General features: G+C 33.4%; 1 protein-coding gene and 1 long non-coding RNA gene across 2 annotated transcripts; both read right to left on the bottom strand.

Annotated features, from left to right (window-relative positions):
- Positions 1 to 46,188: 46,188 nt before the first annotated feature.
- On the bottom strand, positions 46,189 to 52,160 carry LOC127719685 (3 beta-hydroxysteroid dehydrogenase/Delta 5-->4-isomerase type 1-like). Its single transcript, XM_052225924.1, has 5 exons — positions 52,136 to 52,160; positions 50,404 to 50,549; positions 49,597 to 49,761; positions 48,813 to 49,025; positions 46,189 to 46,858 (listed from the first exon to the last, which is right to left on the bottom strand). Exons 2-5 carry the CDS (start codon positions 50,537 to 50,539, stop codon positions 46,302 to 46,304), a joined length of 1,071 nt encoding a protein of 356 aa, XP_052081884.1. The 5' UTR covers positions 50,540 to 50,549; positions 52,136 to 52,160; the 3' UTR covers positions 46,189 to 46,301.
- A 13,145-nt stretch (positions 52,161 to 65,305) lies between these two features.
- Positions 65,306 to 105,403, bottom strand: LOC127719688 (uncharacterized). Its single transcript, XR_007990449.1, has 4 exons — positions 105,264 to 105,403; positions 101,954 to 102,049; positions 100,074 to 100,269; positions 65,306 to 65,419 (listed from the first exon to the last, which is right to left on the bottom strand). It is a non-coding gene; the product is annotated as an uncharacterized LOC127719688 (long non-coding RNA).
- Between the last annotated feature and the right edge of the window lie 8,456 nt (positions 105,404 to 113,859).

The raw sequence follows: 113,859 nt of genomic DNA, 5'->3' as shown, positions 1-113,859 counted from the left end.
GGATTGATGGCACAGTCAGATTAGGGTACCAGTGTATGTGTTTAGTGACAACCGAAGCAGACGACAGATGAGACCTCGTGATGTGTTTGTTTACCAACCATGCGCAGATGTCCGAAAATGCACGTGCCAGTGTTTACATCCGTTGATGTCCACATGTGTTTATTTACATTAACATTTTATACCGTTTTCCAGTTATGAAGATTTGTGAAACCGGAAGTTACTTTTAGTAACTTAGACTTTTTGATTTTCTTAATTGAAAATAGAACTTTTGTTGTTATAATTAATTCATATTATTGTGATTGGAACTGGAAAAGTAACTTAGCTTTATAAGGTAGGCTTTTTACTTATATATATATTATAATTGTATACTGAAATAGTTTGCTTACACACTTTAAAAAAAAATAATTTACACATACTTTAATTTGTTTACTTAAAGGAGACTTTAATTAGATATCATATATTGGTCGATAACTATATCGCATTGCAACACCAACACTTACTTATTACAGCAACACACGTTGATAGATAGATAGCATACATACATGTAGTGTTATTGGTATACCACCGTTCAACTTAAACTTAGTTACACTTAAACATTTTTACACATTGACATTGTTCATTCATACATACACTTTTGGACTTTGATTTTTTTTAGCGTCCTACATATTGACCTTTTCACACTTAAACACATTGAAAAAAATTTTTTTCATTGAAAATTAGCATCACTTGGTGATTGATTGTTTATATGAGAGTACAGATGTACTTGTAGAATTTATTGACTTTTATTTTTACACATTAAAAGTACATTTTTTTTTCATATACAGAAAGCAACACTATCGTATACAGTTATAGTATATAGTACCTTTACTCTGTGTTGAAATTAGACAGAGTTTGAAACAATCTATAGTTTGATTAGATAGATTCTAAACATGTGACTGTTTTAAATATTTGAATTTATTCAATTACAATATACTCTGATTGAGGTGCACTCATTTGCATATGATATATATTCAATCATTTTAATATTTGGTAGTACTTATTTATCAATGCACATCCATGTGTATTTGATATAATTTGTGTGTATTTTAGTTATTGTAGAATTGAGTATTGGTTATTGATTAAAATTTACCGTTTTGATTTATTGTAATTATGATACTCTAGTGTTGTGGTTAGGTAGTTAATAGTTGTATTATATTTTTTTGTTTTGAAACACCTTTAATAGACATAGGTTTTTGGAAGTGAAAGTATTTTTTTTCATTTTCGGTTTTGTTGTTGGCATTTATTAAGTAAGTTGGGCTACTACATTCTTCCAATCGGTCATGGAACAGTATGGTTCAAAGAAGAAACGCCATCGTCGTAGACTTAGACAGCGACCCTACTGGGACAACGACTTTGACAACGAAGCCAACCAAAACTACTCGCCTGCGTCGACTCCTATTCCACGAACAAGAGATCCTATCGTATGTTATCGATGCGGAGGACTTCATCACATAGCTATTGGTTGCCGTATACGATTAGACCATTCACGACAAGCTTATAACTTCCAGCAGATCAACGCGGAAGATAGAACATATGCATACCAACAGCAACAGTCAACACGTGATGTCACTGACCAACTACTAGGCAGCACCAATGAAGTAACTGTTACAGGTTCCACAGTTAGCACTGTCAGCGAATCATTTCATCGAAAATACTAACCTGATCATGCTATTCAGACACTTAACCGTATTCTAAACATAGAATGTGCTGATGGAGAGAACTTACCATATCATGGTTACATCACTGTCGATTTAGAATTACCTGGAGCATCACCATCAGATATACCACAACATGGCTTACTACTAGTAGTCCCTGATAGCACCTACAACAAGACTGTACCTTTGCTACTTGGTACCAACGTATTGAATAGAGCAATGGATGATGTAATACAACGCTTTGGTAATCGATTTTTACAAAACGCCAACTTGATCACTCCATGGTATATGACGTTTCGATGCCTTTTACTCAGAGAGAAAGAACTCAACAAGAGAAACAACAGATTAGCATTGATTAAATGCGCAGAGGGAAAGACTGTTCGAATCCCACCGAATAAAGATGTCATGCTTCAAGGTTATATGGACCATGAGTTGCCGTACCACCCTGTATGTGGAATACTTCAACCAACACATAAGGCAGCAGTACCTATAGACTTAGACATAGCTCCAACACTTGTCAACTACGAATACAGAGATAACAGATTAGTACCTGTACATATCAGTAATGTAACAACGAGAACCATAACAGTTTCACCTAACGCTATCCTTTGTGAGCTGCAACCGGTCTCAATTGCTGATATAGATAAGCCAGATGATACAGATTATGATGTTTTGAACGATGTCAACTTACCAGCAGACGTACTCAGTAACGAACAGTTAGAAAAAGGTAAACAACTACTTAGACAGTATAGAGATGTATTTAGCATGTCAGACACAGACATTGGTCACACAGATGCAGTTCGCCATAAAATTGATCTCACTGATGATACACCGTTCAAGCAGAGACATAGGCGTATACCACCAGCCATGTTTGATGAAGTTCGTACACATCTACAACAACTACTCACAGCTGGCATAATACGACGCTCACACTCACCTTGGTCATCTAATGTGGTACTTTGCCGAAAGAAAGATGGGAAACTGAGAATGTGTATTGATTACAGACAACTTAATCAAAGGTCCGTGAAGGATTCATACGCTTTGCCACGCAGCGAAGAGATACTAGACGCTCTAGGAGGTAACACGCTATATACAGTACTTGATATGAAGAGCGGGTACCATCAGGTAGAGGTAGAAGAGTCCCACAAGCAGAGAACAGCTTTCACTGTCGGTCCACTAGGCTTTTACGAATTTAACCGCCTGCCGTTTGGATTAGTCGACAGTCCAGCAACATATCAGAGGCTAATGGAAGAGATACTAGGAGACCTCCATCTTGATATCTGCTTCATTTATCTGGACGATCTTATAATATTCTCCGATACTTACCAGGAACATCTGGTCAGATTAGAGAAAGTACTGCAGAGGTTAAGAGAAAGCGGACTTAAACTATCACCAAAGAAATGCTCATTCCTTTAAGAGAAAGTCAAGTATATTGGTCACATCGTTTCCAAAGATGGCATACAACCAGATCCTGCAAAGATAGAAGGTTACCAACTGGCCACGTCCGACAACACCAGAAGAAGTCCGTCGTTTCCTTGGCTTTGTAGGATACTACCGGAAGTTCGTCAAAGATTTTTCGAAAATAGCCAGACCACTCACCGATCTAATGCCTCCACCGAAAAGTTCATCAAAGAAACGCAAGCCACAACTCCGAGATCCAAACAGTCAATCATGGATATGGGGAGATCTTCAAGAAAAGGCTTTCCAAACACTCAAAACAGCACTAGCTTCACCACATATACTTGGTTTTCCACGATACAATAAACAGTTCGAGTTACACACTGATGCATCCGTGCAAGGCTTAGGAGCTGTATTATATCAAGAACAGGACAACAAGAAGCGTGTCATAGCTTACGCCAGTAGAGGACTCAGTAAGACCGAGCGAAATTACCCAGTACACAAATTATAATTTTTGGCCTTAAAATGGGCTGTCACCGAGAAATTCCACGACTACTTATATGGAAACACCTTTACAGTATTGACAGACAACAATCCTCTAACGTACGTGCTAACATCAGCCAAACTAGATGCAACTGGTCACCGTTGGATTGCAGCATTAGCATCATACAACTTTAACATCATCTACAGACCAGGTTCCAAAAATGCCGATGCTGATTCTTTATCGAGATTGCCTGAGTTACTTGGACGTAAACCATCAAACTTAGATGCTACTTCTGTAAAAGCCATCTGCAATCTTCAGCATACTCAACCTTTCGTCGATAGTCTGTCAATGAATACTACTACAATCGTGGATGATACATCTTTACCAGCACAGCATTTGGTTGACATTACATCAGAACAGAAGAATGATTACAAAATGAAAGAATGGATTTATTGGGTATCTGAACACCGCAAGCCAACAAAAGAACAACTAGAAAGATCATCAGAGAATACATGGTTCATCAATAACTTCGACAAATTGCAACTGAAAGATGGTGTTCTATTCAGAAAAGCTACACTTGATTTCCAGCCAGTTAAACAACTTGTTTTACCAGAAACTTGCGTTCCGAAAGTACTGAAAGCACTTCACGATGACATGGGCCACCAAGGACGAGATAAGACACTGTCACTTATAAGAGATAGATTTGTATGGTATGGGATGACAAGAGATGTAGATTAGTGGATTACGCAATGTAACAGATGTATAAGACGGAAAACACCAACTAATGAAAGGGCACCATTAGTTAGCATTGAAACATACCAACCACTTGAACTAGTATGAATGGATTATTTGTCACTGGAAAGATCCAAAAGAGGTTTTGAAAATGTTCTTGTCATTACCGATCACTTTACCCGGTATGCCTTGGCAATTCCAACAAAAAATCAAACAGCAAAGACTACCGCCGAAGCCTTTTTCAACCACTTTGTAGTACATTACGGCTTGCCAAAACGAATTCACAGCGACCAAGGTGCCAACTTTGAATCAAATATCATTAAAGAACTATGTAACATCACAGGCATGCAGAAATCACGTACTACACCTTACCATCCTATGGGCAACGGGAATACAGAGCGTTTCAATCGAACATTACTGAGTATGTTGGTACATTGGAAACAACGCAGAAGAAAGACTGGAAAGCACACATAGCTGGTTTGGTCCACGCTTACAACTGCACCAGACAGACAACTACCAGATACTCACCTTACTTCCTTATGTTTGGTAGAGAACCAAGATTACCGATTGACATCGCTTTCAACCTTCCTGATAATGAACAAAAGCAACCAGTGACAAAGTACATTGAAACCGTACAGAAAAGATTGAAAGAGGCATATCAGATGGCAACAAAACATCCAAGAATAGGGAAAGACAGACAGAAATACAACTATAACAAGAAAGCTAGAGGAGCCATCTTACAAACCGGCGACAGAGTCCTAGTAAAGATCTTGGCCTTCGACGGGAAACATAAACTAGTTGACAAGTGGGAAGAAGATCCATACCAGATTGTTAATCAGCCTAACAAAGAGATACCTGTGTATGTGGTCCAGAAAGAAAACGGAACTGGAAGAAAGAAGACACTTCATCGCAATCTTCTACTTCCAATTGGATTTCTGCCAAAGACTGATGAGTCTGAGATAGTTCCTGCACCTAGACAGAAGCATAAACCGAAGAAGTCTGGACGATCACCGACGAAGTCTGTTGGGGACAGCATTGAAAAGATGACTGCATTGGAATCAGATGAGGAGTCGGAGCAGGAGTATTGGATGACAGTGACAGGAAGGAGTACACCTAGCAACACTGACAGTGAAGCAGATATGGTAGAAAGACCTGGGATAGATGATGTAACTATCAGCGACACTGGTGACGATCATGGTGCCGTTGGTAGTAGCCAGGTTAATGGTTTAGTAGTTTTAGACATAGGAAATGCCGAAGAACCTACCCCTGGAACAGAGGATGTTGAACCTGCAGCGACTGGTCAGAATATTGAAGCTGACGCTTTAGAATCAAATAATGGCAGTGCGTTGACGGAGGATCCATCTCTAGATGAAATGGCAGATGAACCCACAGATGATGAAACATACCCAGAAGATGAAACTCCAACAGTACAACCAGTTAGAGAAAGAAGACGTAGATACTTACCTACACCACCACGTCACATACCAGAAACTTCAACACTAGCTAGACCTCAGAGAAACCGACAACCACCGAAGTACCTGCAGGATTATGTAACTACAGCAAAGCAGGCCACCACTAAACCAGATTGGTTGGAAAAAGTACATTGGTTGGAAAGTCAGGCAGAAACAGGACGATTTAGAGGTCTAGAGATGGAATTGTCCCGGGCGATCATCAAGATTGTTGAGAACGGTTGCTAATGTAAACCGCTTGACGAGGACGACAAGTTTTCAAAAGAGGGGAGAAAGACACAATGACATGGAAATCATTATCTTCAACAGAGGGGAGAATGTAGTAGTGTCATTTTTACGCGTATTAAATAACAGTAAAAATATCTTTATAACGTACTTTAAATTGATTGTATTTATTATAAAAGTTTAACTCTTGAATTTTGATGAAGGAATATTATTATTTAATTCCAAATCTACACTTTACTTTTTATATTTAGTTCATGAATATTCAAAAGGTTCTTAGTTAAAATTGCGTATCTGATTGGTCATTGTGATTTCGCGGTCAATTTATATTTTGTATTGACCAGGTAGATTTGAACGGGAACTTGAAATGACAGCCACATGATATTGTGTGTCCCGAGTTATATTACCTGTATATTATTATTTTCATTCATTGTGGACACAACATATATCTGATTAATGTAAGTTATTTTCTTTATTATATTAGTTACATTTTCACATGTAAATGATAAAGTTAGCAAAGTTTCTATTGTATGACTTCGTTCTCCTCGTAAAGTTTGGTTATTACATTAGTATGATGGGTGTACCCTAGAATATTTTATTTAGCTTCGTGCTACATATATTTTATTATCTACCGTTAATTTGTCACGATAGAATATAGAACAAGATAATTTGCGCAGCTATTTGATTATTGACACAGATAATTGATATTTCATAAATGGCGGCATATTAAACAAAATAAGGAAAAGTGTTAATGTTTATATTTATTAGTACACTTATATTATACAATGTAATGATAGAAGTATAACTATGAATGAACTTGAGTTATTTTGTCATATTGTTTAATGTTAGTCCGAATGTTTATGATTACATTTTGGTTTTAGGACTCCTGGGACCATTGATGTAGTTATATACAGAGTATTACTTGTGAACTGTGCCTACTCCTTACCAGTAAAACTCACTCCACAAGTGGTAAGAGTCAATCTATTTTAATTATGTTATGTTGTAAACAGAACGTTATGAATTATTTCCCTTTAAATATGCGATTTTAAGCATATTTAAGATATTGGCTTAATTAGTCTTTATAAAAATAGTATTTGCAACTTAATGATTGTTGTAATGTAATAGTATGTAAAGAACAAATAATATATTATGTTCCGATTAGTTTATTGTTATATGTGCAGTTTTAACTTTAGTTTTGTACCGTAAACATAGTTTACCAGTAAACATTATATAGTACACTGTTTATGATCCAGGGTTATATTTTTGTGTAGTGTATCACAATGAGAAGTAAGAGTACACGTGACATCTGAAAGAACTTACTGAATGTATTTATTATTAATTTCGTAGTATAGTACACAGTAATAAAGAGCATGGTATTTTACTATTACAATTTCTGATAATGTGTAATTTAAGATACTTGTGTTTTATAAAATAGAACTGTTATTTATAATTGTGATATTGTTATTTCAGAGTTTATTTTCAATTACTGGTATTAAATCATCCGAACCCTATAGAACAGAGTTTGTTATTTACTTAATCCAAGATACGACCCTGTTACATACTTATTTAAGATTTCCGGAAAAAAGGGTTATTTTTATCATAAATTATCTGTCTACAAAACTTTGGATTTCCGAAATACTAAGGATTTTCAACCTAGGAATAGATTACCTTAGCTGTATTTGGTAAAACTTTAAAGAATTTCGGGTCCTCAGCGCTCTTCAACTTCGTACTTTATTTTACCTTTTTAACTTTTTTGATTCGAGCGTCACTGGTGATTCTTTTGTAGACGAAACAAGTCTCAACCTTTGTATGATGAGTTTATTTACTTGTAGTTGGCTTCCGAATGGTAGTTTTTCGCTACTTGACTTTAAACATTGATTAAAAATTGGCATGTAGAAAGTGATACATGTACAATTCAGGATATACCTGGTTTCTATAAAGTTAAACTTAAGAACTTAAGGTAAAATATATAGAAAGCTGTGAAAATTGCAAAATTTGGTTGAATAGATTGGGGTCTGACACCTTAAACATGTTTTACATGCCCGGAAGTTTTATTAAAAATGCCGGGGAGGCTACTTTTTCCCGAACGTTTACCTTAGTGAAATATTTTTTCACGTGCTTTTTCGAAACTTGTTCCTACTTTTATTTAGCTTAGACAAACTCGAAGAGTTGTTTCAAAAAACGCCAAGAAACGTTATTTGCTCTTAATAAAACTTCCGGGCACGTAAAATCATAACGATTAACGAATGTCAAAACGACATAAAATGGTAGAGTCGACTTTACGTAATGTCGGCACTGTTTGCTGTTGGAACGGTGTTCTCTTCTAATTCATTTTTTTTATATAACAATTTCTTACATTCGTTACATGTGTTTGAGCATTTGATTTTGCCATTTGATATAGTACGGTGACAAATATGGTAAATTTAATAGTTTAATGGACCGAAATACCTCACGGCTAATTTTGGTCTTATTTTAAAGATAAATATAATACCCTTTGATTAAGGCGTGTTGTAGAGTGCCAAAGTGGTGCAGATTTTTGAAAACTGTGGTCATAGGTCAAAAGGGGGGATTTTAAAAAATCGCAAATTTTAGACATTTTGGACAATTTCTCGGAAGTCTCTCATGATAACTGAGAATTTTTTTTATGGAAACATGCTTTGGGAATGCTCAAAGAATTCAGTTAGTCATATTTATGTCTGATTGCCAGAGATAAGTGATGCATACCCTCGCTTCCAACATGTATGAAAATGAAAAAAAATATCTTTATCTACGGAAATTATCAACAAAAAATATTCATATTTAAGATTAAGCTATGTAATGATATATGGCAACATATAAAGATATTTTTGGGAAAGTTTTGTTAAAATGCCATAAAGAACAAAGGAGAAATAAGTACCGTAAAGTTAACACCCAGTCCATGATTAAATGAAAAATGATGAAACTCATTACTGATTATTTAAACTCAAAAGGATGTTGGAACTATAAAAAATAGTCTTCATGTATAAATGTCAGCTTGATCACTATAGTATATGAAGTTTGTTTTATGTTAATAGGTAAATCAGTACAAGAGCAATAGCATATTGAGAACATGTGTCCCCCTTTTTTATAAAACAAGACAAACAATGGGATATATAGCAGACTCGACTAAAACCGATTTGAAAGCCCGATATATATGTGAACTACAAACAAACACGATTCACAGAGACATTACGCTACAAAAGAAGCTGTCTAGGTATATAATACACTAACACTAGACATCAATATGCACGTCCATTTGAAAAGGTAACGGAATACTAAGAAAACAAAATGTGGATGTCATTGTATGTAATACTTCCGATACAAATGTTCTATACAAAAAATATCTCCAGTTGGTTTGAAAAAGCACCAACCGCTTTCAGGTCCGAGACCACTGGCAGATTTGTTTGTCAAAATACTAGCATACTGAAACTATTGAGCTATTCCCAATATCCATATTCCAAAGGTGACCTAGGTGGTGGTTTGGCGATATAATATAAAAAAGAAGATGTGGTATGATTGCCAATACGACAACTCTTCATAAGCATTGATTTCATCCAGACGTACACTTAGAGTGAAACTCGAGAAATGTGCTGTCTGGATGGTGTATCTGAAGGAGGTAGTCTCACTAAGTAAGCACCCTAAGAAAGCGCCGACTTTACTCTTGAGTTTTCAGATCACCATTTACTGATTGACCATTGCTTCTGGGGTCATATTGATCTGCGATAAATTGACGTTTTACTGCAACAGTTGTGTCATTATTAGAACCAGCTAGATTGACAAATTTTGATACATGCATGGGTTTTGTTTCGACGCCTTGTAATTGTCTTTTTTGCCAATTCCGATTAAAAAAGACGTGTCGCATCCTGTAAGAGTGTGAGCAGCTGGTGGTGTGTTAGACATCAGTGGTCCAATAACTAAAAAAAGTTGCATATGTCGTGAACGGGTAAAAACCGTCTTGCGACTTTGGTTGAAGAAACGCTTCCGGTCTGAAACCACGTTTGACATATGAGGAAAAGACCTTATTAGAAATAAAACATAAGTGTCTTGATTTCGATATAATGCATCCCCTGGAATAACTTTTTACCATCTGTTTATTAGCAGACAGAGGCGACAGAATAGTTCTTATATCTGCCACTTTAGTCACTTATAGATCCTGCACAAAATTGCTTCACAGTCTAATTTGAAAAGATCCCGCTAGGAATATTTCGTCATGTTCTTGCAAATCAAAATCATTGTAGTGCGAGAGTGCATAGTCACCTACAAATCTTATCAACCCTCATTTATTTTCAGATGCACAAAGAAATTTCTTACAATCTCTAATTGATCTGCATTTGATGACTTGAAGAACCTTAGATCTACCACCATTTGAAATAAAACTTGTTGTCTCTTGGACGCATTCCCCGTTTCCATTTTCAATTTAACACTTTATTCTTTCTGCTGATTTTGTAGAATGTTCCACATCATATCGACCAAACACGTCCACGACACACCCGAAGTATAAAACGAGCTACGTTGGTTTTCTCGTTTGAATTGTTTTACACTTGTCATTTCGAGGCCTTTAATAGCTGACTATGCGGTATGGGCTTTGCTTATTGTTGAAGGCCGTACGGTGACCTATAGTTGTTAATTTCTGTGTTTGGTCTCTTGTGAAAAGTTGTCCAATTGGCAATCATACCACATCTCCTTTTTTATATTATGATTTTAAAGGCGTCATTGGCCAAATTTCAATAATGATGTACCTTTTTACATAAATACTTTGTACAATACCCATTCCATCTCTGATCAGGGTGTACTGATTTTTCATACAGGGATATCACACACTCAGCTTAAGGTATACATTTCCGTACAGTATCACATGAGAGTGCACTGTAATCATTATCCATATGAAAATAATTGTCATCTAGTAACCAGGCAAAATCTTTATCAGAGAGGTAGGAATAAAATTGTAAAGCTGCGGAATACTTAATTTTGACGGAAATAGATAGAAATAATTTGAAATTTCGAACGACCGTAAACTACTTTTCACATTTTTTTACCGCATCGTGAAGGATCTGGAAGAATGGAGGAACTATATGTAATTAGCAAACTATACGACAACGAAAATGTTGTTTTTTTCACAAACAGACCATCATGTAGACTTTCCATTAGTTTTTGGAAAGCAACATCATGCTCCGACTGATTTGAAGCATCAGAAGCATTTCAGCCAGTAGATAACAATGCATGCTGAATGATGCAGCGCCTTGTCTATGGAGAGTCAATTCACCGATGGATAGCCTGCCTGGTAATTTGCGTCATTAAAACATAATCGGCACGCTCAAATGACTCGACATGCCTTAATTGCTTAGCTAGTTGTATGACTTTTGTCTGCAGAATAAACATTTGGACAAGTATATTGGTAATGCCATGGAGCGTGTTTTAAAGAAAGTTGATTCATCATCACACGCATAGGTTTTTCCCTAATTCAAATGTATCAAAATGTATTCTTCTTGTACATGCAAAGGCTTTATAACACGACATGATCTACTTTACTTGTTCTTATTTAATGGAATTAGCACTGCCCATAATTTTCCGGATTTATTCGGTTGTGTTCCAATGTGGTTTAAAATTAGTTTATTCGAAAAACTCAATAAGAATAAAAACACCTCAAAAGTTATTAAACCTTAACATCTGTACTTATTCAAACACCTAGGCACAAACATTGATACAAATCTTTTATTCTTATATACAAAAATTAGGAAAATGCATATTTAATTCATTGTAAAAAAACACAGCAATTTATAAGTCCGGGGAAAATATGAAAAAGGGAGCGTTACATGACTTATTGAGGTGAATATTGGAATAGTAAAACTGCTATATGACGAGTATTATAAAAAGGCTTGTAAAAGTATATTTGTATGTTCTATCAAACTTTGATATACCAAAACTTCTTAAGTATTGGTTCTTTCACTATTTTTTTCCAAATCGACTACGGTTGATATATGTAAGAAATTTAATATACTTTGACAGACGGTAAGATTGAAAAAAATGTCACATGCTATTGAAATTCTTTAAATTCACTCAATGTGTATTTTCAAATGATATTTAGTTTTGATATTTAATGAAAGCTGATACATTTTTCTTTCATTTCATAGCAAAAATTTGCTGATATCTTTATTCTGGAATTAATTATAAGCGTCTCAGTGTTCGATAATGAAAAAGAAAAAAAACCAGAAAATCACGCTTTTCCGCGATTTTTCAAAAAACTGCACTTAGGAAAATCTCTACGACAGGGCTAAAATTATAGTATAATATATACTCTATCATTTTCATTAAATTCTTAAAAAGCGATTTTTTCTTGGTTTGTCACTCCATTAATAAGGAACTTTCCGTTTTGAATTTTCCATTGGAGTTTGGTATTTTTGTTATTTTACTTTTTACATTTTAACCCATTTTTTCTATAGGCCTTATAGACCCTTAAACTGAATCAACTAATCTGCGTTGAGCGATCCTCACAAAGTCTGAAGTAGAATTAGATTGACGAAGATATATTAAAACACAATCAAGGGTGCGTACATGTATGTAGACGTTTAAACTAGTATATATATGTGTGTAAAATTGTAGTTCGGGGTTGACCTGATAATCTTTATTCAAGTATGGCTGTATCCTAATTGCAAATAAAACAGATTATGCAAAATGTTATCCTGCGAATATATTCTAGTGTATATCCAACAGCAAATAGATAAATGTGACATAAATATAATTTTTAAAAACAACATTTGCTCTACATGGAGAAGTTTTGAGGGTTATAGCGGCGTTGACGTTCACCATAAGAAATGGACAAAAAAGATGTGTTTGCACTTTGAAAATTACTCTGCTTTTCAATCATTTATGCAACATTTAACTCAAAAATTGTAGTTGACACTCCCTCAGACAAAATAGGGTATTCCATATTATTAATGCATACCACTTGTTGCTTCCTGTTGATCAAATGCTTTAAAGGTCAAGTTCATTTAACATTTTAAAATAGATAAATTATCATCAGATGCATTTATTTGTAATCATTCCTGTTTTGTTAAATGTGAAATTTTTAAAGCTTGTGTAATCGGAGAGCATGATTTGCCTTCCAAAATGAATTACTGTACCAGCCAGGACACCTGGCACAATAAGCCACCGCTCTATCACCTCAGCTAAAGGAGAATTATTGTATCAGCCGGGATTCCTTTAGGTCAGTTGGTAGAGCGATGTCATACTTTAATTGCCTAGGAGCATCAAGGTTTACATTTGTACGTTTGTACATCCGTACTTTCCAAAATTAGTTTCCGTTCTCTAACTTTAGTTTGCTTCAACTAAATGTTATGAAACGTATACACAATGCTTATTACCACCAAACACAGACCCAGTATGAAATAAAGTAGCTTCACTTTCACTGTTCACGAGTTATGTCCCCTTTAAATGTAAAATTTGTTGAAAATGCCTTTTCCGCAATAAGCTCCAAAGAAAAAAAGCATCAATAGATTTGAGTTAGTACGTTGACTCTTGCATATCTAAAAGAGGGGACACCTGTTTCCCATAGCCACATTCTTATTTTTTACTGATAAATGTACTAAAAGTCTAAGGTTTAAGTTTTTTAGACATCAATTGTAGGTATCAATAATTTCGTAAAACGGAAATGTTATGAACCTACGACAGATGTTCTTCATGATCAAGAATTGCATCTGAAGAAAAAAGGTCAATAGTTATATTTTTCGACATTTTTACACTAACAGCAGCGAAAGGTGGAATACAAAAACTCATCAACGATATTAAGCTTATTATTTGGTACGCCAGACTAATATAGATATATGACTCATCAGTGGCGCTTGAATCAAAACAGCAAGAAATTCAACTCAAAGACGAAGTTAAAAGAGCATACAAAATCAGTGCACACATAATTGGTTCATAGGGGGTATAGGATAGCGCCCTTGAAGGGGACCTGGGGGCGACGCCTCCTGGATGCTCTGAGGCCGGGATTAAGCAAGTAATTTTGATGTGGAAAAAATATGTTTCTCAACAGTTCCTCGATCTGTTCTATCTCATTTTCTTATTAATTGTATGAAATAATAATAATATAAAAACGTGGTGAAGTTGAAATAATTCCTTCGTTAATTTTACGGACGCCATCGCGAGTAGGGTGACCGTTATGGAATATCTGTTTTACAGATGACGACGGATATGTTCCAATTGTTATAACTATAATCCGGTCCTCTTTTACCCGAATGTGACCTCACACATTAGAATTATCACCGGGTTTGTACTTATATGAGCTATACGACGGGTGCCACATGTAGAGCGGGATCTGTTTACCCTTCCGAAGCACCTAAGATCGTCCCCCGTTTTTGGTGGGGTCCGTGTTGCTCAGTCTTTATTTTTCTATGTAGTGTTTTGTGTACTGGTTTTTGTCTTGTGGTCTTTTTCTTTTTTTTTGCCATGGCGTTTATTTTCGACTTATGAAGAATCATTTGACTTCGCCGTCGTTAAGGCTGTATTAACTTGTATAGATATATATTTGAGGTATACCATCTTTTCCACAAGTTTATTGTTTTCTGTTTGGTATTAAATTAATATTAAGATCCATTTTGTACTGGTGATCAATTTATTTGGCAATCGCCAATGGCAGTCATCAGGGTTTAAGAACATCTGTTGTTCGACCTGTTAGTCAAATGCGTTTTGTTAAAATATACTTTTTCGTTATTTTGGTTTTTTAGAAAATGTTGTTTGTGCTGTATTTAGACCACTCTACCAAGAAATTTGTTTTACATGCACACGTATAAAAATTGCGGTTTTTATTCAACGCAATCATAGGTTTGAACGTTGTTTTCAATTTAGACTTGTATATATATATATATAAACAAGTCTAAATTGAAAACAACGTTCAAACCTATGATTGCGTTGGATAAATTTTTTTATACGTGTGCATGCAAGACAAATTTCTTGGCAGAGGGGTCTCAATACAGCAAAAACAACATTTTCCAAAAGACCAAAAGAGTGAAAAAGTATATTTTAACAAAACGCATTTGACTAGCAGGTCCAACAACGGATGTTCTTAAACCCTGCTGACTACCATGGCGATTGCCAAATAAACAGATCACCAGATGTAACAAAATTGATCTTAATTATAAATTTAATACCAAACAGAAAACAATAAACTTGCGGAAAAGATGGTACTATACCGCAAACATGAGGTGCAAAAATTTGTACACCATATCCGGATTTCGACAATTAATGTCTCTTCGGTGATGTTAGGAATCGAAACGGTATTTGGAAGGCCAGTTAATTTACCTCAATTTTGGATTGACTCTTGAATTTTGAAGAGTCGAAATAGGATAAACGGATTATATAAACCCGAAGGTAAATATAATACAAGCCCAAACGAAAAAATATAAACAAGTCTAAATTGAAAACAACGTTCAAATCTATGATTGCGTTGGATAAAAACTGCAATTTTTACACGTGTGCATGCAAGACAAATTTCTTGGTAGAGGGGTCTAAATACAGCACAAACAACATTTTCCAAAAGACCAAAAATGTGAAAAAGTATATTTTAACAAAACGCATTTGACTAGCAGGTCGAACAACGGATGTTCTTAAACCCTGCTGACTGCCATGGCGATTGCCAAATAAACAGATCATCAGATGTAACAAAATGGATCTTAATTATAAATTTAATACCAAACAGAAAACAATAAACTTGCGAAAAAGATGGAATACCGCAAACATGAGGTGCAAAAATTTGTACACCATATCCGGATTTCGACAATTAATGTCTCTTCAGTGATGTTAGGAATCGAAACGGTATTTGGACGGCCAGTTAATTTACCTCAATTTTGGATTGACTCTTGAATTTTGAAGAGTCGAAATAGGATAAACTGATTATATAAACCCGAAGGCAAATATAATACAAGCCCAAACGAAAAAATATAAACAAGTCTAAGTTGAAAACAACGTTCAAACCTATGATTGCGTTGGATAAAAACTGCAATTTTTATACGTGTGCATGCAAAACAAATTTTTTGGTAGAGGGGTCTCAATACAGCACAAACAACATTTTCCAAAAGTCCAAAAAAGTGAAAAAGTATATTTTAACAAAACGCATTTGACTAGCAGGTCGAACAACGGATGTTCTTAAACACTGCTGACTGCCATGGCGATTGCCAAATAAACAGATCACAAGATGTAACAAAATGGATCTTAATTATAAATTTAATACCAAACAGAAAACGATAAACTTGCGGAAAAGATGGTATACCGCAAACATGAGGTGCAAAAATTGAACACCATATCCGGATTTCGACAATTAATGTCTCTTCAGTGATGTTAGGAATCTAAACGGTATTTGGAAGGCCAGTTAATTTACCTCAATTTTGGATTGATTCTTGAGTTTTGAAGAGTCGAAATAGGATAAACGGATTATATAGACCCGAAGGCAAATATAATACAAGCCCAAACGAAAAAATATAAACAAGTCTAAATTGAAAACAACATTCAAACCTATGATTGCGTTGGATAAAAACCGTAATTTTTATACGTGTGCATGCAAGACAAATTTCTTGGTAGAGTGGTCTAAATACAGCACAAACAACATTTTCCAAAAGACGAAAAAAGTGAAAAAGTATATTTTAACAAAACGCATTTGACTAGCAATTCGAACAACGGATGTTCGTAAACCCTGCTGACTGCCATGGCGATTGCCAAATTAACAGATCACAAGATGTAGCAAAATGGATCTTAATTATAAATTTAATACCAAACAGAAAACAATTAACTTGCGCAAAAGATGGTATACCGCAAACATGAGGTGCAAAAATTTGTACACCATTTCCGGATTTCGACAATTAATGTCTCTTCAGTGATGTTAGGATTCGAAACGGTATTTGGAAGGCCAGTTAATTTACCTCAATTTTGGATTGAATCTTGAATTTTGAAGAGTCGAAATAAGATAAACGGATTATTTAAACCCGAAGGCAAATATAATACAAAACCAAACGAAAAAATATAAACAAGTCTAAATTGAAAACAACGTTCAAACCTATGATTGTGTTGGATAAAAACCGTAATTTTTATACGTGTGCATGCAAGACAAATTTCTTGGTAGAGTGGTCTAAATACAGCACAAACAACATTTTCCAAAAGACCAAAAAAGTGAAAAAGTATATTTTAACAAAATGCATTTGACTAGCAGGTCGAACAACGGATGTTCTTAAACCCTGCTGACTGCCATGGCGATTGCCAAATAAATAGATCACCAGATGTAACAAAATGGATCCTAATTATAAATTTAATACCAAACAGAAAACAATAAACTTGCGGAAAAGATGGTATACCACAAACATGAGGTGCAAACATTTGTACACCATATCCGGATTTCGACAATCAATGTCTCTTCAGTGAAGTTAGGAATCGAAACGGTATTTGGAAGGTCAGTTAATTTACCTCAATTTTGGATTGACTCTTGAACTTTGAAGAGTCGAAATAGGATACATGGATCATATAAACTGGAAGGCAAATATAATACAAGCCCAAACAAAAAAATATAAACAAGTCTAAATTGAAAACAACGTTCAAATATATGATTGCTTTGGATAAAAACCGCAATTTCTATGCCTGTGCATGCAAAACAAATTTCTTGGTAGAGGGGCTAAATACAGCAAAAACCACATTTTCCAAAAGACCAAAAAAGTGAAAAAGTATATTTTAACAAAACGCATTTGACTAGCAGGTCGAACAACGGATGTTCTTAAACCCTGCTGACTGCCATAAGCGATTGCCAAATAAGCGGATCACCAGATGTAACAATATATATATTTATATATATCCGTTCATCCTATTTCTAATATGTCGACTCTTCAAAATTCAAGAGTCTATCCCAAATTGAGGTAAATTATATGGCAATCGCCAATGGCAGTCAGCAGGGTTTAAGAACATCTGTTGTTCGACCTGTTAGTCAAATGCGTTTTGTTAAAATATACTTTTTCACTTTTTTGGTTGTTTGTGCTGTATTTAGACCCCTCTATCAAGAAATTTGTTTTGCATGCACACGTATAAAAATTGCGGTTTTTATCCAACGCAATCATAGGTTTGAACGTTGTTTTCAATTTAGACTTGTTTATATTTTTTCGTTTGGGCTTGTATTATATTTTCCTTCGGGTTTATATGATCCGTTCATCCTATTTCTAATATGTCCACTCTTCAAAATTCAAGAGTCTATCCCAAATTGAGGTAAATTATATGGCCTTCCAAATACCGTTTCGATCCCTTACATCACTGAAGAGACATTAATTGTCGAAATCCGGATATGGTGTACTAAGTTTTGCACCTTTTGTTTGCGGTATACTATCTTTTCCGCAAGTTTATTGTTTTCTGTTTGGTATTAAATTTATCAATTTTAAAAGATCCATTTTGTAACATCTTGTGATCCTTTTATTTGGCAATCGCCAATGGCAGTCAGCAGGGTTTAAGAACATCTATTGTTCGACCTGTTAGTCAAATGCGTTTTGTTAAAATACCCTTTTTTACTTTTTTGGTCTTTTGGAAAATGTTGTTTGTGCTGTATTGAGACCCCTCTATCAAGAAATTTGTTTTGCATGCACACGTATAAAAATTGCGGTTTTTATCCAACGCAATCATAGGTTTGAACGTTGTTTTCAATTTAGACTTGTTTATATTTTTTCGTTTGGGCTTGTATTATATTTTCCTTCGGGTTTATATGATCCGTTCATCCTATTTCTAATATGTCGACTCTTCAAAATTCAAGAGTCTATCCCAAATTGAGGTTAATTATATGGCATTCCAAATACCGTTTCGATCCCTAACATCACTGAAGAGACATTAATTGTCGAAATCCGGATATGGTGTACTAATTTTTGCACCTTTTGTTTGCGGTATACTATCTTTTCCGCAAGTTTATTGTTTTCTGTTTTGTATTTAATTTATAAATTTTAAAAGATCCATTTTGTAACATCTGGTGATCCGTTTATTTGGCAATCGCCAATGGCAGTCAGCAGGGTTTAAGAACATCTGTTGTTCGACCTGTTAGTCAAATGCGTTTTGTTAAAATACCCTTTTTTACTTTTTTGGTCTTTTGGAAAATGTTGTTTACGCTGTATTTAGACCCCTCTATCAAGAAATTTGTTTTGCATGCACACGTATAAAAATTGCGGTTTTTATCCAACGCAATCATAGGTTTGAACGTTGTTTTCAATTTAGACATGTTTATATTTTTTCGTTTGGGCTTGTATTATATTTTCCTTCGGGTTTATATGATCCGTTCATCCTATTTCTAATATGTCGACTCTTCAAAATTCAAGATTCTATCATAAATTGAGGTAAATTATATGGCCTTCCAAATACCGTTTCGATCCCTAACATCACTGAAGAGACATTAATTGTCGAAATCCGGATATGGTGTACTAATTTTTGCACCTTTTGTTTGTGGTATACTATCTTTTCCGCAAGTTTCTTGTTTTCTGTTTGGTATTAAATTTATGAATTTCAAAAGATCCATTTTGTAACATCTTGTGATCCGTTTATTTGGCAATCGCCAATGGCATTCAGCAGGGTTTAAGAACATCTGTTGTTCGACCTGTTAGTCAAATGCGTTTTGTTAAAATATACCTTTTCTCTTTTTTGGTCTTGTGGAAAATGTTGTTTGTGCTGTATTTAGACCCCTCTATCAAGACATTTGTTTTGCATGCACACGTATAAAAATTGCGGGTTTTATCCAACGCAATCATAGGTTTGAACGTTGTTTTCAATTTAGACTTGTTTATATTTTTTCGTTTCGGCTTGTATTGTATTTTCCTTCGGGTTTATATGATCCGTTCATCCTATTTCTAATATTTCCACTCTTCAAAATTCAAGAGTCTATCCCAAATTGAGGTAAATTATATGGCCTTCCAAATACCGTTTCGATCCCTAACATCACTGAAGAGACATTAATTGTCGAAATCCGCATATGGTGTACTAATTTTTGCACCTTTTGTTTGCGGTATACTATCTTTTCCGCAAGTTTATTGTTTTCTGTTTGGTATTAAATTTATAAATTTTAAAAGATCCATTTTGTAACATCTTGTGATCCGTTTATCTGGCAATCGCCAATGGCAGTAAGCAGGGTTTAAGAACATCTGTTGTTCGACCTGTTAGTCAAATGCGTTTTGTTAAAATATACTCTTTCACTTTTTTGGTCTTTTGGAAAATGTTGTTTGTGCTGTATTTAGACCCCTCTATCAAGAAATTTGTTTTGCATGCACACGTATAAAAATTGCGGTTTTTATCCAACGCAATCATAGGTTTGAACGTTGTTTTCAATTTAGACTTGTTTATATTTTTTCGTTTGGGCTTGTATTATATTTTCCTTCGGGTTTATATGATCCGTTCATCCTATTTTGACTCTTCATGGATCTTTTAAAATTTATAAATTTAATACAAAACAGAAAACAATAAACTTGCAGAAAAGATAGTATACCGCAAACAAAAGGTGCAAAAATTAGTACACCATATCCGGATTTCGACAATTAATGTCTCTTCAGTGATGTTAGGAATCGAAACGGTATTTGGAAGGCCATATAATTTACCTCAATTTGGGATTGACTCTTGAATTTTGAAGAGTCAAAATAGGATGAACGGATCATATAAGCCCGAAGGCAAATATAATACAAGCCCAAACGAAAAAATATAAACAAGTCTTAATTGAAAACAACGTTCAAACCTATGATTGCGTTGGATAAAAACCGCAATTTTTATACGTGTGCATGCAAAACAAATTTCTTGGTAGAGTGGTCTAAATACAGCACAAACAACATTTTCCAAAAGACCAAAAAGTGAAAAAGTATATTTTAACAAAACGCATTTGACTAGCAGGTCGAACAACGGATGTTCTTAAACCCTGCTGACTGCCATGGCGATTGCCAAATAAACGGATCACCAGATGTAAAAATGGATCTTAATTCATAAATTAAATACAAAACAGAAAACAATAAACTTGCGCAAAAGATGGTATACCGCAAACATGAGGTGCAAAAATTTGTACACCATATCCGGATTTCGACAATTAATGTCTCTTCAGTGATGTTAGGAATCGAAACGGTATTTGGAAGGCCATATAATTTACCTCAATTTGGGATTGACTCTTGAATTTTGAAGAGTCAAAATAGGATGAACGGATCATATAAGCCCGAAGGCAAATATAATACAAGCCCAAACGAAAAAATATAAACAAGTCTAAATTGAAAACAACGTTCAAACCTATGATTGCGTTGGATAAAAACCGCAATTTTTATACGTGTGCATGCAAAACAAATTTCTTGGTAGAGTGGTCTAAATACAGCACAAACAACATTTTCCAAAAGACCAAAAAGTGAAAAAGTATATTTTAACAAAACGCATTTGACTAGCAGGTCGAACAACGGATGTTCTTAAACCCTGCTGACTGCCATGGCGATTGCCAAATAAACGGATCACCAGATGTAAAAATGGATCTTAATTCATAAATTAAATACAAAACAGAAAACAATAAACTTGCGCAAAAGATGGTATACCGCAAACATGAGGTGCAAAAATTTGTACACCATATCCGGATTTCGACAATTAATGTCTCTTCAGTGATGTTAGGAATCGAAACGGTATTTGGAAGGCCATATAATTTACCTCAATTTGGGATTGACTCTTGAATTTTGAAGAGTCAAAATAGGATGAACGGATCATATAAGCCCGAAGGCAAATATAATACAAGCCCAAACGAAAAAATATAAACAAGTCTAAATTGAAAACAACGTTCAAACCTATGATTGCGTTGGATAAAAACCGCAATTTTTATACGTGTGCATGCAAAACAAATTTCTTGGTAGAGTGGTCTAAATACAGCACAAACAACATTTTCCAAAAGACCAAAAAGTGAAAAAGTATATTTTAACAAAACGCATTTGACTAGCAGGTCGAACAACGGATGTTCTTAAACCCTGCTGACTGCCATGGCGATTGCCAAATAAACGGATCACCAGATGTAAAAATGGATCTTAATTCATAAATTAAATACAAAACAGAAAACAATAAACTTGCGCAAAAGATGGTATACCGCAAACATGAGGTGCAAAAATTTGTACACCATATCCGGATTTCGACAATTAATGTCTCTTCAGTGATGTTAGGAATCGAAACGGTATTTGGAAGGCCATATAATTTACCTCAATTTGGGATTGACTCTTGAATTTTGAAGAGTCAAAATAGGATGAACGGATCATATAAGCCCGAAGGCAAATATAATACAAGCCCAAACGAAAAAATATAAACAAGTCTAAATTGAAAACAACGTTCAAACCTATGATTGCGTTGGATAAAAACCGCAATTTTTATACGTGTGCATGCAAAACAAATTTCTTGGTAGAGTGGTCTAAATACAGCACAAACAACATTTTCCAAAAGACCAAAAAGTGAAAAAGTATATTTTAACAAAACGCATTTGACTAGCAGGTCGAACAACGGATGTTCTTAAACCCTGCTGACTGCCATGGCGATTGCCAAATAAACGGATCACCAGATGTAAAAATGGATCTTAATTCATAAATTAAATACAAAACAGAAAACAATAAACTTGCGCAAAAGATGGTATACCGCAAACATGAGGTGCAAAAATTTGTACACCATATCCGGATTTCGACAATTAATGTCTCTTCAGTGATGTTAGGAATCGAAACGGTATTTGGAAGGCCATATAATTTACCTCAATTTGGGATTGACTCTTGAATTTTGAAGAGTCAAAATAGGATGAACGGATCATATAAGCCCGAAGGCAAATATAATACAAACCCAAACGAAAATATATAAACAAGTCAAAATTGAAAACAACGTTCAAACCTATGATTGCGTTGGATAAAAACCGCAATTTTTATACGTGTGCATGCAAAACAAATTTCTTGGTAGAGTGGTCTAAATACAGCACAAACAACATTTTCCAAAAAACCAAAAAGTGAAAAAGTATATTTTAACAAAACGCATTTGACTAACAGGTCGAACAACGGATGTTATTAAACCCTGCTGACTGCCATGGCGATTGCCAAATAAACGGATCACCAGATGTAAAAATGGATCTTAATTTATAAATTAAATACAAAACAGAAAACAATAAACTTGCGCAAAAGATGGTATACCGCAAACATGAGGTGCAAAAATTTGTACACCATATCCGGATTTCGACAATTAATGTCTCTTCAGTGATGTTAGGAATCGAAACGGTATTTGGAAGGCCATATAATTTACCTCAATTTGGGATTGACTCTTGAATTTTGAAGAGTCAAAATAGGATGAACGGATCATATAAGCCCGAAGGCAAATATAATACAAGCCCAAACGAAAAAATATAAACAAGTCTAAATTGAAAACAACGTTCAAACCTATGATTGCGTTGGATAAAAACCGCAATTTTTATACGTGTGCATGCAAAACAAATTTCTTGGTAGAGTGGTATAAATACAGCACAAACAACATTTTCCAAAAGACCAAAAAGTGAAAAAGTATATTTTAACAAAACGCATTTGACTAGCAGGTCGAACAACGGATGTTCTTAAACCCTGCTGACTGCCATGGCGATTGCCAAATAAACGGATCACCAGATGTAAAAATGGATCTTAATTTATAAATTAAATACAAAACAGAAAACAATAAACTTGCGCAAAAGATGGTATACCGCAAACATGAGGTGCAAAAATTTGTACACCATATCCGGATTTCGACAATTAATGTCTCTTCAGTGATGTTAGGAATCGAAACGGTATTTGGAAGGCCATATAATTTACCTCAATTTGGGATTGACTCTTGAATTTTGAAGAGTCAAAATAGGATGAACGGATCATATAAGCCCGAAGGCAAATATAATACAAGCCCAAACGAAAAAATATAAACAAGTCTAAATTGAAAACAACGTTCAAACCTATGATTGCGTTGGATAAAAACCGCAATTTTTATACGTGTGCATGCAAAACAAATTTCTTGGTAGAGTGGTCTAAATACAGCACAAACAACATTTTCCAAAAGACCAAAAAGTGAAAAAGTATATTTTAACAAAACGCATTTGACTAGCAGGTCGAACAACGGATGTTCTTAAACCCTGCTGACTGGCATGGCGATTGCCAAATAAACGGATCACCAGATGTAAAAATGGATCTTAATTCATAAATTAAATACAAAACAGAAAACAATAAACTTGCGCAAAAGATGGTATACCGCAAACATGAGGTGCAAAAATTTGTACACCATATCCGGATTTCGACAATTAATGTCTCTTCAGTGATGTTAGGAATCGAAACGGTATTTGGAAGGCCATATAATTTACCTCAATTTGGGATTGACTCTTGAATTTTGAAGAGTCAAAATAGGATGAACGGATCATATAAGCCCGAAGGCAAATATAATACAAGCCCAAACGAAAAAATATAAACAAGTCTAAATTGAAAACAACGTTCAAACCTATGATTGCGTTGGATAAAAACCGCAATTTTTATACGTGTGCATGCAAAACAAATGTCATGGTAGAGTGGTCTAAATACAGCACAAACAACATTTTCCAAAAGACCAAAAAGTAAAAAAGTATATTTTAACAAAACGCATTTGACTAGCAGGTCGAACAACGGATGTTCCTAAACCCTGCTGACTGCCATGGCGATTGCCAAATAAACGGATCACCAGATGTAAAAATGGATCTTAATTCATAAATTAAATACAAAACAGAAAACAATAAACTTGCGTAAAAGATGGTATACCGCAAACATGAGGTGCAAAAATTTGTACACCATATCCGGATTTCGACAATTAATGTCTCTTCAGTGATGTTAGGAATCGAAACGGTATTTGGAAGGCCATATAATTTACCTCAATTTGGGATTGACTCTTGAATTTTGAAGAGTCAAAATAGGATGAACGGATCATATAAGCCCGAAGGCAAATATAATACAAGCCCAAACGAAAAAATATAAACAAGTCTAAATTGAACACAACGTTCAAACCTATGATTGCGTTGGATAAAAACCGCAATTTTTATACGTGTGCATGCAAAACAAATTTCTTGGTAGAGTGGTCTAAATACAGCACAAACAACATTTTCCAAAAGACCAAAAAGTGAAAAAGTATATTTTAACAAAACGCATTTGACTAGCAGGTCGAACAACGGATGTTCTTAAACCCTGCTGACTGCCATGGCGATTGCCAAATAAACGGATAACAAGATGTAAAAATGGATCTTAATTTATAAATTAAATACAAAACAGAAAACAATAAACTTGCGCAAGAGATGGTATACCGCAATCATGAGACGCAAAAATTTGTACACCATATCCGGATTTCGACAATTAATGTCTCTTCAGTGATGTTAGGAATCGAAACGGTATTTGGAAGGCCATATAATTTACCTCAATTTGGGATTGACTCTTGAATTTTGAAGAGTCAAAATAGGATGAACGGATCATATAAGCCCGAAGGCAAATATAATACAAGCCCAAACGAAAAAATATAAACAAGTCTAAATTGAAAACAACGTTCAAATCTATGATTGCGTTGGTTAAAAACTGCATTTTTATACGTGTGCATGCAAAACAAATTTCTTGGTAGAGTGGTCTAAATACAGCACAAACAACATTTTCCAAAAGACCAAAAAGTGAAAAAGTATATTTTAACAAAACGCATTTGACTAGCAGGTCGAACAACGGATGTTCTTAAACCCTGCTGCCTGCCATGGCGATTGCCAAATAAACGGATCACCAGATGTAAAAATGGATCTTAATTTATAGATTAAATACAAAACAGAAAACAATAAACTTGCGCAAAAGATGGTATACCGCAAACATGAGGTTCAAAAATTTGTACACCATATCCGGATTTCGACAATTAATGTCTCTTCAGTGATGTTAGGAATCGAAACGGTATTTGGAAGGCCATATAATTTACCTAAATTTGGAATTGACTCTTGAATTTTGAAGAGTCAAAATAGGATGAACGGATCATATAAGCCCGAAGGCAAATATAATACAAGCCCAAACGAAAAAATATAAACAAGTCTAAATTAAAAACAACGTTCAAACCTATGATTGCGTTGGATAAAAACCGCAATTTTTATACGTGTGCATGCAAAACAAATTTCTTGGTAAAGTGGTCTAAATACAGCACAAACAACATTTTCCAAAAGACCAAAAAGTGAAAAAGTATATTTTAACAAAACGCATTTGACTAACAGGTCGAACAACGGATGTTCTTAAACCTGCTGACTGCCATGGCGATTGCCAAATAAACGGATCACCAGATGTAAAAATGGATCTTAATTTATAAATTAAATACCAAACAGAAAACAATAAACTTGCGCAAAAGATGGTATACCGCAAACATGAGGTGCAAAAATTTGTACACCATATCCGGATTTCGACAATTAATGTCTCTTCAGTGATGTTAGGAATCGAAACGGTATTTGGAAGGCCATATAATTTACCTCAATTTGGGATTGACTCTTGAATTTTGAAGAGTCAAAATAGGATGAACGGATCATATAAGCCCGAAGGCAAATATAATACAAGCCCAAACGAAAAAATATAAACATGTCTAAATTGAAAACAACTTTCAAACCTATGATTGCGTTAGATTAAAACCGCAATTTTTATACGTGTGCATGCAAAACAAATTTCTTGGTAGAGTGGTCTAAATACAGCACAAACAACATTTTCCAAAAGACCAAAAAGTGAAAAAGTATATTTTAACAAAACGCATTTGACTAGCAGGTCGAACAACGGATGTTCTTAAACCCTGCTGACTGCCATGGCGATTGCCAAATAAACGGATCACCAGATGTAAAAATGGATCTTAATTTATAAATTAAATACAAAACAGAAAACAATAAACTTGCGCAAAAGATGTTATACCGCAAACATGAGGTGCAAAAATTTGTACACCATATCCGGATTTCGACAATTAATGTCCCTTCAGTGATGTTAGGAATCGAAACGGTATTTGGAAGGCCATATAATTTACCTCAATTTGGGATTGACTCTTGAATTTTGAAGAGTCAAAATAGGATGAACGGACCATATAAGCCCGAAGGCAAATATAATACAAGCCCAAACGAAAAAATATAAACAAGTCTAAATTCAAAACAACGTTCAAACCTATGATTGCGTTGGATAAAAACCGCAATTTTTATACGTGTGCATGCAAAACAAATTTCTTGGTAGAGTGGTCTAAATACAGCACAAACAACATTTTCCAAAAGACCAAAAAGTGAAAAAGTATATTTTAACAAAACGCATTTGACTAGCAGGTCGAACAACGGATGTTCTTAAACCCTGCTGACTGCCATGGCGATTGCCAAATAAACGGATCACCAGATGTAAAAATGGATCTTAATTTATAAATTAAATACAAAACAGAAAACAATAAACTTGCGCAAAAGATGGTATACCGCAAACATGAGGTGCAAAACTTTGTACACCATATCTGGATTTCGACAATTAATGTCTCTTCAGTGATGTTAGGAATCGAAACGGTATTTGGAAGGCCATATAATTTACCTCAATTTGGGATTGACTCTTGAATTTTGAAGAGTCAAAATAGGATGAACGGATCATATAAGCCCGAAGGCAAATATAATACAAGCCCAAACGAAAAAATATAAACAAGTCTAAATTGAAAACAACGTTCAAATCTATGATTGCGTTGGTTAAAAACTGCATTTTTATACGTGTGCATGCAAAACAAATTTCTTGGTAGAGTGGTCTAAATACAGCACAAACAACATTTTCCAAAAGACCAAAAAGTGAAAAAGTATATTTTAACAAAACGCATTTGACTAGCAGGTCGAACAACGGATGTTCTTAAACCCTGCTGCCTGCCATGGCGATTGCCAAATAAACGGATCACCAGATGTAAAAATGGATCTTAATTTATAGATTAAATACAAAACAGAAAACAATAAACTTGCGCAAAAGATGGTATACCGCAAACATGAGGTTCAAAAATTTGTACACCATATCCGGATTTCGACAATTAATGTCTCTTCAGTGATGTTAGGAATCGAAACGGTATTTGGAAGGCCATATAATTTACCTAAATTTGGAATTGACTCTTGAATTTTGAAGAGTCAAAATAGGATGAACGGATCATATAAGCCCGAAGGCAAATATAATACAAGCCCAAACGAAAAAATATAAACAAGTCTAAATTAAAAACAACGTTCAAACCTATGATTGCGTTGGATAAAAACCGCAATTTTTATACGTGTGCATGCAAAACAAATTTCTTGGTAAAGTGGTCTAAATACAGCACAAACAACATTTTCCAAAAGACCAAAAAGTGAAAAAGTATATTTTAACAAAACGCATTTGACTAACAGGTCGAACAACGGATGTTCTTAAACCTGCTGACTGCCATGGCGATTGCCAAATAAACGGATCACCAGATGTAAAAATGGATCTTAATTTATAAATTAAATACCAAACAGAAAACAATAAACTTGCGCAAAAGATGGTATACCGCAAACATGAGGTGCAAAAATTTGTACACCATATCCGGATTTCGACAATTAATGTCTCTTCAGTGATGTTAGGAATCGAAACGGTATTTGGAAGGCCATATAATTTACCTCAATTTGGGATTGACTCTTGAATTTTGAAGAGTCAAAATAGGATGAACGGATCATATAAGCCCGAAGGCAAATATAATACAAGCCCAAACGAAAAAATATAAACATGTCTAAATTGAAAACAACTTTCAAACCTATGATTGCGTTAGATTAAAACCGCAATTTTTATACGTGTGCATGCAAAACAAATTTCTTGGTAGAGTGGTCTAAATACAGCACAAACAACATTTTCCAAAAGACCAAAAAGTGAAAAAGTATATTTTAACAAAACGCATTTGACTAGCAGGTCGAACAACGGATGTTCTTAAACCCTGCTGACTGCCATGGCGATTGCCAAATAAACGGATCACCAGATGTAAAAATGGATCTTAATTTATAAATTAAATACAAAACAGAAAACAATAAACTTGCGCAAAAGATGTTATACCGCAAACATGAGGTGCAAAAATTTGTACACCATATCCGGATTTCGACAATTAATGTCCCTTCAGTGATGTTAGGAATCGAAACGGTATTTGGAAGGCCATATAATTTACCTCAATTTGGGATTGACTCTTGAATTTTGAAGAGTCAAAATAGGATGAACGGACCATATAAGCCCGAAGGCAAATATAATACAAGCCCAAACGAAAAAATATAAACAAGTCTAAATTCAAAACAACGTTCAAACCTATGGATAAAAACCGCAATTTTTATACGTGTGCATGCAAAACAAATTTCTTGGTAGAGTGGTCTAAATACAGCACAAACAACATTTTCCAAAAGACCAAAAAGTGAAAAAGTATATTTTAACAAAACGCATTTGACTAGCAGGTCGAACAACGGATGTTCTTAAACCCTGCTGACTGCCATGGCGATTGCCAAATAAACGGATCACCAGATGTAAAAATGGATCTTAATTTATAAATTAAATACAAAACAGAAAACAATAAACTTGCGCAAAAGATGGTATACCGCAAACATGAGGTGCAAAAATTTGTACACCATATCCGGATTTCGACAATTAATGTCTTTTCAGTGATGTTAGGAATCGAAACGGTATTTGGAAGGCCATATAATTTACCTCAATTTGGGATTGACTCTTGAATTTTGAAGAGTCAAAATAGGATGAACGGATCATATAAGCCCGCAGGCAAATATAATACCAGCCCAAACGAAAAAATATAAACAAGTCTAAATTGAAAACAACGTTCAAACCTATGATTGCGTTGGATAAAAACCGCAATTTTTATACGTGTGCATGCAAAACAAATTTCTTGGTAGAGTGGTCTAAATACAGCACAAACAACATTTTCCAAAAGACCAAAAAGTGAAAAAGTATATTTTAACAAAACGCATTTGACTAGCAGGTCGAACAACGGATGTTCTTAAACCCTGCTGACTGCCATGGCGATTGCCAAATAAACGGATAACAAGATGTAAAAATGGATCTTAATTTATAAATTAAATACAAAACAGAAAACAATAAACTTGCGCAAGAGATGGTATACCGCAATCATGAGACGCAAAAATTTGTACACCATATCCGGATTTCGACAATTAATGTCTCTTCAGTGATGTTAGGAATCGAAACGGTATTTGGAAGGCCATATAATTTACCTCAATTTGGGATTGACTCTTGAATTTTGAAGAGTCAAAATAGGATGAACGGATCATATAAGCCCGAAGGCAAATATAATACAAGCCCAAACGAAAAAATATAAACAAGTCTATAATGAAAACAACGTTCAAATCTATGATTGCGTTGGATAAAAACTGCATTTTTATACGTGTGCATGCAAAACAAATTTCTTGGTAGAGTGGTCTAAATACAGCACAAACAACATTTTCCAAAAGACCAAAAAGTGAAAAAGTATATTTTAACAAAACGCATTTGACTAGCAGGTCGAACAACGGATGTTCTTAAACCCTGCTGCCTGCCATGGCGATTGCCAAATAAACGGATCACCAGATGTAAAAATGGATCTTAATTTATAGATTAAATACAAAACAGAAAACAATAAACTTGCGCAAAAGATGGTATACCGCAAACATGAGGTGCAAAAATTTGTACACCATATCCGGATTTCGACAATTAATGTCTCTTCAGTGATGTTAGGAATCGAAACGGTATTTGGAAGGCCATATAATTTACCTAAATTTGGAATTGACTCTTGAATTTTGAAGAGTCAAAATAGGATGAACGGATCATATAAGCCCGAAGGCAAATATAATACAAGCCCAAACGAAAAAATATAAACAAGTCTAAATTAAAAACAACGTTCAAACCTATGATTGCGTTGGATAAAAACCGCAATTTTTATACGTGTGCATGCAAAACAAATTTCTTGGTAAAGTGGTCTAAATACAGCACAAACAACATTTTCCAAAAGACCAAAAAGTGAAAAAGTATATTTTAACAAAACGCATTTGACTAACAGGTCGAACAACGGATGTTCTTAAACCTGCTGACTGCCATGGCGATTGCCAAATAAACGGATCACCAGATGTAAAAATGGATCTTAATTTATAAATTAAATACCAAACAGAAAACAATAAACTTGCGCAAAAGATGGTATACCGCAAACATGAGGTGCAAAAATTTGTACACCATATCCGGATTTCGACAATTAATGTCTCTTCAGTGATGGTAGGAATCGAAACGGTATTTGGAAGGCCATATAATTTACCTCAATTTGGGATTGACTCTTGAATTTTGAAGAGTCAAAATAGGATGAACGGACCATATAAGCCCGAAGGCAAATATAATACAAGCCCAAACGAAAAAATATAAACAAGTCTAAATTGAAAACAACGTTCAAATCTATGATTGCGTTGGATAAAAACTGCATTTTTATACGTGTGCATGCAAAACAAATTTCTTGGTAGAGTGGTCTAAATACAGCACAAACAACATTTTCCAAAAGACCAAAAAGTGAAAAAGTATATTTTAACAAAACGCATTTGACTAGCAGGTCGAACAACGGATGTTCTTAAACCCTGCTGCCTGCCATGGCGATTGCCAAATAAACGGATCACCAGATGTAAAAATGGATCTTAATTTATAGATTAAATACAAAACAGAAAACAATAAACTTGCGCAAAAGATGGTATACCGCAAACATGAGGTGCAAAAATTTGTACACCATATCCGGATTTCGACAATTAATGTCTCTTCAGTGATGTTAGGAATCGAAACGGTATTTGGAAGGCCATATAATTTACCTAAATTTGGAATTGACTCTTGAATTTTGAAGAGTCAAAATAGGATGAACGGATCATATAAGCCCGAAGGCAAATATAATACAAGCCCAAACGAAAAAATATAAACAAGTCTAAATTAAAAACAACGTTCAAACCTATGATTGCGTTGGATAAAAACCGCAATTTTTATACGTGTGCATGCAAAACAAATTTCTTGGTAAAGTGGTCTAAATACAGCACAAACAACATTTTCCAAAAGACCAAAAAGTGAAAAAGTATATTTTAACAAAACGCATTTGACTAACAGGTCGAACAACGGATGTTCTTAAACCTGCTGACTGCCATGGCGATTGCCAAATAAACGGATCACCAGATGTAAAAATGGATCTTAATTTATAAATTAAATACCAAACAGAAAACAATAAACTTGCGCAAAAGATGGTATACCGCAAACATGAGGTGCAAAAATTTGTACACCATATCCGGATTTCGACAATTAATGTCTCTTCAGTGATGTTAGGAATCGAAACGGTATTTGGAAGGCCATATAATTTACCTCAATTTGGGATTGACTCTTGAATTTTGAAGAGTCAAAATAGGATGAACGGATCATATAAGCCCGAAGGCAAATATAATACAAGCCCAAACGAAAAAATATAAACAAGTCTAAATTGAAAACAACTTTCAAACCTATGATTGCGTTAGATTAAAACCGCAATTTTTATACGTGTGCATGCAAAACAAATTTCTTGGTAGAGTGGTCTAAATACAGCACAAACAACATTTTCCAAAAGACCAAAAAGTGAAAAAGTATATTTTAACAAAACGCATTTGACTAGCAGGTCGAACAACGGATGTTCTTAAACCCTGCTGACTGCCATGGCGATTGCCAAATAAACGGATCACCAGATGTAAAAATGGATCTTAATTTATAAATTAAATACAAAACAGAAAACAATAAACTTGCGCAAAAGATGTTATACCGCAAACATGAGGTGCAAAACTTTGTACACCATATCCGGATTTCGACAATTAATGTCCCTTCAGTGATGTTAGGAATCGAAACGGTATTTGGAAGGCCATATAATTTACCTCAATTTGGGATTGACTCTTGAATTTTGAAGAGTCAAAATAGGATGAACGGACCATATAAGCCCGAAGGCAAATATAATACAAGCCCAAACGAAAAAATATAAACAAGTCTAAATTCAAAACAACGTTCAAACCTATGATTGCGTTGGATAAAAACCGCAATTTTTATACGTGTGCATGCAAAACAAATTTCTTGGTAGAGTGGTCTAAATACAGCACAAACAACATTTTCCAAAAGACCAAAAAGTGAAAAAGTATATTTTAACAAAACGCATTTGACTAGCAGGTCGAACAACGGATGTTCTTAAACCCTGCTGACTGCCATGGCGATTGCCAAATAAACGGATCACCAGATGTAAAAATGGATCTTAATTTATAAATTAAATACAAAACAGAAAACAATAAACTTGCGCAAAAGATGGTATACCGCAAACATGAGGTGCAAAAATTTGTACACCATATCCGGATTTCGACAATTAATGTCTCTTCAGTGATGTTAGGAATCGAAACGGTATTTGGAAGGCCATATAATTTACCTCAATTTGGGATTGACTCTTGAATTTTGAAGAGTCAAAATAGGATGAACGGATCATATAAGCCCGAAGGCAAATATAATACAAGCCCAAACGAAAAAATATAAACAAGTCTAACTTGAAAACAACGTTCAAACCTATGATTGCGTTGGATAAAAACCGCAATTTTTATACGTGTGCATGCAAAACAAATTTCTTGGTAGAGTGGTCTAAATACAGCACAAACAACATTTTCCAAAAGACCAAAAAGTGAAAAAGTATATTTTAACAAAACGCATTTGACTAGCAGGTCGAACAACGGATGTTCTTAAACCCTGCTGACTGCCATGGCGATTGCCAAATAAACGGATCACCAGATGTAAAAATGGATCTTAATTTATAAATTAAATACAAAACAGAAAACAATAAACTTGCGCAAAAGATGGTATACCGCAAACATGAGGTGCAAAAATTTGTACACCATATCCGGATTTCGACAATTAATGTCTTTTCAGTGATGTTAGGAATCGAAACGGTATTTGGAAGGCCATATAATTTACCTCAATTTGGGATTGACTCTTGAATTTTGAAGAGTCAAAATAGGATGAACGGATCATATAAGCCCGCAGGCAAATATAATACAAGCCCAAACGAAAAAATATAAACAAGTCTAAATTGAAAACAACGTTCAAACCTATGATTGCGTTGGATAAAAACCGCAATTTTTATACGTGTGCATGCAAAACAAATTTCTTGGTAGAGTGGTCTAAATACAGCACAAACAACATTTTCCAAAAGACCAAAAAGTGAAAAAGTATATTTTAACAAAACGCATTTGACTAGCAGGTCGAACAACGGATGTTCTTAAACCCTGCTGACTGCCATGGCGATTGCCAAATAAACGGATCACCAGATGTAAAAATGGATCTTAATTTATAAATTAAATACAAAACAGAAAACAATAAACTTGCGCAAAAGATGGTATACCGCAAACATGAGGTGCAAAACTTTGTACACCATATCTGGATTTCGACAATTAATGTCTCTTCAGTGATGTTAGGAATCGAAACGGTATTTGGAAGGCCATATAATTTACCTCAATTTGGGATTGACTCTTGAATTTTGAAGAGTCAAAATAGGATGAACGGATCATATAAGCCCGAAGGCAAATATAATACAAGCCCAAACGAAAAAATATAAACAAGTCTAAATTGAAAACAACGTTCAAACCTATGATTGCGTTGGATAAAAACCGCAATTTTTATACGTGTGCATGCAAAACAAATTTCTTGGTAGAGTGGTCTAAATACAGCACAAACAACATTTTCCAAAAGACCAAAAAGTGAAAAAGTATATTTTAACAAAACGCATTTGACTAGCAGGTCGAACAACGGATGTTCTTAAATCCTGCTGACTGCCATGGCGATTGCCAAATAAACGGATCACCAGATGTAAAAATGGATCTTAATTTATAAATTAAATACAAAACAGAAAACAATAAACTTGCGCAAAAGATGGTATACCGCAAACATGAGGTGCAAAACTTTGTACACCATATCCGGATTTCGACAATTAATGTCTCTTCAGTGATGTTAGGAATCGAAACGGTATTTGGAAGGCCATATAATTTACCTCAATTTGGGATTGACTCTTGAATTTTGAAGAGTCAAAATAGGATGAACGGATCATATAAGCTCGCAGGCAAATATAATACAAGCCCAAACGAAAAAATATAAACAAGTCTAAATTGAAAACAACGTTCAAACCTATGATTGCGTTGGATAAAAACCGCAATTTTTATACGTGTGCATGCAAAACAAATTTCTTGGTAGAGTGGTCTAAATACAGCACAAACAACATTTTCCAAAAGACCAAAAAGTGAAAAAGTATATTTTAACAAAACGCATTTGACTAGCAGGTCGAACAACGGATGTTCTTAAACCCTGCTGACTGCCATGGCGATTGCCAAATAAACGGATCACCAGATGTAAAAATGGATCTTAATTTATAAATTAAATACAAAACAGAAAACAATAAACTTGCGCAAAAGATGGTATACCGCAAACATGAGGTGCAAAACTTTGTACACCATATCCGGATTTCGACAATTAATGTCTCTTCAGTGATGTTAGGAATCGAAACGGTATTTGGAAGGCCATATAATTTACCTCAATTTGGGATTGACTCTTGAATTTTGAAGAGTCAAAATAGGATGAACGGATCATATAAGCCCGAAGGCAAATATAATACAAGCCCAAACGAAAAAATATAAACAAGTCTAAATTGAAAACAACGTTCAAACCTATGATTGCGTTGGATACAAACCGCAATTTTTATACGTGTGCATGCAAAACAAATGTCTTGGTAGAGTGGTCTAAATACAGCACAAACAACATTTTCCAAAAGACCAAAAAGTGAAAAAGTATATTTTAACAAAACGCATTTGACTAGCAGGTCGAACAACGGATGTTCTTAAACCCTGCTGACTGCCATGGCGATTGCCAAATAAACGGATCACCAGATGTAAAAATGGATCTTAATTTATAAATTAAATACAAAACAGAAAACAATAAACTTGCGCAAAAGATGGTATACCGCAAACATGAGGTGCAAAAATTTGTACACCATATCCGGATTTCGACAATTAATGTCTCTTCAGTGATGTTAGGAATCGAAACGGTATTTGGAAGGCCATATAATTTACCTCAATTTGGGATTGACTCTTGAATTTTGAAGAGTCAAAATAGGATGAACGGACCATATAAGCCCGAAGGCAAATATAATACAAGCCCAAACGAAAAAATATAAACAAGTCTAAATTGAAAACAACGTTCAAACCTATGATTGCGTTGGATAAAAACCGCAATTTTTATACGTGTGCATGCAAAACAAATTTCTTGGTAGAGTGGTCTAAATACATCACAAACAACATTTTCCGAAAGACCAAAAGTGAAAAAGTATATTTTAACAAAACGCATTTGACTAGCAGGTCGAACAACGGATGTTCTTAAACCCTGCTGACTGCCATGGCGATTGCCAAATAAACGGATCACCAGATGTAAAAATGGATCTTAATTCATAAATTAAATACAAAACAGAAAACAATAAACTTGCACAAAAGATGGTATACCGCAAACATGAGGTGCAAAAATTTGTACACCATATCCGGATTTCGACAATTAATGTCCCTTCAGTGATGTTAGGAATCGAAACGGTATTTGGAAGGCCATATAATTTACCTCAATTTGGGATAGACTCTTGAATTTTGAAGAGTGGACATATTAGAAATAGGATGAACGGATCATATAAACCCGAAGGAAAATATAATACAAGCCCAAACGAAAAAATATAAACAAGTCTAAATTGAAAACAACGTTCAAACCTATGATTGCGTTGGATAAAAACCGCAATTTTTATACGTGTGCATGCAAAACAAATTTCTTGATAGAGGGGTCTAAATACAGCACAAACAACCAAAAAAGTGAAAAAGTATATTTTAACAAAACGCATTTGACTAGCAGGTCGAACAACGGATGTTCTTAAACCCTGCTGACTGCCATGGCGATTGCCAAATAAACGGATCACCAGATGTAAAAATGGATCTTAATTTATAAATTAAATACAAAACAGAAAACAATAAACTTGCGCAAAAGATGGTATACCGCAAACATGAGGTGCAAAAATTTGTACACCATATCCGGATTTCGACAATTAATGTCTCTTCAGTGATGTTAGGAATCGAAACGGTATTTGGAAGGCCATATAATTTACCTCAATTTGGGATTGACTCTTGAATTTTGAAGAGTCAAAATAGGATGAACGGACCATATAAGCCCGAAGGCAAATATAATACAAGCCCAAACGAAAAAATATAAACAAGTCTAAATTGAAAACAACGTTCAAACCTATGATTGCGTTGGATAAAAACCGCAATTTTTATACGTGTGCATGCAAAACAAATTTCTTGGTAGAGTGGTCTAAATACATCACAAACAACATTTTCCGAAAGACCAAAAGTGAAAAAGTATATTTTAACAAAACGCATTTGACTAGCAGGTCGAACAACGGATGTTCTTAAACCCTGCTGACTGCCATGGCGATTGCCAAATAAACGGATCACCAGATGTAAAAATGGATCTTAATTCATAAATTAAATACAAAACAGAAAACAATAAACTTGCGCAAAAGATGGTATACCGCAAACATGAGGTGCAAAAATTTGTACACCATATCCGGATTTCGACAATTAATGTCCCTTCAGTGATGTTAGGAATCGAAACGGTATTTGGAAGGCCATATAATTTACCTCAATTTGGGATTGACTCTTGAATTTTGAAGAGTCAAAATAGGATGAACAGATCATATAAGCCCGAAGGCAAATATAATACAAGCCCAAACGAAAAATATATAAACAAGTCTAAATTGAAAACAACGTTCAAACCTATGATTGCGTTGGATAAAAACCGCAATTTTTATACGTGTGCATGCAAAACAAATTTCTTGGTAGAGTGGTCTAAATACAGCACAAACAACATTTTCCAAAAGACCAAAAAGTGAAAAAGTATATTTTAACAAAACGCATTTGACTAGCAGGTCGAACAACGGATGTTCTTAAACCCTGCTGACTGCCATGGCGATTGCCAAATAAACGGATCACCAGATGTAAAAATGGATCTTAATTTATAAATTAAATACAAAACAGAAAACAATAAACTTGCGCAAAAGATGGTATACCGCAAACATGAGGTGCAAAACTTTGTACACCATATCCGGATTTCGACAATTAATGTCTCTTCAGTGATGTTAGGAATCGAAACGGTATTTGGAAGGCCATATAATTTACCTCAATTTGGGATTGACTCTTGAATTTTGAAGAGTCAAGATAGGATGAACGGATCATATAAGCCCGCAGGCAAATATAATACAAGCCCAAACGAAAAAATATAAACAAGTCTAAATTGAAAACAACGTTCAAACCTATGATTGCGTTGGATAAAAACCGCAATTTTTATACGTGTGCATGCAAAACAAATTTCTTGGTAGAGTGGTCTAAATACAGCACAAACAACATTTTCCAAAAGACCAAAAAGTGAAAAAGTATATTTTAACAAAACGCATTTGACTAGCAGGTCGAACAACGGATGTTCTTAAACCCTGCTGACTGCCATGGCGATTGCCAAATAAACGGATCACCAGATGTAAAAATGGATCTTAATTTATAAATTAAATACAAAACAGAAAACAATAAACTTGCGCAAAAGATGGTATACCGCAAACATGAGGTGCAAAAATTTGTACACCATATCCGGATTTCGACAATTAATGTCCCTTCAGTGATTTTAGGAATCGAAACGGTATTTTGAAGGCCATATAATTTACCTCAATTTGGGATTGACTCTTGAATTTTGAAGAGTCAAAATAGGATGAACGGATCATATAAGCCCGAAGGCAAATATAATACAAGCCCAAACGAAAAAAATATAAACAAGTCTAAATTGAAAACAACGTTCAAACCTATGATTGCGTTGGATAAAAACCGCAATTTTTATACGTGTGCATGCAAAACAAATTTCTTGGTAGAGTGGTCTAAATACAGCACAAATAACATTTTCCAAAAGACCAAAAAGTGAAAAAGTATATTTTAACAAAACGCATTTGACTAGCAGGTCGAACAACGGATGTTCTTAAACCCTGCTGACTGCCATGGCGATTGCCAAATAAACGGATCACCAGATGTAAAAATGGATCTTAATTTATAAATTAAATACAAAACAGAAAACAATAAACTTGCGCAAAAGATGGTATACCGCAAACATGAGGTGCAAGATTTTGTACACCATATCCGGATTTCGACAATTAATGTCTCTTCAGTGATGTTAGGAATCGAAACGGTATTTGGAAGGCCATATAATTTACCTCAATTTGGGATTGACTCTTGTATTTTGAAGAGTCAAAATAGGATGAACGGATCATATAAGCCCGCCGGCAAATATAAAACAAGCCCAAACGAAAAAATATAAACAAGTCTAAATTGAAAACAACGTTCAAACCTATGATTGCGTTGGATAAAAACCGCAATTTTTATACGTGTGCATGCAAAACAAATTTCTTGGTAGAGTGGTCTAAATACAGCACAAACAACATTTTCCAAAAGACCAAAAAGTGAAAAAGTATATTTTAACAAAACGCATTTGACTAGCAGGTCGAACAACGGATGTTCTTAAACCCTGCTGACTGCCATGGCGATTGCCAAATAAACGGATCACCAGATGTAAAAATGGATCTTAATTTATAAATTAAATACAAAACAGAAAACAGTAAACTTGCGCAAAAGATGGTATACCGCAAACATGAGGTGCAAAAATTTGTACACCATATCCGGATTTCGACAATTAATGTCTCTTCAGTGATGTTAGGAATCGAAACGGTATTTGGAAGGCCATATAATTTACCTCAATTTGGGATTGACTCTTGAATTTTGAAGAGTCAAAATAGGATGAACGGATCATATAAGCCCGAAGGCAAATATAATACAAGCCCAAACGAAAATATATAAACAAGTCTAAATTAAAAACAACGTCCAAACCTGTGATTGCGTTGGATAAAAACCGCAATTTTTATACGTGTGCATGGAAAACAAATTTCTTGGTAGAGTGGTCTAAATACAGCACAAACAACATTTTCCAAAAGACCAAAAAGTGAAAAAGTATATTTTAACAAAACGCATTTGACTAGCAGGTCGAACAACGTATGTTCTTAAACCCTGCTGACTGCCATGGCGATTGCCAAATAAACGGATCACCAGATGTAAAAATGGATCTTAATTTATAAATTAAATACAAAACAGAAAACAATAAACTTGCGCAAAAGATGGTATACCGCAAACATGAGGTGCAAAAATTTGTACACCATATCCGGATTTCCACAATTAATGTCTCTTCAGTGATGTTAGGAATCGAAACGGTATTTGGAAGGCCATATAATTTACCTCAATTTGGGATTGACTCTTGTATTTTGAAGAGTCAAAATAGGATGAACGGATCATATAAGCCCGAAGGCAAATATAATACAAGCCCAAACGAAAAAATATAAACAAGTCTAAATTGAAAACAACGTTCAAACCTATGATTGCGTTGGATAAAAACCACAATTTTTATACGTGTGCATGCAAAACAAATTTCTTGGTAGAGTGGTCTAAATACAGCACAAACAACATTTTCCAAAAGACCAAAAAGTGAAAAAGTATATTTTAACAAAACGCATTTGACTAGCAGGTCGAACAACGGATGTTCTTAAACCCTGCTGACTGCCATGGCGATTGCCAAATAAACGGATCACCAGATGTAAAAATGGATCTTAATTTATAAATTAAATACAAAACAGAACACAATAAACTTGCGCATAAGATGGTATACCGCAAACATGAGGTGCAAAAATTTGTACACCATATCCGGATTTCGACAATTAATGTCTCTTCAGTGATGTTAGGAATCGAAACGGTATTTGGAAGGCCATATAATTTACCTCAATTTTGGATTGACTCTTGAATTTTGAAGAGTCAAAATAGGATGAACGGATCATATAAGCCCGAAGGCAAATATAATACAAGCCCAAACGAAAAAATATAAACAAGTCTAAATTGAAAACAACGTTCAAACCTATGATTGCGTTGGATAAAAACCGCAATTTTTATACGTGTGCATGCAAAACAAATTTCTTGGTAGAGTGGTCTAAATACAGCACAAACAACATTTTCCAAAAGACCAAAAAGTGAAAAAGTATATTTTAACAAAACGCATTTAACTAGCAGGTCGAACAACGGATGTTCTTAAACCCTGCTGACTGCCATGGCGATTGCCAAATAAACGGATCACCAGATGTAAAAATGGATCTTAATTTATAAATTAAATACAAAACAGAAAACAATAAACTTGCGCAAAAGATGGTATATCGCAAACATGAGGTGCAAAAATTTGTACACCATATCCGGATTTCGACAATTAATGTCTCTTCAGTGATGTTAGGAATCGAAACGGTATTTGGAAGGCCATATAATTTACCTCAATTTTGGATTGACTCTTGAATTTTGAAGAATCAAGATAGGATGAACGGATCATATAAGCCCGAAGGCAAATATAATACAAGCCCAAACGAAAAAAATATAAATAAGTCTAAATTGAAAACAACGTTCAAACCTATGATTGCGTTGGATAAAAACCGCAATTTTTATACGTGTGCATGCAAAACAAATTTCTTGGTAGAGTGGTCTAAATACAGCACAAACAACATTTTCCAAAAGACCAAAAAGTGAAAAAGTATATTTTAACAAAACGCATTTGACTAGCAGGTCGAACAACGGATGTTCTTAAACCCTGCTGACTGCCATGGCGATTGCCAAATAAACGGATCACCAGATGTAAAAATGGATCTTAATTTATAAATTAAATACAAAACAAAAACAATAAACTTGCGCAAAAGATGGTATACCGCAAACATGAGGTGCAAAAATTTGTACACCATATCCGGATTTCGACAATTAATGTCTCTTCAGTGATGTTAGGAATCGAAACGGTATTTGGAAGGCCATATAATTTACCTCAATTTGGGATTGACTCTTGAATATATATATATATATATAAATGTCTAAGAATATAACTTAAACACGCTAATTGATACATTAAAATGTTCTATGAGATTTTAAATAGAAATACGCAATATTTCGCTAGACAAACTAGCTTCATCAGGCGTGTGCATCTCTCAAGGTGAAATCGGATGCATGACAAAAAAAATACTTGTGTAGCTTAAACTACACAAAATTTGAGTAAAGTTTAACATGTTTATTAATGTTCTATAAAACAAATTATATGTTTGTAGCTTAAACTACATAAAGTTGGAGTAAAAAATAAAAGGACTCCATATGTTCTTACCTACCACCCATCTCTCTAAAACAGCTTCGGTGTCATTCCTGAGCATTGGAAAACAGTTGAAAAGAATTCCAAACTATCTAAGATTTTTCCCGAACCTCCCATGATAGCTTTTAGGCAACCCAATAGTCTGCGGAACCTTTTGGTGCGGGCTGAGGTGTCTGATCATAGAAGTACTTCTGGAGAATGTCGTTCGTGTGATGAAAAACGCTGCAAATGCTGCCCACAGATGCATCACTCATCAACTTTTCACAGTAAGGCAACCGAAAGTAACTAAGATATTTTGCAATGTTACCTGCAAAAGTATGAATGTTATCTACATTCTAGAATGTTCGGTTTGTGGCCTCCAATATGTTGGTGATTCAAAGCAGCCTTTCCAGAAACGCCTCAATGGCCATAGGAGTGATATCTCTAAGAAGCCACGTCTCCCAGTTTCTCAGCATTCCAGACAGTCGGGTCATAAACTTGATGACTTTAACCGCATGAAAATCCTAGTGATTGAACAGAACATTCACTGGACTGATGCCCAGCGACAGGTTCGGGAGAGCTTTTAGATAACGGAACTAAATGTACATCATCCAAACGGCATCAATAAGAAAATTTAATACTAACAGTTTTATTTTACACTCATTTTGGGGTATACATATAGACAGTCACGTATATTTGAGTATCGAGTTTTGTTGTAAATTATGATGTTCAAGATTTGGGATTAAATCAAAAGACTAAAACTTACCTGTATAACTGAGCTATTTTTACACATACAATTAGTATTGTAAAAACTATTGACACTGACGAAGGCTATTTGTTAAGCCGAAATATTTGTCAACACGATTTTATAACATCATCTTCGTATATTACCATCTTATAATTTAGTACCGTTGTGCAAATCTTTAGACTTATATAATGTTTTCCTTATCTGCGCAGTATCGTTTATTCTAGACGATCCGGTACATATTAAATTTGCTGGTTGGTCCTTTTTATAAACTTCTATATATATATATAAATATATAATTACTGTAAATGTTAAATCTGTGCAAATTTGCGGTAGCAAATTTTTGATCTTCCCTCGCCGGGATTCGAACTCATGCTATTGGGATATCGAGACAACACCGCCTGCACTGTGTCCAGCACTCTAGACCACTCGGCCACCTACACTGAACTAAATAATTCAGCTTTCGGTGGCCTAGTTTTACCTTTCCTCGTCAGTAGAATCTAGAGTTGTAACACACTCAGTACATGATATATTAGGCATGAAGATGGAATTGATATATACTTTTAGAATAGTATCATAATATATTCTAAAAACAGTGCTTAGAAAAAAGCCTGGGATATCCCATAAAAGCTTACATAGTATAGCTTATTTCCAATGGGGTCCCTTGTTTGAAAATATATAAAAATAATATTTCAAATTATTGTTAAAATTTGACTTTCACCTACAAAATGAAAACAAGATCAAATGTTTCTTAAAAAACATATAAAAATCTCCAGTTTCAATATTTCTTATGGCTTGAGGCGGTGCATTTTTTTTTAAAATTCAATTTGACTTTTTACAAAGAAAGCATTACCAAAAAAATTGTGGACTAAGGCCATCAACCTATTGTCGTAATACCAGTATATTATACAATTATTGACTATTGATGAGGTTGATACAATGATTTATCAACCCCCGAGGCCAACGGCCGAGGGTGAATGTCATATCTCTGGGATTGATAAATCATTGTATCAACTGAAATCAAAAGTCAACAATTGTTTTATTATATGACTTTTTATCCTTCTCTAATTTTCTAGTATTTGCTCAGGATACTTTTAAAAGTGCTCCCTGTTTTTATGCTAAATATATCATCGGTTCTGCTTTTGCAGTTGCTAATTTTCATAAGTTGAAATATTCAATGAAGTTTACTAAAAATACACCGAAAAAAAGAAGAGAAAAAATACAGGGTAAACAAGCAGAAAAAAGAGAAAAAACGGGAATTTTCATGACGTCATAAACCTACGTTATTGACGTTGCCTTGGAATATCTATAACAGGTACACGGACGCTGTTCCAAATCTTATATTAATCTCTCGTGATTTTTGTCGCGATGAATATAATGTTTTATCAAGGAGGATTTCCTATGTTTTTAGCCAATGAGAAAACAGAAAATTTATAGTCATATAATAATTATAATTATCATTGATCTTCGGAATACTCGTCTTCTCCCTCTTCCATATAAGAGTTGATATCCTAATGTATCGTTGTGACACTGCGAGACTACGCATGGTGACATTACACATCTAGTCCCATCAGGCTATAATAACATCTTTGGTACATTTGTTATGTTGAATATTGCAAGACCGACACATTTATCAACTGATTGTCGGAATACCAGTATAATATCATCTTTGGTACATTTGTTATGTTGAATCAGAGACATATATACACATATATATGTGTATATATGTCTCTGGTTGAATATTGCAAGACCGACACATTTATCAACTGATTATCGGAATACCAGTATAATATCATCTTTGGTACATTTGTTATGTTGAATATTGCAAGACCGACAGATTTATCAACTGATTGTCGGAATACCAGTATAATATCATCTTTGGTACATTTGTTATGTTGAATATTGCAAGACCGACACATTTATCAACTGATTGTCGGAATACCAGTATAATATCATCTTTGGTACATTTGTTATGTTGAATATTGCAAGACCGACACATTTATCAACTGATTGTCGGAATACCAGTATAATATCATCTTTGGTACATTTGTTATGTTGAATATTGCAAGACCGACACATTTATCAACTAATTGTCGGAATAACAGTATAATATCATCTTTGGTACATTTGTCATGTTAGATATCGAAAGACCGGCACATTTATCAACTGACTGTCGGAATACCAGTATAATATCATCTTTGGTACATTTGTTATGTTGGATATCGCAAAACCGACACATTTATTAACTGATTGTCGGAATACCAGTATAATATCAGCAGATTTTCGTAACAAAAAATAAAAGTAATACTCTAAGTCTTGTAATATTGTTGTAATAACAGTACATTTACGGGTGCCACATGTGGAGCAGGATATGCTTATCCTTCCGGAGCACCTGAGATCACCCCAAGTTTTTGGTGGGGTTCGTGTTGCTTAGTCTTTAGTTTTCTATGTTGTGTCATCTGTACTATTATTTGTCTGTTTGTCTTTATTTTTGGCCATGGCGTTGTCAGTTTGTTTTCGATCTATGAGTTTGACTGTCCCTCTGGTATCTTTCGTCCCTCTTTTATTATTTGATTGTTTACAGAAATAATCCAAGTCCTCTCCGTAATGGATCTCGAGTTAATGTAGCCACGGTAGAGTAGCGTACTAAGATAGCCTGGATACTGACTTGATCTCTGCTTCGCGTCTACTGTGGTGCAGCAAGTCATAATCATAGGCTTATTGTTGGAATACCAGTACAGTTATCAGCTGAATTGTCGTTACTGTACCAGTACATTTCTTAGCTGATTGACGTAATGACATAAAAGCAAAACAATTGTATTGTTGACATTTGTGGTGGGGTTCGTGCTGCTTAGTTTTTGGTGGGGTTCGTGTTTATCAGTCTTTAGTTTTAGGTGGGGTTCATGTTGCTCAGTCTTTAGTTTTTGGTGGGGTTCGTGTTGCTCAGTCTTTTAGTTTTTGGTGGGGTTCGTATTGCTCAGTCTTTAGTTTTCTATGTTGTGTTTTGTGTACTGTTGTTTGTCTGTTTGTCTTTTTGTTTTTAGCAATGGCATTGTCAGTTTATTTCAGACTTATGAGTTTAAATGTCCCTTTGGTATCTTTCGCCTCTCTCTTAAACACAAACTATTTCTAAATTATTTTATTTATTAAATATCAAATACAAACCTATTTTGATTGAGTATATGAATGAAAGATGATATATATGTATAGTTATGTTAAATAAAAAAATATAATTATTCATGTTTGTCCTACACTGCCAAAAAACGCCTTCGTCTTCTTCAGTGCTGTTTCATAGTCGTATAACGGTTTATATCCGAGCATTTTCTTAGCTTTATCATTCTTGTAAATGCAAGTTTTATTCATACTTAAAATAACCCAGTTTGATATTGGCAAATTAACTTTGTAAAATGGTCGTATTGGTAAGAGAAGGTAGTAGAACAGTGTAACCATTGCTATGGTTACAAACATTGGTATATACCACCAGGACAAAGTTATCTTTACATTTTCTTTCGGTATGTACATGTGTCCACATTCAAAAGCAGATTGAGGGGGAGTGTCGTCAACAGTGAAAAAATAATGGCCGCCAATACCATTATCTCTCCCCATCCTTTCATAGACCTTTACAAACATCATTGCCACATTCCCTACGTAAACAAGAGGCAACAATGATGTTGTCTTCCCGACAATCCTAGACACAGTTCCTTCTTTATAAAACGAGGCAATTTCTAATCTCCTCCGGTCTTCTTCGCCATACATTGATGTAGGTAATACGGCTGCTGTTTGGAAAATTTTGCCTATAATATTAATGAATTAACAATTAAAAGCGACATCAGGAAGTACCAACAATTATGTACAATCACCCAAAACCTGTATATAGTGGACACCAACAATGTATGAAAATTTGATGATTTTAAGTTCATGCATACTTAAATTATTCACCAAAAACAAAAATATTATTGTTCACATATGTTCTGTTTCCATGGTAACAGTGGCCATCTTGAAAATGCCATACCCCGATTGCAAATCTGCACATGCTGGTTAACATTATGGTATAGTTCCATAACATTTGGTTCATACAATTCCGAGATATAAGCTGGACAAAAAAAGTGGAAGAAAAAAATAAGAAAAAAAAAAACGTAGAATAACAATACGTCACCCCAACTCCGTTGAGGGTGCCATAATAATTTAATTTTGGATGTAACGCGTCTTCTGATTTGCTAACAGTGTTTTGTTACATAATTTTGGCATGTGACCGTGACGTCATCAACGTTTTTTCATGATTCACTCCGGCTTAAAATGGAATTTAGAATTAAATTATAAGGAATGACTGTAATATTTTTTCTGTCTATTCGAAATAACATCAAACATGTGGTGCACACTTTTAAATAACCCGATACGCTGGTTATTCAGTGTGCACCACATTTTTGATGTTATTTCTTCATAGACAGAAAAAATATTAAGTCATTCCTTAAATAAAACAGACCACAACAATAACCAACACCAGACCCCTTCGAAAAAATAGTAAACGATAACATTAACTGTTCCAAATGATACTAAATGTGGCGGATCAAATTTGCAGTTAAAGTTGTTTTACTTAACATCAAAACTCAAGTATTCAACTTAATACTAGGGAATTTATAAATGTAAAATGGAAATTGGAAAATAGAAAATGGAAATGGAAATGTAGTTCAAATATTATGAAATGTTATTGCGTAAAACGGGTTTTCTTTGTAAGAGCAGCGTAAACGGGTTTTAATTAAAAGACTAAGAGCAGCGTAAAACGTTTTTTTTTTTTTTGTAAGAACAGCGTAAAACGGGTTTTCTTTTTAAAAAGTATATTAAATGGCAAACATGTTGATACTTATTTGATGATTTTCTAGTCATTTGACCATGGCTTTTACCTTCATTTCCTACCTATGTTGTCGGATGCATCTGTATTTAAAGTAACAGAAATCCTATCCGTCGATTAAACATGTAATGTCGTCCAAATTATCGCCTGGTGGATATTTGTATTTTTGTAATCTTGTGAGCTATGTAAACTTAGGGGTGTTTTTTTTTTCTTGAATACGTTTTTAGTGTATTTTGTAAACCAATGACAGAACGGTCTTTGGTCTTGTCCTAAATACGGTTAACCCATTTTTGAACGAATTTAGGTTGCTTGGGTACTTTTACATGAAAAATTAAACACTGTTCTTCCTGATAATAGTATATACACACAGTGCTGTTATGCTTCCGTTTTTCAAGAGGCCAAAAGATTTATAAAATAACAGTAATTTTGTAAACAAACATAATTTCTAAATATACAGCCTTTTATAGCTGACTATGCGGTATGGGATTTGCTCATTGTTGAAGGCCGTACGGTGACCTATAGTTGTTAATTTATGTGTCATTTGGTCTCTTGTGAAGAGTTGTCTCATTTGCAAACATACCACATCGTTTTTTTTAATATGTACTAATTATTATGAAAATGTTGATCTAGATGAAAATTTCCACATTCTTATTTTTGGACTTTCTACTAAAAATATCGTTTAATTTGCTGTATTATGAAACATTACACTATTTGGCTTTGATTTTTTTTTAGAAACTACGAGTTCTCTTATTTTGAATTGTTTCATATTGAAAATATTTATGTTCCAGTCGGTAAATGTTTTTCACTTTTTGTTAATTTAATCATTTTATTTCATGCTTTATTCGGCTTTAAAATAAATGTATGTTACTAGTATTAAAACATAATAAAGTATGACTAACCATTTTCTAAAACACTTCTATTTTCCTTAATAACCATTTCCAATGCAACTTTTTTTGATACAGCGTATTCGCCAAGCGGATTTTTCGCTATTGGTACAGTTTCTTCTGTCCCTTCAAATACCTCGTGTCCATCGAAAAAGGACGAGATACTTCCGCAGTATATCAAGTTTTCAACCCCTTCTTCTTTACATGCATTTATTACATTTTGGGTACCTTTAAAAAAGTATTGTGAAACTACAACGAATAACAACACGTAAATACTATACATACTTATTTAGTTATTATTGTTATATATATATATATCTGTAAAGAGGCAGACGATACTAAGGAGACATTCAAAACTCACAAGTCGAAAGGAAGCTGACAAGGACATGGCCAAATATATATAAAATACTGACGAGGAGATCCGACCAGTCATCTTCAAGGTTGCGTATTTTCATGAATTTCAAGAAATTAATTTTGGGAATCAGTTTTATGTTTTTCATCTAAAGGTGTTTTTTTTCGTACATGTATAGCTCATAACGTTTTAACGTATTTATACATTCCTGGCTTTCAATTGTTTAGGTTTTAGCGTTCATGATGTAGGTTAACAAAAAAACAAAAAAAAACGCACCGGACCCCCAAAATTTCTCATACTTTCCTTTCATATTCCACGTTCTTCAAGGCTCAGATTCAAATTCAATTATTGGGACCTAAAAACATGTGTCCACACGTAGCTGATAAAACAGACTGGGAAAAGATTGTTTATATTTTATTGATCATAAATATAATTACTTATAGATACCCTGAATATTTATCTCGTTTAATGCTGTGATATCTGGAAACAATTTATATTCAACCAACGCAGCAATATGGAAGACACATTTGACATTTTTACAAGCTTTCCTCACGACATCTGGGTCAGTAAGACTTCCTGTAATAGATGTCACTGGCTTTCTGTCTTCAAAATCTACAACAAAGTCGTCCAACAATTTAATCAAAACATAGTAAAAGATGTTATCGGAGTCAATCTACCTGCCTTCAAAAAGGATATTCTTTCCATAATATTGAAAGGAGGATGTGATAATTTTACTGTACATATTTTTCTGCTCTGTAATAGAAGTTAAGAAGACTGATTAATCGCAAATGGGAAAGCTTGTCATATTTTCGTGGATCTGTCAAAAGTGAGCAAGCAATCCTAATTCGAAGTAGATGTGTATGTGTGTGTGTGTTAATGAGACTGCTAAATACAATAAAGATAAAATCGAGAAATTAAATATGGCCATCATTAACAGAATTTAGAGCACTGCTATACAAAGTTATATATACATGTCAAGTTCTCCAGTGTCTCTATAGACAAGCTGTATACCAACTTAACAGGAATTATCTAAGAAATACCACCATAATTAGCTTAACAGCAATGTAAATGTACCATCACGACTTAAGTTCACGCGACATTTGTTAATTAATAACTTTAATTATATTATTAATTATTGCTTTTAACATTTTTTGGCATCATTTTTGTTTCGTCACTTTTTCATAAAAAAGTAATTGTTACTTTTTTTACAATGATTGAAGCATTTTTTTTTAACAAAATGAGAAACTTTGTTACCCAAATTCTTTTCATACGGTCTGATGTCTAGGACTCGTATTTCCGTAATATCATCACAATACATATCTAAATGTTTGACTACATGCTGACCAAGGAATCCACTACCACCGGTCACCAGCACAATGTGTGAAGTCATGCCCGGATGTCTGAAATGGCAAACATGAATATTGAGAGTCACGTCTATATGGAGAGTAACATCATGGATTGAGACTAAAATCACAAAATGAAGAACAATAAACATAACGCACCTTTACTTACTGTAAATAAAAATAAACTTGATTTTTTATGACTCATTCATTGAATTATTTTCTCAGCTTACGAAGGTTCTTTTATTTCTTGTTAAATTAATTTGTCCATCCCTCTAAATGACTCAAACGCAACAAGGTCGTATTTGGCTTGAAACATGTTAATTTTTTTTCTTATTTATGTTCATTTAACTTTATTTAGTTTTGAATGTTCGGTGGTTTTAAATATGTTTTGTAACTGAACAAACCTTTGATTTAATTATCATTTTGTACTTTCAATTAAATTTCTTCCTAACTGATGCTTTGATTTAAATATGATAAAAATTAATACGTGTGCACAAAGTCACACGGACTCTTTATGATTTTTTTAAATTTATCACTTTAATATAAAAATTGAAAACGGGAATATACGTATAATTTCACCATCTATGAAATTCGGAACATTTTAATCTTTGTTATAACTGTAAACAGAAATGTAATATGCAATATCATCAGGTGTGGGTGCTTGTCATCAAAGAATGGTGTGGGTGCTTGTCTTCAATGAATGATGTGGGTGATTGTCTTCAATGAATGGTGTGGGTGCTTGTCTTCAATGAATGGTGTGGGTGTTTGTCTTCAATGAATGGTGTGGGTGCTTGTCTTCAATGATCGATGTGGGTGCCTGTCTTCAATGAATGGTGTGGGTGCTTGTCATCAAAGAATGGTGTGGGTGCTTGTCTTCAACGAATGGTGTGAGTGCTTGTCTTCAATGAATGGTGTGGGTGCTTGTCTTCAATGAATGGTGTGGGTGCTTGTCTTCAATGAATGGTGTGGGTACTTGTCTTCAATGAATGGTGTGGGTGCTTGTCTTCAATGAATGGTATAGGTGCTTGTCTTCAATGAATGGTGTGGGTGCTTGTCACCAAAGAATGGTGTGGGTGCTTGTCCTCAATGAATGGTGTGAGTGCTTGTCTTCAATGAATGGTGTGTATGCTGATCTTCAATGAATGGTGTAGGTGCTTGTCTTTAATGAATGGTGTGGGTGCTTGTCTTCAATGAATGGTGTGAGTGCCTGTCTTCAATGAAGGAAGAGAGTTATAGATGCATATTTAAGTGAATTTAGATTTTATTCAATTTGCAGCTTTAAACACATCTCCTTGTTATTGATGTTTTGTATTCCTGATAGATGACCACCAATGACCATGAGTGTAATTTGTACTGTAACTCGTACAGTTAATTTAACACACCCTATTACCGGCTTTCATTATACTGCAGATAAAACAGTATCTGTGTTCCCGGTTGCCTTTAAAACAATAGTTTTTTTGCTAACGTGTACAACATATCTTTGTCTGTTGTTCCGATAACCATTAAAAACAATGGATGTTGCAAATATATGCTACATATTGCATCTGCAGTACCGATGTCAACCGATAGCAGATTTACACATCTTACATGACTTAATTACTAAAAAGTAAATTAAAAAATATGATTAATATCAGTTTACTTACAAACCAGAATTGTATCCGATATAGAATAAATACACTAAATCTAAAAATAAATTGACCTATTTTTGTTTACAGGTTGGTTAATTTATTTATAGTGTGTGGTGAGATTTTTTTAAGCTCCTTGACGGAATTGGATATTTGCTATATCATAGCTCACGTTAACATTTTTTATGGCAATACAATGAAATAATCATAATGATTTAATTGCAGTAATTTGAGAACTGATTTTGCTATGTATCCGTGTGTAAATAAACGTTTTAAGAAGGCACAGTTTCTGTACAAAGTCAATAATTTTGTTGACTTTTGAAGTCATAACTTTCTATTGCTTTCGATACAATAATGAGAGATCGAAAAAGTATACCAATACAGAACTACTGGTATAGGTTTTTGAAATTCTAACTAAAAGTTTGGGTGATGAGTGGTTTGTAGTATTAACAAAGAAATTGTTTTTAAAAAAAACTGTCATTTTCTCCCTACCCTATTTTCCCCTAGCATTTGTTTTGATATGGAATAGAATCTATTCAACTATTTATTAGACAAGCAATTTCAACCTAGCTTTTTAATCTATAGAACCAGTTTGAAATCTCCATTTTTTTTAAAACCAACATGTTTGCTCGAATAAATTCGCCTTGATATCTTATCTTCATGATCTAGTACTATTTGAAAATTATCTAAAAGATAAGGTAGGGGAAATTGTTACACGATTGCCAGACAGACAGACATTAAACACGTTCAGTAACTGAAAAATTCAAGAGAAAAAAATGTTTTTTAGGAGATCGCCTGTATGAGGAATACCGTGGCCGATCTGAACATTAAGTTTCAAGTGCTTTTAAATTGTTACTAAGTTGTTCTAGTTTGCGCTTACAAAATGTATGAAAACAAGATTTGTTCTGCGTGTATTAAGGACAACGAAGGTCGGGCGACATAGCGATCACGTTGTTAATATGAAATTCGAAAGTTCTGTTCACCTTAGAATCGGAAGATGATGGATGAATAGAAATTAGCGTCTTTTTTGTTGTAACTAAAAGTTAGTAATAAACACATAATTTCTGTAACAGTTGTTTAATTTTTGCTCATTGTTAATGAATTATACACAAACCATTCCATTATGTCCTGTCAGTAATACGGAAGTTTAAAGTTCTAAATAACGGGGGATATTATCCCGCTAGGGCACACCAGACCCCTTTGTCTCAAATCTTTAAGGAGTACGCTTCGGCCATTAGGCCAATTGACAACCGAGAAAATATATAACATAATTACTAGTGGAATAAATTGAAAGAACATTTCATGAAACTGTCACCTAAGTGCGAGATGGTTTGGTGAACGGTACCGTTGTTTATGTAACCCGATCTTACACTGTTTGGTTGAACTGGGTTTTTATGGTTCAATATCTCAGTTCGATTGGTTGAACTCGGTTTTATGGTTCAATCTGTCAGTCCGTTTGGTTGAACTGTGTTTTATGGTTCAGAATCTCACTGCATTTTGGTTGAACTGGGTTTGTTGGTTCAATATGGCTGTCCGTTTGGTTGAACTAGCTATTATGGTACCATTTCTCAATCCGTTTGGTTGAACTGGGTTTTTATTGTTCTATATCGTACTCAATTTGTTTAAACTGGGTTGTATGGTTCCATATCTCGCTCCGTTTAGTTATACTGGGTTTTATGATTTCATATCTCAGTCCGTTTGGTTGAACTGAATTTTATGGTTCCATATCTCTCTCCGTTTGGTTGAACTGGGTTTGATGATTCCATATCTCAGTCCGTTTGGTTGAACTGAATTTTATGGTTCTATATCTCACGCCGTTTGGTTGAACTGGGTTTTATGGTTCCATATCTCACACCGTTTTGGTTAAAATGGGTTTTGGGGTTTTATATCTCACTCCGTTTGGTTGAACTGAGTTTTATGGTTCCCTATTTCTCTCCGTTTGGTTGAACTGGGTTTTATGGTTCTATATCTCACTCCGTTTTGGTGAACTGGGTTTTATGGTATCATATTTCACTGTTTGTTTGATCTTGGGTTTATGATGTCTGTCCGTTTTGGTAACCTGGCTTTTATATTTCACTCTGTTTCACAGTCTGTTAAGGCTGAATTTGTTGTAAACTAATATAGAAATAAATTACTAAGGTAAAAACGAACCTATGTCGCATTTCCATTAGGTTCAAAATGTTTGTGTTAATCATAATGTTACTTAATTATATTGATACATAAATTTTCCACTGGATGTTAAGCGAACACACTCAATCAATCAATCAATCAATCAATCAATCAGCCAATCAATTAATCAATCAATCTACAAATCAATCAATCAATCAATCAATCGATTTTGAATATTTTGTTGAATGTAAGAATGCGGGTTTAGGAAACGAAACCTTGAGCAGAGAAGTTATGTTTTACATAACTAACCAGGAATAATGTTGTACAAACTTTAACATGACCACCTATTTGCCCTAAAGTAATCCTTGTTATTTGTAAAATATAAAAAGGGAGCATGACCTAAACGCAACACATTGGTAAAGCGTTGTTTGTCTGTAGCTGGAAGAAATTTTATCGTGTCTGTACTTCGTACTATTATATAACCTTTGGTTGCTTTCACAAGTTTGAAGAATTTGAGACGTCAGTTCAGCAAAACACTCGTACATAATTCGCCATTTTAGTGTCTCAAAAACTATGTGTATTTCAAATTTTTACTACCCAAAAAGGAAAAAAAGGCGTCACATCTTTGGTCGACTTTTATCATTTAGGTTAGACAGTCACAATGTTTTGGTGTACGGTTTTAAAATATTACCCAGAATGCTTTAGATTTAGGACTCGCATGTAGATCCACATTTTGTTTCACGTGTGGATTTGACTTTTTATAATGTAGCATCAGAATAAATAACGGGTATAATAATACTTTAATATTCAAATTTATTTAGATAAATTGAAAGCCTAGAGCACGTCGAACAGTTATAAAAAAGCAAAACGTCAAAATAGAAATAAGAAATAAGAACCTCTATTAGACCTTAAAATATTACACAAATAGATTACTATGAATGCCTTTTACTGTACGGTCTTCTATGTACCTGATCAAGAGAAAAGGGGGTTGTAAAGCACTCCTTATAAAACGTTCTTACATCCGCCACGTGTCGATATGCATCTTCCATGTCAGTAACCTCATCAATGGCTGTCTATAAGAATATCTTCGTGGTATTGCACTTTTAAGAATTGTTGGTTTTGTAGCCCTTGATATATCGCAGACAAATGCATTACTTTCCGGTTCCTCATGGGGATCTTTTCATAGTGACTTTCATCTACGAGCTGTTAGTTTTTAAACTTACGGGTAGATTTAATTGACCTATGGGTCTTTGTAATATATTCGTATTGTTGGGTTGTTCTCTCGTATACCTTATACCCTACTTATATTTATATTTAAATGAAAACCACCACAAAATTACTGTTACTCCAGTCATTATTTCAGTCAGTGAATTATCCAACAAAATAAAGATACTAGATCGTAGATAAGTTATCACCAAATTATAGACTTAAAGTTTTAAATTAGGGATGCGTTTTTAAAAGGATTATCATTTTGCTATTATTATGTCTACATTTTCATTAATTTGGATAAACCGTAGCCCATAATTAGACATATTAGTTTGATCATCATTTAACATAAATTAACGAGAGGGGATAAATTGCGTTTACAAATTGCTCTCGGCTCAATAATGCCTCCTTCACATACACGGATTTAATTTACGAGTCCTTACGGATCGCACAAAATCCGTACGAGTTGGCCACTTTTACAACGAATTTAAGAGTTGTTACGAGTAATTACGAGCTATTTATGGTTTATTACGGATTATTACAAGTTATTATGGAAAAACCAGTGTGTAGACAATCGTAAGAAGATTTTTTATATGTTAAAATGTTGCATCTCCTTTCATAAATCCTTAAAATTGTCTGAGAGTTGTTGATAGTTGCGACGGGTTATACACGGATACCAGCGAGTTATTTACGGATGCTTGCGATTGACTACGAGTTGGCGATCCGTAAGGACTCATAATAAAAATCTGTGTTATAACAATGTTAATGCCCTCTTCACATACACAGATTTTTCTTACGAGTCCTTACGGATCGCCAACTCGAAGTTTGACAACAATTTAAAACGGAAAACCAACGGCCTGATTAGTGCTAAAATCAAAAAAAGAAAAACAAATATGGCCGAAATCAACCAACGACAACCCATGAATGACAGGCTCATGACTGGTGATAGGCACATACAGAATGTGACGTGGTTTTTAACAGATTTAAGAGTGCCCAACCATCCCCTTACCAAGAAAGTTGTTAAACAGCCCAACATAAGACCAAAAAAATATGAATCAGTTGGAAAGGATTTTTCTAATCAAACTGGCACGAAGTACAAAAACAACTTACAAAATTAAAGTAAAAATTACAAATTAAGAGTTTTCGCAGTTACTTACTGCTAGTTTTAAGCCGCATTCAGCTAAACTTTAGTCATGATGTCCAAACTGATAGTTTAATTGTATTACTATAAATAATAGATATAAAATTCACCAAATTAACAGATGTAAACCGTTCGTGTTATTTATTTTAATTAACTGTTACTCATATGTAAAAAATCGTTGGTTTCTTTAAAATGTTTTGTCAGTGCAAATATAGAACCAAAAAAAAATAATCCGAATTTACAAATTTTAACCTTTTTGCGCTTGATCATTCTTTTATCAAAAAATAAATCAATACATTATTTTAGTAAAAAAGGATTCAAAATAATAAGAACTATTGTTTCCGAGTCAATTGACATAAAAATTATGTGTAAACGGATACAATTTAATAACGAATATGACAATGGTATATCTTAAAGTGTAAGAATGGTTGTGCATGCATCACCATGCGTTATCTCCTATTAAGACTTTATTATTTTTCAGTTGAATAAAAGGTGACACAAAACTGGTCAGTTTAATGCATTGTTTTGAATCATCTAGATAGTAACCCAACTTAAGACAAAAATAACAAAAAGGACTTAAAATGGTAAAAAATACATCTCAATAATAGAATGATGTCTTTTTTAAAATATGCCAAGCTCCAAACCGTTTTACGTCTAATAAAGTTGAAAATTTTTAACAGGAAGCAATAACACATTTGCTATTAACACCCAACTGTGATAACATGAATAATAACTAGAGAAAATCAGATATTACATATTAGAGGCCCTTCTTTGGGGTGTCTAAGTAATCACTTAATCACAACTTCTTTGCCCATATAATCACATAATCATTAATTATTTTTTATACAAGATAATCAAATAATCAATAGATTATCAAATAATCAAATAATCATGAAATATTTGGTCTGGTAATCAAATAATCACTACAAAAACGGCCAAGTAATCACATAATCAAAAACCCCATGAGGAGGCTCATATTACGGCAACTACTGGCTAAAAACACGCACAAAGAATAACAGGAAGTTCCTTCAAAATGATGACATAGATATAAGAAGATGTGGTATGAGTGCCAATGAGACAAATCTCCATCCATGTATATTTGTTCATAATTGATTTATTCACCTTTTGATACATCTGTGTTTTAGTTTCCATGTACTAAAGGTTGAATGTCGCTCACCGGGAACCTACCTTTTTTTACAAAAGTACAAAAGTACATTTTCTTGCAAGTCTTTTTGGTTAATTGAAGTTCATATGAAAGCAGTGATACTCATTGATAGAACTAGTTCTCTTGTGTTTTGGACGACTCTTCCTTTTCTCTTTTCGAGGTATGATGTAACTGTTGTTTATTGCTAAGAATCAATAGGCATGCATAATGTTAAAAAATGTCAAAAACCATCTGGTCTTTTATAGTTTGTATTTTTTTTTTTTTTTTGCGATCTTTGAGTCTCTCCGTTATATCTATAAACATATTTTTTAAACTTGCGATTTAGAGTTTGATGAATTGCAAATATACTTGTCTTTTGTCGAAGACGCGGATGTTGACCTCTATCTCTTTTGTTTTTGTAACGTTGTGCAACTGCTGTCTGTATTACCCCCACCCCCTCCTTTTACACCGAAGATAAACAGGCCAGGCATTAATTATGTCTTGTGTTGTTTGCCAGGAAATTAAATAAAACAATTCCAAAATTAAGTCTAATTGTTTTTTTTAATCCTTCTTTTCATCGTAAAACAGTTGGGTTTCAAGAACATTTTGTCCCCAATCGTAAATATATCTTATTTACATGTATGTGAAAATAATGTAATTGTATGGATTGTATGCAATATTCCAAAAATGGGCCGTTATTGATTCCTACATACATATATTGTATATTTCATTTACACTGTATAGGGCTCATACATTTTTTCCTTTTCACATTTTACCAGGAAAATTAACAAACCACGCTGCATGTCAAGTTATAACTACACTCCCATCCGAATCCCTTTGTTATGGAAAGTATACGTTTCAAATCTCTTTGCTGAAATTGGAAATGGATGCTTTCTGACACGTCCGTGTTCTTATGTGTACTAATTATTTATGAGAAGACCCCTCATAGCGATCGTTTCTAAGATTAAGAAGTATAACTTGTCGTCAGAAAATGCGTAAAAGATGCACTGCTATTAATAAACCACCTTAAGATTGATTGAAGAATAATGAAGTCTGCGTTTTAAAATATTTGATACTATTATCCTGTCCTCGTTGTTTACGATCTAACCGCCTCTGTGGTGTCATATAGCTATTAAGGAATGGGTTTGGTTGAGTTCGCCTTACAGACACGTCTCTGAGTAAAATGTGTAGTTATTTTATTAACTGTTTTATATATAGACATTCAACATTTTATACATGGCTAAATGATACAATTTCACTAAATATTTTAAAATCTCTTATATGGATAATTCAATTATTTTCTCAGATGTGCAGAGAACTTGTTATATATCTCCTGGTGATTATAATAAATGTCAGATGTATACAAGGCGCGTATATTGTCGAAGTTCCAGGCGGGCCAACGTTTTTATTACTACCAGAGAGCTCTGATGACACTTTCGATCCTACGGGGATAATTATGCGTAAGTTAACTGAATATTTGTAAGAAGAACATCCTTAAAGTTTGCATTAAAATCGTTGCATTTCCTATAGTGAATGGGTAAGAGTTAGTTTTCAGTAATTCCGTTCTTTAACGATATTCGCTACTTAGTTATTTACGCCATTGTTCTTAAGTCTCTGGTGCACACCCTTTCGTCGAGACAGATGCAATTGGTAACACAGGTCAAAATCTGATGTACACGGTTGCAACATCAATCGTGTTGCGATGGCAACCGAAAACGCAAACAGACGTTTACTGTACAACGATAGCCAAATCGATTGTTTTAATAGTTACCAGTAACGCATATCTTCGCTTTGTGACAGCAGAACTGGATGGACGTCCGCACTATACAGTATCTCTTAATTATTATGCTTCGTGAAAGAATATATTTCGTTATATCTAAATTTTTTAAAAGAAAGGGGAAAGATACCAAAGAGATATTCAAACTATAATAGTCGAAAACTAACTAGATTAAAAAATGCCATGGCAAAAAACGAAAAAAACAACCAAAAGACAAACAGCAGTTTACAAAACATACTCCCATCATTGGTGCTATACATTTAGGAACTGTTTTCCAATCCATCCATCTCCTTGATCAAAGAATTAAGGTGTTAATGATACTGTTGAAAATAAATCACAGTGTTTCGTATTTTATAGATAATATCGATACACTACTTCATAGTTTGATGCAAGAGCAAAATATTTCTTTTTTTTTTCTGTATTATTCATATTACGCATTGCATACATAAGCTTATGTCTACTTTTACTGCTTATGTCGTTACTGTACGAAATATTACTATGAAGTACAGCAGCCAATATTAGAGTGTAGGCCGGCATGATTTCTTATCAGCAGGCTATGTACATTTGTATATGCAATGGTCTTTTCTATCGTTTCAATGTGTTTTAGTGTTGCTATATCATAGACGTATATTCTTCACACTCATCTATTGTGTTTCACTTTGTTATCGACCTTACTATTAGAAATACGATTGCAAATATTTGTTAACATGTGGATATCTAGTATATTTTTTTTTTCTTTATGTGTAAATTATATAGTTTTTAGAATTATTTATTATTTAAGTATTGTTATTCTTTTATTTTTTTGAGGGGTTGGGGGTACTTGTTTGTTATTTTTTGTTTATTTCTAATGGTCTTTGCGTTGTATTTTTCCTTTTGCTTTTCTTGGGTAACATTTGCTCGCATTCGATATAGATTTATTCAGTCACTTTGTAACTATTATAGTTACTCTGTAATTATTTGATTTATAAGTAGTTATCTTTGGTACAATATAAAGCAGTATGTTTTGTCCTTTACAGATTTAATGAGAAAGACAGATCACAGGTACATGTAACCTCTGTTGAATTTTATCCCAATTTATCCATTATTTTAAAAGATTAAGCGTTTCACATGTCAAAATTCGTTCATTATCAAAGACCAAATGTTGTCTTCTTGTTCTCAATCTTTAGTAGAGGTGTGTTGTGAACTTTTTCCGTTGTCAATGGTTTTCTGCAAAGACGTTGTCAGTGTCTCTCGAGTTTTCAATGTGTCCTTGGTATCTTCCGCCTCTTTTCGTTACTTTTATCTATGCCCCTACTACAGCGGACAGTCCGTAACATCCGTAGGTCCCTAGGACGTCCCGATTTTGAGTTTACCTCAACTACATATCATGATACTTTTACACAATGCTTATTATCTCAAAACACAGATCAAGTATGAATTTGGATGGCGTCACTTTTACGGTTCGTGAGTTATGTCCCTTTATTCCTTGATAATTCACTTGGAAACTCAACATATACCCTCACAACACTTACCAAGGAGGAAATCCTGGATAATCATAGGTCTGTTCTATGTTCCTTTGGAATTTCAACCAAAGATGAAGAACTGGATCTTCCATCACTGTATTGGATACCTAAACTACATAAGTGTCCTTACAAACAACGGTATATTGCTGGGTCTTCAAAGTGCTCCACGAAACCTCTTTCTAAATTATTAACATCTATTTTATCAGCAATCAAAGCCGGGCTCCAAAGTTGTTGTGAAACTGCATATTCTAGAGGTGGCGTGAATCAGATGTGGATACTAAAAAATTCCAAAGATCTTTTAGAGTACATACAATCTAAGACTCTCTCATCTTGCAATAGTATTAAAACATTTGACTTTTCCACACTTTACACAAGTATTCCCCATTCCAAACTAAAAGACAAATTGAAAGAGTTGGTATTACTTTGTTTCATTAAAAAGAATGGCGAACGTAGATACAAGTATCTTGTCTTGGGGAGGGATAAATCCTACTTTGTAAAGAATCACTCTGATTCAAACAAAAAATTCTCTGAAACTGACATTATCAAGATGCTTGATTTCTTGGTTGACAACATATTTGTTACGTTTGGAGGACGTGTTTTTCAACAGACTGTCGGAATTCCAATGGGAACAAATTGTGCCCCTCTTCTTGCCGACTTGTTTCTTTATTATTATGAGGCTGACTTCATACAGGAACTTCTTAGGAAGAAAGATAAGAAGTTACCAATATCCTTTAACTCTACGTTCCACTATATAGATGATGTTCTCTCACTAAATAATACAAAATTTGGTGACTAAGTTGAACGAATCTATCCCATCAAACTAGAGATAAAGGATACTACAGATACAGTTAAGTCTGCCTCATATCTTGACTTACATCTAGAAATTGACAATGAGGATCGGTTGAAAACAAAACTTTACGACAAAAGAGATGATTTCAGCTTCCCAATTGTGAACTTTCCATTTCTATGTAGCAACATTCAAGCAGCGCCTGCATACGGAGTATATATCTCCCAATTGAAACGATATTCCCGGGCTTGTGTTTCCTATCATGATTTCCTTGATAGAGGATTGCTGCTCACAAGGAAGCTATTAAACCAAGAGTTCCAATTGGTGAAGTTGAAATCATCCCTTCGTAAATTTTACGGACGCCATCACGAGTTGGTTGACCGTTATGGAATAACCGTTTCACAGATGGTATCGGATATGTTCCTTATGTCGTAACTACAATACCCTTCCCTTTTCACGAATGTGACTTACCGAATTAGACTATTTACCGGATTTGTAATAACATAAGCAACACGACGGGTGCCACATGTGGAGCAGGATCTGCTTACCCTTCTGGAGCACCTGAGATCACCCCCAGTTTTTGGTGGGGTTCGTGTTGCTTAGTCTTTAGTTTTCTATGTTGTGTCATCTGTACTATTATTTATTTGTTTGTCTTTTTATTTTTGGCCATGGCGTTGTCAGTTTGTTTTCGATCTATGAGTTTGACTGTCCCTCTGGTATCTTTCGTCCCTCTTTTATATGCACGCAGGAGCATCATCTGAGTTCCATTGACACATTCTCTATTTATTTTTATTTTATTTTATAGTTATTACATTGTTGTCTTATATAGTTATAATCTTTAATCATTTTGATATTGCAGTTGTTACGGCGATGGCATTTCTAGCTCCATTAAGAGGTACTACGACAACAACGTTGTTGACGACGACTTCAACGACAACAAGTAAAGCTTCTGCTGTTACTACAACAACTACTACCATGACTAGTGCCAGTACCAGTACACCATCTAGGGGAAATGGACGTCACACTAAACATCCGAAACATGCAAATGAACCATAATTAAATTTTTTTTTATATTCTGGTTTCCTTGTAATTGCGCCACAATACAGCCTTTTTGTGTTGGCGTAAAACAAACACCAATCAATCATTCAATCAATCTATCTATCAATCAATCAATAAACATCAATAAATCAATCAATCAATCAATAAACCATTCAAACAATCTTCTAATTGAAATATATATAAGGGACAGGGTTGAATTTTCACGCAAGTATTTATCCCCGCCACATACCTTTAAGCCTTAAGATCGTCTAGACTATGACCTGTTTTTGACGATCTTTCGGGAACCCTTAATTTGGGTTCAAACTAGGATCCATGACAATCGTTAAGGTTTTCCCTTTTTCAGAAGTAGCCTATCATCTGCACCTCTTTTGTCGTTTATATCTCTCAGTCGATACGTTATTTGCATTAGTTGACTCTAATCTAAATAGCTTGGATTAATCCAATATGTACTGGATAGCTTTGCTATACATGTGTCACTGTCTGTCTGTAACTTAAAGTTCAAACGGTTGGAGACTATTTATGATTTCTTATGGTAAATTGACTTTTAATGACTATTTTATAGAATGTTATTAAAGCAAAACTGACAATTGATGTTATAATTTCTGATATAAAGTTAGATGTAAAGGTTGGTGAACATAATGAACATATGTATACATGTACGGTTCTAGTTAACATATGTATACATGTACGGTTCTAGTGAACATAATTTTTTTATGTATACATGTACGGTTCTAGTTAACATATGTATACATGTACGGTTCTAGTTAACTACAATACAGGATTGAAAATTTAACGCACAGGAAGGCTATACTTAAGTATGTAGTCGGGTCAGGTTTAGGAATTTTTGTCAGATGTTTGGACTCATTGGGTTTTTTTCCTACGATACAGGGTAAAATATTTTGCCCCACATCACCCACTTTTCTTTTCATAGAAGACTTCAATAGCTCACAAAAAGACAACAAAGATAGGCGTGTTATACACCATTGTGTAGATAAAATCAATTTAAATTTACCGCATAACAAGTTTTAGTGGGGTAGACAACCGAGAAATCGTAATATAACGGAAGTTTGCGACCGGGTGACATTTTTCAAAAATGCGAGTTAAGTACCTCGTGTTATATTAAGGTATGAAGAATTTTTTTTCAGAGCTAAGTGACGGTGGATCTATCACGTCCTTCTTTTGCCCGAATGACATCTACCGAATGAGACTTATCACCGATTTTATACTTAAATTATCAACACGACGGGTCCTACATGTAAAGCAAGATTTGCGTACCCTTGCGGAGCACCTGAGATCAAACTCGTCTTTTAGTGGGGTTCGTGTTGCTCAGTCATTAGTTTTCTATTTTGTGTTTTGTATGCTGTTGTTTTTCTTTTCTTTATTTTTCGTGTCATTGTCAATTTATTTTCGACTTATGCGTTTGAAAATTCCTTTGGTATCTTTTCGCCTCTTTTTTACAATTGGATAACTTTTGAATATATGCAGTTTGGTTGTGCCTAACTTATTTCAAACGGGATAGCACATCCTCATTTTTACGGAGATGTTATTTACCGAGCCAGGAAATTTAGAAACGATACGGGTAAACTTATCGATCCTTTAAATAAACTTATTCTAAAAGGTTACCAATTCAACACTGTAATTAGATCTTTGAATATTGTTTTTTTTTTGGTATTAATATTGATTTTGTTATCAGTAAATTGAAACCAAGTTAAATATTATTGTTATATCCATATGCACATTCATGGCTCTACAATCTGTCGATACCTGTATCTTGGCATTGCACAAGGTCATGTTTTTTCTCTGACTGTTTATGACGTCTTTACACTAAATCCATTGGATGTTGGATGTGTACTGATTGATAAGTAAGTCTTAGATGCATATTTTTCATTAATTGTGATTGGCTCTGAACTAGGTGTCAGTAACTGCGAGTACTCTCAGATCTGTACTTAGTGTCTTTTTGTTGTTTGGATGTACAAGTACCCGTCCACGTCCACTCTGTGTTTTGATAGATGTATTTCTATTTGTACTCATCTGATGAGTTAAGCCTTTTTCAACTGATTTTTATAGTTTTTTCTCATGTTGTTACACCACTGTCTCAGATTAGGGGAGGGTTGGCGCCTTCAAACTAGTTTAACCCCGCTACATTCTGTATGTGCCTGTCCTAAGTCAGGAGCCTGTTATTCAGTGGTTGTCGTTTGTTGCTGTGTAATATATTTGTTTTTTCGTTCATTATTTTGTACATAAATTAAGCCGCTAGTTTTCTCGTTTGAATTGTTTTATATTTGTCATTTCGGGGCCTTTTATATCTGACTATGCGGTATGGGCTTTGCTCATTGTTGAAGGCCGTACGGTGACCTATAGTTGTTAATTTCTGTGTCATTTGGTCTCTTGTGGAGAGTTGTCTCATTTGCAATCATACCACATCTTCTTTTTTATATTGATGTTTATACTTTATAAAACATCTTTATTTTGTGATCATCTTTAATATGAAATAAAAATCATATAGCTTTAACAATAACTAACGTCATTCATTCCTGGATCGTCCAAACTATTGGGAATACAAGAATGTCAGCATTTCTGAAAAAGAAAATATTAAATGTGAGATAGAAGTTATTTAAAATCTCTCTATTCCCTCTCTCTGAACAAAAAATCTCAGAAATAGTACAATAGACATGCATAGGTATTAATATATGTATTTATATAATTTTTTTTCGCGGTCGGAGACTTTATGTGGGTATCATTTGTCAGGACTTGTTGGAAAGTGTTGTTGAATAATAAATCAGATGTATAAATAGATACTCCATATTTACCTGTATGTTAAGTGTACCTTTTTCCGAAGTTTGTCGACTTGATACATTTTGTATTAACATTCTTTTAAGCGTCACATGGAAGGGGTTCATTTTTGTATGAATTTCATGTGTAACACACTTTTTTTACCTTAAAAAATTTCCCCCTTTTCAAATGATAATAATGATAAAAGGAGATAGTGGATAAATATCACTGAGACAGCAAACAAACGACACAAGTCAATAGGTCAACGGTCTTCATCAATAGACAAGTGTCTATACAAAATGTTGAATTTTCATGCAATCCGAATTTAATACAAAAGTATTTATTGTATAGGAGATAAGATTTGATACTAAGGAAGATAACCAATACCAAAAAAACTTAAATTCCACAACTTTTTCTGTGTCATACATCGATGAATTACCTTTTTTGCTTAACTCGCCATCATCATTGGTATCACATAGTCGAACAGTCTCTCTCGCCTTCTCTATTGGTGTCGAACCGTCTTTCGGTTTTGTAACTTGAACCAATTCTTGAGCTGATAAACGACCATTCCTATTATCATCAGCCATTAAAAACACCAAGTTGAGTGTATTTTCGTAACTTCTTCTCGAGAGGAGCTGTAACAATAATACAAATACAAATATGGGCATTTTCAATTATATGAAGAACACATAAAAGTTTAAGAAGAAAAGGTAAACATCAATTTTGAAAACCTTAGTGTGGATTTATTCTGGAAAGATTTAGGCAAAAAATTATTTTTGCTTTTGTCAATACGTGTTGTATTTCTTGGCAGATTTGGGCAGTTGAAAAGACAATTTCCTATATGCTTAATGTAAACCCATTTGCAGCCAAAGATGGTCGAATCCAAAGAAACACACTTTGTAGGTTCGTACTTGAAGAATTAATTCACCAGAAATATTAAAATTTGATATAAATTTTCGATAGTCTCTAATATCAAAATAAAGGCATAAACCCCCTTTCTACCACGTTCCCTTTATTGTTGTAGTATCGGTCAGTCGATTAGCGTAAGATCCCTGGTTAATGGCCATAAAAGGCATCAACCCCCTTTCTACCAAGTTCCCTTTATTGTTGTAGTATCGGTCAGTCGATTAGCGTAAGATCCCTGGTTAATGGCCATAAAAGCGGAAAGCATTACCATTAGAATTCTAGGAAACTGCATCCCATTAGGACTCAGTGTCTTAAAATTGCTGGTTTAAAAGTTCTCAAGAAGTATATTTTTTCCGAATAACACTTCATTAATTTAGCGCCCAAACCCATTTAATGATATCCGAGAACACCACTCGTGTTTAAGTTCGCACGAGTGTTCATCGCAGATGCTTTTTCTAATAATTTGTGACTCATTGCTGCATTTTTCTTTAATTTTCTGGACGATTGGTCTACTTCGTATCCTTGAAGGCCTCCTAGCGATTATATGTATTTTGTTCAATCGGCACCGCTTATCTAATGATCAACCTTTTGTTTTTGGTATCTGTTAGTTTTCGTTATGTCACTTACCGATTTGCTGGTTTTCTGTGTAATACTTACCGATATGTTCGTTTTCAGAATGTTACCTATCGATATGTTCGTTTTCAGAATGTTACCTACTGATCTGTGAGTTTTCAGTTTATTACTTATCGATCTGTTAGCAGTATGTAACTGATCGATCGCTTGTTTTTGGTGTGTTACTTACCGATCTGTTAGTTTTCGATTTGTTACTGATTATTCTGGTAGTTTTCAGTATGTAACTGATCGATGGCTTTTTTTTGGGGGTGCTACTTACCAATCTGTTAGTTTTCTGTTTGTTACTGATTTATTTGTTAGATTTCGGTATGCTACTGATCGGTCGTGTTTTCTGTATGCTACTTACCGATCTTTTATTTTCCGGTACGTTCCCCAAAATATCTTCCAGTAGGCAGTGTCCTACTATCACAAGTGTCGTCAAAACTAAAAGTGTTTTCATCTTCTGAAAATACAAGTTGGAAAAATGTAGATTGGGAGGGAATCCTTATTAAAGCTATTGGACTTGAAGTGTTCATAAGGGAGGTAATCCTTATTAGAGATATTGGGGCTTGGCGTGTTCATAAGGGAGGTAATCCATATTAGAGATATTGGGGGCTTGGAGAGTTCCTATGAACATTATGTTTTTGTTGACGGAATTATCATAAGGTGCATTGTATATAATTCTTAACAAGAGACAGGTCTGCATTTTCAAGCTTGTATTTGACTTACAAGCTGGAAGACGGGGTTTTATTTCGGTAAACTATTCCATGCACTGTATGGAAGTTATATACATTTGTTCAATGGTTACGTTATCTATACCCATATACTTAATATAAATTAAAATTGACGGGGGTTTCTGTCAATAAGATATGTTCCTTATGTCGTATTTACAATCCACTTCCTTTTTCACCACGAATGTGACCTACCGAATTAGACTATTTACCGGATTTGTAATAACATCGGCAACACGACGGGTGGAGCAGGATCTGCTTACCCTTCTGGAGCACCTGAGATCAACCTCAGTTTTTGGTGGGGTTCGTGTTGCTTAGTCTTTAGTTTTCTATCTTGTGTACTATTATTTGTCTGTTTGTCTTTTTATTTTTTAGCCATGGCGTTGTCAGTTTATTTTCGATCTATGAGTTTGGCTGTCCCTCTGGCATCTTTCGCCCCTCTTTTAAGACAGCTACCTAACATTGAAAATAACCAAAATACTTCTAGAGGACACAATACAGTCTCAAATAATAGACAGGTGTCTATCTATAAGAGTCTTTAGAATTTGTGAATTAATTAAAGTGAAACAATTTAAAATCTTCCATCAACACCGTATTCTGCCAAAGGTCGGCGGTTCTTTCTGGGTACTATGAGTTCATCGTTTTGTAGCAGTGGAGGATTTTACTATAATGTTGAAAGGTAAATCAACACTTGGTCAAAATCGGTTGCCTAACAGAGTGGCAATAAAAATAAATTGAAAGACAAGCATCATGTAGTCAAAATCGGCTAGATAACAGAATGGCAATTTAAAAAAATGTTATCCGGTATTGGCAATTAAAACAAATTACCATTATCGGTAATTAAATTTTTTAACCCGTGTTTATATTAAAAAAAAAGTTTACATGTATTTTTTTTTTACTTTTGAACAGGTCAACGGCTAATTATAAGTGGAAGTAACATTTCCTACTTACCCGTTCAGCAATGTGAGTTCCATAATCTATAACCATAAAAACCACAACATCACAGATGCATGGATGTGTTTTGCCGGTTATATGACAATATAATGGCTTTTTTTTTAGCATGTGACCAAATTATTGATAACTAAAGATAGCTCAAAATTGAAATGTTAATAAATTTCGAAATATTTTGAGTATGTTTAGCGTCCATCAGTGTAAGATGTTGATTTTACAAGACCATGTAAAATTTTCAATATTGTTTTGAAATTGTCTCCAATAGTTTATGAAGACAATTTCAATATTATTGGAATGTGTAAAATTATTGAACGATGTTCTGAAATACATATTATTTGGACTCTTTCATATTCAAATACTAATAAAATTGAGAATGGAAATGAGGAATGTGTCAAAGAGACAACGACCCGACCATAGAGCAGACAACAGTTGGTTTAAACAGCTGTCTGAATTATACACTTTGAGTATGATATTTCTTATTAATGAAATTTGGTCCTACATGTTTCCTTTTTGAACCATCGACTGTCACAGAATAAACTTGTGCTTTAAGAATAGGTTTCAGCGCTGGTTTGATGATAGGAAATTAAGCGATTCTTATTAAAGCAACTGTTATTGAAAGTATATAAGAATTTTTAATCAGGAAGAACAGACAATAGCATGATCACGTAATACAAAGGTAACTAAACAAAAATATGAACTTACGATCCAAAACTATTTTACTATTTTAACTAAATCTTATCTTAAGTTCTATTAATAGAATGTTCTTGTTTCGTAGAATCATCATTGGAGTTCTACCGACATTGACAATAAACAGTGAATTATTTAACCCTCATATGATTCTAAAGTTGACTAAAACAGCCAAATATGTGTCAGTTACTGACAACGGTGTACGAAGGTACATGGTGTCAGTTTTAATATTTGTTTTATTTCATTTTTTAAAGAAAATGAAAACGAAAATTATGGCAATCAAAGCTTACATTTATATGATAAAAATGAAAGAGTAAATACCTTGTACGAATTTTCCACTCTCTGTTGATCTTTGATGTTAGTATGTTACTTTGCCTCTTTTATTAAGAACAATAACCACCACAAGTTTATATACAGTTAAAACAGCGGAGGATGATGTAGGTGGACTGTCATTATTTTCAATAATTGGAAAATACTTTTTTTGCAAAATGTCATTATTCCAAAATTTGAAAATTAATGTTATAATTTGTGACATTAGCCCAAATATAAAGGTTGGTGATTTCATCACAAATTGCAAGCATTAAATTTTTTGATGAGCAATTGCTTGACATTATTGTACAAAGGTTGACATGGTTTAGAGGAGACTTTGCTATTCAAAATTTGAAAATAAAAAAAAATGCATGGCTGTAAGAAGAAACTGCAGTAAACTAATGCCAGAGTATTCAATGCCGAGATCGTATACGTGTATAACGATGAAAAAAGAACCAATATCTTGAAATTTAAATCCAGTCACTTGAAATACGCCTCTCCCCCCAAAACACCCATTATTTCATTATAAACATGTACCTCTTAAAGCAATAAAAGCATGGTTGACAAAAGGATTATTATTCAAGAATCAATTATCATACGCATGATCATGTGATCATACTGAGAGGGTAAAAGGGTTAAAAGAACGTGGAAATGAGGGGGCGGGAAGCCGGAGTCAGGGGGAGGGTAGTAGGATCCGTGGGAAGAGGGGGAATAAAAGAGGGATATTCTGAGAAAACGTATTTTGATAAATGTTCGTCTGGGGGTAAGGGGGAGGGAAGCGGGAATATGAGGGAGGGAAGTGTGACTTGGAAGTCGGGAAGTGGGAATAGGGAACCACCTGTCCAGCCCTACAAACTGTTGTTTTCCTTTGGTTTTTTTTTATGGAGAAAAAAACTACAATCAACACCTTGATGTTTTACGGTCGCAATCACGTATTGGATTATTGTCAAGTGTCTTTGTTTCATATGGAGATATACGCTCACTTTGTCATACATCAGACTTATCATGTTTAGGTCTTGACGCATGTTTTGTCGTCTGGGAAGAGGGTCCTTATATTACATGTGATGCTTTATGGAAGATCATATATCTTGAATTTCATATTCTATACAGAACTAAGAAAACGTTGTATGAGTAGCAATGAGAGAATTCTCCACCATAAAGCAAAGGACAAAAATGTCAACTAACAATTACAGGGGACCGTACGGCCATCAACACTGAGCAGATTCTAATTTAGTTAACTAAATCGGGATAAGAAATTGTGAATTTCATATTCTATATGGAATAGATGGTATACGAGGTGAATGTAAATCTATACTTTTTTATACACTTGCATGGAAACTCAGGATTTACGTCTATTATGAATAGTATTCTACTTTACGATAGTCAATTTGATTACTACTGGACAGAACGTATATCTGTGAGCTGAAAATAAAAGTGGGGCTTTAAAACTAAAAACACCGGGAATGTTCTAAACCGAATATCTGAAAGCCAAGGATGTAATAAGAGCTAAAACAGTTGAAGAGCTGTATGAGCAAAAAGAACCTCAAAATAATAGCCTCATTCATCTGATGTCAACTTTATCTTAGTGACTTAAAATCATTTATAAATTTATAAACGGACAATTTTAGAAAGGTTTGTTATAAATCATGTCAGTACCGAAGTACTGACCACTGAGCTGATGATACCCTCGGGGACTGATAGTCCAAATGTTGGCATAAAATAAAACCCCAGTTGGTACATTTGTTTATTTGCATATAACACGAATTATTGATCAGAATCAGGTTTTCATTGGTTGTAAATATTTCTCCAATGCCTGAAATTGAATGAGACTTTTTATATAATCAAAAGGTCAAAAGGTCAAAGGTAAAAAAAAAGAGATAGTTAGTGAATACAAAATGGATGGAATTTGTATGCAGTATTCATGTAGCTTTAACCAATATACTCTTTTTTGTTGAATAATAGTTACTTGATGGTCTAAAGCTGTGCAGTAAAATAAGTTTATAGATTCTCCTGACTTGTTAAACTTTTTCATTTTCTGCAAATTTTATATTTTCATTTTCTGCATATTTTATATTTTTGTATCCCGTATAAAATTTTGATGAATACCAATGTGAAAAAATCGTTCATCATGCTTGTAAAATATATTTCTCATTGATACCTGTATCTACAAAAATACTTTTAAAAAGTAAGAGGTCGGAAAATAAACTGTTGATTTTAAAATGAATAGAAGTTGATGAATCGTTGAGAACACAGTTCACCATAAAATTGTTTGTAATTGAGTGCATATTATGTAACAGCAACAGTTCTTCGGTGAAAATCAAGAAAACCTGTTGAACTATGGTCATTTGTATACTATTATAACACCATAAAAGAGTAGTTAGGTTTGATAGACTTCTGAATTGAGTTTAATTATTTGAAAGTGATGGAAGGTAAATTTATTTGCAGATGAACTGAGACTGATGTACCTTTTCAATAATAGTACCCATGAAAGAAAAAAAACTCAAAAGAAATATTCCTTTATTTTCCCTTATTTATGTTGTACAATATTGACTAAAATTTGAACTTTTTTTTTGAGATTGCAAGCAGAAGTCGACATTTTTTTAACATATGGTACATTTACGTTATATCTTAAAATAAAATAAATAAAGTACTTTTTATTGTCAAAATGCCAGATGTCTCTAATGAAGCCCAATAAGTAATTCAAGCTTAGGAGAAATTACATACATTCAATAGTGACATTTAATGTTATTTTAATATAATATGCTTTTAATCGACTCATCTGACTATTAATTAGCCTAAATTGACCATTTGATTTGTCTATATGTTCCACATCATCTTCATGGTATTATAATACGACCTTTTATAGTACCCTCTTTAAGTAATCTGTCTACAATTATCTTACGATAAAGAGACAACCAATCAATCATCTCCTACAAAAAATAAAATATGGTTTTATATGCAAATTATACCTTAATATTTAGAATGATATTACTGGAACATTATGATAATTTGTTACACCTAAACCTGATTTAAAAACAGCGGTGATGAAATACGAGAAGTCTCGCTGAGCCATGAATATATTCGGCTCTTATTTGATCCAGTTTTGACATCCCTGTTAGATTTACATCAAAACAGTATAGTTGATATAATAATTCTTTAAAAGCATATGAAAACGAAGGAAACCCAAAATTATCAAAGAATTATTAAGGTCAGCATATGGCCATTAACAATAAACAATCTAATTTACAATATGTTAAGTTCTTTTCCTTTTTTTATATTTATTATTTTTAAGAATTACAACAAATACAACACATCAAACATTCATATAGTAATATTAGCAATACATTTGAATATATATTTATTTATAACAATAACCATTGTTGGAAATTCATTTTTATATTTATGTGAAAACAGAACATAAATACGGAAGAAAAGATAATTTGAGTTAAATGTTTATGTACCACTGTGTGGCACATGAGAAGGGTAAAGTATTTTATGAAAAAAGAAGAGGTTAAAAATATCCTGTAAGATTGCAATACATAATAAATTGTGCTATTAGATAAAATAATATATTATGTTAGTTTTGACAATAAGTATCTGTAAAAAAATAAATGACAAATTGAATTATAAAAATAATTCTTTAAATACATTCCACATGGTATCAAAGTGCTCTTGTCTTTTATTTTTGACTGCAATTTTTTTTTCTAAATTGTACATATATTTTCGCTTTTCTTTAATGGCACTGAGTGAAAGATATTTTGAAAAACATCTACTGTTGTATATACTAGTATACTGTTTCATATATAGAAAAATCAAATTATAAGGGTCACCTTTTCGAACGTTTGATATATCTCCAAAAATTAAATTTAACTTATTAAATGGCAGGCTTACCCCACCAGATAAAAACCAATAATCAATATCTTGTAAAAATTTTTGGATAATCTCACAATTCCACAAAATATGTTCAACAGTTTCATCTTCTAATTTACAAAAAGTACATAAAGGGTTATCAATAAGTTTTATTTTACATAGAATTTATTTTTGGCAAGAGTTCTGTGGTTGATTCTGTACTGAAGCCACTGTAGTTTAGTATTGACAGTGACTGTAAAAGGTAGTTTGAATATATGTTTCCAAATGAGATCTTCGACTAATATTTTACCCCACTTCAGTTGTCCTGTTGGATTCACATTGTTACTAATGAGTATTTTATACATATCTTTAGAACCTTTTCTACTTTTAAAAAAGACCTGTAAGCAAGCTGGAATAAATGTACAACATAACTTATATGAATGTTTTTGATAATTACTTGCTGCTTTTTAAATAGCAGAAATAACACTCATGTAATTAAAAAAAATTACATTGATATCATAACATTGCTGTAACAATTCTAATGAAATAAAAATTCCAATTTCATCTATTACATCATTTACATATTGTTAACCATGATTAAACCAATGTGGATAAATAAACAGGTTTATTACCAATTCTAATCATATTGTTAAACCAAATAGGATTTGATAAAAAATATTCGTAGTCCATATTTCTTTCTTTATCAATTATCATTTCCCATGCTCTGAATACATCTTTCCAAAAACTGCTTTTGATAAATAAACTAACTTGTTTGATATACTGAACACCACAATTAAAGGGGCACTAGCTACGAGATATATAAAAAAATCTAAAATCTGATTTTTTTGGTTCAATCTCTAATGAAAGTGAAATAGTGAAATAATAATTCGCTTTTAGCGGCCAGTATGGTTCAATTTTGTCAAAGTAAGCTAAGAAATATTGATGATGAATTATTCACTTACAAGTGAATAATTCGACCTCATTGAATCCATATTCACGTGGACTTCAATTTGACCCCTTAGCTAGAGATTGATAACGCATGAATTGTTCGTGTTGAGTTATTTAAAGAAAAAGAATGTCAACATTGAAAGTGAAACAAAGGTAAATCATTTGATTGACTGATTCGATCAACAAAAAATCATTCTTATACAGTTAAAAACGATGATAAACATATAATTTTAATCATATAATATGAAATTAAACAGACCTAGAAAAATCCAACTGCACGAGTTCGCTTTATCTATTTATATCTATATTTATGTTTACATCGCTTATATGGTCATCGGAGGACTTCGGAGGTCAACTCGATAGTTAATTAGACGGCGTCTAGACTAAAATACACAAGAAACGAAGCTACATATTATCGAGCCCATGCCCTGTAAATTGTTTATTTTAGACTTTTAATAGTTTGGATAAATGTTTTACATTGTTATGAATCAAATATGAGAATTTGAGTCAAATCGGTGAACATGAATTTGACAGCTAGTGCCCCTTTAAAAAGTTTATTTCTATCAATATCAGACATCAGAATACTTTGCCACTTATTATCCCTCTGAAAAATCCTTCTTATCCATGATGATTTTAGTGCCATGGTAAAACTATAAAGGTCTATCATTTTTAATCCGCCCTCCAAATATTCTTTAATCAATACGTCCTTCTTTACACTTTGTATAGGAGAGTTCCATACAAATGTATAAAAGATGTCATTAATTTTTTGGAATACACTGGAGGATTAGGAAAAAAAATAATAAGGTGGTTTAAAATAGGTAAAAGAAGAGTTTTTATCACAGTTATTCTACCTATTACTGTAAGGTTTCTTTTTAACCACTGTTTTATTATGTTCTTTATCTGTATAATTTTATCATTATAGTTGATGTTGACAATATTTTCTAAGTCCACATGAAAGTTTATACCAAGTAGTTTAAAAGTTGTCTCCCCCTCGAAAGGTTTACATCAGGACATAAAATTTCTTTGCTATACTTTTTACTTCCAAAACAAATTACTTGTGCTTTTGCAAAATTTATATTTAAACCAGATATTATTGCAAACCAGCCCAATTCAGATAAGGATTCATATAAAGATTTTTCCCTACCATCTAAAATCAATGAAGTGTTATCAGCAAACTGTGACAACTTATGCTCAACTTGATTAACTTCAATACCACAAATTTCCTTATTTCCTCTTATCTTTAGTGCAAGAATCTCAGCACATAGGATGAAAAGATAAGGTGAAAGCGGATCGCCTTTTCGGCAGCCCCGACCTTTGTAAAAAAATGCAGAAAGGTTACCCCCTTGTATAACTGCAGACTTGATATTATTATAAAACGCGTTTATCCAATTGATAACTGATTCACTATAACTAAAGAACTTTAAAACATTTAGCAAGAAATCCCAAGAAATAGAATCAAAAGCTTTTTCGAAATCAATTAACAACAAGATCCCAGGTATTCCATGATCTTCTGTGTATTGTATGATATCAAATAAAAGCCTTATATTTTCTCCTATGTACCTCCCACTAATAAAACCAGTCTGATCTAGATTGATAAGTTTGTCAAGGACACTCTTAAATCTGTTTGCAATTACTGCTGACCCAATTTTATAGGCAGTGTTTAAAAGTGAAATAGGACGCCAATTTTTCAAAACATGACGAGGTTTATTTCATTTTGGAAGACAAGTAATAATTCCTTGCTTTTGTGTTACTAACAATTCTCCCTGTTCTGAACCATAATTTAAAGATTCAACCACAAAAACATGGAGATCTTTCCAAAAAAAAATTCAGTTGAAAAGCCATCAGAGCCAGGAGTTTTATTATGTTTCATATTTTTTAATGCCTGTCCGGCCTCTTTGACTGTGATTCTACCCTCCAAGCTCTCCTTCTCATCACTTGAAAGTATTGGAACATTTACATTTTTAAGATCTTCTTTCAGATCAGCTACTGAACTTGAGTTATCTCTCTTCTTATATAAATTTTCGTAGAAAAGTTTTACTTCTTTTAAAATATTGTTCTGATCAGTAAGTATTACCCCATTATCTCTTTCAATTTTTGGTATAATTTTACTCATAAAATGTTTTGATATTGACTCCAATCCATAAAAATAATTTGTTGGTTTTTCTCCTTCCTTTATCCATTGAACACGTGATCTGACTATTTTACCCTTTAACTTCTTAATACGTAATTGTTGAAGTTCATTTCTTTTTTGCTCTCAAGTTTAGTTATTGAAAGTTCGTTAACATTATCCTTTAACTGTATAATTTCATTTCGTAAAGTTGTTTCTCTTTTTTCAGATTCCCTCTTTTTGTAACTGGAATAAGTAAAATTAAAATTGAAAATGGAAATGGGGAATGTGTCAAAGAGACAACAACCCGACCATAGAGCAGACAACAGCCGAAATAAGAAATACTTTTCCCCCTGATTTCCATCAATAAAGTTTCAAGAAAAAGTTGGTGATTAATTCTCAATTGAATATCTTCATTATCAATCTCATCAATATAATCAAAATTATAAACAAGTGCACAATATTGAGCTTTTATTTCACTAATCTTTTGTTTAGGGGTCATCCATAATTGTCAACCATTTTCCAAAGTGTACAAAACGTACACTTGGGGGGAAGGGATTAACAAATCAACGTTTTTACCGTACGCTTTTTTTTTATTTTCAGAATTTTTTCGTTTCCGCAGGGTTCTGTTTTTTTATTACCGCGATGAAGTCATTTATCATCTATGCGTTTGAAATTGTACATTAAAAGTAGCATGTTTCAAAATATATGTTTCAAAATATATGTGATACAGATTATCTCTTTGGATTTGTTGTCGAAAGTAATATATAAAAGATCTATAAAAGTCCTAAAACCTAGTACAAATTTATGAGCACTTTGTTAATCATTGTGTATCAAAACATGATGGTTCTAATCAGACCCTTGTCAATGAGGCCAATTTATTTCAGGCTAGCTGCTTGATTGCTTGCTTTCAGTGTAATTTCTTGGTTTCATTAAAACCAACAAAACAACAAAAGGGTATCTTTATACTCTTTATTCTGACAAAACACAAGCATCACAGATAGATGTCATCAAATAAAACAGTGAGATATGTTTCAGTTTATTTTCAATGCAAATTTCTATATCAAACTAAACTATAAGAATAAGAATAAGAATATTTTATTTCCAATTAAAGGGCCCTATAAAGAGCTTTCATCACACATTACATACAAGTACATAAGATTAGACATAAATTTAGAGACATATAAGAAAACAACACCGTTTAACACTATTAAAAATGCTATGAAAGGCCAGGACAGAACCAGATAATACAATCAATTTCTTTAAAATATACCATTGAAAATCATATACCACTCAAAATATGTATATTTCTTATAATAGACAGGATCTTCTTTTTATTAGGAATGATTAATTCTTCTTGAAATCTGAAAATGGTTGATGTACACTTTTTGAGGGAGGTTGGGGGGTCTGAAAAAGTGTATGTTTTGTAAACTTTGGAAAATGTTTGACAATTATGAATGACCCTTAACTGTATTTGTATATTCTATATCATAAAGTAAGGAGTTGTTGAATTCCATAAACCTTTTACTCTAATAAAAGGATTAAATTCCAGTTCAGGTAATACCATAGAATGATATGAACGATAGCTTGGATGTACTTCACAGTTTTTGAGACTATTTAACATATTATCTGTAAAAAGAAAGACGTCTTATCTAGCCTGTTTAAATGGAGTTCTTTTTCTCCAAGTATACCTTTGGACATTGGGATAAAGCTCCCTAAATGGATGTATTAAACTTCTTTCTTCGATGATTTCTAAAATACTTTCTCTAGCCTTAGGGTTATAAGTATCTTTGTAGTTACAATAATCTATATAAGGGTTCTGTACAAGATTGAAATCACCACAAATTATGTAACTTTCATTTTCAAAATCATCAAAAATGCTCATAATATTATAACAAATTTCAGGACTATCCATATTTGTACCATATAAGCACACTAAAGTAATTTTTTGATTTTCTATAAAAACTTCTAAAATCAAATAGTTACCATTTATATCTTTTTTTTAACACTTTGAACTCAAAATTAGTGTTGAATGATATAGCAACTCCTCTAGAATTGGAACTAACAGAAGAAAAATAACTTTCATATCCCCACATCGATCTAACGCTTTTTTCTAAATCACTTGTTAAATGTGTATCCTGGATGCAGTAAATATTATATGCTTTTAACTTCAGCATATTGAAGACATTTTTCCGTTTTACTTTATCTCTCAGTCCCTGACAATTAACAGACACAATTTTTAAGGAACCCATGTTTGTAATAACTTTGTATCAATATACAACATAAAATATTTTTCAAAAATAACACAACATTGCAGACAGTTACAGGACATATAGATATCAAACAGGATAATTGGCAGAAATTAAAGACAGTAAATTTGAAGAAATTGTAATGAAAAAAGATTAAAAATATATTTAAATGATTCAATATGGCAACACAAAAGTACCATTCCATACTTTTTATGTCAAACTTTTTAGTATTGCAGAATTAATTTTTAAACATAATTTTGCCAACTTAATATTTTTAAACAATAATTAAATAGTATTCACAATAATTAAGTATATATATATATATATATATATAAACAAGTCTAAATTGAAAACCACGTTCAAACCTATGATTGCGTTGGATAAAAACCCCAATTTGTATACGTGTGCATGCAAAGCAAATGTCTTGGTAGAGGGGTCTAAATACAGCACAAACAACATTTTCCAAAAGACCAAATGAGTGAAAAAGTATATTTTAACAAAACGCATTTGACTAACAGGTCGAACAACTGATATTCTTAAACTCTGCTGACTGCCGTTGGCCATTGCCAAATAAAAGGATCACAAGATGTAATAAAATGGATCTTTATTATGATTTAATACCAAACAGAAAACAATAAACTTGCGAAAAAGATGGTATACCGCAAACATGAGGTGCAAAAATTTGTACAACATATCCGGATTTCGACAATTAATGTCTCTTCAGTGATGTTAGGAATCGAAACGGTATTTGGAAGGCCATATAATTTACCTCAATTTAGGATAGACTCTTGAATTTTGAAAGAGTCAAAATAGGATGAACGGATCATAGAAACCCGAAGGCAAATATAATACAAGCCCAAATGAAAAAATATAAACAAATCTAAATTGAAAACAACGTTCAAACCTATGATTGCGTTGGATAAAAACCGCAATTTTTATACGTGTGCATGCAAAACAAATTTCTTGGTAGAGGGGTCTAAATACAGCACAAACAACATTTTCCAAAAGACCAAAAAAGTGAAAAAGTGTATATTTATATATATATATATATATATTTATATAGTTTCTTTTCAAATTTCTATGCTAACATATATATAGACAAAAACTATCAATGTAGAAAATCAAGTGTTTATTTTCTTTCCTGCAGTCTTCTTCGAACGTCATCAAAAAGTCTATATTTTAGTTGCAGTCCATCTTCAGTTCTTCCAAAAACCCCACAGGTATAATACAACACTGATTTAAAGCATTCCATGTATAAGTTTGGTTATTAGTTGCATATTTCTCCTTGTGACATCATCAGAGAATTGTACATGGTCCTTTAAGGTTGCACTTTGTAAATCACGTGTGATTTGCAAGTTACGCCTCTTTTGGGGAGAAATTGAATATGCATATCAATACTGCTACTGTTTACATAGTTGTTGCCATGGATGCAAACTATTTTTTTTAATTAAGACTTGATTGGAGAATTAAATGGATATAAATAAAAATGTCGATTTATTTAACTTATTTTTCAGGAGGACTGGAAGACATTTGGGTGTTGAGTCAAATTAAATGGAAAAATTCAGTGCGATCCTGCAATGTTTATACATGGAGGCCAGTAAAACTTGAAAATATGCCGCACAGCTATATGTTTTTATTGGTGCAAAAAAAAAGCAGTGCTTGTCTTCTTTCCAGGGAAATATAACATTCCCCTAAAACTTCCTGAATGAAGTGTGACTGCATATGCATTTTATGCAGTTCCTATGGAAAATTGCATTGCTGGTTTTACACAAGTGCAACCTTAAGTCTTTTCCCACTCTCATTATGCTCCTTTTGTCATCACTATTGAAAAGTCTAACAATGACAGGGTTTGGCCCAGGTCGATCTGAGGGCAGGCGATGGATAGCTACTACAGCTCTCTCTTCTAACTGCACATTCAAATCTCTCCTTACTTTCTCAATGAAATCTGATCGTAAGTCTTGTTTTTCATGTCTTGGAAAGTTCATAACCTTGATATTATTTTTTCTTTGATTATTGTTTATTGTAATTTGCACTTATAATGGCTTCTTGTGTTGATTTTACAGTGTCTTTTAAAATTTTCTTATCATTAATGACTGTGTCTCTTAGGGACAACATCAAAAGTTGAATGTAGGATAAAAAACTTAATTCACATAGTTTGTTCACTGACCCCCCCCCCCCCCCCCCCCCCCCATCTTAACTTAATTTCGGAAAAAATGATTGACCAATATGGGCATATGCTTTCAGAGTATACTTTTTGTATCATGGGTCCTGTTTCTCCTCAACAATGTATGTTTGTTCTGTATATTGACTTGGACATCAATTTAAAAAAATAGTGGAAAAAAGTGGTGTATTTTTAGTATGCATAAAAAAAGACACTGTTAAATTATAACATATAGCACTTCGTTTAGATGAACTGGGTTTATGGTGGCATATCTAAATCCGTTTGATTGAACTGGGTTTTAGGTTTCATATATTCACTCCGTTTGGTAGAACTTGGTTTATGGTTACTAGTATTTATCACTCCGTTCGGTTGAACTGTGTTTTATGGTTCAATATCTCCCTCTGTTTTGTGGAACTGGATTATATGTTTCTATATCTCAGTCAGTTTGTCTGGACTGGGTTTTATGGGTCCATTTCTTACTCCGTTTGATTGAACTGGGTTTTATGATTGCGTATCTTACTTTGTTTAATTTGATTGGGATTTTTGGTTCAATATGTCTGTCCGTTTGGTTGAACTTGGTTTTATGGCTCCATATCTCACTCTGGTTGACTGAAAGCAAGTCAGTTTTGATAGACTTCTGAATTGAGTTTCATTAATTGAAAAGTGTATGGAAGGTAATGATAAATGCAGATAAACTGAAACTGATGTACCTTTGCAATAATATCACATATGAAAGAAAGAAATAAAAGAAATATTACTTTATTACCATTTTTTTTAAATTTACTGAAGAAGTATACATTGAAGTCAAGTCATTGTTGGTGCTGTTTGGTCGCTGTCTCATTATTGTATACTAGTACTCAACGGTTCCTTTCATTCAAATAAATTTTAGAAACAAATCCATAGCCCCGCCCCAGTTTTGCTTTCTGCAATATTTAGGAAAATCTACAATTAGAAAAAAAAGAAGAAAAAATGCACAAAGAAAGGCATGTACAATTTTTTTTTCAATTATAATGTAAACTAAAAACCAACATTTGAAAAATTACAACAAATTAAAAAACGGTTATCAATATCAACAATCTCAATTTGGAGTGATATTTTATATGCAAATTGTTTCATTGTAGCTTGACCTATCCCGTTTCATTATCCAAGTGACAGTTTCTTTTACATGCTTTCCTGTGTTGTTTAAGGGAATATTCACAGAAATATATAATTAAACAGCAATCCGATATAATAGCTCACTTGACAGAACATGTGAAGAGTCTAGAAGCGACAGCCTGCAACGCTAATTTTACATTTTACGACTTAATTTCACTGATTTGGAAATACTGTACAATGTTGAATACTATTGACTAAAATTTGAACTTTTTTGCTTTTGAAGATTGCAAGGAGAAGTCGACATTTTGTTTTCATATGGTAACTTTACGTGATGTATAAAAATAAAATAAATAATGTACTTTTCATTGTCAAAATGCCAAATGTCTCTAGTGAAGTCCAATAAGAAACGCAAGCTTAGGAGAAATTACATACATTCAATAGTGACATTTAATGTTATTTTAATATAATATGCTTTATTTAGACTCATCTGACTATTGATTAGCATAAATTAACCAATTAATTTGTCTATATGTTCCACAACATCTTCGTGGTATTATAATACGACCTTTTATACTATCCTCTTTAAGTAATCAGTCTACAATTATCTAAAGATAAAGAGACAACCTATCAATCATCCTCCTACAAAAAACAAAAAATGGTTGTATATGCAAATTATACCTTAATATATAAAATGATATTACTGGAACATTATGATAATTTGTTACACCTAAACCTGTTTTAAAAGCAGCGGTGATGAAATATGAGAAATCTCGATGAATCATGAATATATTCGGCTCTTATTTGATCCAGTTTTGACATCCCTGTTAGATTAACATCAAAACAGTATAGTTGGTATAATTATTCTTTATTAGCATATGAATACGAAGGAAACCCAAAATTATCAAAGAATTATTAAGGTCAGCATATGGCCATTAACAATAAACAATTTAATTTACAATATGTAAAGCTTCAACTCTCCCCTGTATATAACTTTACCAGAATTCTATCTATCTTAAGGGTTTTTTTTTCTGTGTGATTTAATCCCACTACAAGAGAAAATTGTATATATTTAAGTACATGTTGAAAAAATTTCTCTCAACTACGTTTTTTTATAATTGCTAAGTTAAATACGTGTACCAATAGAGTGATAGTGCTGCTGGTGGATATTGCCCAGTTGCTACGGCCTTGACACTTTGCACGATTTAAATAATATAAAATCTTGCTATCAATTTCCAGTTTACACACATTGACCTTAATCAAGCAAAGATGGCATTAGACGATTTTGAAAACTTGTTGGTTTTGATGCTTCTAAAATTTTTATATATTTGGTTTACAAAACTTTTTGATTTTCTTATTGTTATTGGGGACTTCGTTAATGGGGTTTGTTCCTTGGTTTTTTTGGAATTTGGTTTCATGGTTTCACATCTCACGCCGTTTTGTAGAACTGGATTATATGGTTCCATATCTCACTCAGTTTGGTTGAACTTGATTTGAAAGTTCAATCTTTCACTCCGTGGTTGAACTGGGTTCCAGATCTCAGTCCATTTGGTTGAACTGAGTTTCATGGTTTCTTATCTACCTGTTTGGTTGAACTTTGGTTTGTGGCCCTATATCTCATTCTGTTTGGTTAAACTGGGATTGATAGTTTTATATCGCTCTGTTTGATTGAACAGGGTTTGATGGTTCACACGCTCTGTTTGGTTGAACTGGGTTTGATGGTTTTATGTTGCTCTGTTTGATTTAACTGGGATTTATGGTACCATATCTCCTTCCGTTTGGGTGAAATGGGTTTTCTCGGTTGAATCCAGTGGGAGGTTTAGCTAGCTATAAAACTAAATAAGTGAAATGCCTGTACCAAGTCAGGAATATGAGATTTGTTTTCAGTTCTATTGATGTGTTTGAGCTTTTGATTTTGCCATTTGATAAGGGACTTTCCGATTTGAATTTCCTTAGAGTTCGATATTATTTTATTTTTACTTTTTTATGTGGTTCCATATCTCACTCCGTTTATTTTAACTTGGTTTTATGGTTCAATAACTCAGTCCGTTTGTTTAAATTGGGTTTTATGGCTCCATATCTCACTCTGGTTGATTGAACTTGTCTTTATGGTTTCATATTTAAGTCCGTTTGGTTGAATTGGATTTTTTGGTTTCACATCTCACTCCGTTTTGTAGAACTGGATTATATGGTTCCATATCTCACTCACTTTAGTTGAACTTGGTTTGATAGTTCCATCTCTCACTCCGTTTGGTTGAACTGGGTTATACGGTTCCATATCTCACTCCGTTTTGTTGAACAGGGTTTTATGGTTCAATATCTCTCCGTTTGGTTGAACTTTGTTTTGTGGCTCCATATTTCATTCTGTTTGGTTGAACTGGGTTTGATGGTTCATATCGCTCTGTTTGGTTTAACTGGGTTTGATTGTTTATGTCGCTCTGTTTGATTTAATTGGGATTTGTGGTACCATGTCTCCTTCCGTTTGGTTGAACTGGGTTTTCTCGGTTGAATCCAGTGAGAGGTTTAGCTAGCTATAAAACCCTATTTATCCATCATTTTGTAAATAAAAGAAATGCCTGTACCAACTCAGGAATATGACAGTTGCTTCCATTTGTTTGATGTGTTTGAGCTTTTGATTTTGCCATTTGATAAGGGAATTTCCGTTATGAAATTCCTTGTAATTCGATTTTTTTTTTATTTTTACCTTTTTATGTGGTTCCATATCTCAGTTCGTTTGTTTTAACTAGGTTTTATGGTTCAATATCTCAATCCTTTGTTTGAACTGGGTTTCTTGGTTCCATATCTGACTCCATTTGGTTGAACTGGGTTTTATGTACTATCTTTCATTCTGTTTGACAGACTGTTACGGCTGAATTTGTTGTGAACTAACCTCAAAATTTGACATTACCAAAGTAAAAACGGACCTATGCCGCATATCCACTCCACATGTTATAACGGTTGAAAACGTTCGTGTTTATCATGAAGTACATTTTATTGCTTCATCGATATTTTCCACTGGACGTTGAACGAGGAACACTCAATCAATCAATCGATTTGGAATATTATGCTTAATGTCAGAATGCGGTTTTAGAAACAAAACCTTGAGCGGAAAAGTCATTTTTGGATAATGAATCAGTAATATTGGTGTACAAGCTTTAACACGTAATTGCCCTAAAGTAATCCTTGTTATTTGTAAAACATAACAAAAAGTGGGCATGACCTAAAAGCAACATATTTGTTAGGCGCCGTTCGTATGTAGCTGGAAGAAATCTAACTGTTTTTGAACTTCGTTTCATTACGTGACCTAGTTAAATTATTATCAAAATCTATTAACTCTTTAATATATGCTGTCGATTTTGTCTTATTATCTACACCAGCAAAGGGGCTCCAAATCTGTACTGATAAACTAGTTTGTTGTCTTATTATCTACACCAGCAAAGGGGCTCCAAATCTGTATTGATAAACTAGTTTGTTGTCTTATTATCTACACCAGCAAAGGGGCTCCAAATCTGTATTGATAAACTAGTTTGTTGTCTTATTATCTACACAAGCAAAGGGGCTCCAAATCTGTACTGATAAACTAGTTTTCCAATGAATGGAAGATTAATGTTAGTCTTAAGAAGACAAAAGTCCTACTTTTAACAAAGCTGGACGTAAATCAGACATTCAAATTAAATTTAAAAATGAATTATTGAAAATGCTCAACAATATTAATATTTCGGAATTATTTAACTGTCTCTGGAACTTTTTCTGCAACAAAAAAGATTTGTATAAAAAGGCTTCAAAGCATTATTACGATAAGAAAATCATTCAATAATGTCATTCAAATTGCAAACATTCTCTTACATATCTTTAACCATATACTATTAAAACAATTACATTATGTGGTTCTGATATATGGGGCTATTACCCTACAAATAAATTTGTAAATTATGTAGAAAAAAAAATTCTAAAGAGAACTTTTCACTAGTCTTGGAAAATCTTCACACTATATTTTGTAAATATGTAAAAGGTTGGTGTCATATAGTTAAATCTGTTGACAGGTCCCACTCTTGAATCATTTAATATGTCAAATTCAATGGTTTAAGAAAATAAAGACTCCTGGGTTGGGTGTGTGGACGCAGTATTTAATATTTCAACATGTAATTTCTGTGTAACAATCCAGAAAAGTTTAAAATCATTTATATTATAAATAAACTAAAATCTAATCTACATTCTAAATTTGTTAACATATGGAAAATAATTTATTCAGTGATAAAGGAAATTTTTTGAGCTCTGGAAATAAGTTAAGAACATACAAGACTTTTAAAAATAACTTTGCCCTTGAACCCCATCTTCTCATTGGTAAGAGGGAACAGACTGAGGCAGTTACTTACAAAATTTAGAACCAGTTATCACCAAATTGAAAAGGGTAGATACTTGAGCTAAGAAGCAAATTACCGCATATATAAATTTGTTAAACAGTTTTAGGATGAGCTCCACTTCTTAAATAAATGCAAAGGTTATAGCGTAGAGCGGGATATTCGGAAAAGAATTTATTTTTTTTTAAGATACAAATAACTTTATTTGGCTTATGTCATCGGAGGATAAATCTGTAATCATAAATATATACCATACTCTGTCTAATTTATATAGACACATATCAGAAATATTTGAAAAGATACCATGATTAAAATGATATTATATAAAGATATAAAGTTGTCTTTTGGTCTTAAAGTTGATGGCTGTCTCATTGGCAATCACACCACATCTAATTTTATCAAATATCAAGATTTATCATGATCGCAGTGTGACTACAGGGATCAGTTTCACACAGCTGTCTTATGACTAAGATATGTCATAATGACTTAGGATGGTCTAACGACATAGTTTAGTCCTAAGTCGGTTTCACAAAGTGGTCATAACATCTATTATAGTTGGTCATAAAGTTAGGACTACACGAGAGGTGTCTTAAGTTGGTCTTAGGATAGTCATAAGTTAAGACACCGTTATGATGTCCTAACATGAAGTGTAAACAAATATGGCTGTTGTAGTTTTATTGCACCTCAGACGACGACAACAAAATATACACAGAAATAGAATATTCAGAGACCCTGACAATCCTTTAGGTTAATTAGATTATGCATTAATTTTACAGCATATATTCTCCCAAATCTTCTTTTTGGCACTATTTGTAATCACATTTGAAAGTTTACTGAAAAGTACTGACTTGTTCTTTTCCACGGCTCTGATTCTGTGAAATTTTGACCCCTTTTCCTGCTCATGACTTAATCTTTATAGGTTGACGGATTATCAAAATGATTTATCAACAATTAACAATCGATGTATGCACGATTTTATCCTTAAACCTTATTAACCAATACAGTGACAAATCGAATTCAACTCACTTGAAAAAAATTTTATTCTTTTTTTTCCCGTTTTGTATTTGAATTTGCATATATTGGTGTATTATTATAGATTATTTATACAAATTACAACTATTTACGGTTTATTACGAGTTAATACGGAAAATCATTCCGTGGACAATCGTAAGAAGATTTTTTACATATCAAAAAATATGCCTCTCCTTTTACGAATCAGTAAGATTGTCTGCGAGTTGATGCAAGTTGTGATTGTGACGAGTTATTTACGGATACCATTAAGTTATTTACGGATGATTGCGATTTACTACGAGTAGGCGATCCGTAAGGACTCGTAAGAAACATTTGTGTATGTTAATGCCCCCTTCACATACACGTTTTTTTTTACACGAGTCCTTACGGATCGCCAACCCGGAGTTTGAGAACAATTCAAAACGGAAAACCAATGTTTGAATCATCGAGATAGTAACCCAAAGACAAAAATAACAAAAGGGACTTAGAATGGTAAAATTACAGTACAATAATAGAATGATGTCTTTAAAATATGCCACGCTCCAAATCGTCCCGAGTCTATTTTTAACAGGAACGAATAACACATTTGCCATTAACATCCAACTGTGATAACATGAATAACTGAAACAAAAATCAGATATTACATATTACGAAAACTACTGGCTAAGAACATGCACATAGAATAAATAGGAAGTTCCTTCATAGCCTATAATATTTCACATGTACATTTGTACATAATTGATTTACTAACCTTTTGATACATTTGTGTTTTAGTTTCCATGTACTAAGGTTGAAGGTCGATTAACGGCTAGCTACCTTTTATGAGACATGTTTTACAAAAGTACATTTTTCTTGTAAGTCGGTTAATTGAAGTTCAAATGAAGGCAGACCTAATAATTGATATAACTATTTCTCTTGTGTTTTGGATGACTTTTCCTTGTCTCTTTCCGAGGTATGATGTAAGCGTTGTTTAATACTAACTTAAGAATCAATAGGCATGCCTATTGTAAAAATGTGTAAAAAAAAATCTGGTTTTTTATTATTATTTTTTTAAACTGATGACGATCTTTCAAATATATTCTCTCCGATAAACGAATATTTTGTCTAGACTAGCGATTTAGAGTTTGATATATTGCATAGACACTTGTCTATTTTTGACGACCTCAGGTTGACCTCGATTTTTGTTCTTTTTTGTAACATGAGGCGACTTATATTTAAAAGACGAATACCCTCGACGCCAGAGACCAAAACGGACATTTATGTTGGTGTTGCTAGATAGGAAATTAAATAAAATAATTGTAAAAGTAAGTCTCCATGTATTTGTAAAAATTTTCATCGTGAAACGGCTTGTTTTCATGTACGTTTTTTGCATCGTCAAATCAATATGACTGTCGTTCTATGTGAGGTTATAGGACGGTCAGCTTCGAAGTACGAAAGTTTAGAAAAGAGAGGCGAAAGAAACCAAAGGGATATTTAACCTTATAAGTCGTATGTTGATCTCTATATGTCTTAAATGACTAGTTGTTTTTTTTATTCTTTTGTCATTTTTAAAGAAAGAATCCATCGAATTGTCACCAGCATTTTCTCTTCTACATCTAGATTAGAAGAAATAGAGTCACCGAAGACTTCAGGACAACTTTTCCTGACAATGTTAGAAGCTGGTTGACATTTTCATTTTCTTTTTCTTTTGAGAAATTCATACTTCTTTAAAACATTTTGGTATTGGATATTGTAAAGGTCACATGTAACAGGCCACGAACATCTTAACCTCAGTTTTTCACACCTCCAGGAACGAGGAGTGTCAGCCGAAAATAACAAATGTACTTGAAATTAAATTCTAGTAAGCTTTTCGTTGTTGATAGGTAGGATTGTTTTTTTTTCAATGCCATAAGTTTGTAGGCACATGTTTTTGAACGTTGCATTTTTTGTATATGCTTGGTCAACAACCTGAGTTTTAAATTACGAAAATAACGTCTGTGACCTTCTGACATGTCTATATGATAAAGTCTGTGATCTTCTGACATGTCTATATGATAACGTCTGTAATCTTCTGTCATGTCTATATAATAACGTCTCTGATCTTCAGTCATGTCTATATGATAACGTCTGTGATCTTCTTACATGTCTATATGATAACGTCTGTGACCTTCTGACATGTCTATATGATAAAGTCTGTGATCTTCTGACATATCTATATGATAACGTCTGTGATCTTCTGTCATGTCTATTTGATAACGTCTGTGATCTTCAGTCATGTCTATATGATAACGTCTGTGATCTTCTGACATGCTTATATGATAACGGCTGTGATCTTCTGTCATGTCTATATGATAAAGTCTGTGATCTTCTGACATGTCTATATGATAATGTCTGTGATCTTCTGTCATGTCTATATGATAAAGTCTTTGATCTTCTGACATGTCTATATATGATAACGGCTGTGATCTTCTGTCATGTCTATAAGATAAAGTCTGTGATCTTCTGACATGTCTATATGATAACGTCTGTGATCTTCTAGCATGTCTATATGATAACGTCTGTGATCTTCTGACATGTCTATATATGATAACGTCTGTGATCTTCTGTCATGTCTATATGATAAAGTCTGTGATCTTCTGATATGTCTATATATGATAACGTCTGTGATCTTCTGTCATGTCTATATGACAACGCCTGTGATTTTCTGTCATGTGTATATGATAACGGCTGTGATCGTCTGACATGTCTTTATGATAACGTCTGTGATCTTCAGACATGTCTATATGATAACTTCTGTGATCTGACATGTCTATATGATAACGGCTGTGATCTTCTAACATGTCTATATGATAACGGCTGTGATCTTCTGTCATGTCTATATGATAACGACTGTGATCTTCTGACATGTCTATATGATCATGAGTGAACATGTATTACTATAATCAATTGAGTTCCCTGGTAAAGATTACTGATAAAAGATATATACCGTTACAAACGGAATAAATTACATGTGTACTAATGAATTGGGCTAAGTTTCAAAGTATATTATGCCGCTTGTTGTATTCGAAGGTTCAAGCTACACAAACAGTGACTCTACTAATTTAATTTCTCGTGCAAATAAAGAAGGGACAAAAAGTAAAGCAAAAAGTAATTAGTTATGGCTTGAGGAAACCAATCGTCCAATGTAATAAGTAGAATTAATACGGTTCTTACAGACAGATTTAAGTCAAAGTTGATGTCATTTATGAAAAAAAGTATGGTAATTAGCAAGTTGGAAAATAACGTACTTTTGCTGGAAAATATACGCAACTTTTTGCTGAAATGAAAAAGGGTGCTATCTGACACGTCCACTTCTTATGTGTACTAATTATTTTTGAGAAGACCTCTTAAAGCGACCTAAAACTGAGGGCACGGACTTGTCGTTAGAAACATGCGTAAAACAGTGCACTAAAGTTAATGAACAACCTTCAGATTAATTGAAAAATAATGAAATCTGCGTTTTAAAATATTTGATGTGTTTATCCTGCCCACATTGTTTAAAATTTAACCGCCTCGTTGGTGTTGTGGTAGCGTACTCACCTTGAGTAAGAGTCAAGGACTTGAAAATCGGTATTTGCTGCTTCTCCGCTAACCACACGGCATTTAGGAGTATAAACAAAGACAAGTCGGTACGGAGTCACAATAATGTGTTCAGTTAAAAATCCGGCTCAACGTGTTGGTTTAGTCCAAAGCAGGGTTCATATTCCTATTTCATGGACATTAAACAACCCTCCATCATCATCGCTAACCAGATTTTTCGGTTACCAGGCCCACAATATTACCAGAGGAGGTTTGATGTGGTTTTTTTTTTATCATATGATGATCTAGTTTGGATCACTTTTCCTGTGATCATTTTATTAATGTCAAACTTTATGAAATTTAATATATTTTACTTATTTATAGATTGATCACAGATTGATAAACTGAACATGAACAATGTTTATTACGTCGTAAGCGTTTCTTTAGTCATACAACAGGTTACTTTAGTCATTGGAATTTGTAATTCAATAAGTACATGTAGATGTATATAGGGGTTTTGCTATATCTAATTCATACTCACTTTATGTTTGCCATAAAGTATTTTAGGGATAACATAAGCTTTATAACAGATCAAGAGTTACCATCGACGGTTTAATATTGTTCGTGTGGAAGATTTTTCGAAACAAACTACCGAATTAGACTTATCAGCGGATTTGTAACACAACGGGTGCCACATGGGGAGCAGGATTTGCTTGCAATTTCGGGGCATCTGAGATCACCCCGGTTTTTGATAAGTAATAAACCTATATCCTATGTGGGAGCTGCTCAGATATATAACGGAGATTCAAACCTGTACAGAACAGAACAGAACAGGTGGGGTTCGTGTTATTTGTTATTTGGTCGTATTCTGTTTTTTACAATGGTATTGTCAGTTTGTTTTACAATGACATTGTCAGTTTGTTTTACAATGACATTGTCAGTTTGTTTTACAATGACATTGTCAGTTTGTTTTTGACTTATGAGTTTGATTATTCCTTTTGTATCTTTCGCCTCTCTTTTAAATGATTCTGTAAACAATTATTGAAGCATGAAAATATTTTTAGTATATGCAATTCACTAACCAATACCATACAATGTGTACTTCTATGTGGAACTTGAACAACAACTTTATAATCATTATCATGATTGTCTTTTATATAACGTTTATTTCTGTTCACTCGATAGCTATAAAGGAATGAGTTTGGCTGAGTTCTCCTTCCAGGAAAATGTGTAGTTTATTTGTTAACTGTCTTATATCTATAGACATTCAACATTTTATACATTGCTGAAGGATACGATTTCCTTATGTGTTAATCTATTATATAGACATTTCATCATTTTTCCCCCAGATGTGCAGAGTACTAGTTTTCTATCTACTGATGATAATGATAAATGTCAGCTACACGCAAGGATTTATTACTACCAGAGAGCTCTGATGATACTTTCGATCCTACGGGGATAATCATGCGTAAGTATACTGAATATCTGTAAGAAGAAGATCCTTTTAAAAGTTTGCATGTAAGGTACATTGAAATCTTTTCATTTCCTATAGTCAACGGGTAAGTGTTATCTAAAGGTGATTGCATTCTTAAAAGATATTCCGTACATATTAGTTATTCACATTGTCCTTTAGTCTCTGGTGCACGCTCTATTACCGGCTATCGGCCAGACGGATGCAATAGGTAACGCATCTTCTGTACACGATCGCAAAATCAATTATATAGCGATGGCAGCCGGAAACGCAGACAGACATTTGCTATACACGATAGCCAAATCGATTGTTTAAGGTTGGCACGGTAGTATTTCCTGGTCAATAGGGAAAGTGATATCCTTTTTGGAATTTTCACCACTTTCTAACACTGCCCAAAATTCTATATACACAGATAACTGAAGTACTTTCATTATAATATTCAAAAATTAATTTGAATATGTATGATGACTATTTACTTTTTTTTCTATCTTTATATACCTAAGGCCACTAGTGCTTTTAGGTCTTTTATCATGCAGTGAATACAAAATTAAAAAAATTCTCAAAAATTCGTTTCCACCTGTATGTAAAATTATTTCATATTTTTCTACACCTGATTCATCCCTCAGCTTGGGAAAGTATGTTCAGTAGATACTGTATTTTTTGTCTTATCACACTGATATACATTAACTTAAGTAGGGTACACAAAAGAGCAACCTAAATTCCGGAATGTAAATACTACCGTGCCACCTTTAAGAGCAATCGGTAACGCATATATATCCTCAATTTGCGACGGTAGAACTACCGAAGAACGTCTGCAAGCTCAAAAACTATACAGTATTTCTTAATTATTGTGCTTCATGAAAGTATATATGTCGTAATATCTAAATTATCTAGATGAAAGGCGAAAGACAACAAAGAGATATTCAAACTCATTAGTCGAAAACAATGCGATGGCAAAAAAAATCCTTACTGTTTGTACTTATTGAGGGAATTCCCATTAATTATGCTATAATTTAGGAATTGTTTTCCGATCCATCCATCTCCTTGTCTAGATTGATAAAAATAATAAGGTTATGATGATACTGTTCAAAATACACAGTGTTTCGTATTTTATGGATAAATATCGATACGCTAATTCAAAATTTGAAGCAATACTAAAATATTTCTTTAGTTTTTTTGTATTCGTCTTAGGCATTGCATAAGCTTGTGTCTACTTTTACTGTTTATGTCGTTGCTATATGAAACATTACTATGAAGTACAGCAACCAATATTAAGTGTAGGACGGCATGATTTCTTATCAGCAGGTTATAGATATACATTTGTAGATTAATGGTCTTTTCTATTGTGTTTAACTTTGTTATCTGCCTTACATTAGAAACACGATTGTAATTATTTGTGTATATGTGTGTATTTTTTTTTTTTTTGTTTTTTTTTTAAATTCTATAGTTTTTAGAATTAAATTCTTTTGGGGGGAGGGTGGGTACTTATTTGTGTGGTTTTTTTTTATTATTATATGATACATAAGTAGTTATCTTTGGTACAATATGCAGTAGTATGTTTTGTCCTTTACATATTTAATGAGACAGACAGATCTTTGGTACATGTAACCTCTGTTAAATTCTATCACATTTTGTTCACTATTTTAGAAGATAAAGAATTTCACATGTTAAAATTCGTTCTTATCAAAGACCGAATGTTTTCTTCTTGTTTTCAATCTTTAGTACAGAAGTGTTTTGTGAACTTTTTGTCTTTTATTTGTCAGTGGTTTTCTGCAATGACGTTGTCAGTGTCACTCGACTTATGAGTTTTCAATGTGTCCTTGGTATCTTCCGCCTCTTATCGTGTCTTCTGTCTATGTTTTTATGCCCCCGCCGCAGGGGAGTGGGCATTAAGTGTTACCCTTGTCCTTCTGTGCGTCCGTCCGAACGTCCGTCCGTCCCGAAATTGATTCCGTTCTTCAACTTAGGTTTGCCTCAACCAAATGTTATGAAACTTTTACACAATTCTTATTACCACTAAACACAGATCAAGTTTGAATTTGAGTGGCGTCACTTTTACCGTTTTTGACTTATGTCCCTTTATAACGTTATATGTAAGCGGGAGTATCAACAGTGTCCCGTGGACACAATCTGCATTTATTCTTTTTTTTTATGTTATATAGTTATAACATTGATGTCTTTTAACCTTTTTGATATTGTAGTTGTTACAGCGATGGCATTTCTAGCTCCATTAAGAGGTACTACGACGACAACGTTGTTGACGACGGCTGCAACGACAACAAGTAAAGCTTCTGCTGTTACGACAACAACTACTACTATGACTAGTGCCAGTACCAGTACACCCTCTACGAACGGTGTAGCAACACTCCAACCAACACAACCAACACCATTAGTACCACCTATACCTACTTAGAAGTTATGCTCTTTCGGACTTGTTGGGTTTTTTTTGGTCTCCTTTACCATGTCGCCATTAAATAAACATTTGGTACATGTATCTTCTTATATCTTTCATCAGAAGTTTTATTTCTTTAATTGAAAGAAAGATATAAACAATATTGAAAATAGTTATTAGTAAAATGTACAAGAATTTTGTAGGTAAAACTAAGTGTATGCTATCAAATCTCATTCCAATATGAAAATCGAATAAGATCTGTAAAACTATAACCTACCTTGAAAATGCACAACTTTTTTATGTTAGGGAGCAATTTTGTAGTGATTTGTTTCATTTTAATGAGAAATGGTAGAGGGTTTTCTTAAAAATAGAGAATGCAAATGGCAATAACAATAATGTATACTAGTTTAGGGGAAATGGATGTCACATGCAACAGTCAAAACCTAAAAAACTGTTTTCCTTTATAAAATCAATGCGCACATATAACACAGGTGTAGCTCCACTGAAAAAAGAAGGACAGTTAATAGCAGACACAAAGCGAAAGGCAGACATTCTCAACACACAGTTCCAATCAGTGTTTACAACCGAATCAAATAACAGCATTCCAGACAAAGGTCCAAGCTCACACCCCACAATAACACCACTAGAAATATCACTACCAGGTGTCAAGAAACTTCTACACAACATAAACCCACATAAGGCAACTGGCCCTGATAACATCAGTGGCAGAATATTAAAAAAACTCAAAGATCAAACAGCTCCAATTCTTACACTAATCTTTAAAACATCACTTGAAACTGAACACAAACAGACTGGAAACACGCCAATGTAGCACCAGTATTTAAAAAAGGGGAAAAATACAAGCCAGAAAATTACCGCCCAATATCATTGACATGTATTTCCTGTAAACTTATGGAGCATATCATCACCAAACACATCATCAACCATCTTTGAAGAGAACAACATACTGTATGACCTCCAGCATGCCTTCCGTCAGTCACGATCATGTGAAACCCAACTCATTTCATTCATCCAAGAGCTTGCAGCAAATAACAACAACAACACACAAACAGACTTAATTATAATGGACTTTGCCAAAGCATTTGACAAAGTTCCTCATAAAAGACTTCTCTATAAACTGAACTAATATGGTATTCAAATGAAACACTAAACTGGGACTCAGTCTTCTTAAATGACAGAACACAAACAGGTGTCTTGGGTGGAGAGTCATCTGACCTGGCTTCAGTCACCTCAGGTGTCCCTCAAGGCACAGTTCTGGGCTCAGTATTATTCTTGGTATACATCAACGACCTACCAGAATACAGTAAGCTCAGACTGTTTACCGATGACAGTATCATCTTCAAAACCATCAAATCTCAAAGTGACTGTGATGCACTCCAATTAGATTTAGATGCAGTTGCTAGATGGGAGCAAGACTGGTTGATGGCTTTCCATCCAGACAAATGCACAGTCCTTACATTATCACAAAAGAAAAAACAGTTTAAACATGACTTTATCCTTCACAATCACAAACTTGAACTAGTCTCTTCAGCTAAATATCTGGGCATTACACTACAAGCAAACTTAAAATGGTCAAAACATACTGACAAAATCATAGCTAATGGAAACAAATCTTTGGGCTTCTTAAAAAGAAATTTAAAAACATCATGTCAGAAACATCAAAACCCAGGCATATCTGGCACTAGTTCGTCCTAACCTTGAATATTCATGTTCAGTATGGGACCCTCACACAGTTGAACAAACCTCTAAAATCGAGATGGTCCAAAGACGAGCTGCCAGATATGTCTGTAACGGGTACCATAACATCAGTAGTCATACAAACATGATAAACTCACTAAACTGGCCCACGCTACAAGAAAGAAGACTACGCACAAGATTGATAATGTTCTACAAAATAGTACATCAAATCGTAGCAATCCCATCTGCTATTCTCATACCATCAGACAGTAGAACCCGCAAAAATCATAGTTTCACTTTCAGACACATTTCCACCAAAAAAGATACATATAAATTTTCATTTTTTCCGTACACTATTACTCAGTGGAATTTACTACCAGTCCATACAGTCGCTGTAACCACAGTCGACACTTTCAGAGAACAGCTTACACCAACTGTTCTCCACAAATTCATTTTTAACTCATTATTAGCCTATGTACATAGTTTTAATCACAATTTAAAATTTTTTACGCACTCCAAATTCACTTTCAATTATTTTTGTGTTTTTGTTAATATATATATAGGCCACGCAGCGCAAAACAGTATATAATCTTCAGATAATGAAGGACTACTCCGGTTATTGTCTCGTTGATATATAAATGTATTCCATTTTCCCTGTTCTACTTTTCTTGTTGTTAAATAAAGTTTTGAACCGACCACTATTGCACCTTTCTAGTTGTACGGCAAGGTATGAAGGAGATCTTTCATTTTGAGTGTGTTCCTCATCTTATATATTTATATACTGGTTAAAAGGAAGTAAATAAAGATGACGGGCGCCACCTATTTTTTACATCCAAGATAAAAGGCAGAAGTAAAATTTTCTGCTGCCTGTTAATTAGAAAAAAAAAATTTAAATAGTAAGAAATGAATGTTGGATATTGGTGTAGAAATAGCGGAAAATTTGGGGGAAACTCGTTGTGATGAGCAAAATTTTCTGTGCAAAATTAAGCAAGGGATGTTCTTCATTCATACTATTCCGAAATTTTCCATAACCATAGAGTACCCTTAAGTGCCAATTTTCTTTCAAAAAACTGCGGTACCATATGTGTTTTGCAGTTTTGTTCAATCTGCCCTAACAAGGTTCTGACATAGCTTCGTTCTATTTTCTGTTTTTGACGATCTTCGGGAATCATTAATTTGGGTTCAAACTAGGATCCATGACAATCGTTAAGGTTTTCCATTTTTCAAAAGTATCCTATCACCTGCACCTCGTATGTCGTTTACAGCTCTCAGTCGATACGTTATTTGCATTAGTTGACTCTAATCTAAATAGCTTGAATTAATCCAATATGTACTGGATAGCTTTGCTATACATGTGTCACTGTCTGTCTGCAACTTAAAGTTCAAACCGTTGGAGATTATTTATGATTTCTTATGGTAAATTGACTTTTAATGACTATTTAATAGAATGTTATTAAAGCAAAACTGACAATTGATGTTATAATTTCTGATATAAAGTTAGATGTAAAGGTTGGTGAACATAATGAACATATGTATACATGTACGGTTCTAGTTAACTACAATACAGGATTGAAAATTTAACGCACAGTAAGGCTATACTTAAGTATGTAGTCGGGTCAGGTGTTTGGACTCATTGGGTTTTTTCCTACGATACAGGGTAAAATATTTTGCCCCACATCACCCACTTTTCTTTTCATAGAAGACTTCAATAGCTCACAAAAAGACAACATAGGTAGGCGTGTTATACACCATTGTGTAGATAAAATCAATTTAGATTTTCGGCATAACAAGTTTTAGTGGGGTAGACAACCGAGAAATCGTAATATAACGGAAGTTCGCGACCGGTGACATTTTTCAAAAATGTGAGTTAAGTACCTCGTTTTATATTAAGGTATATAGAATTGTTTTTTAGAGATAAGTGACGGTGAATCTATCACGTCCTTATTTTGCCCGAATGACATCTACCGAATGAAACTTATCACCGGGTTTGTACTTAAATTATCAACACGACGGGTCCCACATGTGAAGCAAGATCTGCCTACCCTTCCGGAGCACCTGAGATCAAACCCGTCTTTTAGTGGGGTTTGTCTTGCTTAGTCTTTAGATTTTTATTTTGTGTTTTGTATGCTGTTCTTTTTCTTTTCTTTATTTTTCCTTTAATATACTTATTCTAAAAGGTTACCAATTCAACACTGTAATTAGATCTTTGAATATTGTTTTTATTGGTATTAATATTGATTTTGTTATCAGTTAATTTAAATCAAACTAAATATTATTCTTATATGCATATGCACATTCATGGCTCTACAATCTGTTGATACCTGTATCTTGGCATTGCACAAGGTCATATTTTTTCTCTGACTGTTTATGACGTCTTTACACTAAATCCATTGGATGGTGGATGTGTACTGATTGATAAGTTAGTCTTTTTTTATTTATTGTTATTGGCTCTAAACTAGCTGTCAGTAACTGCGAGTACTCTCAGATCTGAACTTAGTGTCTTTTTGCTGTTTGGATGTACAAGTACCCGTCCACGTCAACTCTGTGTTTTTGATAGATGTATTTCTATTTGTATCCATCTGATGAGTTAAGCCTTTTTCAACTGATTTTTATAGTTTTTTTCTCATGTTGTTACACCACTGTCCCAGCAGTAATTCAGTGGTTGTCGTTTGTTGCTGTGTAACATATTTGTTTTTCGATTATTATTTTGTACATAAATTAAGCCGTTAGTTTTCTCGTTTGAATTGTTTAACATTTGTCATTTCGGGGTCTTGTATATCTGACTATGCGGTATGGGCTTTGCTCATTGTTGAAGGCCGTACTTGACCTATAGTTGTTAATTTCTGTGTCATTTTGATCTCTTTTGAAGAGTTGTCGCATTGGCAATCATACCACATCTTCTTTTTTATATTGATGTTTATACTTTATAAAACACCTATATTTTGTGATCATCTTTAATATGAAATAAAAATCATATAGCTTTAACAATAACTAACGTCATTCGTTCCTCGATCGTCCAAACTATTGGGAATGTAAGAATGTCAGCATTTCTGAAAAAGAAAATATTAAATGTGAGAGAGAAGTTATTTAAACTCTCTCTATTCCCTCTCTCTGAACAAAAAATCTATGAAATAGTACAATAGACATGCAAAAAAAGGAGAAAATAGATAAATATCACTGAGACAGCAAACAAACGACACAAGTCAATAGGTCAACGGTCTTCATCAATAGACAAGTGTCTATACAAAATGTCGAATTTTCAGCCAATCCGAATTTAATACAAAAGTATTGGTTGTATGGGAGATAAGATTTGATACTAAAGAAGATAACTAATACAAAAAAACTTATATTCCACAACTTTTTCTGTGTCATAGATTGATGAATTACCTTTTTTGCTTAACTCGCCATCATCATTGGTATCACATAGTCGAACAGTCTCTCTCGCCTTCTCTATTGGTGTCGAACCGTCTTTCGGTTTTGTAACTTGAACCAATTCTTCAGCTGACAAAAGACCATTCCTATTATCATCAGCCATTAAAAACACCAAGTTGAGTGTATTTTCGTAACTTCTTCTCGAGAGGACCTGTAACAATAATACAAATACAAATGTGGGCATTTTCAATTATATGAAGAACACATAAAAGTTTAAGAAGAAAAGGTAAACATCAATTTTGAAAACCTTAGTGCGGATTTATTCTGGAAAGATTTAGGCAAAAAATTATTTTTGCTTTTGTCAATACGTGTTGTATTTCTTGGCAGATTTGGGCAGTTGAAAAGACAATTTCCTATATGCTTAATGTAAACCCATTTGCAACCAAAGATGGTCGAATCCAAAGAAACACACTTTGTAGGTTCGTACTTGAAGAATTAATTCACCAGAAATATTAATAAAATTTGATATAAATTTTCCATAGTCTCTAAAGGCATCAACCCCCTTTCTACCAAGTTCCCTTTATTGTTGTAGTATCGGTCAGTCGATTAGCGTAAGATCCCTTGTTAATGGCCATAAAAGGCATCAACCCCCTTTCACCAAGTTCCCTTTATTGTTGTAGTATCGGTCAGTCGATGAACGTAAGATCCCTGGTTAATGGCCATAAAAGGCATCAACCCCCTTTCTACCAAGTTCCCTTTATTGTTGTAGTATCGGTCAGTCGATTAGCGTAAGATCCCTGGTTAATGGCCATAAAAGGCATCAACCCCCTTTCACCAAGTTCCCTTTATTGTTGTAGTATCGGTCAGTCGATGAACGTAAGATCCCTGGTTAATGGCCATAAAAGGCATCAACCCCCTTTCTACCAAGTTCCCTTTATTGTTGTAGTATCGGTCAGTCGATTAGCGTAAGATCCCTGGTTAATGGCCATAAAAGGCATCAACCCCCTTTCTACCAAGTTCCCTTTATTGTTGTAGTATCGGTCAGTCGATTAGCGTAAGATCCCTGGTTAATGGCCATAAAAGGCATCAACCCCCTTTCTACCAAGTTCCCTTTATTGTTGTAGTATCGGTCAGTCGATTAGCGTAAGATCCCTGGTTAATGGCCATAAAAGCGGAAAGCATTACCATTAGAATTCTAGGAAACTGCATCCCATTAGGATTCAGTGTCTTAAAATTGCTGGTTTGAAAGTTCTCAAGAAGTATATTGTTTCCGAATAACACTTCATTAATTTAGCGCCCAAACCCGTTTAATGATATCCGAGAACACCACTCGTGTTTAAGTTCGCACGAGTGTTCATCGCAGATGCTTTTTCTAATAATTTGTCTCTCATTGCTGCATTTTTCTTTGATTTTCTGGACGGTTGGTCTACTTCATATTCTTGAAGGACTCCTAGCGATTATATGTATTTTGTTCAATCGGCACCGCTTATCTAATGATCAACCTTTTGTTTTTGGTATCTGTTAGTTTTCGGTATGTCACTTACCGATTTGCTGGTTTTCTGTGTAAAACTTACCGATATGTTCGTTTTCAGAATGTTACCTACCGATATGTTCGATTTCAGAATGATACCTACCAATCTGTGAGTTTTCAGTTTATTACTTATCGATCTGTTAGCAGTATGTAACTGATAGATCGCTTGTTTTTGGTGTGTTACTTACCGATCTGTTAGTTTTCGATTTGTAACTGATTATTCTGTTAGTTTTCAGTATGTAACTGATCGATGGCTTTTTTTTGGAGTGCTACTTACCAATCTGTTAGTTTTCGGTTTGTTACTGATTTATTTGTTAGATTTCGGAATGCTACTGATCGGTCGTGTTTTCTGTATGCGACTTACCGATCTTTTATTTTCCGGTACGTTCCCCAAAATATCTTCCAGTAGGCAGTGTCCTACTATCACAAGTGTCGTCAAAACTAGAAGTGTTTTCATCTTCTGAAAATACAAGTTGAAAAAATGTAGATTGGGAGGTAATCCTTATTTCAGCTATTGGACTTGAAGTGTTCATAAGGGAGGTAATCCTTATTAGAGACATTGGGGCTTGACGTGTTCATAAGGGAGGTAATCCATATTAGAGATATTGGGGGCTTGGATAGTTCCTATGAACATTATGTTTTTGTTGACGGAATTATCATAAGGTGCGTTGTATATAATTCTTAACAAGAGACAGGTCTGCATTTTCAAGCTTGTATTTGACTTACAAGCTGGAAGACGAGGTTTTATTTCGGTAAACTATTCCATGCACTGGACTGCACTGTATGGAAATTATATACATTTGTTCAATGGTTACGTTATCTATACCCATATACTTAATATAAATTAAAATTGATGTGGGTTTCTGTCAATAAGATATGTTCCTTATGTCGTAATTACAATCCACTTCCTTAGTCTTTAGTTTTCTATGTTGTGTCTTGTGTACTATTATTTGTCTGTTTGTCTTTTTATTCTTTAGCCATGGCGTTGTCAGTTTATTTTCGATCTATGAGTTTGACTGTCCCTCTGGCATCTTTCGCTCCTCATTTAGGACAGCTACTTAACATTGAAAATAACCAAAATACGTCTAGAGGGCACAATACAGTCTCCAATAATAGACAGGTGTCTATCTATGAGAGTCTATATAATTTGTGAATTAATCAAAGTGAAACAATTTAAAATCTTTCATCAACACCGTATTCTGCAAAAGGTAGGCGGTTCTTTCTGGGTACTATGAGTTTATAGTTTTGTAGCGGTGGAGGATTTCACTATAATGTTGAAAGATAAACCAACACTTGGTCAAAATCGGTTGCATAACAGAGCGGCAATATAAAAAAAAAATTGAAAGACAAGCACCATTTAGTCAAAATCGGCTAGATAACAGAATGGCAATTTAAAAAAAAACTAGAACACACCCGCGAAATCGCGGGTATTAAGAGTATAGTTGAAAGTATATAAACTGTTAATTGATGAATTTTTGTAAAAGGTTTTATGACTGGAGAATTTCAGGAAAGTTATACTTGGGGACGGGACAATTGTTTTAGCCCTCCCCTTTTTTTCCAAAGTCCGTTAATTTTTGTTTTCTGTTTATTTCAATTATTTTCGCGTTTTCTGTATACTATGAACATACATATATACTATAAATAACGTGTATTTGCTATTTACTATCAATTCCATGTTGACTTTCCACGGCGGTAACTGATATATATTATATATAGACTCTCTATATAATGGTAACAGGAGGGCCGGGTGGCTATGCGTCACCGTCCCCTCATGTTGATTGAACGCGTCCGACTCATCCGCACAAAGGTTCGTTCCACTGAGACTGAGCTCTGGCAATTGAGACCAAATACAGATGTTCAGATACTTTATTAAATAGGCTCTATAAATTTATACATGAGTGATGAAGCCTAAGCATTCACTTAGTTAGGTATAGTAAAGTTCACAGTCGATAAGTGCACAGCTATTTCAATTCCTCTTGGTGTAATTGTGACTAAAAAACAAATGTTTTATTATAATAAGTCTATTATTTTCACAAGTTCCTTTTAAAAGGTATAATTCCTCTATAAGAATGGCAAATTCTTCTATAAAATATCCAGTAAGTTGGATGAAACGTCTACAAAATCATCACAAAATAATTTCATATAAATATTCAGTTCATTATTCCGCTTTTTCAGGGTGATAGTGTTTATTTTGCGTCATCCAATATTCTTGCCAAGGAAGATTATTTCAGCATCTCCGTTACATAATATATCAGTGACCGCCGTGGATAGTAGATTTGGAATTGATAGTAAATAGCAAATACACTTTATTCATAGCATATGTATGATCATGGTGTACAGAAAAACGCGAAAATAATTGTCCCCAAGTACTTTAATATGAAAATTACGTGTAATTTTAAACAGTCCTAAACGGAAGTCTTGTCGATGACTTAAAAGTACGTCCGATGACGGAAACAATATCCGGACGCATTTTTTTTCGTTTTTCTCCCAAAATAACCCAAACTGAATAATCATAAGAATGGATGACAAATGCGATTATGCATGGTACCTATAGGACATAAGGGCATGATGATTAATTTATTGTGAAAGGAAGAGAAGCGACACACAAAATGAGGTCTTCTTTAATAGTATAGATGTTTACCGGTATTGGCAATTAAAAAAAAAAATACCCTTATTGATAATTAAATTTTTTTACCCGTGTTTATATTAAAAAAAAGTTTACATGTATTTTTTTTACTTAATTATAAGTGGTAGTAATATTTCCTACTGACCCGTTCACCAATGTGAGTTCCATAATCTATAACCATAAAAACCACAACATCACAGATGCATGGGTGTGTTTTACCGGTTATATGACAATATAATGGCTTGTTTTTAGCATGTGACCAAATTATTGATAACTAAAGATAGCTCAAAATTGAAATTTTAATAAATTTCGAAATATTTTGAGTATGTTTAGCGTCCATTAGTGTAAGATGTTGATTTAACAAGACCATGTCAAATTTTCAATATTGTTTTGACATTGTCTCCAACAGTTTATGAAGACAATTTCAATATTATTGGAATGTGTAAAATTGTTTAAACATGTTCTGAAATACATATTATTGACTCTTTCATATTCAAATACTAGTTGCTTTAAACAGCTGTCTGAATTATTATACACTTTGAGTATGATATTTCTTATTAATGAAATTTGGTCCTACATGTTTCCTTTTTGAACCATCGACTGTCACAGAATAAACTTGTGCTTTAAGAATAGGTTTCAGCGCTGGTTTGATGATAGGAAATTAAGTGATTCTTATTAAAGCAACTGTTATTGAAAGTATATACGAATTTTTAACCAGGAAAAACAGACAATAGCATGATCACGTAATACAAAGGTAACTAAACAAAAATATGAACTTACGATCCAAAACTATTTTATTATTTTAACTAAAATTAATAGAATGTTCTTGTTTCGTAGAATCATCATTGGAGTTCTACCGACATTGACAATAAACAGTGAATTATTTAACCCTCATATGATTCTATAGTTGACTAAAACAGCCAGATATGTGTCAGTTACTGGCAACGGTGTACGAAGGTACATGGTGTCAGTTTTAATATTTGTTTTATTTCATTTTTTATGGCAATCAAAGCTTACATTTATATGATAAAAATGAAAGAGTAAATACCTTGTACGAATTTTCCACTGTCTATTGATCTTTGATGTTAGTATGTTACTTTGCCTCTTTTATTAAGAACAATAACCACCACAAGTTTATATACAGTTAAAACAGCGGAGGATGATGTAGGTGGACTGTCATTATTTTCAATAATTGGAAAATACTTTTTTCTGCAAAATGTCATTATTCCAAAATTTGAAAATTAATGTTATAATTTGTGACATTAACCCACATATAAAGGTTGGTGATTTCATCACAAATTGCAAGCATTAAATTTTTGTGATGAGCAATTGCTTGACATTATTGTACAAAGGTTGACATGGTTAAGAGGAGACTTTGCTATTCAAAATTGAAAAAAAAATGCATGGCTGTAAGAAGAAACTGCAGTAAACTAATGCCAGATTATTCAATGCCGAGATCGTATACGTATATAACGATGAAAAAAGAACCAATATCTTGAAATTAAAATCCAGTCATTTGAAAATACGCCTCTCCCCCCAAAACACCCAGTTTTTTCATTATAATCATGTACCTGTTAAAGCAATAAAAGCATGGTTGACAAAAGGATTATTATTCAAGAATCAATTATCATACGCATGATCATGCGATCATACTGAGAGGGTAAAAGGGTTAAAAGAACGTGGAAATGAGGGGGCGGGAAGCCGGAGTCAGGAGGAGGGTAGTAGGATCCGGGGGAAGAGGGGGAATAAAAGAGGGATATTCTGAGAAAACGTTTTTTGATAAATGTTCGTCTGGGGGTAAGGAGGAGGGAAGCGGGAATATGAGTGAGGGAAGTGGGACTTGGAAGTAGGGAAGTGGGAATAAGGGAACCCCTGTTCAGCCCTCCAAACTGTTGTTTTCCTTTGGTTTTTTTTTTATGGAGAAAAATCTACAATCAACACCTTGATGTTTTACGGTCGCAATCACGTATTGGATTATTTTCAAGTGTCTTTGTTTAATATGGAGATATACGCTCACTTTGTCATACATCAGACTTATCATGTTTAGGTCTTGACGCATGTTTTGTCTTCTGGGGAGAGGGTCCTTATATTACATGTGATGCTTTATGGAAGATCATATATCTTGAATTTCATATTCTATACAGAACTAAGAAGACGTTGTATGATTAGCAATGAGAGAATTCTCCACCACAAAGCAAAGGACAAAAAATGTCAACTTACAATTACAGGGGACCGTACGGCCATCAACACTGAGCAAATTCTAATTTAGTTAACTAAATCGGGATAACAAATTGTGAATTTCATATTCTATATGAAATAGATGGTATGCGAGGTGAATGTAAATCTATACTTTTTTATACACTTGCATGGAAACTCAGGATTTACGTCTATTGTGAATAGTATTCTACTTTACGATAGTCAATTTGATTACTACTGGACAGAACGTATATCTGTGAACTGAAAGTAAAAGTGGGGCTTTAAAACTAAAAACACCGGGAATGTTCTAAACCGGATATCTGAAAGCCAAGGATGTATAAGAGCTAAAACAGTTGAAGAGCTGTATGAGCAAAAAGAACCTCAAAATAATAGCCTCATTCATCTGATGTCAACTTTATCTTAGTGACTTGAAATCATTTATAAATTTATAAACAGACAATTTTAGAAAGGTTTGTTATAAATCATGTTAATACCGAAGTACTGACCACTGAGCTGATGATACCCTCGGGGACTGATAGTCCAAATGTTGGTATAAAATAAAATCTCATTTGGTACATTTGTTTATTTGCATATAACACGAATTATTGAAACAGGTTTTCATTGGTTGTAAATATTTCTCCAATGCCTGAAATTGAATGAGACTTTTTATATAATCAAAAGGTCAAAGGTCAAGAAAAAGAGATAGTAAGTGAATACAAAATGGATTGAATTTGTATGCAGTATTCATGTAGCTTTAACCAATATACTCTTTTTTGTTGAATAATAGTTACTTGATGGTCTAAAGCTGTGCAGTGAAATAAGTTTATAGATTCTCCTGACTTGTTAAACTTTTTCATTTTCCGCAAATTTTATATTTTCATTTTCTGCAAATTTTATATTTTTGTATCCCGTATAAAATTTTGATGAATACCGATGTGAAAAAAATGTTCATCATGCTTGAAAAATATATTTCTCATTAATACCTGTATCTTCAAAAATACTTTTAAAAAGTAAGAGGTCGGAAAATAAACTGTTGATTTTAAAATGAATAGAAGTTGATGAATCGTTGAGAACACAGTTCACCATAAAATTGTTTGTAATTGGGTGCATGTTATGTAACAGCAACAGTTCTTCGGTGAAAATCAAGAAAACCTGTTGAACTATGGTCATTTGTATACTATATAACACCATAAAAGAGTAGTTAGTTTTGATAGACGTCTGAATTGAGTTTAATTATTTGAAAGTAATGGAAGGTAAATTTATTTGCAGATAAAATGAGACTGATGTACCTTTTCAATAATAGTACCCATGAAATTAAAAAAAAACCAAAAGAAATATTCCTTTATTTCCCCTTTTTTAAAATTCATTGAAGTATACATTCAATTCAAGTCATTGTTGGTGCGGTTTGTTCGCTGTCTTATTTATGCATACTCCCATTCAAATGAATGTTAGAAACAAATCCTCCGCCCCCAGTTTTGCTTTCAGAAATATTTGAGAAAATCTGGGAGCACCTGAGATAACCCCTAGTTTTTGGTTGGGTTTGCGTTGCTCAGTCTTTAGTGTTCTATGTTGTGCTTCGTGTACTGTTGTTTGTCTGTTTGTCTTCTTCTTTTTTAGCCATGGCATTGTCAGTTTATTTTTGACTTAGTTTAAATGTCCCTTTGTTATTTTTTTAGCTTCTCTTCTACAACTAAAAAAAGGAAAAGTTTCCTTATAGAAAGGCATGTACAATTTTAATTTTATCAATTGAAATGTAAAATTAAAACCAACATTTGAAAAACTCAACTGATCAAAAAAACGGTTATCAATATCAACAATCGCAATTTTGCAGTAATTTTTAATTTGCAAATTGGTTCATTGTAGCTTGATCTATCCCGTTTAATTGTCCAAGTGACAGTGTCTTTTAGACGCTTTCTCGGGTTTTACAAGGGAAAATTCACAGCAATGTATATTTGCTCAAAGGAAAACAAAAGAAGGCACATAATAATCGTAATTATTTTACAATTCATTTGACAGAACAGTCCCGAAGCGACAGCCTGCAACGCTATTTTTACTTTACGACTTAATTTCACTGATTTGGAAATACTGTACAATGTTGTACAATATTGAATAAAATTTGAACTTTTTGATTGAGAATGCAAGCAGAAGTCGACATTTTTTTAACATATGGTACCTTTACGTAATATCTAAAAATAAAATAAATAAAGTACTTTTTATTTTCAAAATGCCAAATGTCTCTAATGAAGCCCAATAAGTAACGCAAGCTTAGGAGAAATTACATACATTCAATAGTGACATTTAATGTAATTTTAATATAATATGTTTAAATCGACTCATCTGACTATTAATTAGCCTAAATTGACCATTTGATTTGTCTATATGTTCCACACCATCTTCATGGTATTATAATACGACCTTTTATAGTACCCTCTTTAAGTAATCTGTATACAATTATCTTAAGATAAAGAGACAAACTATCAATCATCTTCCTACAAAAAACAAAAATGGTTTTATATGCAAATTATACCTTAATATTTAGAATGATATTACTGGAACATTATGATAATTTGTTACGCCTAAACCTGATTTAAAAGCAGCGGTGATGAAATATGAGAAATCTCGCGGAATCATGAATATATTCGGCTCTTATTTGATCCAGTTTTGACATCCCTGTTAGATTAACATCAAAACAGTATAGTTGATATAATTATTCTTTATAAGCATATAAATACGAAGGAAACCCAAAATTATCAAAGAATTATTAAGGTCAGCATATGGCCATTAACAATAAACAATTTAATTTACAATATGTAATTTTTTTTCTTATTTTTTCTTTTGATTATTTTCAAGAATTACAACAAATACAACACATCAAACATACATACAGTAATATTAGCAATACTTTTGAATATATATTTATTTATAACAAAAAAAACATTGTTGAAAATTCATTTTTATATTTATATGAAACGAGAACATAAATACGGAAGAAAAGATAATCTGAGTTAAATGTTTATGTACCACTGTTTGGCACATGAGACGGGTAAAGTATTTTATAAAAAAGGAAGAGGTTAAAAATATCCTGTAAGATTTCAGTACATAACAAATTGTGCTATTAGATAAAATAATATATTATGTTAGTTTTGACTATAAGTATCTGTAAAAAAAAATGACCAATTGAATTATAAAACTAATTCTTTAAATGCATTCCACATGGTATCAAAGTGCTGTTGTCTTTTATTTTTGTCTGCCATTATTTTTTCTAAATTGTACATATATTTTAGCTTTTCTTTAATGGCACTGAGTGAAAGATCTTTTGAAAAACATCTACTGTTGTATATATATTGTTTCATGTAAAGAAAAATCAAAACATATGGGTCACCTTTTCAAACTTTTGATATATCTCCAAAAATAAAATTTAACTTATTAAATGGCAGGCTTACCCCACCAGATAAAAACCAATAATCAATATCTTGTAAAAATTTTGGATAATCTCACAATTCTACAAAATATGTTCAACAGTTTCATCTTCTAATTTACAAAAAGTACATAAAGGTTTATCAATAAGTTTGATTTTACATACAAATTTATTTGTGGCAAGAATTCTGTGGTTGATTCTGTACTGTAGCCACTGTAGTTTAGTATTGACAGTGACTGTAAAAGGTAGTTTGAATATATGTTTCCAAATGAGATCTTCGCCTAATATTTCACCCCACTTCAGTTGTCCTTTTGGAGTCACATTGTTACTAATGAGTATTTTATACATATCTTTAGAACCTTTTCTACTTTTAAAAAAGAATTGTAAGCAAGCTGGAATAAATTGACAACATAACTTATGTGAATCTTTTTTGTAATTATCTGCTGCTTTTTAATAGCAGAAATAACACTCATGTAATTCAAAAAAATTACATTGATATCATAACATTGCTGTAACAATTCAAATGAAATAAAAATCCCATTTTTATCTATTACATCATTTACAAATTGTAAACCATGATTAAACCAATATTGATAAAAAAACAGGTTTCTTACCAATTCTAATCATATTGTTAAACCAAATAGGATTTGATAAGATATATTCGAAGTACATATTTCTTTCTTTATCAAATATCATTTCCCATGCTCTGAATACTTGTACATCTTTCCAAAAACTGCTTTTTGATATATAAACTAATTTGTTTGATATACTGAACACCACAGTAAAAAGTTTACTTCTATCAATATCAGACATCAGAATACTTTACCACTTATTATCTCTCTGAAAAATCCTTCTTATCCATGATGAATTTAGTGCCATGGTAAAACTATAAAGATCTATCATTTTTAATCCGCCCTCCAAATATTCTTTAATCAATACGTCCTTCTTTACACTATGTATAGGAGAGTTCCATACAAATGTATAAAAGATGTCATTCATTTTTTGGAATACACTGAAGGATTAGGCAAAGAAATAATAAGGTGGTTTAAAACAGATAAAACAAGAGTTTTTATCACAGTTATTCTACCTATTACTGTAAGGTTTCTTTTTAACCACTGTTTTATTATGTTCTTAATCTGTATAATTTTATCATTATAGTTGAGTTGACAATATTTTCTAAGTCCACATCAAAGTTTATACCAAGTAGTTTAAAAGTTTCCCCCCCCCCCCCTCCACGAAAGGTTTACATCAGGACATAAAATTTCCTTGCTATACTTTTTACTTCCAAAACAAATTACTTGTGTTTTTGCAAAATTTATATTTAAACCAGATATTATTGCAAACCATCCCAATTCAGATAAGGATTCATATAAAGATGTTTCCCTACCATCTAAAATCAACGAAGTGTCATCAGCTGTGACAACTTGTGCTCAACTTGAGTAACTTCAATACCACAAATTTCCTTTTTTCCTTTTATCTTTAGTGCAAGAATCTCAGCACATAGGATGAAAAGATGAAAGCGGATCGCCTTGTCGGCAGCCCCGATCTATGTTAAAAAATTCAGAAAGGTTATCCCGTTGTATAACTGCAGACTTGATATTATTATAAAACGCGTTTATCCAATTGATAATTGATTCCCTATAACTAAAGAACTTTAAAACATTTAGCAAGAAATCGCAAGAAATAGAATCAAAAGCTTTTTTTCGAAATCAATTAACAACAAGAGCCCAGGTATTCCATGATCTTCTGTGTATTGTATGATATCATATAAAAGCCTTATATTTTCTCTTATGTACCTCCCACTAATAAAACAAGTCTGATCTAGATTGATAAGTTTGTCAAGGACACTCTTAAATCTGTTTGCAATTACTACTGACCCAATTCTATAGGCAGTGTTTAAAAGTGAAATAGGACGCCAATTTTTCAAAAAATGACGAGGTTTATTTCATTTTGGAAGACAAGTAATAATTCCTTGCTTTTGTGTTACTGACAATTCTCCCATAATTTAAAGATTCAACCACACAAAAATGGAGATCTTTCCAAAATAAATTTGAAAAATTCAGTTGAAAAGCCATCAGAGCCAGGAGTTTTATTATTTTTCATATTTTTTAATGCCTGTCCAGCCTCTTTGACTGTGATTCTACCCTCCAAGCTCTCCTTCTCATCACTTGAAAGTATTGGAACATTTACATTTTTAAGATCTTCTTTCAGATCAGATACTGAACTTGAGTTATCTCTTCTTATATAAATTTTTAGAAAAGTTTTACTTCTTTTAAAATATTGTTCTGATCAGTAAGTATTACCCCATTATCTCTTTCAATTTTTTGTATAATTTTACTCATAAAATTTTTTGACTCCAATCCACAAAAATAATTTGTTGGTTTTTCTCCTTCCTTTATCCATTGAACACGTGATCTGACTAATTTACCTTTTAACTTCTTAATACGTAATTGTTGAAGTTCATTTATTTTTGCTCTCAAGTTTAGTTATTGAAAGTTCGTCAACATTATCCTCTAACTGTATAATTTCATTTCGCAAAGTTGTTTCCCTTTTTTCAAATTCCCTCTTTTTGTAACTGGAATAAGAAATACTTTTCCATCTGATTTCCATCAACAAAGTTTCAAGAAAAAGTTGTGATTAATTCTCAATTGAATATCTTCATTATGAATCTCATCAATATTATCAAAATTATAAAAAAAATGCACAATATTGAGCTTTGATTTCACTAATCTTTTGCTTAGGAGTCATCCATAATTGTCAACCATTTTCCAAAGTGTACAAAACGTACACTTGGGGGGAAGGAGTTGAAAAATCAACGTGTTTACCGTACGCTTTTTTTTTTATTTCCAGAATTTTTTCGTTTCCGCAGGGTTCTGTTTTTTTTATTACCGCGATGAAGTCATTTATCATCTATGCGTTTGAAAATAACGTGAAATTGTACATTAAAAGTAGCATGTTTCAAAATATATGTGATACAGATCATCTCTTTGGATTTGTTGTCGAAAGTAATATATAAAAGATCTATAAAAATCCTAAAACCAAGTATGAGCACTTTGTTAATCATTATGTATCAAAACATGATGGTTCTAATCAGACCCTTGTCAATGAGGCCAATTTATTTCAGGCTAGCTGCTTGATTGCTTGCTTTCAGTGTAATTTCTTGGTATATAATCTACTTGTAAATGCATCTATCCCATTCATTAAAACCAACAAAACAACAAAATGGTATCTTTATACTCTTTATTCTGACAAAACACAATCATCACAGATAGATGTCATCAAATAAAACAGTCAGATATGTTTCATATAAAAAAGAAGATGTGGTATGATTGCCAATGAGACAACTCTCCACAAGAGACCAAATGACACAGAAATTAACAACTATAGGTCACCGTACGGCCTACTTCAGTTTATTTTCAATGCAAATCTATATATTAAACTAAACTATAAGAATAAGAATAAGAATATTTTATTTCCAATTAAAGGGCCCTATAAAGAGCTTTTATCACACATTACATACAAGTACAAAAGATTAGATATAAATTTAGAGACATATAAGAAAACAACACCGTTTAACACTATTAAAAATGCTATAAAAGGCCAGGACAGAACCATATAATACAATCAATATCTTTAAAATATACCATTGAAAATCATATACCACTCAAAATATGTATATTTCCTATAATAGACAGGATCTTCTTTTTATTAAGAATGATTAATTCTTCTTGAAATCTGAAAATGGTTGATGTACACTTTTTGAGGGAGGGTGGGGGTCTAAAAAAGTGTATGTTTGTACACTTTGGAAAATGGTTGACATTATGAATGACCCTTAACTGTATTTATATATTCTATATCATAAAGTAAGGAGTTGTTGAACTTCCATAAACCTTTTCCTCTAATGAAAGGAATAAATTCCAGTTCAGGTAATACCATAGAATGATATAAACGATAGCTTGGATGTACTTCACAGTTTTTGAGACTATTTAACATATTATCTGTAAAAAGGAAGAAGTCTAATCTAGCCTGT

This window comes from Mytilus californianus, unplaced genomic scaffold (genome assembly GCF_021869535.1).
Source record: "Mytilus californianus isolate M0D057914Y unplaced genomic scaffold, xbMytCali1.0.p SCAF_11, whole genome shotgun sequence".
NCBI lineage: Eukaryota > Metazoa > Mollusca > Bivalvia > Mytilida > Mytilidae > Mytilus > Mytilus californianus.
Note: the sequence above shows the minus strand (reverse complement) of the source record. Positions and strands in the feature narration are given on the sequence as shown.

Coding starts and splice junctions, on each gene's coding strand:
- LOC127719685 (XM_052225924.1), bottom strand. CDS start 50,539: ATGACTTCACACATTGTGCTGGTGACCGGTGGTAGTGGATTCCTTGGT. Junction 49,762..50,403: donor ACCGTATGAAAAGAATTTGG/GTAACAAAGTTT, acceptor ACTTTGTTGTAG/ATTTTGAAGACAGAAAGCCA. Junction 49,026..49,596: donor AAACGAGATAAATATTCAGG/GTATCTATAAGT, acceptor ACTTTTTTAAAG/GTACCCAAAATGTAATAAAT.